Source organism: Tamandua tetradactyla, chromosome 3, assembly GCF_023851605.1.
Source record: "Tamandua tetradactyla isolate mTamTet1 chromosome 3, mTamTet1.pri, whole genome shotgun sequence".
In the NCBI taxonomy this organism is placed as follows: Eukaryota; Metazoa; Chordata; class Mammalia; order Pilosa; family Myrmecophagidae; genus Tamandua; species Tamandua tetradactyla.
In genome coordinates, this window is record NC_135329.1 from 198575447 (window position 1) to 198719625 (window position 144179).

Below are 144179 nucleotides of genomic sequence, written 5' to 3' on the forward strand. Positions count from 1 at the left end.
TCCTGTTCACTACAAACACCTGTTTGGTTCAAGTGCAAACCAACATGTTATAACAGCATGAAAGAATGTCAAGGTCTTAGTTGAGTTGAATTACAAATACAGTTTCAAGTTCCTCAGATGGCTTATCCTAAGTTCAAGTCATTAATCAATATTCTCTAACACTTGTTGCTGTCATTTGCCCACTTAAGCTATAGGCCTTTCTTCTAGATACTAACACTTATGGTTTTCCCACATCACCCTTCCTCTTCATTCTTTTGTTTGCGTTATTAATTTTAGTCCTCTTTGGCGTTTTGGAAGAGAATGATTTTTCTCTGTTTGGGTTCTAGGACTATACCTGGAGAAGCAGGATGAAATGATTGCTTTGGAAACTGTTTCTCACACAATCTTTCTTTTAATCTCACAGTGGCTCTTGTTCTTGGAGACTCACCCATGTTTTGTGTCCTATCACATGTTCGGTTTCCTAGAAGCCTACACTGAAATTATTGCACCATATGTTTATAAGGGAATGTTTTGGGGATCAACAACTGTGGAGGGGGGCGGAGACCAACAGGATTGGACAGAGGCAGAAGATAGGTTGCAGTAGAGATGCAACAAGGTCTCGTTCTACAGGGAGCCTTGGAGCTGAGATGACTCTTTAAAGTTGTCCTGAGTTGGTACAAGGAGCTCAGCCTTTATTATCTCCTTGTAGAACAGTCATTGGATGTGGAGAGCCTTGGAAAGAGAGCAAGACTTACATAACCTAAGGTGCTCTTCAGTTGACACAGCTCCTAAAGAGGGCTGACAGCTGAGAGCTCTCAGCTGCCAACATTTCCAGCAGCTGAGGAAATAAACCTTTTAGCCCTGAAGTGGCTTCTGGGAAACATTACACAGTATCCACAGTTTCCTCAAACTTCCACTCCTCCCATTCTTCCACAATCCATTCTCTTAAGTCCTCTGCCCTCAGCTCTGTCTGAGAAATTTCATGGTGAAAATCAAAGGCCTAACAAAATCTTAAAAAGAAAAAAAAATTTCAGAAGAACCTGTAAGAATTGTGGTATGAGATTGTCTTATTTGCTTACAAAACAAAAATTGCAACATCATTTTTTTTAATGAATGCCTATGTTTCAAAATAAATGCCTGAAACTTAAGACAATTTTCTGAATTCCATAGGAAGTGGAAACTTTTTCAACAAGAAACCTTGAGGCAATTTGGAAATAAAGAGGACCTTCCTTGTGAACCAACGCTAAAAGTTAAGCAGGCCCACAGGCACTGTGAACCAGTTTAACACTTCAGAATTTGAAAAGATTGAAATAACAAACGTCCTAGATGTGACTCGATTTTTCAGTAGCTTAGGGAATACTGAATAGGTTTCCAGTTAGAAATGTAAAAAGTTTTCTTCCAAAATTTAAAATTCATTCTAAGATACTTTAGACTTTATGAAGTTATGTGAGGAAAGGATAACCCATCTGGAGGTTTGAATAAGTCACTGTAAATACCTTTTCCATTTGGCCTCATCCTGTTGTCTTCCATAAAGCTCAGAAGTCAGATGGAATTGGATTTGATCCTGATGCAATCATTTGGGCAAGTTACTTAATTTCTCTGAGCCTGTTTCTCACGTGTACAATAAAAAATGTTGACACTTACTAAAGAGTTCTTTTCAGTATTAAAAGAGCAAAAATAGATAACATCTTTCTTTGCTAAGTACTTATAGCAAATTTGAGTATTACATAAGACTATTTAACTGTCCTCTAGTAATGCTTATAAGTCAAACGGTGCATAGTCTGAGCTTTTTAATTTTTATACTTAGAGATTCAAGTACTGCATCCCTTCTTTCTGTCCGCCTCGGCCCCTTATTAGTAATGCTGTCATTTCTTCTTATCATTGCTCAATTATCAAAGCTGAAACAAAAGACACCTGAAAAAGACAATTAATTATCTTTATATACTGAGCAAATCAAAGGCCAGAAATACAGTAACCTTAGAGCAAGCTTCCAGCCTTTCTTAAGATAACACTGTGCATCAGTCTGGGAATGTATGTATTAATTAGAAGTATGGTGTCAGGCTCAAGATATTACCCAGAAAAGAAATTGTTTCCAGTATCTTTTGAGCCAGATATGTACATTATTATAAATATATTTGTAAACCAGAATAATAATCCTCAGTTCATGAGCATGTACATTTTCAAATAATATCAGAGCTTTACAGAGCTAAATAAGATGGTCTTTGGACTATTAGATTTGATTATCTGAACTTCTTTCCTGCATTGATAAAGATAATTAAAAACCAATTACATAATCTTTCTATTCTTTTCCCTTGAAACCAGAAGTGAAAAACCAGGGGCTCTACACACATTAATAATCTCATTTCATCTTTGCATGGTATTATGAGGTGGTGTGCTGGTTTCAATCTGTGATATACCCTAGAAAAGTCATGTCCTTTAATCCTCATTCAATATTGCTGGGTGGGAGCTTTTTGATTATCCATGGAGATGTGATCCATCCAATTGTGGGTGGTAACTTTTGATTAGATGGTTTCCATGGAGGTATGCCTCTACCCATTCAAGGAGGGCTTGCTTACTGGAGCCCTTTAAGAGGGAACCATTTTGGAAAAAGCTTAAGAGCCATGAGAGCCAACACAACCAAAAACCATTGGAGATGAAGAAGGAAAATGCTCCTGGTGATGCTTCATGAAACAAGAAGCCTGGAGAGACAGTTAGCAGATGTCACCATGTTTGCCATATGCTTTTCCAGTTGAGAGAGAAACCCTGAATGTCATCAGCCTTCTTAAAACCAAGGTATCTTTCCTTGGATGCCTTAGATTGGACATTTCTATAGCCTTGCTTTAATTTGGAGATTTTCATAGCCTTAGAACTGTAAACTTGCAACTTATTAAATTCCCCTTTTAAAAAGCTGTTCTGTTTCTGGAATATCGCATTCCAACAGCTTTCAAACTAGAACAGGTAGGGATCATTATTTCCATTAGACAACTAAGAAAATCACGGTTCAGTGAGGGGTTCATGACCAAGTAGACACTAACTAATGGAGTCAGGATTGGATTCAAGTCTTAGACCTTCCCCAGCCCTAAGTGGTCCATACATGGATTTCTCTATGCACTGTCAGGATAGCCCAAACCCATATATCTATTCCTTCTTTGCAGTGGCAGATCCAGGTTAATGGCACCAGAAGCTTATACAAATTTGGGGGCCCTGTTTAAGAAAAATAATTCCAAGTTATGAATTAGAACAAAAAGTGAAGAAAAGAAGATAACATTTGGCACAAAATGATTGATTTTGGTTAAGAAAATAAAACACAACAAATTTAAAATTTTATAAGCTAACATGGAGCATCAGACAACACAAACAGTTCGTGATATGACCAAGCTCTGACCCTGTACCTTCCCATCACTAAGCCAGCTGTTAGCACACCAGGTATGGGAGGATTCCTAGAAAGTTCCTCCTGGAATGACAGGTGATAACATAACTATGCAGAGCCATGACTGTGAACACCACAAATATATTCCACTAAAACCAAACTATATCCCCAAATCAAGTTAGCTGAACTTCACCAGATTTCAAAATGCCCATGGCCACTCCAACAACCAACATGACGATGGCAAGTGGACAGAGGGGGAAGACAGAGTGGAAGGAGACAGCCAGCCTGATTTGATTTGGGTTCAAATACCTCACCATTGCAAAACAATTATAATATTGCACATGCCAGTGAGGTGCCCTGGAACTTGGGTTTTATTAGCTTTGTAGTAAATCTACCAGTATGTTTGCAGATGAAAGCAACCCTTTGGAAAATGGCTTTCCAAGTCTTTGGGCCTTCAATGTTTCAGTGCAGATTACTGGATTAAGATTTGTTTGTGATGCATGATATTAAAGATGGGAAACAATAGAATTATAGAATTTTAAATGTGAGTGCTACCCAACCAGATGTTTAGGATACTCATGATCTAGTCCCTAGTGGAGCCCGGTGCCCCTGTTCCTTGCCCAGTCCACCCTTTATAGAGCCATGGGTATTTGTAGCTGGATTTGGCAACATTTTTGAGACCTGAAACTAGTCCTACTATTTTATTTTATGGGCAAGGAAATCAAGGCCCAGTAATCCTTACAGAATATCTCTAACATCACATGTATGATTGCTGATCTAATTCTTTGCTTTAAACCAGGTTATTTTTCTGAGGTGTTTTATATATTTATTTTTTTAAATATTTTTATTAACAAATCTTCACACACATACAGTCCATACTTGTTGTACAATCAATGGCTCACAATATCATCACATAGTTGTATATTCATCACTGTGATCATTTTTAGAACATTTGCACCACTCCAGGAAAAGAAATAAAAAGAAAACTCATATCCCATATCCCTTACTCCTGCCTCTCATGGACCACTAGTATTTCAATCTACCCAATTTATTTTACCCCTTATTTTCCCCATTATTTATTTATTTATTTATTTATTTAAACTATTTTTTTTTAAGTGTAATTCTGTAACTTTGCATACTCTCACACATCGTTCTCAAAGAGAGACAATTTTGCTCCCCCTTCCCCAGGGGTCATGTACCAATGTCTGGCAGACACCTTTGGCTGAATTTAGGATAGGTTACTAGTGGGGAGAGACCAGAGATGCTGCTCAACATCCTACAATGCACAGGTTAGCCCCCACAACAACTAACTACCCAGCCCCAAATGCCAACAGTGCTGAAGCTGAGAAACCTCACTTTAATATGGTGCACTAGACAATTAGCTTTTTTTTCCCCTTTCAGTGATATCTATTATTCTTTTAATGTTACTAATGTTATTCAATTCTCTAGCCCTGATTATCTAGATAACATAGATAACATAATTGGAAACTTGAGGTTTGTTCGTTTGTTTATTTATTTACTATTTAATTTAATTCCTCCTGCAAAAAAAGAAATAAGCCTGTATCACTTAATCTTTTATTCACCCCTTGGGGCTCAATGTATTCAGGAAGTAAATGTACTAATTTGTAGAAGCAAAACTGGTAAAGCATGTATGTAGAAATACTTAACCACACTATATTTTTAGGAGAGAAGTTAACAGATAACAGCCGTTGGCTTTGTATATCTTAATCCAGCTCAGAAATAAACACTCAACAACTAATCTAGCTAGGGTGTTCCTACGTTACCAAAGGAAATATATATTTGGTGAAATAGGTCTGCTTTTATGATACATGCTTGCTGTTGTCAATGAAATCTTCGTTTTGTTGATTCTCTAAGTTCTAAGGAAATATTTTTGTTCAATTTCAGCTAGCATGGGAGAGGAAACTAAGTAAGACTTTGAGGGCTTTGGGATTCCATGATTACTGTCTCTATATGAGAAACAGAAGTAAAAAGGACCCTCTGGTCTCATTAAAGAGACTTTCCTGGTGCTGAGGGGAAATTGAACAGAGTTTTCCAAAGAAGACCAGCTGATTATTTAAGGATAAGGTTTGCCTTGAAAGTTCTACTGTAATGTTTCATGTATCTTGTGATCTCAGTTATCTGGAAGATAACCAAGGATCCAGAAGTGAGCAAAATCACCTACTAATAACACATTATTAGTGTTATAAGACAAGCAGTATGTTCAAGTACTAAAGCTGGTTGTACTGTTGAAGTTAGCCTTTGTGTATACTTCCGCAAAGCCTTTTCTTATTCCTATCCCTCTCTGCAGCATTACTTTGGAAGGGACCAGAGTGGGAGTGCAATGAGGCAGGTTTTCAAAATAAAATTACAAATGGTATGAAGAAGTGAATCTGCCCTTTCTGGTGAGACAAATGTTTTCATTACACCCTTTCACCTCAGGCCTTTTCATATTCGTCTCCTGTTTTCCCACTTATCCATTGGACTCAAGTGTTGGACCCAGATGTTTTAGTTTCCTGTGTTTCCTGTGCTGCTCAATGCTATTACCATGAAATGGGTCACGTTAGATAATAGAAATTTATTTGCTTATGTTTTTGAGGGTGGGAAAATGTCCAAACCAAGGTATCATCAAGGCAAAGATTTCTCTCTGAAGACCAGCTGGCAAGCCTTGGCTCTTCTGCCACATGGCAAGGCACATGGTGGTGTCTGCTAGTCTCCCTTTTCTTTTCAGTTTCACTGACATCAGTTTCTTGTATTCTTGGCTTTCTCCCTCTCTCTGTTATTCATTTCATTTATAAAGGACTCCAGTGATAGGAATAAATCCATCCTGAATGAGGTGGGTCATGCCTTAATTGGAGTAGTCTCATCAAAAGGCCCTACTTAAAATGGGTTCACACCCACAAGAACAGATTAGATTTAAGAACATGTTTTTCTGGGGTACATATAGCTTCAATCCACCACACTAGGGCTCTGTTCTTTGCACAGTATACCTTCCCTTTGTTTGATTCCATTCATAAACATGGCTTTGGCTACCCCTAAAGACATCTCCATTTCTAACTTGGATGGCCTTCTTGAATTTAGAACCATTATATCTATTGCACATCTCCAACTGGATGTTTCTAACTGTAGCCATCATCTTCTGAAACCTTAGTTTCTGTTTGAGTAATAGGTAATATCAACCAAACACTTGGAAAACCCTCCTAGACTCTACCTCAACTCCCCTACTCTTCTTTTTCTTCACCTTCCTTAGGTAATCAGTTATTTATGTCGTCAATTCTGTCTCCTGTATTTTACTAATCCATTCCATTTTTCCACCCTCACAGTGCTGCTTTGTTTAATTTCTCTTTATCAAAATCTACCTGAACCACTGAAGTAGATTCTATGTATTTTACTGCTTCCAGTCTTATTCTTCTATAATCTCTTCCCCAGACAGTGATTAAACACACACACATACACACATTCCTATTTTTCTTCTACTTAAAAGCACTTAGTGGCTAATGCTTGCCTGCAAGATAAACTTCAAACATCCAGGCTCAATAAGGCTGACAAGTCCATTCATGATTTTTACAACCTTGATTCAGACCACTTCCCTGAACACACCCTAAACTGCAGTTGTTCAAGCTTATTCGTAATTCCAAAAACACATCTTGACCTTTTATACTTTGTGCTTTGACTCATGCTATGCTTTCTACTTGGAACATCACTCAACTCTCCTTCTCTCCCTCCTTGCCTAACTCTCGCTTGTCCTTAGGACCTCTGTTCAAATGCCACCTTCTTTTAGAAGTATGTCCTAACTGCCCCAGACTTCTCTGAAGGCCTTTCCTTTGTAGTTCTCCCATATCAGCCTGTGTAGAACTCTACCCTACTTCTTATCACACTATCTGAATATTGGTTTTCTTTTATAGTACACTTGCTAAGCTAATTATTGAAGGTAGCAACTAGGCCAAACACATGCTTGATATATAGATGGTAACAAAAAAAAATACTGAATGCATGCTTCTTGCCTGGAAAAGGAATCCTTTTTAGCTCAAATAGCAGGAGGTTGGTAGCTTGGAGGGAAACACCCTGAGGGCTCCTTGAAGCCCCAAGGTTGGAGGGAAAAGAGGAATTGATTCAGACTTGAGAATTAGAACATGTTTAATGGACATTAGAGACATAAAAAGGACAGTAATGAAAATGAGCCTTGATTGTTTGGTGTGTTTGTCACCAACCTTCTTTCACCAACCCCAACCCTGGAATTCAGGGCAAGCGCATCCCAGACTTCCAGTCCATTGCTAGACACATGACATAGGCCTGTCCAATCAGAATGCACCATTCCCTCGTCTTCAGCGATTGGCTCAGAGATAGACACATGACCTGAGTAGGCCAATGACACTCAATACCAGGACCTTCTCTGGAGCTATCTTGAGAGATTTCCTTTTTTGCTGGTGGAAATATAAGGTGGACTCATAAGGTTGCAGTGACTAGTGCCATCTTTGTCTCCATATGGGAGAAGTGTTGAGAATACTTACAGATAAAACACGTTCCTGTTTTTAAATTAGGTAATTTGATTTGGGTCTCAAATCACTTGCGACCAAAGAGTCTTTATTAATACAGAAATCAGTGTAGTCGGCACAGCTAGAGAGAAAATGTCAATCAGAGGATCCTGGTTCTGCGGCCATGTGACAGGAATGTTTCACCCACTGATTCTCTGGCTATCTGGTCATTGCTTCTCTAGACATATTGTAGAGGAAAGAGTTTCTTAGAAATAGCAGTGCATCTCAAACTGTTCTAACTGTTGCCCACTTAGATGGGGTACATCTATCCCATTCACAATTTCCAAAAAAATATGTTTTTCAAAAACTTTTGTTGACAGCAGTGTGCCCTGGATTCCATCCAGCATGACTCAATGAGCCCCTTTATACTGGGCCAGTCATGAGCAGGCCTTGGGGCCAGTGGAACCCAGGGCCTGCCCTCCAGGAGCTCGGAAACACAATACATGGGCTAATGGTTACGTTAGTGAATAGGGCATGCAGAGCCATGAAACTTGTGTTCCACCAGGCTACAGGGGTCTAAAGCCAGAGGGGAATCCTTAGAGGCAGGCATTAGAGCAGAGGATCATCCAACTAGCTGGTGACCAGCCAGGGATTATTAAAACTTGAGTGATGTAGCAGCTAGCCCTGGGGACAAATGTAACATCTGGACAGTCACAAGGCTTTGAGATCAGAAGTCAGGAAAGCAAGGTTCTATCTTATCTTTGCCAGGCACTTGCTGCATGTGACCTTTGGCATATCATTCACTATCCTCTCAAAAAATAAAAATAAAAAACTTATTTTGTTTTACACTTACATGTTTGTTTTAACCTTTCAATTTTGAAAAAATTTCAAACTTATAAGATAGTTGCAAAACTTGTACAAAACCCAGAGCACTCTAACATATCCCCAACCCAGATACTCAGCTTTACCAACTTTTAACATTTTGCCACATTTGCCATTTTTTCCTTCCTCCCTCCCTTGCACCCTCCCTCCTTCCTCCCTTCCTTTCTCTCTCTTTCTCTTTCTTTTTCATTCTTTCATCTATCTATCTACCTACATATCCATCTATTTATCTCACCTACCATCTTCTAAACATTTGAGAGTAGGTTGTATACATTATGTTCCTTGAACAATTAAAACTTCCATGTCTTACATTTATTTTTAATTACTAAGAAATGTAAGCCAGCTCATGTACTTCCAAAACAAGCAAGCAAGCAAGCAAACAAACAAAAAACTAACCAAACAGAAATTCAACAAATGGTGCTGCAATAATGGATACTCACATGGAAAAATAGGGAAATGTGACCCTATCGAACAGCATACAAAAAAAAAAGCATGAGTACATTTTTCTTGTAAAAATAGAAATATCTAAAAATATCCAAAAGTAAAATTTCCTAAATTTTACTTGACCATGCCTTTCCAGAGGTCACCCTGTACTGAGCTTATATCTTTTAAAAGCTTCGTTCTAACAGACTAGGCACATATAGGAACAGAGAGGACGTTTTTTCATACAATGGCTATGTAGGGGATGGTGACTGTGATTATGTAGGTTCTGCCTACATATATACTAAGAATTAAAAAGTCCCAGCTGTATGAAACTTAACCCCACAAAGGATGGGTCAAGCCTACTTAAAATTAGGCGTTAAGAGTCACCCCCAAGAGAACCTCTTTTGTTGCTCAGATGTGGCTTCTCTCTCCAGCCAACACAACAAGCAAACTCACCACCCTTCCCCTGTCTACATGGGACATGACTCCCAGGGGTGTGAACCTTCCTGGCAACGTGGGACAGAAATCCTAGAATAAGCTGAGACTCAGCATCAAGGGATTGAGCAAACCCTAGAATGAGCTGAGACTCGGCATCAAGGGATTGAGAAAATCTTCTCGACCAAAACCGGGAAGAGTGAAATGAGACAAAGTGTCAATGGCTGAGAGATTCCAAACAGAGTTGAGAAGTTATCCTGGAGGTTATTCTTATGCATTAAGTAGACATCACCTTGTTAGTCAAGATGTAATCTCCAGAGGCCGGAAGGAACTACCTGAAAGTGTAGAGCTGTGTTCCAGTAGCCATGTTTCTTGATGATGATTGAATAATGATATAGCTTTCACAATGTGACTGTGTGATTGTGAAAACCTTGTGTCTGATGCTCCTTTTATCACCTTGTCAACAGATGAGTAGAACATATGGAATAAAAATAAATAATAGGGGGAACAAATGTTAAAATAAATTTAGTTTGAAATGCTAGTGATCAATGAAAGGGAGGGGGTAAAGGGTATGGTATGTATGAATTTTTTTTTTCTGTTTTCGTTTTATTTCTTTTTCTGAATAGATGCAAATGTTCCAAGAAATGATCATGATGATGAATATGAAACTATGATGATATTGTGAATTACTGATTATATATGTAGAACGGAATGATCAAAATAGAATGTTTGTGTTTATTATGTGTTTTTTGGTATTTAAAAAAATAAAATAAAATAAATTAAAAAAAAAGTATTTGCAAAGCCCCCTTGGGGGTCTGGGGAGAAAGGAGGAAATATTAAAAGTCTCCACCTGGGGAATTCCTGATATTCTTACAAGCACTGGGGACTACCAGTTTAATAGGCTTAGCCTTTGATCTTGGGGTTTGACCCTATGAAAATTATTCCTGCAAAGGAGAACTTAAGCTAATTATAACTATGTCTAAGAGTTCCCCAGAGACCTCTTTTGTTGCTCAGATATGGCCTTTCTTTCTAAGCCAACTCCTCAGATGAACTCACTGCCCTCCCCACTATGTGGGACATGACTCCCAAGGGTGTAAATCTCCCTGGCAATGTGGGACATGAGTCCTGGGGATGAGCCAGGACCTGTCATCATGGAATTGAGAAAGGCTTCTGGGCCAAAAGGGGGAAGAGAAATAAGAAACAAAATAAAGTTTCAGTGGCTGAGAGATTTCAAACAGAGTCAAGAGGTTATTCTGGAGGTTATTTTTATACATTATATAGATAATGTGTAAGGTGTATACACCTTTTTAGTTTATGGTGTATTGAAGTGGCTAGAGGGAGGTACTTGAACTGTTGAACTGTGTTCCAGTAGCCTTAATTTTTGAAGAAGATTGTATAATGATATAACTCTTACAATGTGACCGTATGATTTTGAAAATATTATAGCTAATACTCCCTTTATCAAGGGTATGGATGGATGAGTAAAATAATATAGATAAGAAATAAATAATCAATATGGGGGACAAGGGTGAAATAAATTGGGTAGATGGAAATACTAGTGGTTAATGAGAGAGAGGCGTTAGGAGTATGAGATGTATGAGTTTTTTCTTTTTTCTCTTTTATTTTTCTGGAGTTTTGCAAATTATCTAAAAATGATCATGGTGATAAATACACAACCATATGATATTGTGAGCCCCTGATCGTATACTTTGGATGGACGTTGTGATGGGTGAAGATTTCTCAATAAAAATATTTTAAAAAAGAAAAAAAAAAGTCCCAGCTGCAGAAAACACATCCCTTTTTCCTTTATCATCCAACCCCAGAGATATCTGAAACCTGAAACCCCTTATATGTATTTAGGAATCGTCTCTAAAAAGCTGGCTATTAAACAGTTGTCAGGGAAGGGGAGGATGAACCAAACTATAATTTTCTTTTCTTCCCCCCTCATTTGAAAAACTACATACTATATGAATGCACACTTAATGCATAAGGTTTTTAAAATACAGAAATACATGGAACAAAAGGTGAAAAATTTGCCTCCATCTTACCGTTTCGTCTCACTATACCTCTCCTCCTCATTAAATTTTGCATTTTTTCCGATCCTTTTTCTATACATTTTCATTTTATATATGTAATCCAGCAATATGTTTTAGAAACTTTTCCATGTCTGTATCAGTTTTATAAAATTAAAGGATTAATTTATGAAAAACAGAATATGCCTTTAGGTAATAAGATACAGGATGGACAAGTTTTGAAGGGTGGGGCGGGGGCTAGGAGACTACAATACACAGAAGACTTCATAGGGAGGGTTGGGCTGGGCTCCGTATTGAGAGATGGGAGTGCAGCATTCAGTGGGGCTACGTCTAAGGCCCACTTCCTTGACTTCCCACTTCTTCTAGCCCTGCTTCTCAATTCCTGGAGGATGAGCGGATGGTTGTATTCATGGTAGTAATGGGACTATTTCTACTCTGAATTGCTATTTAATGCTTAATTATATTATTTATGTGTGCCTTTTTTTAAAATTACCACAATGTTTCTTCTTGCCCTTTTCATCTAGATCAAGCTAGATATCTTTTCTTTTTATATGCTGAGGTATATTTGACATGGAAGGTCTTTAATGAATGATTCTCATTTTGAATTCTCTGGTTCATCTGGCAGAAATTTCTTCTTTCATGTCCTCCTCTTCCTTGCTCTCTTCTTTCTCCCTCTCTACCTACTTTATTAGTCTTTCCTTTCTCCCAGTATTTAATATTTTAGGGGGCAGGAAGGGGAATGCATTTTCTTTCCATTTTGGACTTTCATTCAATTCAGGCTCAATCTTATGATTATTTAATTTATCTAATATGCTAACTACCTTACACTGAGGTTTATAGAATGCCAAACACACATCTGAAATATATGAACAGACAGCGTTTGGTGTGATACAAGCAGTCACCCCAGGATGACTGATAATGCTGTCCAGTTTCTGGGAAGCAATGTGGTGCCATGGAGAAAATCAGGGGCTAGGTTTGGCCACTCACTAGTTTCAGGATCTCCAGAAGGTACCTAACAAAGTCTATTTTTTCTTCATGGGGTAGTTATCAGATAAAATAATATATGTAAAGCATTTGATTCAATAAATGAGTGCTGTTTTTCCATCTAAGCCTTCTGATTTAGAGAAGACTAATGGAAATTTCATACTATGATAATTAATTCCACGTGTCAATTTGTCTAGGTTGTGGTGTCCAAGTGTTTGGTTAAGCAAGCACTGGCTCGATTGTTACTGTGGAGGTAGCTCATGAATTTCAATCATTAGTCATTTGATCGCATCTATGGCTGATTACATCTACAATCAACAAAGAGATTGCCTCCAGCAATGAAAGAAGTTTCATCCAATCACGCAAAGGCCTTAAAGGGAGAGCTGATGATTTCAGAAGCCAAAAAGAAAGATTTTGATCTCTATTCGAGATAGCCTGCTTCTCCTTAGGGAATCCATCATCTCCTTCATGGAGTTTCCAATTTGTGGCCTGCCCTATGGCATTCAGACATGCCAATCCCCATGGCTGCATGAGCCAATACCTATAACAAATCTCTTAATAAATGCATGCATATATCCTGTCCGTCTGTTTCTTGAAGAACCCTGACTAATACATTATCCATCAAGTTAACAAAAAAGGACAGAAAAGGAGAGAGTGATTCAGGGCAGATCTGTCCAGAGCTGTATTCATTCAGAAATCTGAGCTTGCCTGACCCTTTCTACCTAGTGCAGGAAGAAAAAGAAGCCTAGAATATGATCCCTGCATAGCAGATAGGTCATGATAGACTACATGGAAAAAACATCTGGTAATGAATCAATGACTGAAAATCCAGGGCCCCACATGGTGCTTGGATATAAATATTTGTTTACGAAAGATGCAACTGTGATTTTACATTAGTAACAGGCTACCTTCCTCAGCTACAATGACTTTTATTTTGAAATCCTCCTTTAAAAATTTTCCTGTTTATATATAGGAAGTTTCTGTTGCTAATGACCCAAAAGTAACACAAACAAACACGTGTGCACGTACACATCCAAGTGTATTGAGTATTTTAGTGGAATGAATAGGAGAAGGTGCTGTCCTCAAACACCATTAGATCTGGGGATTCTTACCAACCTCTTTCCTAGGCTCTGTGAGTTGGCTTGAGACTTGTTAGAAACCCAGCCAACTACAGGCTCAGATCATCACAACTCAGCCACTCTCTTAGGATATAGATGTAAAAAGCCAGGGATGGACTCTGATTGGGCTTCCTTGAATCATGTGACCACTCTTTGCACCAATACCTGTGGCCAGGAGGATGGGATGCTCTAATTGGCAGGTGGGGTTCTGCACTCAACATTGTGGCCGGTGTGGACCAGGTTTGGTGAGTGGAAGTTCCACTAGAAACACAGGAAAAGGGTAGGTGGGTCCCCAGAGGAAGAGGAGTTGCTTTTAACAGAAAAAGTGGGGGAGGGGTTGCAGGGCAGACAATACAATAGATGTCCATGCTAGACACAATCTTTTATAAATGACTTTTTAGCCAGAATTTTAGTGTGATTAAATAGATTAAAATGGACTTTGAAATTCATATATCATTTGCTTTATCCCCTTTGAGAGTGGGGTTGTCACCTCACTATTTGAGTAAACATATCCTTAAGTATTGAGGGAAACTATTATTTTCCAATGCTTTTTAAAATAATTGCAATGGTTCAGTAAAGGGCTATCTTGGGGTGGTTTTTTCAAACCCACAAATTCTCACCAATTATATATTTGATGGTTTGCTTTTTTCTGCCCTTAAGAGCAGCTGATTGAAAAGTGGATAAATGAGAATTTGTGATTTGTTAGCGAACATCAACCGGTGGTGAGTTACTTCGCTTTTCTTCATTTAACACCAGGGTGAAAAATGAGGTTGGGAAACAGGTTCTGACTTTGTGAGTGCTTGCTGACATCTCTCAGTCAGGCGCCTTTGAAGATGGGGGTGGGGAAGTCTGCCTTTAAGAAAGCTAGGGACCATTTTTTGAGAAACATAGTTCTTTTAAACATTTATATATACCTTTTTTTATGTGGCGCAGATGCTCAGCTGGTGGGAGGATCTCCTGCCCTTGGATGAGAAGGAAACAACTGCTAAATCTCAGGTCTGTCCACCCACCGCCCTTCCAGCTTTTCCTTCATCTGTGGAAAGCTCCATCACATCCCTTTTCAGTGTGTCAAAGCACCAGCAATCAGGGGCGCTGTATCTGGTCTCTGGGTCTCTTGTTTTCTTCTTTCTGTGCCTGGTATCAGGTGTAAGCAGTAACATAACTACATTATATACTTGTAGAGGGAACTGACACCGATGCTTCTCAAACTTGAATGTGCACGTGAGTGTCCTGGGCATCTTGTTAACCTGTGGTTGCTGAGTCAGTAGCTCTGGGGCAGGGCCTGAGAGCCTGCATTTCACAGCTACACCAAGGTGACTGCTGGTCCATGGAGCACATTTCACATAACAAGGCACCAAAGTCACTGTTAGAGCCCCTCAAGTTCTAATCAAAGTTGTTCTGTAGCTTCGTAGAGTAAATTAGAAACTCACCAGATTTTCAGTTAATGCTTTGAAACTTCCATAATTCAGAGTCCCATAGTTTGAGAAATATGCTCTTATACCAGGTGTGATGCTGTAAGGAACACCAATATGTTCTGGCTTAAAAATGACAGAGAAAATACATAAAACAGAGGAAAACACTTGCACAAAATTCTATATTTGTGTATGGAGCCCAGAAACATTCATAAGAACATTAGAGATTCGTATGAATGGGAATTAAACTAGCAGGATACATATTAACAACTTTCGCAAGATTATTTTAAAAATCTGGGGTTTTACAGCATGATCTTACTTTGTTAAAAGCATTTCTGGACTTAAAAACTGACTGTATAAAGATAAGAAAAATACAAATAATAAAGTTGTTTAGTAGTCAAGATCTGGAGGAGCAAAAGAGAAGAAACAAAAATGATTTCTTTGTTTCGACTTTGACCATAACTGTCATTTCTGCCTGATGCCTCTAGCTGATGAAGTGAAAAGAGAAGGAAAGAAAAGTGGAGTTGAGAGAAGGAAGAGCGGGGAGGAGGTGATATTTCAGATTGTTTTGTACCTTCTCAAAAGTTTTGTAGTAAAATAAAAAAACTCAGGACCTGGGGTAGATGTTATCTTCTTTGCATATCCAGTATTCTTTTCTCTCATCGGAGGTGAGTGTATTCTAGCATTCTTCCCCATCTTAGCCTACATGCTGCCTCTGACTATAGACCCCACTCTCACATTAAGGCTGGGCCCTCATTAACTTAAACCAGAGCATGTTATCTGTCCACACCCAAGACTGGTTTTGAGATGGTGATAGCAAATTAATTCAGTCATGACCAATCTGATGCAATTAGGTATTTCCCTGGAATTCTGAGGCTAATAGAGTTTCTGATTTGGTGATTTGAGGAAGAGGAGTTTACAGCTTCTGCAGGCTTGGACAATGAGGTCAACCCATGAAGGAAGACAGCCCACAGAGCCAGAAAGGAGCCCAGAGAGCTGCTGACATGAGCTGGACAAAGAGGCACCAGAAGCAAACTCTACAGCTAAGGTTTCAATTGCACAACTGAATAGATTGCCTGTTAATTCAAATCACCTTATTTGGATTTTCTGTGTCAATGAGAATGAAAATGACCTTAATTGGCTAGGATATTTTTGAAAGAGCATGGATATCTAATTTTTCTTTCTGTCTCTTCCCCCACTAGGCCCAGCACAATGTTTTTGCACCTAGTTGGTACTCATGAATGAATGAATATAGTGGAAGTAGCTTTGGGTTTGGGAGTTGAAACCTGATGGTCTCTTCCTTGTTTTTGCAATATGGGATGTATAACTTTCGATGAGTCATTTCTTGTTTGGACCCCATGTTCTCATTTGAGAAATGAAGGGATTGAACTGGATCACATATTCTGCCAGTTCTCACCAATATGGAAGCACTTGTTTACATCCAGTGTCACTTTTGATTGCTACAAGTACCTATTATGTTTGCTCAATGCCTCTGCTGTCCTGGGTAAATATTTTAAATACTCCTGCCCCTCCAATTTGTTCATTTAACAAACATCTCTTGAGCGTCTTCTATATGTAAGGTGCTACACGTAGGCTGTGGGCTAGGCCTGGGATATAGTAGTAAGAGAGACAGACATGGCCTCCTGTTTTCAGGCTTTCTACAGTCGAGAGCTAGAGTTGTGCTCATCAATATAGTAGCCACCAGCCACATGTGGCTACAGAGCATTTGGAAAGTTACCAGTCCAAAATGAGATGTGCTGTGAGTGTAAAATAAACCCTAGATTTAAAAGTCTTAGTACCTGTTCTAGTTTGCTAGCTGCTGGAATGTGATATACCAGAAACAGAACGGCTTTTAAAAAGGGGAATCTAATGAATTGCAAGTTTACAGTTCTAAGGCCATGAAAATGTTCCAATTAAAGCAAGTCTATAAAAATGTCCAAATAAAGGGACCAACCACAAGTTACCTTCACTCAAGAAAGGCCGATGAAGTTCAAGGTTTCTTTCTCAATGGGGAAGGCACATGGTGAACATGGCAACATCTGCCAGCTTCCCCTCCAGGCTTCTTGTTTCATGAAGCTCCCCGGGAGGTGTTTTCCTACTTCATCTCCAGAGGTCATTGGCTGGTGGACTCTGGTTCTCTTGTCCTTCTGTTGTGGTTCTGTGGCTCTCTCCTTGTTCTCAAAGCGAGTCTCTCCAAAATGTCTCCTCTTTTATAGGATTCTAGTAAATGAATCAAGACCCATGCAGAATGGGTGGAGACACATCTCCATCAAATCAAGTTTAATACCCACAATTGATTGAGTCACACCTCTGTGGAGACAACCCAATCAAGTTTCCAACCTACAGTACTGAATAGGGATTAGAAGAAACTGTTGCTCCCACAAGATTGATTAGGATTAAGACATGGCTTTTCTGGGGTACATAAATTCTTTCAAACCAGCACAGTACCGATTGTATATATGTTTCTAAAAAAAAAAATATTTTCCATCCCAGAGAAAAAGAGGACATTGTGGGACAACTGAAAACATTGGCATATACTTTATGTCAATGTTAAATTTCTTGAGATTAATAGGTATACTAATGGTGGTTTAATAGCAAGTGTCCTTGGTCTCAGGTAATGTGCCTGGAAATGTTAGATGTTAGAGGAGGATGATGTATGAAATCTACTCTCACATGTTTAGATAATAGACAGATAGATGGATAACAGATAGATAGACTGAAATAAACAAATAGGTAGATAAATAGAAAGAATGATAAAATAAAAGATGCAAAATGCCAAAAGTTGGGAAATCTAGGTGTCTGGGTGATGGGGTATTTGGAGTTCTATGTATTGTTTTTATATTATTGTTGCACTCTTTCCTGTAAGTTTGAAATTATTTCAAAGTAAAAAGTTTAGAAAAACTCAGTACCTTCAAAAGGTATCTCATGAATACTTTTTTTTATTGATTACAATTTGAAATAATATTTTGAATATAAGTTAAATAAACTATATTATTAAATTCATTTTACTTGATTCTTTTTAGCTTTTTTTCAATGAGGCTACCAGGAAATTTCAAATTACATATGTGACTCCATTATATCTCTATTGGGCAGTGCTGGTCTACACCGGTAGCCCAGCAATTCCCAAACTTTGTGTGTATAAATCATCTGAAAAATCTTATTAAAATGCAGATTTGACTCCAGTGGGTCTAGGTCGGGGCCTGAGGTTCTGCCCTTCCTACAAGCTCCCAGGTATTGATGCTGTTTCCCAGGGACATGCTTTGAGAATAGAAGATATTCATAAGATTCTTCTCAGCATTAAATTCTCTGATTTTTCTGAAATCTAAGGACAATTCTCTCTAGTATCAACAGTGGGTTATGAATAAGGGGAAAATATTACAAAATCCCTCCATGATAAAGTTTAATCGAATGAATAAAATATTCATATGTCAAAATTTCGTTCAGACTTAAAATAGAAAGTGATTATTCTTACTGCCATAAAATGTAGACCCCACAATTTTATCTCTTCAATATCTAGTTTAAGAAATTCAAGATATATTTTATCAATGGAAGGAATATTTATGCAATTAGTAGATTTATGAAATGGTGAATTAAGTGAGATCAAAAGATATGATTGAGAAAAATGTGTACAGGAATGAATTCACTGTAGAAAGCATGCATATTAAAATAAACTTAAAATACCACAGAAGAAATAACTGAAGTAAATCTAGCAATAGGGCAATCTTTCAGTTCAACTTTTAGGAAAACATTTTGATGCATTGTGAGATATTTAGATGTAGTATAAGCATCAAAATAGCAGAGTTGATGCAGCCCTCTAAATAAATGAATTTATGTACAGAATTCAACAAATATTTTTTGAGCTACTGCTTGGTGCAGGCATTGTTCCTAGCAGCATATTGGGTAGATCTTGGGGTAAAAGGAAGACTTGCTTGTTGTTATCAAGCAGCTCATCGTGGAGTTAAGAGAAAGATAAACACAAGTGACCATACGCAGTGTGAGAAGCACTAACCTCGCTGTAACGGACAGCATGTTTTTGTTCCTTTTCACCTTTCTGCTAATGACCACACTCTGATTTTCCTGCAAGGAATCTATACCTGCCTCCCCAACACATTCTCACAGTGCTTTTGGGGTGTGGACTTCTGAACTCCACCTCACGGTCCAAGGGTGGAGCAAGTGAGTCAGGCCTGGGCACAGATTTTGGGCAAGGAGGGGCACAGTACCCAAAGAGAGAGAGGAGAGAGAACTTTTAGTTCTTAAAGGTGTGGTTAAGTGGCCCGTTTGGGGTTGACACTCTGTTGGGTTCAGGCTCTGGTCCTTCAAGATGAGGCATATACTTTGAACCAAAAGCCAAAGAATGCTGTCCCAGTAAGTCGAATGTCTTTCATCAGTCCTAATAGATGATCTGTGATTGACCCAAGCTTATTTCAGGTCCCAGTAATCGGTTTAGGTGCAGTGGGCTGGGTGCATCTTGGAAAGAGTTATCTTTTGGATTAATACACACTGCCATATAAGGAGAAGCTGCTTTTCCCTCCCTGGTTTTGGATGTGTTGTGTAAAAAAAATGCTTGGAGCAGTTGCAGCTACCTTGTAACCATGAAGGGAGAGACACCATGGACATCCTGTGGATGGCAGATTGGCGAGATGGAAAGAGGTACGTACTGGATGACACCTTGGAGCTTTTGAACTAAATCTGGAATTGCCTTCCTCTGGACAGTTAGTTGAGTGAAATAAAGGATGGTTTTACTGTTTAAGTCAATTTTACTCAGAAATGGACACTTTCAGGTAATATCCATGGGAGATACTGCTTGTTAGGCCTTCCACATTTCCTCCTTCCCACAGCTTATTCTATGCTGATGGTATCTACCTTCCATTAGAGAAGCCCAAAATGCTAAACTTTCCCAGCCTTTCATGTAATCAGGATATGGACATACGACCTCATTCTGACCAATAGGACCTGAGGAAATTCTGTTGTGAGCCTTCTGAGAAAGTGTTTCCCCCTTAATAAAAAGCAGCATTTAGGAAATATACCCTTATTCCTTGGCCAGATGCTGTTGCGTCTATAAGGTGACACTTGAAACTGTGGCTGTCATCTGTGATTTTAGGATGATGCCAACATGTTGAGACTGCAGAGTGAAAGACGGAAAAAGCCCACATCCTCAATTGGTCCAGGGTGTCTGGACCAATCTTGCAATTGCCCTGCCTCTTGAATTTTCTTTATATGAATTAATAAATAATATATATTATATATAAATGATAACTGTCATTGCTTAAGTTGGTTTTTGTTGAGTATCTGCTCCTTGAAGCCAGAACCATCTTTACTCAAATATATAGTATCATATGCCACCTCCTCACCCCACCCCCCACAAAATAACTGGAAGAAAAAGAATGAAAAAGTTTCTGTTAAACTTTTGAACAGCATTCAAGTGGTCCCAGCATTACATTTTTTTGATTCTGGAAAGTGATAGTAGTATTTTATGAGATAGTCACAGATGATTTCTAAACCCCTTCACATGAAACAGACTTAGGTACTCGTAGGAATTAAAAAGACATCTTGCCCGTGTAATTTGGACAAATAACAAAACTATAAAAGGAGCGCTATGCTCCTAGAGATGTTATTTTTCAATCAGCTGGCATTACAGTTTCTAAATTTAATTCTTCTAAAAAGAAGGAAAACACAAAGCTCACAACCCTCTAAAAGCTCTATTTAGGTTTCAAATAAAAATAAATATACTGAAACACTTTTTAAAAGATAAGCAACTGCACATGTATTATTTTAATTAAAAAACAAAAGTCTAGAGAGGAAAATATTACTTTTCTGTTCAGCCTAACTGCAAAACAGTAAACAAGATGAGACGTCTGGATTTTAATTCCATGGAAGCTTTTCTTTTAAAAATAAATATATATTTTGGAAATCTATGCAACTGTTCAATTATTTCTAAAATCAATAGTTTATACGTATTAAAAACTTGCATCTCAGCAAAGAGCACGGACCGAGTCCATAACAGAAAGCGAAAATGAAGAAAGATGTTGCTGGAATTTTACTACTCTGTCCTGTGTTTATTGATGGAAAGGTTCAAAATTACTTTCCCTCCCTTGGAAGTTACTTGGTTTCTCTAGAGGCTTTGCCTGGTTCTGAAAAGACCACTTCTAACACACACTTTCCTTTGCAAAAGATAGGCAATCTTCTCAGATAAGAAATTTTGCCTTACATTTATCTACAGGGTGTACACGCTGACAGCATTCACATAGATTAATGAGCAACGGAACTTCCATATTTTCGAGTGGGAGAACAGGCTATTCAAGCCAGTTATCCATCCCTTTAGGTAGCTAAATTGGCCTAGCGCCCAAGTAGACTGAGCTTTATTTGCTCAGTGCATCATCACTCCACCCCGGTGCAAGTTCTGGCTGCTTTTCTTGGGAAGCGAGGCCCCTGGTTTACCCTGAGGTTGGCTCATGAATTATCACCTTTCACCTACTTGAAGAAAACTTTCGCATGAGAGAAAGATTTACTACAGGGAGTAGCTATTTCTAGCTCCTTCACTACCTAAAAAAACAAAGAGCATAAACACCCAAAACAAAACAAAAAGTTTTATTTTTCTTGTGGCATCAAATCTGATTTGATGTTATAACTTTGCTCACAGACCAACTAAGTAAAACAAGACCTAATTCTGACACTACTTGCATAATGAAAGTCTTTGAATAAACTTATAGTGCACTGTAGCCATTGTTTTAGGCATTCGTGCTTTGATGTTTTGTTTGCGCCCTCGAGGCGGTCCACCTGAGCTGGCTGTTTTCTCCATCGTGTTACCGTCCGAAATGCGAGACAAATGTAAACTCTTTAAAATGCAGAAACAGTTTTAGATACCTAAGAATAGCGTCCAAAACCAGTAATTGGGAATGAACTTCATCCTTTGAAAACAAACATCAAAGCTATATAAACAGAAAGTGAATTTGGAAGAGAATGGGTTACTGCTGGATTCGGTGAAGCCACAACAAGATAAATTATAATGGTAAATGCTTTCAGTTTTGGAGCCTCCCTCTTGCCCCAAGTATTTTGTCTTACATTTATCTACAGGATATATTCGCTGACAGCCTACATATTATTTTGCAAAATTTAACAAATTTGTGCTAAACAGGATAGCCAACCAAATCCAGTTAAGAATGGAAAAATAAGTTGCTTATTATTTCCTAATCTATTAATATTTATACTCCATGGGAATAACAACTCGTTTGCAGGTCTTTTTTGGGGGGGTGGGAGGTATGGTCTTTTCCCCATAAGGGGCCAGCCTCCTACCAGACTACCGGCCTCTCCTCCTCCCGCGTGGTGGTCGTAGAACCGCGACCCCGTCCCGCCCCCGCGCCGGCCGCGGCCCAGTCCATCCCATCACCGCCCACTCGCTCCGCTCCCCTTGGCCCGATCATCGCTTCCCACCTCGGCACCGCCCCTTGCCGGTTGCGGCGGGGATCCGTCCGCGGCGGCACTGCCGAATGCCCCGTAGTAACCCCGCCCCGCCCCGGCCGCCAGCGCCGCGCTCCCCGGCCGGAATTCGATAGGCCCAGCTCCGCACGCGCCACCGCCCGCGGGCCAATGGGCGGCGGCTTCTCTGCATAGGCAATGAGCGCCGGCCGAGGGTGCGCGTCCCGGGCGGTTCGGCTCAACAGACGCTGGCTTGCCGGCGCCGGGAAGCGACGCTGCTGTTGTCGCTGCGGCCGGGGCTGGGACGAGGAGGCGGCGGCGGCCTGAGGAGCGGAGGGTCGCCCCTCGCAGTGCGGCCGCGGCGACTGCGCCAAGGTCCCTGGGGGCGGCAGCGGGGCGTGAATGCCTTGGGGCGCAGCCAGGCCTGCGCGGGCCCAAAGCGGGAAGGAACCGGGGTCCTAGCGTTGCGGTGAGTGTGGCGTCCTCGGAGCGGGCGGCGTGGCTTCTGCGTGCGTCCGGGCCGGGCCCCAGGGCTGCCTGGGCCTGGGGGAGGGCTGCGGCCGGCCCGGGGTCCGCACCATCGCCACCGGGTCTGGCTCCGAGAATGTGCGCAGGCGGCCGCGGGGTCCGGGGCTCGCCCGTGGCGCTGCGGGGGAGCAACGGGGCAGGGCGGGGGCGTCTGCGGCTGGGACGTGGGGCGGCGTCCGGGGAGCCCACGTGGGCTGGGGGTACCGTGGCCGGAGCGGCGTGGGGCCGCGCGAGCTCTGAGCTGTCCGGAGGCGGAAGGATGCGCGGGGTTCCACCCGGCGTTATGTTGGCGGGGGATTAAATGGGGCTCACAACTTTCGTTAAATGGCTGTGACGTGGCTTGAGCGGGGCTGTGTCGGTGGTAGGAAACTGAACCCTGCTTGGTCTGGAAACCGAGGGGTGGTGATGTCTGTTCCTTGGAGGGGGGTGCGAGAAGAAAACGGGTATGGTGGTGGTGGTGGGGTCGACCTTGGTATTAGTTTTGGCCGCGGTTCGTGGTGGTGGGACACAGGTTATGGTTGTTGTTTTGGCGTTGAGAGTTGTAGGTTTACTTTTCCCCGAGTATGTTTAATTATACCCTAGTAATAGGATGTGTAATGCTTTAAGGAGCAATTCTCTTGGGTAGGTTTTATCAGGTCCGTTTTATAGATGAGGAAACGTGAGGCACAGAGGGATTAACTGCCTCGTCTAGGCGGTCTGGTTCCAGAACATGTGCTTTAAGATGTTATATATATGGTTCCTCAAAAATAGGAAGGTGTTCAAAATCTTTAAAATTGCATGGACGCTGGCGAGAGGTTATCCCTTGTGAAAGTGATTACTGCTGAATAAAATAACAAATGGCTGACATTTATTGAACCTTTATTACATGCCATGCGTTATATTAAATGCTTTATGTGAAATTTTTTTCTCTTTTGGACTTTTACTCTAACAACCCTCGGGGGGAGGGGTGGCCATTCCCATTTTACAGACCGAGAAACTGCAGCTTGGACACATTTGTCCCAGACCACAGTGGGTAAGAGGAGAAGCTGAGATTCCAGGAGAAGCTGGGATTCGGTCAGGCCTTCAGCTGCCTCTCTTTCGTGGCTGGCTGAATAGCTTCCTTTAGGTGGCTAGGAGAGCTGTAGTTTGATGAGGCTTTTTTGTTTCATCAAGTTAGGTCCTAGAGTTGGGGGATACTGCTGAGTTACTCCTGGAAGTGTATTATTTGAATGGTATTTTAAGGAAGATATATGACATGGAGGTCTTTATCATAGACTTTATTATTTTGGTTTTTGGCATCTTCCTATGTACTCCCTCACTTTTTGGTATGAGTAGGACTGCTCTAGTCACTCTGGCACACATTCTGTGTTTTTTCTAGTTTCTTTTTTCCGTAAAAAGGACTGGTGTATAGGGTGGCAGTTTGGTTGGTGTAAGACAGGTCCATCATATGAGACAGCCAAGGTGAAAAGTCAGCTCGCCTTTGTGGGTCTAAGTTACTGAATGTGTATGATCCAGTACTTAATTGGACCGTGTAACTTAAAGCTCAAGTATGCTGTGAATCTAAAGTGTCTTCCTTGAAGAGAGGAAGGAGAATGGATGAGAGAAATGAAGGGCCGACAAATCATGATGGAAAAATCATGTTCTTTAGGGTTGGAGGGTAGGGGGGGTCAGAGCTTTACAACGAAGATTTAGCTCATTGGCTTCCATGCTTCCCTGCTGTTCTAGAGTTCAAAGAGGAATACAGCTTTTGGTCATTCAGTTCATTACTCAGAGCCCTTTAACTCCTGTTATATATCAGGCGTCATATTAGGTGCTGGGAATACTGCAGTGAACAGAGTTCACCTTATGACTTTATGGAGGAAATATAACTGAAGCAAGTGATCATACAAATAAATATATAATTGCCAGTTATGAAACATATGATGAAGGAAGAGTAGTGCATGAATGAAGGTTAAAATAAGGGTTGTGATTTAGATGGAAATTACTTTCGGGAGCTTTTTTGAATTGATGTAAGATTTTATTAAATGATAGGCTTGTGTTTTGAGGCTGTGATTAAATGTACATAAGGTGAGGGTTTGAGAACTTTTGAGAAATGAATATTGTTTTCATTTCGATGTCTGTATGCTTGGAGAATGTTGCTCCAGCTCTTGGCAAGATAAGAAAATGAGATAGGGAAGTCTTTCAGTCATTTTGGCTGCCTTCAGGGATTTAATATTTACACTTTCACCTCTCAAAATGAACAGTTGGGAAGTGAGAATCTTTTTTGTGAGATTCGGACTTGAGGATAGGGTTTGGGTGTTTGGAAAACCAAGTATAGGTGATAGGCGTTTCTAATTTTAGAAAGCCAGTATTATAATTGTCAAAAGTATCCCAATAGTTAACCTTACCTCAAGATGACTTGGATTGGGAAATATAAACCATTAAATGCATAATTATGCCAGTTGAGCATGTGTTGAGCCAATACTAATAATTCACTGCTGAATCCCATCTGCATGCAAAGCGCTGTGCTAGGTGTACCATGTGGAATAAATAAAAAGATGAGCATGGCAAAGTCCCTGCTTTCAAGGAGATTTCAAGGAGATATATTAAGAGTGAACACTTAACTACTCACTAAGAAGGAATTTGTGAGGCTATTATATGCTAATTTCATTTCTCCTCTTTTAAAAAATAGACATGGTTTCTGTACATCTGTTCCTTAATAATCTAGTTACACGAATGTTTTTTTTTTCTTTTTGAAAGCGCTATCATATGTCAGCTCATTTGATGATCTCAAGAGCTTTGTATGATGAGCAGAAGTATTGAGAAAATAAAGATTTAGAATTAAATTTTCTGGATGTGGTGATAGTATATTGGGTGGAGAAGGAGTTGTCAGATGTTTCAGAGTCATGTGACTGAAAGAATATATGTGTTATTCACTGTGATAGAATTTACTGGGAGAGAGCTAGCTAGGTTTTGGTATATGGGAAGATAATGATTTTAGCTTTGGGATTGTTGAGTTGGAGCTGCCTTTGAGACCTTCATAGAGCTACTTAATGGTTTAGTGCTCAGAGAATTGGCGTGGGCATTTATCACCATGTAGTGGTGGTAGCTGAAACTCTGGGCGTAGGTGAAATTGCCTATGAAGAGGCCATCAAATTAGAACTAAAGGAGGCCTAAGATGGGGCCTTTTCAGAGTTGGGTAGAGGAGGCTGAGTTTGCAAAGAGACCAGGGTGAGGGATGGCCAGGAAAGTGAGGAGACAGCCAGCAGATGGCCTAAGGCCTTGGGGAAGAGGTCCTGTGAGAGAGGTGAGACCTCTGCCACCCCAGTGGATTTGACAGTGTGGAGGTCATGGTGATCTTCACAGGAGATCTTGGTGTGGGTGTGTGGGGCAGGGGGCAGACAAAAGTGGGAAGGAAGGAAAATGGAGACAGCAGGTATAGAAAACTCCAAAAGTTTTGATTATGTTTCAGTGCTGGTAGGGGAAGGGTCTGGCTGAAAGGGAGAGGTTGAATTTAGAGGAGGAAAATGTTGCTTGTAGAAAGTTTCTGAAAAGATGGGAGGCTCTGGAATCTGAAGTACAAGTGCAGCCTGTGCCTTAGGTAGGAGGAGGGACTCCTCTTCTGTAGTAACAGAAGATGAACCTGTAATTGAATCACAGGATTCCTGGACCTCTGAGCAAATTTCAAAAAAATTTCCAAGAACTGCTAAATCTTTAAAAATTGGCCCAGTTTTAATTCATTCATGATATAGCCTTTTAGAAAACCTCACCACCATAGAAGCATTCTGTAAAATATTTTACATTTACTTCAATAGGGTATATACTTTGATCTGACTGGATTATGTTTTTTCTTTCTTAAAAGATATTATAAATGTTAAATATTCTGATTTAAAAGTTTTCATACTTGCTTTACTTTTTTACTGGCATTTTAAGTGCCTTTATTCTTTTAATATCTAAGTTTTGGCATCAACCGTTATCACTGGAAGATGTTTACTTACGTACTTCCCATGTTTCCCACTTGGAGGGATAACTGGTGGATGTTTCAGGGGGCTCACTCAACTGACCTGCTAATTTTTATTTAAAATTGAAAACATATAAATAACTAACTTTTTGGATAAGTCGCCTCCAAATACAGGTTTCTACTCATTTGTGAAGGTTTTGGTTATAAGGTTATATGGTGGTATTGATTGTTAAATTCATTCATATATTTAGTGCCTACCTTAGAAATTTGGAAATGTTTAATAGAAAGTCACTGCTCTTAAAGAGCTCACGATTCATGAAGGTACAGTGTAAGGGAAGAAGTCACATAAGCAGATCTATTACCGTATCATGTAATCAGTACAGCATAGTGGAAGCTGCTAGGATATGCAGAGCAGGCACAGCATGGGGAAAAAAATAGGGAGACCTCCTAGTAGAGAGGATGACTGAGCCAGGTTTTCCAAAATAAATTGGGGTTTTATCAGGTGAACAAGGGAGCCAGGAAATAGAATGTTTTACTTTGAATCTGGACACTAGAGTATGTATGTGTGTGTACAGGTCTGTGCACATTGGAGATTTTATAACAATATATTATTAGAGAAATTAAAAAAATTCTTATCTCACTTTCCTAACATTGATTGTTCAAACAGGTGGAAAGCTGCCCAGTTTTCCCTTTCCTGTCACAGTCAGCTTTTCTGACTCTTGATGTGGAAAGTAATGAGCTTAATTATTATATTCTGCTAGTATAAAGCCTTGGTTTTCTCTTTCTAAATTAACTGTCTTTGGAACAAGGATAATAGCCAACCCTTCAGAGTACTTCCTGTGGCCAGGCACTGCTGTAGTTTTCTTCTCAGTCTTATGCACTAGGTTCTATTATCATTCTTATCTTACAGATGAGGAAACTGAGGTACAGGAGAGCTTAAGTGAGTCAAGTATGTGCTGGGTTTTACCAGAGTCTGTGTTAACCCAGGTGCTCCTCCTCTCTAGGGTGAAACATGATCTCCCTGTTTATATTGATGTCTGAAGACATATCTAGAAAGGAGCTGTGATGAGATTTACAGATAATGCTTATATCTGTTTTAATTACACGTAGTTATTGATCCAGATAATCCCTGTTTTTTGTAGGGTGGAAAAACATAGAGTAACAAACTCAGAGAATTTAGCTAGAATTTTTTGCTTGCAATCAAGCATGAATACTTCAGGATACATCTTTAATATTCCTTCATAAGAATTATCATTGCTCTTTCAGATTACTCCTTTTGGACTTGCTGAAGGAATTTGTGAGGCTATTATCTGCTAATTCCATTTCTCTTTTAAAAAATAGACATGGTTTCTGTACGTCTGAAGTATTCCTTAATAATCTAGTTATAGAAAACCTCCTCCATTATCCAAACCATTATCCAAACCCTCCAGTTAACCACTGCTCTGAATTTGGTGTTTACTAGTTTTACTCCATATGTATTATCCCAAACGGTGTATATTACTGTTTTGCATTTCTTTAAACTTTATGTAAATGTTACTATATGACTGTATATATTCTTATACAACTTGATTTTTTTGCACCTGGTCATCAATTGAGTTTCATTGAGGAAAATACATTTGTATTTAGTTAATTTATTTTCACCGTGATGTGGTATTATATTTTATGACCATATCACATTTCCCCTTTCTTCTCTTGATAGAGCTTTAGATTGTTTCCCTTTTTTGATGTATTACAAATATTATTGCCATAAGTGTTATCTTAAAAATATTTTTAACATTGTAGTTGTGCTTCTTTTTTCTTGTTCTTCACATTCTCATTTTTTCATCATCTGACTTGGGGCACTTTCACAAAACCACTAAGCCTCTCTTGGTAACCTTAATTTTAAAAAGCTCATTTTACTGTCTTTTTTTCTCTTTTTTGGGGTTCTTAGTTACATATTTTGCAGATACATCGAATATTTCACTTTTAGTTCTGTAGATGGCTTTAGGGATAATTAACATGTGCCCTTCATTTCAGGAAGATTTTCTTTATTAATCTAATTTTGATTTAGCCAGTTCACTATTGTAGTCCTTTTTCTTCTCAGAATTTCCCTCTGAAATGTAGTGTCTTTCCATTGTAATTTGTTGGGCATTAGATTACCTTGATTTAAATTCTGGCTCTGCTTCTTACCAGCTTTGTGGCCTTAGGTGGCTTATTTCACCTCTCTTCTTCATCTGTAAAATAGAGATTATAACAGAACCTACTTGTATCGTTGTAGAGAGGATTAAATGAGATGTGTGTCTGGCACCTAAATGTTTAAAAATAGGAGCTATTGTTAGTTTTATTGATTTATTTTTAGAGTATGCAGTGTTTCCCTTCTATCTACTCAGTTTTTATTATTATTGTCAGTTTTATTTTATTATTGTCTACTCAGTTTTATTTTGTTATTGTCTTTTCTTTTGATGGGCCAGTATCTTCACATATACACATGCACCTCAGGAAACATCTAATGTGTTACAGTCTCTTGTTAGCAGAATTTGGGAAGGGATATTGTAAATTAAGAGGGACTAACTAGATTTTGTTATAGCTCAACATTAGTTATTTAGGATTCATCTTGTGCTTTAAATTTCTTGTAAATGTATAAAAGGCACATTGAAAGTAGGTTGTCATAGTGTACTTCTCATTCAGGTAACTATCCAGAGTGTCCACTTGTTAGTTTTAAATACCTTTTGTAATATTAACCTTATAATGACTCAGGTGACATTCCTAAATACATTAAATCTTTTATCTTGTATCATGCGTCTAGTGTGGTTGAGTGGAGAAGAAACCCATTGCCATCTTTTTTTTTTTTTTTTTTTTTTTTTTTGCATTGGCAGGCACCGGGAGTCTCTGGCATGGCAGGCGAGAACTCTGCCACTGAGCCACTGTGGCCCGCCCCCATTGCCATCTTTAAGGGTATGGCTACTTTAACTTTCTGAGTCTTTTGTTTCAATTTGTAGAATTGAGAAATTTTATTTCTTAGCTAAAGGGTTATCATGAGGATTGAGGGTGACAGTAGATGGTAGTTCTGGGCACTCAGTCGACCCCTATGTTAGTTGCCTCCGTGTCCTCCTTTCCTTCTGTTTTCTCTTACTTTTCTTCTCCCCTTTTTTCTCTTTTCTTCCTTTTTCCCTCCAGCCTCCCATTTTTGCTTTTTTAAAGTAGTTTTTAAGCAGTAATGTGGCATACATCATTTAAAAGGAACTAGCAAATATTAATTTCAGAAGGACGAGTTGTTTTCAAGCTATATAAATAAAGACATGGTCGATGTTAAATGAGTAATACAAGGTCACATTTGGCGGAGATAGCCAGGAAAGGATTAACCAAACAAAATGAGATGTATGTTAGCAAGGTTTGTTCTTGAGGAGGACACTCAACTGAATGTCCTGGAGCGGCTGGAGTTTGGAAGAATAGGACTGACATGTAATTAAGACATCAATTGATTAAAAGGACTAAGGAAGTTGTGAGAATAAATCGGGTCACAGAAGGGAAACAAAGAACAGACTTGGAAGGCAACAGTTAAGACCTTACATAAACTCATTTGTTTATTGATTTATCCAACTCAGGAAATTGTTGAATGAATAAATGAAGGTTCTAGGAATGGTATAGTAAATAGAGCAGCCAGTAGAAGAGAGCAAAGGTGGGCTCTCAGATGTTCTAGAAGGAAGCCTTGGGTTTCTAGCCCTGCCAGTGTGACTAGTGGTGCAGCATTGTCCGTGCCCATTAGCCTTTGAGAGCCTCAGTTTCCTTCTGTAATCATTTCTAGTTAGAACATGTTGCGATCTGCTTTTGTGTCACTGTTCTCTACATTTTTTTGTCCTTTTTTTTTTTAACCTCACCATCCCCTACTTGCTTTTACTTGGCTTAAGATTTTTGTTTCCTGTGGCGTATTTCTTTCTTAGGCTTCTTTGATATTTTATCACTTAGGTTTGTGCATTTCCCTTTATGTGTTAATATGTGTTTACTGCCTAAATGGAATTCATTGGGCATTTGCATGTGTTCTTCCACTATACACATTTTAAGAAATAGGATTTTCCAAAACATCTTAGAGTCAATCAGGAGTAAATAGATGGAGCCAAAGATGAGGCAGACCCCATGATTCTGATAGCAGGAGCCTGTGGGCATTTTGAGAGATGATAGCTTCACAAGGGATTAATTATTAAGGAAATGTGAGTTGATTCATAAAGTGAATATAGAGTGCCCTGAGGAGTCAGCAGATTGATAGAGAAGTTCAGTTCTGGGCTGGGGACAGTGGAGATTTTGGTATCAGAGAATTCCTAATCAATTTAGATGCTGTTCTAGTTTGCTAGCTGCCAGAATGCAGTATATCAGCAACAGAACAAATTTTAATTTTTTTTTTTTACATGGGCAGGCACTGAGAATCGAACCTGGGTCTCCGGCATGGCAGAGGAGAACTCTGCGTGCTGAGCCACAGTGTCCTGCCCCAGAACAGTGTTTAAAAGGGGGAATTTATTAAGTTGCAAGTCCACAGTTGTAAAGCCATGAAAATGTCCCAGCTAAAGCAAGGCTATAGAAATGTCCAGGGAAGTATCATCCAGGGAAAGATACCTTGGTTTAAGAAGGCCAGTGAAGTTCAGGGTTTCTCTCTCAACTGGAAAGGCAAATGGTGAACATGTCAATGTCTGCTAGCTTTCTCTCCAGGCTTCTTGTTTCATGGGGCATTTTCCTTCATCTCCAAATGTCATTGACTGCGTGGGCTCTGGTGGTTCTCCTGGCTATCTCCTCTGTTCTTAAAAGGGACTCTTCAAAATGTTTCTTGTTTTAAAGGATTCCAGTAAACTAATCAAGATCAACCTGTAATGGGTAGAGTCACAGCTCCCTCTGTTCAAAAGTTAATACCCAAAATTGGGCAAATCACATCTCCATGGAAATAATCTAAGTTCCCAACTTTCAGTACTGAATAGAGTTGAAAAGAAAAGGTTGCTCCCACAAGATTGATTAGGATTGAAACATGGCTCTTCTAGGGTACATAAACCCTTTCAAGCTGGCACAGATGCTAAACATTACTAGAATTAGAACATACAGAAGAGGTGAAGGAAAAGACATTCCATATAGAGTGGATAGATCCAAAGTGAGCAAATGGAGAGAGGTGGTTAAGGGGGACAGAGTTGATTCAAGTGTGGAGTGTATGTAGGGGAGAATTGGGAGGTAGGTGAGAGTTGAAAGGTAAGTTGGCTTCAGCTTGTGGATGGCCTTAGATGCTTGGCAGAGAAGTTTGGATTTTTTATTTGGTTTGGACAGTGAAGAGGGAATTAAGACACTTGAGTTTAGTAGGGGATTGACACTCTGAAATTTGGGATGTAAAGGATTAGTAGTGCCACACTGGCAATGTGAGGATGGGATGTTTAGATGCAGGGTGGGAGTAGGGGGGCTGGGGGAGCCTGGGGTAAGGCCCTGAACTGCAAGGTTGCAGTGAGAATGGGTAGAGATGTAGTAGTGGAATCGTTAGTACTGGGCAACTGATAGGACATATGAGGGATAAAGAAAAGGATATTTGAAAGAATGCTTTGAAATTCTAAATTTGGGTGTTTGGAGGATGGTGACAGCGTGAAACAGAACAGAGAAGCTGGTAGAGGAGTGGGTTGGTAGTGGGAAGGGGGAATGCGTCAGCCAACATTTTAGGTGGTGTCATTCAGGAAGATTTATAGTATATTGTAAGTAGCAACTGTCACGTTGCTGTGGGAGAGATCTTGAAGTTAATCAACGTAAAGATGATAATTGAAGGAAGAGTGAGGATTCCCAGGAGAAAGAGGAGGAGGACTGAAAACAGATCTTAGGAGCTGGTGGAGGAGGGAAGCAGGCAAGAGGGTGGCTGAGAAATGGGGGAAGCAGAATGTAGTGTCAAGGAAGCCAAGGGGAAGTGAGGTTATATGTTGTTTTGCAATGTGTCCTTTTTGAGTAGAGGTAAAGGAGGGCTATGTGTGTGAAAACAATGGATTTCACAATTCTGTGATTCTTTTTCTTTTAGAGAGTAGTAGCAGCAGCTGTATTAGCCAGGGTGTTAGGCCTGAGTTAGGGTGGAGAGTAGAGGCTAGTATATTCTAAAGCTGGGTGTTAGAATGCCTGCTGATTCCCGGCCCCAGGTTGTTGTGATTCTGTCTATAGCTTTCTTAGTTTTTTTTTCTTCAAAAAGCTTGGTGATGAACATAAGGAGATAGTGGTGAAGTAGCTTTAATGGAGCTGCGATAAGGAGGCAGATTGAGCAGGTTTGGGTCTGTTAGGAAGGACCTGGGGAGAAGGAGATGTAAAGGCTTGACAGTAACCTTTGGAGAGGGTTCTAGAGATAGATTTAGCTTTCCATCCTTTCTGGGAAGAGTGAATGGTGATGTAATGATGAGAGAATACTGTCACTAAGGTGCAAAGAAGAATTCAATTTAAAGTAAATATTTGTTCTTATATTTGTATTGATAAAACACAACAACATACAACATGAACATTAACATATGAACATTCCGTTCTTGGTATATGATCATTGATTCACAATATCATCACATAGTTGTGTATTTATCACCATGATCATTTCTTAGAACATTCGTATCACTCCAGAAAAAGAAATAAAAAGAAAAAACTCACACATACCATACCCCTTACCTATCCCTCTCATTGACCTCTAGTATTTCCATCTACCCAGTGTATTTTAACCTTTTAAAACAAACATTTTTTAAAATGTGAAGTGTGATAACTGGAATCTCAAAGCTAGAGAAGAGGTCATCATGGTAGGTGAAGGTTACATTGGGTAGTGAAGGGGCAAAATTCTGGATTTAGAGATTTACAGAACGTGGTAAGAAGTCAGTGTCAGTTACTTGTCACCAGGACCCTGCTGGGTATAAGTGTGTGACATTGAGCCTCATTTGGTAACTTTCTACATCTGGCAGCTTTGGAAGTAGGAGTGGGGAAAATGAAATGGATCTACAAGGAGAGGTAATGTTTTAGAGCTTTAGAATAATCGAATTTGGGTAACCATTCTTTTTGTGGTTTCAGTTATTTGTTTAGGAATGTTAAAATTCACCCAGATGATCTTTAGGAGTATTAAAGCATCTGTAAATATTAAAAAATATGTTTAAAATACAGTTGTGTGGGTTTTTTCTTTTTCTTTTGCGGGGGAGGGGGGAGGAGGTAGGGCAGGTATTGCTCACGTATTGAGTTAAGGCCAGAGAAGAACTTTTCAGCTAGCTTGGGCAATATTTTCTAATTCTGTAGCGTTGTGTATGGGTTTGGGTAGTGAGAATACTTCCTGAGATGTTTCAAATACATGGCAAATCAGAGTGATGTGAGTAAAGAATTCTTTCCCCAGGTAAGATAAAAGGATTGAGTGAATAATGGCACTCTCATCCTCTGACTGTCATAGGGAAAGATAAACCATCGAGAGGGAAGCCCCATTTTCCCATGTTACATTAGCTCTGGTGAAGGGGGGCCATTCAGGAGCCTGGGTTCTGCCTGGCAGGAGGGACCAGAGTGGACGCAACAGGGGGGAGAAAGCACTGAGAGTTGTGTCCAGTCAGGGTGGGACATCTTGTTTTTTCACGTGAGGGTTTGCCACTCTGTGGTCAAATATGTTTAAGTAAAATTGTGTGGGTATTTTTTTTGTGGGGCTGGGTAGGGCAGGTATTGCTCACATATTGAGTTAAGGCCCCATGTCCAGTCTTGGCTTTCTCTGAAATAGCTGGCTGGTTCCACATCTGGCCAGATCCTCACATGGGGCACTATTCTTTGGGGTCTCCCCTCCTGGAAGTCCAGAATTTTCCAGAACATCAATTTCTGCTTTCTTAGTACCGAAGAGTTCAGTTCTCAGCTTATCTCTTTCCTTTCGCATTTCACTGTAAACTGTGAGGAGAAATCAGGCTGCACTTTCCACATTTGGTTTGGAGATCTCTTCTGCTAAATATCCAAGTTCATGGCTTTTAAAATCAGCTTTCCAGCCAAAGCCTCTTGTCAATTTTGCCAGATTATCTGCCATTTTAAAACAAGGCTCGCCTTCCTTCCAGTCTGCAATAATACATGCCTCATTTCTGTCTAAGGCCTATCAGAAGTGTCTTTAGAGTCCACCTTTCTATAAACAGTCTCTTCAAAGCATTCCAGGTCTTCTCTATCAAGTTCCTCACAACTCCAAAATCTCCCCCTTGTCCATTTAAAAAGCCGTTCCAACATGTTTGGTATTTGCAAACAGCAGTAGCACCCCACTCCTGGTACCAAAATCTATTCTACTTTGCTAGCTGCCAGAATTCAATATACCAGAAATGGAATGGCTTTTAAAAAGGGGAATTTAATAAGTTGCTAGTTTACAGTTCCTCAAGGCTGAGGAAATGTCCCAATTAAAACAAGGCTATGGAAATGTCTAATTTAAGGCATCCAGGGAAAGATACCTTAAAGAAGTTTATAGAAATGTCCAATCAAAGGTATCCAGGGAAAGTTACCTTGGTTCAAGAAGGCCGATGAAGTTCATGTTTCTCTCTCAGCTGGGAGGGCACATGGTGAACATGGCAGCATCTGCTGGCTTTCTTGTGGCTCTACAAAAAAAGGACTCTCTCCAAAATGTTTCATCTTTTAAAGGATTCCAGTAAGCAGCTCCACCTTCAAAGGGTGGAGACACACATCCATGGAAATCATCTAATCAAAAGGTATCATCCACAATTGAGTGGGTCACATCTCCATGGGAACAATCAAAATGCTCCCACCCAGCAATATCGAATGAGGATTAAAGGACATGGCTTTTCTGGGGTCCACCACAGATTCAAACCATCATAGTCTTTATAGCTCTCCTTAGAAATTCAAAATGTTTAGTTTGTATGTCAGTTTCTGAGGCATAAAAGCCATACTTATCCAACAGTATCTTGAGGTGGGAGGGATGTGGGGGATAGTAGCAGGCTGAATATGGGTAGAGATCAGAGAGGGAGATCAGGTACCTCAAGTAGGAGTAAAGAGATTGGAGTGGTAGAGAGAAATATTGGAGAATTTTAGTTTGATGATCGCAGCAAGTTACTTAACCTCTCAGCTTCAGCTTCTTTATGGTAGAGATAGTGTCTGCTTGCAGGGCACATGTGCTCTAGGTGTGCATGCACCCAGTTGCTGGTATGCTGCAAGAAAATGTTACAAATTCATATTTTAAGAATTTAATTTATATTTTAAGAAAGTATACATTTTGTGCATGATTGTTTAATATATATTTTTATTGATAAAACATACAAACATGAATGTTCTTAACATATGAACATTCCATATTGGTGTATAATCAAAGTATCATCACATAGTTGTATATTTATCACCATGATCATTTCTTAGAACATTTGTATCACTCCAGAAAAAGTATTAAAAAGCAAAAACTCATACACACATACCATACCCCATACTTCTCCCCTCATTGACCACTAGTATTTCCATCTACCCAATGTATTTTAATCTTTGTTCCCCGTTTCTTTTTCTATACACCTTACCACTCTCTTTCAGTGATCACTAGTATTTCCATCTACTCAATTTATTTTAACATTTGTTCCCTCTATTTATTTTTAATCCATATTTTTAATTCATCTGTCCATACCATAGATAAAGGACAGCCTCAGACACAAGGTTTTCACCATCACATAGTTACATTGCAAAAGCTGTGTCATTATATAATCATCTTCAAGAAACATGGCTACTGGAACACAGCTCTACAGTTTCAGGCACTCCCCTCTAGCCTCTCTAATACACCTTAATCTAGGAAGGGGATATCTATATAATGCGTAAGAATATCCTCCAGGATAACTTCTTGATACTGTTTGGAATATCTCAGCTACTGACACTTTATTTTGTCTCATTTCTCTCTTCCCCCTTTCAGTTGAGAAGGTTTTCTCAGTCCCTTGATGCTGAGTCCCAGCTCATTTTAGGATTTCTGTCCCACCTTGCCAGGGAGGTTTACAGCCCTGGGAGTCATGTCCCATGTAGAAAGGGGGGAGGGCTGTGAGTTTGCTTGCTGTGTTGGCTGAGAGAGAGGCCACATCTGAGCAACAGAAGAGTTTCTCTGGGGGTGACGTTTAGGCCTAATTTTAAGCAGGCTTAGCTTGTCCGTTTTGGGGATAAGTTTTATATAAACAAATCGCAAGATTGAGGGCTTAGCCTATTGATTTGGTTGTCCCCACTGCTTGTGAGAATATCAGGAATTCTCCAAATGGAAAAGTTGAATTTTCTCCCTTTCTGGCCATTCCCCCAGGGGGCCTTTGTAAATACTTATTTATTCACTGTTCAAATCACTCTGGGATTTATCAGGGCATCATTTTAACCTGGACAAAGTTACAAAATCTCATGGCCTATTCAAAGTTCCATTTATTTATGGTGTTCAGTTAACCTGTCCATATAAGTTACGTTAGGAAATGCGCTAGTCAAAATATTTTTTGTACCAAATAAACATTTTTTGCTTATATAGAAGTTGAAGTATTGAAATATGAATGACCATCGATTTTCAAAACCCTGCAATATTGACATTCCTTTGTTCTTCTTCATGGAAAAACATTTAAAAATGTGTACATTTAGTCACTATTATTGAACATTCTAGGCATTTCTAGATTATACCATCTCATTCTTTATCGCCTATCTTTCCTTCTGGTTTCATATGTGCCCCCAGCCCTCCTTCCTCTATCATGCTCACATTCAGCTTCATTTAGTGTACTAACGTTACTGTGCTGCAATTAGGTAGTTTTGTGCTATCCATTTCTGAATTTTTTTAAAAAAATTAAAAAAAAAAGACAAGAAACACATTCTTAACATATTCTGTCCTACATATATGATCAGTAATTCACATCATCACATAGTTGCATATTCATCATCATGATCATTTCTTAGAACATTTGCATCAAATCAGAAAAAGAAATAAAAGGACAACAGAAAAAAAATAATACATACCATACCTCTTATCCCTCCCTTTCATTGATCACTAGCATGTCAATCTAAGTTTATCTTAATGTTTGTTCCCCCTATTATTTATTTTTATTCCATATGTTTTACTTGTCTGTTGATAAGGTAGATAAAAGGAGCATCAGATACAAGGTTTTCACAATCACACAGTCACATTGTGAAAGCTATATCATTATTTAGTCATCATCAAGAAACATGGCTACTGGAACACAGCTCTACACTTTCAGGCAGTTCCCTCCAGGCTCTCCATTACATCTTGACTAGCAAGGTGATATCCATTTAATGCGTAAGAATAACCTCCAGGATAACCTCTTGACTCTGGAATCTCTCAGACATTGACACTTTATTTTGTCTCATTTCACTCTTTCCCCTTTTGGTGGAGAGGGTTTTCTCAATCCCTTGATGCTGAGTCTCAGCTCATTCTAGGATTTCTGTCCCATGTTGCCAGGAAGGTCCACACTCCTGAGAGTCATGTCTCTTGAAAAGAGGGGAGGGCAGTGAGTTTGCTTGTTGTGTTGGCTGGAGAGAGAGGCCACATCTGAGCAATAAAAGAGGTTCTTTTGGGGGTGGCTCTTAGGCCTAATTTTAAGTAGGCTTAACCTATCCTTTGTGGGGTTAAGTTTCATATGAACAAACCCCAAGATTGGGGGCTCAGCCTATTACTTTGGTTGTCTGCACTGCTTGTGAGAATATCAAGAATTCAACTTGGGGAAGTTAAATTTTCCCCCTTTCCCACCATTCCCTGAAGAGGACTTTGCAAATACTTTTTTATTCACTGTTCAAATCAGTGTGGGATTTATCGGGGCATCACTCTGGACAAACCAACAAAATCTCATGCCCTACTCAAGCAAGGTTCCATGTACTTATGGTGTTCATTTAAGTTGTCTACATAAGTTATATTAGGAAATGTACTAGTCAAAATATAAATTTTGTACAAAATAAGCATTTTTTGCTTTAGTCTCACACATAAGTTAAAATTTTAAAATATTAATTACTATCAATTTCCAACACCCTGGAGTAATAACATTCCTATGTTCTTCCTTGTGCAAAAACAATTTTTTAAATTTGTGCATTTAGTCACTGTCATTATATACTGCATTAATAGGCATTCCTCGCTTATACCATCTCGGTCTTTATCGTCTTTCTTTCTGATTTCATTTGTGCCCCCAGCTCTCCTCCCTCTATCATTCTCACATTCAACTTCAGTGTTTTAACATAATTGTATTACAGTTAGGTTGTATTTTGCTACCCATTTCTGAGTTTTTACAATCAGTTCTGTTGTAAATCTGTATCCCTTCAGCTCCAGTTACCCTCTATCCTATTTCTATCTCCTGATGGCCTCTGTTCTTAACTGAAATTCTCCAAGTTCATTCATTAATGTTACTTCGTATCAGTAAAACCATATAGTATTTGTCCTTTTGTTTCTGGCTAATCTCACTCTACATAATGCCCTCAAGGTCCATCCATGTTGTTACATGCTTCATGACTTTATTCTGTCTTACAGGTGTGTAATATTTCATCACATGTATATACCACAGCTTGTTTAGCCACTTGTCTGTTGATTGACATTTGGACTGTTTCCATCTCTTGGAAATTGTAAATAATGCTGTTAAAGACATCAGTGTGTAAATGTCCTTGCTCTCGTGTCTTTTGAATTGATACCTAGCAATGGCGCTGCCAGATCATATGGCAATTCTATATTTAGCTTCCTGAGGAACCTCCAAACTGCCTTCCACAGAGGTTGTACCATTTTACATTCCCACCAACAGTGGATAAGTGTGTCTCTTTCTCCACATCCTCTCCAGCACTTGTTTTCTCTTTTATTGATAATGGCCATTCTGGTGGGTGTGAGATGAGATCATTGTGGTTTTTATTTGCATTGTGGTTTTTATTTGCATTTCCCTAATAGCATTTTCCCTAATAGCCACATCTTTTCATGTGCCTTTTGGCCATTTGGATTTCCTCTTCTGAGAAGTGTCTGTTCAAGTCTTTTGTCCATTTTGTAATTGGGTTGTCTGTCTTTTTGTTGTTGAGTTGAACAGTCTGTCTTTATATGTTCTGGATACTAGATCCTTATCTGATATGTCATTTCCAGATATTGGCTCCCATTGTGTAGGCTGTCTTTTTACTTTACATTTTGTGCATTTTTAATGTTTACATCATTCTAGTACCACAGAACATGTACACAATATTAAAAGTACGCATGTTCTGAATACCAATGGTTTTTACTGAAAAGAGCCTGTTATCCTATAAGTTTAGTGACCACAATCCAGTGGATTAAAAGCTAGGAGTATGCTTGGTGGTTTGTTTGTGGGCAGCTTTACGGATGAATTAAGATTGGGTTGGGGTTGAAGAGCTTGGGTTAGTTGGCTCTGGGAAATGAAAGGCATATGATTTAAGGAGGTATAGTCTCTGCAGGATCATTTGAAAATGGTAGACATGGCAAAATTGTCATTGGGATTATTTAAGGTATTTGTGAGAGTCTTACACTGTATCGTATATTAGATTACATGGTAGGAATTAGAAAGTCAGTATTAGGAAGTTGTCTTTGATGCGTGGATAATTTACTCACAGAAAACTGAGAGCTGACTGTGTATGTTTAGGTTAAAAAAGTTTATATTATATGATTTCAGAGAACAAGCGTGTTAGCTGTAGGCAATTAATTACAGTTTTGTGTTTCTTATTTTTAACAACTCAAATAACTTCATAAAATGATTATATTTGCTACCTCTTTTAGTTTAATCTAAAATATAGTGTGTTTCTTTTGGGCTCCTTAAGGAGGAGTAGCTATGTTTAACTTATCTCTCTACCAAAAAGAGTGCTCCATAAAGGCAGAGATATTTGTGGTTTATTTGCTATTGCACATATAGTTCCCAGCACATGTGACATGCTCATTATTTGTAGAATGAATCAATCTTTACATCCCTGATGCCTAGTACAGTAATAGACATGAGATACTCAGTAAACGTTTATTGAATTTAGTTGCTAGAAATTGTGGATTTGAGCAAATTGCCAGAAGAATTTTGGAAGACCAACAACCTGATATCAGAGCTATCAGTATGCGTTGGAGAATGGATTTATTGATCCAGAAGAATTGACTTATTGCTGACAAAATATGCATTTAAGTAGTTATCTGTTGACTAATATATAAAATGTAATCTAAAAGTTACTATGATGAAGAAGTCAAGAGAGTGACAGATTGTTTCAGGCCAGACCAGCTGCTTTCTGTACTTTAATGTAATCACTTGCCATCTTCTCATTAGCCTTCAGCATTCCGGACAACACCCTCATTACCCTTGGGTCTACAGCACTACTCCTGGTTTCTTTACTTTCTGCCTTCTGTTCTTAATTCAATACATTTAATATCTTCTAGTTTCTTCAATATCCATGCCTGCACTTAGGCTCTCTGCTGAATTTTTTGTATCTTTTACAAGTTACCCATTCTTCCACTGTAGTAATGGCTTTAATCAATCTCCAAAACCCTTATTCTCTGTCTTATATCTGACAGAACCTGCTGATTTTACTTTAGAAAGATCTCTGAAGTTGGTCCTCTTTGTTTTGTGTCTATATATAGTGTCTTAAATTCTGGACCTCATCATCCTTTACCTGTGCTGTTGTAATTACCATGTATCTGTAATTCCTTCTGGTTTGTTGTTTATATTGACTCAAGTAATCATCAAAAAACAAAAAGCAAATTTGGCCAATAAGCACGTGAAAAGATGTTTAAGATCATTAGCCAGTAGGAAAATGTAAGTCAAAACTACGAGATACTACCTTCCATGCCTGAGAATGGCTGTTACAAAAATGGAAAGTAGCAAGTGCTTGTGAGGATGTGGAGAAATAATTACCCTCGTGCACTGATGGTGGGAATGTAAAATGGGGTAGCTGCTGTGGATAGCAGTTTGGCAGTTCCTCAGAAAGTTAAACATAGAACTACCATATGACTTGGCAATTCCACTTCTAGGTATGTACTCAAAAGAATTAAAAGCAGGGACTCACTCAGCTATTTATTATTTATACACCAGTTTCATAGCAGCATTATTCACAGTGGTCCAAAGATGGAAGCAGTACAGTGTCCATCGGTAAACGGATGGATAAATAAAATGTGGTATATCCATACCATGGAATATTATTCAGCTATAAAAAGAAATGAAGCTTTGATACATGCTACAACATGGATGAACCTCAAAAACATGTTGAGTAAAATAAGTTAGACACAAGAGGGCAGATAGCGTATGAGTCCACTTATATGAGATATATAGAATATGCAAATCCTGAGACAGAACGTAGAGTACAGGTTATCAGGTCCTGGACTGGGAGTGGGGGTGGAGTGGAATTGAGGAGAGGTGAAATGGGAAGTTAATGCATGAAGGGTACAGGGGTTCTCTTTGGGGTAAAGGAAAAGTTTTGGTGATAGATGATGCTGATGTTAGCATAATGTTGTGAATGTGATTAATGCCACTGAATTGTATGATTGAAAAAGGAAATTTTATATTGTATATTTTACACAATTAAAAAGAGACTTACAGACTGGTAACAAGACTAAAGGATAGTGACAGTTAAATGCATTAGATGATCCTGGACTGGGCTTAAGAATTTAGGAGGAGAAAATGACCAAAAGGACATGATTTGGACCACTGAAAAAATTGGAATATGGACTATATGCTTTACATTTCTTGAATTTGATAGTTGTGCTTAAGATGGTTACATGAGAAGTGTCCTTTTTCTCAGGAAACCTAGGTGGCAGCGTTAAGTATAGGAAGAGCATGAGGTATGCATCCTACTCCCATGTTTAGAAAATAAGATCATCTAACAAATGGGGCAAATGCTACTTGGTTATAAATCTGGGTATCTGAGTGGAGGGTACATTGTTGTATGCATTGCTTATGTTTTATTTTTGTAGACTTACTGAAGTTCGAAGTTATTTTAAAGTAAAAAGTTAAACATTTTTTTTGGTCAAATGCCCTGTGTAAAATACCTCTCTCATTCTACCCTGAATGTGTTTACACCATTTTCATTACTAAGTTCTCCCATATTTCCTGCATTCTACCTGTCTTAAGCTACTTTCTGTTCCCTAAGCATTCTGTGTTGTTCATGCCTTTGTGTGCTAGGCAGGAGTAGAAGGAGCAGTCAGAGCACAGAGGGATTATTGATTTAGCTCTGTTTTTGGGACCAAGGAGGAGTTCAGATAGACACTGAAGCTGAATCTTGAAGGATGAGTTTCATTTTGATAGTCCTCTCAGCTCCTTTTAACACTCTCCAATTCAGTAACTCTCCCTAATTCAGTAACTGTTGGTACAGGCCTGAGTGGTCATAGGTTGTTGGATACCTCTGGGTGCCCATGTTTACCATAGTCTGCTGAGGTCTCCGAAGATGGGAGCCGCGTGGTGTCATACAGTTCACACAGAATTAATGCTTTCTCCCTCACAGAGTCTTAGACCAGCTAATGTGGGCTGTCTGTGAAATCCCTAGAGATTGTTATATAATCAGAAAAAAGACCTATTAAAAAATACTTTTTCTGTTTTTGGAATGTAGGCCCTGTAGAAAAGTTAATTCTCTTCTAATGCCGACTTTGTTAGTGATCTGCACTCACCTTTCAGGACTAAATTCAGCCTAATTAGCTCAGTTCTACTTTTTCTTTGATGCTGTGAAATGTACTGAATAATTTTATTGTTTACACACTGGGCTGAAATGCTACTATCATCAGATATAAAAGTTCCGCAACTATTTCTTTCTTTTAAAAAAATTCTGTACCAGTACAATTAGTGTTTATTTTGATAGCTAATAGGCTAAGTATGTACTACTTACTGTTGTCTTAAATTTCATTGGTTAATCATGCAATTTTTTTCTCCCAGATAAACTTGGAGTTAATTTATCAAGTAATCATAACAAGAAACAAGTACAAAGTCCCACTAGGATTATGATTGGGATTCCATTAGGTTTATAGGTGAATTTTGGTGGAATTATATTTATCCTTTCCACCCAGAAACTAGTTTGTATTTTCGTTCATTCAAGTATTTTTGTGTTTCTCAACAGCATTTGTAGTTCTTTAATTTTTTTTTTTTTAAACATGGGTAGGCACTGGGAATTGAGCATGGCTCTCTGGCCTGGCAGGCAAGAAATCTGCCACTGAGCCACTGTCGCACCACCCCCAATTTTTTTAGTATGGGTGTTGTATACATGAAGTATTTTAAAGTTTTTTTGTTTTCTTTTTGCTATTGTGATTAAGTCCTTTTTCCATTTAATTTCTAGCTGATTTAGCTTATATATTTGAAAATTGTTGAATTTTATTCTTTATCAGGAATCCAGATATCAGTGAATTTATTCTCTGGTTGGGTAATGTTTTGATTATTCTTTTGAATTTACTAGTCTGTTAGTCAATTATCTGCAAATAGTAATGATTTTTAACTCTTCTTTCCCAGTATTTATACCTCTTGTTTTTTCTCATCATTGCATTGGCTGGACTGCATTGCTGTCCAAAAGAAATACAGTGAGAACCATATATGTGAGCCATATATATAATTTCAGATTTTTAGTAGTAGGTCTACTAAAATAGTAGTAGGTCTAAAAATAATAAGAAACAAGTGGAATTAATTGTAATATATGGTTTAATTCAGTATATCCAACTATTATCTTTTCAACACATAATCAAAATAAAAATCATTATTGAGGTATTTCTTTCTTATTGCTAAGTCTTTGGAACCCTGTGTGTATTTTAAGCTTACAGCACATCTTGATTTGAAGTGGCCACATTTCAAATGCTTAGTAGCAGCATGTAGCTAGTGGCTATCTTATTGGTCAGCACAGGGTGAGAGAGCCTTCTTAGCAATGCAAGATAATTGTGGCCATCATCAGACTCTTTGTCTTGTTCCTGACTTGAAGATTGCCTCTCTTGAGTATTTCCCTATTAGGTATGATGTTTGCTATTGGTTACTGATAAGTACACTTTTATTAAAATAAAATTTTCTTTTGTTTTAAAGTTAATTTGTATTTACTGTTCTTAAATACTTCTTTTTAACATATACCAAGAAGATCACATCACTTCGCACCCCCCCCCCCCCCACCAACTTAGTGAAAAATTTGAGTCCAAATGGTGAACTCTACACCTGAAGTAAACCATGCTTGGGTATAATGTATTATTCTTTTAACTCATTGCTGGGTTAGATGTACTGATACTTAGTTTTTTTTTTCCTTTCTCATATTCACCGGAGAGACTGTCTTATGTGGTATTTCAACTTTTGAAATCAGTATCTTGTTAGCTTTTATAGGATGAATTACAAGACATGTAGACCATTTCTGGCTTTTAAAAAAATTGTCTTTAAAACTTTAATCAAAATAATTTATGTACATGGTGGAAAACCTTTTAATGTTGATTCATATAAAACATGTTTGTAGAATGCAAGTTTTTTAAGAGTTTTTGCATGTCGAAAATGTCTTTATTCTTCTTGCAATTCTAGATTAAAATTCATTTATTCTAGAACAGATTTCTAGAATAGAATAGAATTCTAGATTAAAATTTATTTGCCTCAAAACTTTGAAGGCATTGTTCAGTCTTGTAGCTTCCAGTGTGTGGGGGCATCTGGTACCAGTATGATTTTATAGAAAGGATAGCCATACATCTGGGTTTCTGGAACACATTTCCAAATAACGCTTTGTAATGGCATTGCCTTAAAAAAAAAAGTGTCCTCGCTTGATCAGTTATAGAATTATCTTCTTTGTAGATAACCTTTTTTGGTTTTTACAGGTTTTTAGAATATTCTCATATATGGTGCTTGAAAATTCAAAAGGCTATGTCCAGAGGTCAGTTATTTTTTCCCAATTTATCTTGTTCAGGACTCAGCAGACTCTTTCACTGTGAAGGCTAGTGTCCATCACTCTGGGATATTTTATTGCAGAATGCTTCACTAATGTCTACTTCATTCTCTTTGTTCTTTTTTGGAACTCCTTTTAGTAGAATTTGGATCTTTTGAATTACTTGAAATCTTATTTTATTACTATTTTTGGGGGGGCGGAGGGTACATGGGCTAGGAATTGAACCCGTGTCTCCCATGTGGTAGGTGAGCACTCTACCACTGAAACCCCCATGCACCCCTAGAAACCTTGTTTTTAAAAATTCTTTTTGTGTGGGTCATGACAGCTCAGCCGGCCATGCCGCAGACCCGGGTTCAATTCCCGGTGCCTGTCCATGCCAAAAAAATAATAATAATACTACTTTTGACTCCTGTTCTCTACCTCTTTGCTTTTTATTTTCCCCCTTAACTTTTTATTTTGAGTTATGTTCAAACTTACAGGACAGTTACAGCCCCACTGGAGAACCTCAGTATACCCCTACTCCAATCCACCCCACCCCAGATATCCATATCCATCACTTATAACATTTGTTAGTCTATCATTCATTTTCTGAATACTCGAATATAGGTTGTATGCATCATGTTCCTTGAACACTTAATAACTGCCACGTGCATTTTCTACATACGAGAATATTTGCTTGTTTACTTAACCACCTTTTATCAAGTTCAAGGAATTTAATATAGATAAAAGTTTATAGTTCATATCGTCCAATTTCTCATGTTCCAGTAATGCCACTTTGAGATTTTTCTCCTCCCTTGCTAGATCCCATCTATAATCATGTATTGCCTTTGTTATTGTCTCTTTAGTTACTTTTTCTTCATTAAATTGTAGGAACATATGCACAACATAAACTTCCCATCTCAGCCACTTCCAAGCATGCAAAATGGGATCAATAACATTGACAGTATTGTAGTACCCTCACTGTCTTCCATTACCAAAACTGTGCCATCTTCTCAAACAGAAACCTATATCCATTATACATTATTTTCTATTACTCCTACTCCTGGAGACCTGTACTCTTAATTTCTGTCTCTAAAAGCTTGCATATTCTTCAGTGTTTTCTTTCTAGTTACCATGGGACTTAAATTTAACATTCTAAATCTATAATCTCTTTTAATTTGATTCTAACTCAAACTGATATATACAAACTATGTTCCTGTACTCTTCCGTCCCCCACCTTTTTGTCTCAGGTGACATGATTATACATTGAGTTGTAAACCACTGATTTCACATTACTTTTTATGCATTAGCTCTTTAGGTTCTGTAGGAAGTAAAACATGGACTTACAAACTAAAAATAAAATAAAACTGGCATTTATATTTACCCATGTTGTTACCGTCACTGGAGATTTTTTTGAAATGTGGCTTCACTCTGTTGTCCTTTCCTTTTAACCACAGAACTCTTACTTAGCATCTCAGTGTTTTTAATGCAGTTTTATTGAGATACTTTCACACACCATATAGTCCATCCTAAGTATACAAGCAGTAACTCACAGTATCATCACATAGTTGTGTAATCATCATCACAGTCAATTTCAGAACATATTCATTACTTCAAACAAAAACAAAAAACATCCTATGCTTTTTTTATCCCATCTATTATTGACTTCTAGGTAAGGTACGCTGTCAGTGAAAGAATATTAAAATGTTACTGTTAAATGTGGTCCATAGTTTGCAGTAAGTCCGTTTTTCCCCATATACAATCCATTAATAACTCCTTGTAATAGTGACATACATTTCTTCTAGTTTATGAAAGAACTTTTTAATATTTGTATTATTAATCAAAGTCATTTTCCACCACAGGGCTTACATGTTCATAGTCACACGCATAATTCTGTGCTGTTAGTTTTACTTACCATAATGTGCTACCATCACCTCTGTCCATTTCCAAACATTTAAATTTAGGCTAGGTAAACATTCTGTCCATGTTAAGCTCGTCATTCACTAGCCTCATTCTATCTTTTGACAAACTGTAGTCTAGATTTTATCTCTTATGAGCTTGCATATTTTTACCTCAGTTTTTATTTACCTGAGAATGTCTAAATCTCTCTCATAATTTTGAAGGACAGTTTTGCCAGATGTAGAATTTTGGCGTGGTAATGTTTTTTGCTTTCAGTGTTTTATGACCTTCCACTGCTTTCTTGCCTCTAAGGTTTCTGATCAGAAATTGGCTCTTAATCTTATTGAGGCTCCCTTGCACATAACGTCTTGCTTCTCTCTTGTGGTTTTCAGGATATGTTGTAGCCTGGGTCTTTTTGGGTTTATCCTTCTTGGAGTTCTTTGAATATCTTGGATGTGTATATTCCTATCTTTTGTTAAATTTGGAGAAATTTCAGCTATCATTTCTTTGAACATTCCCTCCACCCTTTGCTCCCTTTCTTATTTTTCTGGAACTCCCAGAGTGCACTATTGGTATGCTTGATGGTGTCCCAAAGGTTCCTCAGACTCTCTCCACTTTTGTTCAGTCATTCTTCCTCTGTTCCTCAGACAGTTTGATTGCAATTGTCTTATTTTAAGTTCTTGGATTCTTCTTCTAGCTTCAATCTGCTGTTGAGCCCCTCTAAGGAATTTTTAATTTCTGGTACTATGGACTTAAGCACTGTTTGGTTCCCTCTTATAATTTTCAGCTCTCTATTGATACTCCTTTTGTATTCATCTAATGTTTACCTGATTTTCTTTAGCTATTTGCTCACATTTCCTTTAGTTCTTTGAGCATATTAAGAACTATTTAAAAAAAAAAGTGTTTGGTATATTCCAAGATGTTCTTCCTCATAGATAGATGGTTTCTGATATTTTTGTCTTCTCCTTTACCTGGGCCATGGCTTCCTGTTTCTTTGTCTGTTTGGTAATCTTTTTGAAACCTAGACTTTTTTTTTCCATTTTAAAACATATATTTTTATTGAGAAATATCCACACACGTACAGTCCAACCATATTATACAGTGACTCACGATATCATCACGTAGTTGTGTATTCTTCACCATGATCATTTTTAGAACATTTGTATCACTCCCAAAAAAGAAATAATAATAAAAAAGAACTCATACCCCCATACCCCTTACCCCTCCTTCTCATTGACCTACAGTATTTCAATTTACCTAATATTTACCCTTTATCTCCCTCTACTATTTATTTATTTTTTATCCTTTTTTTTTTTTTTACTCATCTGTCCATACCAAATGGACCACCAGACACCAGGTTTTGACAGTCAGATACATTGTAAAAGTTATATAGATATAGTCTTCTTCAAGAATCAAGATTACTGGAGTATAGTTCAAAAGTGAAACCTAGACATTGATATTTTAATGTGTTATCACTGGAATTTAGACTCTGAGGCATCTATTCCTTAAGCTTGCGGTAAGCAAGTGTGGTGACAGAGCTTTCCTTGAACACCTTTCTCAGTCCCTGGAGATTGAGTGTTTTCCTTCATAGTTTATCCGTGCAATGAGTTTAGAGAATAGCTCCAGGCCAAAGCGTAGGTGTATCGTTGATCCTTTCTACACGAGTATCTTGTCTTGGGTGTGCATGTGTGGCCCTAGGAATTTCACCATTTATTTATTATAAATGTCCCCTATTCCCTGGGAAGCAGTTTCCTCAGGGTTTTGGGCACTGTACTGACCTTCCTACAGCCAGCAGTTATCCCAGACAGCTGAGACGTGACTGTTCTCCTACAACACTCTGTTGGAGAGCTCTGTCTGCCTCTTGTAAACAGGGCAAGTTCTGGTTCATTCTCTCAGGCCAATACCAGGTAGACACGGTCAGCCATTCATCCTACCAGGATGTGCCTGAGGGTACCTGCTTCGTCTGGGACTAGGGACCAGGGGCCAGAAATCTGCCCTGTGAGAGCCAGTGAAGGGATGGTGAGAGGAGCCATCCAGGGTGCCATGAGATCCTACTGCTTTCAAGTGACCTTTTTCTTATTTCAGTGCTTGCCTTGTTACTGCAGTCCTTTAACTATTTTCTGAACCTTTGAGAAAGGTCAGTTCTTGCTGGTTGCTCAAAACTTCTGTGGGGGGACCAGGCCCTGAAGCTTCTCATTCTATCATTTTGATTCAAGTGTGGGGGGGGGTCTCTCTTTTTTTTTCTCAAATATACTCCATTACTTAAAAAAAAAAAAATTAGTAGCTTGTGTACCTAAGAAAGAGAACTTAGATTTTAACCTAGGAAGAAAAAGATTTTTTGTAGATCATTAAATATGGTCTTCTTGGACAATTTGAATTTGTACTTTGTTGTTTATGTCTTTTCTCTTCCTTGAATTTTGTATGCTGGTTGAATGGTATCACTATTTATTAAGTCATCTTTTAGTTATCTTTATCATCTCAGAAAGGATTGAAATTCGTACCACTCACCTCCTTAACACTCCCTCCATATACTGTAGGGTGAAGTTCGTGTTCCTTAGGCTTCATTTCCAGCCACTCCCTTTTAATCCTGCCATGTATCTGGAGTAGAGACCATATCATCTTTTCCGCTGTTTTCCAGGAGTGTGCAGCATGTTATCCTGTATATGCCTGCCCTTGCAATGCTTTAGATCTCTTGTCTAAAACTTTTTCGTTCTTTCAAATACAGTTTGAGTGCTACTATTCTTTCAGCTATCATAATAAAAAGACTGATAGTTTAAAAATAAATTATCCTGATAACTGAAGATTATGAAGGCTCTATTTTCAATTTGAGTGTATTCATGGGAAAAAATTGCTACATTTCTCTCCTGCCTCTTCTTTCCTTTCTCTCCTTCCCTTGTCCCCTCTTTTTCTTTCAGTGTATGTCTTTAGGGCCAGCATTGTATTTTCTGAGTTTAAAAAATATGTCAAGTGAAGAGCTTCCTTAAAAAGAAAAAGATCAAATTATTTCTGCATAAACTTTCTAGTTAATTGATTTAATACAGATGGAAATACGGCTAAATTTTCTAATATATTTAATTGACTATCCTGTCTAGGATTTCTTGACCATTTTAATAGTTGTATTAAGGAACTGCTTGCATGGATCTTGATTTTTCAGTGGTACAGTTTAATTTCATTCATAGAGCAGTGTGCTGGTTTGAAAGGATGTATGGACCCTAGAAAAGCCATGTTTTAATCAAAATCCCATTTCGTAAAATGGCAGAATAATCCCTATTCAATACTGTATGTTTGAATCTGTAATTAGATCATCTCCCTGGAGATGTCTCCCAATCAAGAGTGGTTGTTAAACTGGATTAGAGAAGATGTGTCTCCACCCATTTGGGTGGGTCTTGATTGGTTTACTGGAGTCCTATAAAAGAGGAAACATTTTGGAGAATGAGAGATTCGAAGAGAGCAGAGAATGCTGCAGCACCACGAAGCAGTCCATGAGCCAGTGACCTTTGGAGATAAAGAAAGAAAATGCCTCCCAGAGAGCTTTATGAAACTGGAAGCCAGGAGAGAAAGCTAGCAGATGACACCATGTTTGCCATGTGCCCTTCCAGCTAAGAGAGAAGACCTGATTGTGTTCACCGTGTGCCTTTCCAGATGAGAAACTCTGAACTTCATCTGCCTTCTTGAACTAAGGCATCTTTGCCCGGATGCCTTTGATTGAACGTTTCTATGGACCTGTTTTAATTGGGTCATTTTCTCAGCCTTAGAACTGTAAACTAGCGACTTATTAGCGACTTATTAAATCCCCCTTTTTAAAAACCATTCTGTTTCTGGTATATTGCATTCTGGCAGCTAGCAAACTAGAACAAGCAGTAGTAAGAACTGTGAGGTTAGAGTTAAAATATACTTCAAAGATGTTGAAAGATTGTGTTGATAGTTAGGGTCTTAAACAAGGAAAATTCCTTTTTCTTGTAGTGAGAACCATTGTATTATGTAGTATTAACGTAGTATGTTAACCTTTATATATTTGTAAGAATTTTAAAGAAATTTCTTTTGATTGGATCTGTTCTATTTTGGGGCAACAGGGCATATATAGCCAATGACTATTTTAAAGCCACTTTCCTGAACCATGGCCTGGTAAGGAAATTGTTCTTTTTGCCCTTCTTGATTTTAGTTCCTTATTTCAAAATAAGTGATTTGGGTCCCTCTGATACTTTTCGGTTTCTGTGGAATGCATATAACTCTGACTTTTGTGGAGAAAAGAATCAGTGAAGGGCCCCACTTATTTTGTTTATTGCTTTCGTTTAAGTGCTTACCATAGAGTTTATTATTTATTAGGAGTTTTAAAAGTTTGGATGACCTTCTTCTACCTCCTAGCTGTTAAGTGCCTTTGGGCACTATCTGTTTGAAATGGGTTTTCATGAGAATTAAATGAGACAATATAATATAAGAAACCCTCTACACAATGCTTACTTTGTCTTACTCGGAATTGTTTCCTGGGTTTGTCTTGGTTTGCCAGGGCTGCTATGACAAATACCATACAATGAGTTGACTTAACAACGCAAATTTATCATGGTCTAAAGGATTTAGAGGCTTGGTGTCCAAAGTCAAGGCCTCAGCCTACCATGGTTTCTGTGGGAGGTTGTAGTGGGTTTTTTTTTGCTGTTTTGCTGCAATCTTTAGGGTTCCTTGGCTTGCATCTCTGCTTCTGTCACATACCTTCTTCTGGGTTCTTTTGTCAATCATCTGTGATTTTGTGTCCTTATAAGGACTGCACCGTATGGATTAGGCCCATCCTGATTCAATTTGGCCTCTTATCAACAGGATCTTTGAAGATACTGCTTGCAAATGGGTTCACACTCACAGGAACAACATGGATTAAGGCATAAACATGTCTGTTGTGGGGTACGTGATTCAGTCTCCAACATCGTTTATTGCCAGCTTGATGAAAGATTCTAGGCACAGACTCCTTAATATTGTGCAGTCCTTGTTTATACTTCATTAGGGATAAACTACTAAGCTGTATCTTCTTTGCAGATGTGAACCTATACAGTGCTGATGCATGTTTGTTTGCATGTTATAGGCTAAAAGGAAAACAGAGGAAGAACTCTGGTGGCCAAGAAATTAATCTATGAAGTAACAAGATGCCCAGTCTGGAGCACTTTCTCTGCAAATCGCCTCTCTTTCCTAGAATACTCCCTCTGCTGCTAGTGAGTTTGTAGGAGCCTTTCCAGGTGTTGGGGTTCTTCTCCTCCTCAGGAAGTTGAGCTTTCACTTTACTTTTTTGGGAGAATAAAAGACTCATTGTATTAGCAGGGTGTCAAAGTAGTTTTATTGACCTCTTCTCTTCTGTGGGCATTGGCTAATGCTTTAGATTCTGACGATGACTCCCATTTTTACTGTTCAGTCCGCAGACACATTGGAGGTTAATTTCAAAGACTTATCAATTTTGGATTGTGGTACTATGCTACATCTCTTCTCAGTTTAAAAGGTTCTTGAAATTTCTACTTAGAGATAACAGTGAACAGATAGAACCATTTACTATATTAATATGAGGACCCCCACATTTGTCATTTTTTACCCCACCCACCCCCTGCCCCATTAGTAAAATACAGTCTCTTTTGGAAGCTATTCATGAAGATCTGTAAGCTTTTTTGTTTGTTTTGTTTTTTTTTGGTATTTAAACAAAAGTATGCAGTATGACGGTGATGAATAGTGTTCCTTAGTAACAATTTAAAACATGCATTTTTATTTTAATATCAGAATTTCAACTCTGGAAGTCTGTCATATGAAGTTGATTTAATAGGTGGATAGTAATCTCTTACTTTATGCACAGGTATTTCCCATCTTCAGCTTTGTTAATTTGGGGAACTCTGTATAATTTGTCATGTCATAAAAATTTTTTTCCTGAATCTTGTTTTCCTTTTGATGTTTTTTCATTGTGTAAGTGACCATACTGAAATGTTAAATCTTTACAAGTTATATAGGAGATTAAATCTGTAAGAACTGACAAAGAAATTTTGAATAATACGGGTCCTAAGGTGAAAAAGTATCAGAAAACTTCCATCAGCATCCACAGCAGCTTCTGTCACCAACTGAATACTGCAGTAAGTCAATTCAGTTTTGACTTTTAAGTACCCATCCAGACTCCACAGGGTAAAGTCAAGGGTCTACAAAGCTTCCCTTCATGTGCTAAAGCTTGAGAGCCCAGCTACCCACACCATTGACCAACTGGCTACAAATTTGGCTATTCTCACTATCCGTATGTGTTTGATAATTTGTTAGAACGACTCACAACTCACTGAAAGTGCTTAAGGTTATTGTTTTATTATAGTAAAAGGGTATAAATTAGAAGAGGTCCAAAGAATAGACACACTGGATGAGATCTGGGAGGATGTCAAAGGCAAGTTTCCATGTCTTTTGCAAGCAGATTCAGAATGCATCTCCCTCCCAGCACTTGATGCATCTTCTCAATCATGGAAGCTCCTCGTGAGGCATGTTGTTGAATCAGTGTCCATGTGGTGGAACTTAATCTGGAGTCCTTCTCCCCTCTCACAGACTGGGAAGGTGGGCTCATGTGATATGACTCAAAGCCCCAACTCCTTAATCACAAGGTTGGCTTTTCCTGGTGAGCAAGTCTCACCAAAAATAGCAGATGTGTTTGTTGTCAGAAATTCCAAAAATTCAGAGGTTCTGTCTCTAAAAACTGGGGACAAAGATCAGTCCAGGTATGGTATTATGCTACATAGGGGCTTTACCACATATTGAAAGGTGTGTACATAAAAGCTTAAGAATGTACATTAGTGTGCACAAAAATCAGTTGGTTGCATTTTTAAAAGAATTCTTATATCTATAACATATAAGCATATACATTCTTTTTACATTTTTATTAATAAAACCAATATACAATATCAGCTTTCTTTTTTCATCGCATAGTTTTATGTTCATCATCATGATCATTTCTTAGAACATTTGTATCCATTCAGAAAAAAGACATAAAAAGAAAACAAAAAAATTCATACATAATATACCCCTTACTCCCTCTTTCATTGATCACTAGCATTTCTTTTTTTAAAATTTTTAAAATTTTTATTAATAAAACCAATCAACATACAATATGAACATTCTTTTTTTATCACATAGTTGTATATTCATCATCATGAACATTTCTCAGAATATTTGCATCAATTCAGAAAAAAAAATAAAGCAAAAAAATTCATACATACCATACCTCTCACCCCTCCCCTTAATTGATCATTAGCATGTCAATCAACTAAATTTATTTTAACATTTGTTCCCCATATTATTTATTTTTAATCCATATGTTTTACTCATCTGTCCATAAGGTAATTAAAAGAAAACATCAGACATGGTTTTCACAATCACATAGTCACATTGGGAAAGCTTTAGCATCGTACAGTCATCTTCAAGAAACATGGCTACTGGAACACAGCTCTACGTTTTCAGGCAGTTCCCTCTAGCCTCTCTGTTATGCCTTAACTAAAAAGGTGGTATCTATTTAATGCATAAGAATCACCTCCAGGATAACCTCTTGACTCTGTTTGGAATCTCTCAGCCATTGACACTTTATTTTGTCTCGTTCTCTCTTCCCCCTTTTGGTTGAGAAGGTTTTCTCAATCCCTTGGTGCTAAACCCCAGCTCATTCTAGGGTTTCTGTTCCACGTTGCTAGGAAGGTCCACACCCTGGCAGTCATGTCCCATGTAGACGGGGGAGGGCAATGAGCTTGCATGTTGTGTTGGCTGAGAGAGAGGTCACATCTGAACAACAATAGAGGTTCTCTTGGGGGTGACTCTTAGGCCGAATTTTAAGTCGTCTTAGCCTATCCTTTGCGGGGTTAAGTTTCATATGAACAAACCCCAAGATTGGGGGCTCAGCCTATTGCTTTGGTTGTCCCCACTGCTTGTGAGAATATCAAGAGTTCTCCACTTGGGAAAGTTGAGTTTTCCCCCTTTCTCGCCGTTCCCCCAAGGAAACTGTGCAAATACTTTTTTATTCACTGTTCAAATCACTCTGGGATTTATCAGGGCATCACTCTGGACAAACCTACAAAGTCTCATGCTCTCTCAAGTTTCCATGTACTTATGGTGTTCAATTAAGCTGTCCACATAAGTTATATTAGGAAATGCATTAGTCAAAATACAAATTTTGCACAAATAAACGTTTTTTGCTTTAGTCTCACACATAAGTTAAAGTTTTAAAATATTAATTACTATCTATTTTCAACACCCTGCATTATTGACATTCCTTTGTTCTTCCTCATGCAAAAACAATTTTTTAAATTTGTACATTTAGTCACTATCTTTATACACTCTTGGCATTCCTAGATTATACCATCTCAGTCTTTATCATCTATCTTTCCTTCTGGTTGCATTTGTGCCCCCAGCTCTCCTCCCTCTATCATTCTCACATTCAGCTTCATTTGATGTACTAACATTGTTGTGTTACAATTAGGAAGTATTTTGCCATCCATTTCTGAAGTTTTGCAATCAGTCCTGTTGCACAGTCTCTATCCTTTCAGCTCCAATTACCCAATATCTGCTCTATTTCTCTTATTTCAGAGTACTAAAATTCTCCAAGTTCATTCATTAACGTTAGTTTGTATCAGTGAGACCATATACTATTTGTCCTTTTGTTTCTGGCTTATCTCACTTGGCATAATGTCAGGGTCTGTCCGTGTTGTTACATGCTTCCTGACTTTATTCTGTCTTACAGCTGTGTAATATCCCATCGTATGTATATACCACAGCTTGTTCAGCAGCTCGTCTGTTGATGGACGTCTGAGCTGATTCCATCTGTTGGCAATTGTAAATAATAATGCTGCTATAAACATTGGTGTGTAAATATCCATTTGTGTCCTTGCCCTCATGTCCTCTGAATAGATATCTTAGTTGCATTTTAAAAAGGCATGTTTTGAAGTTTTTGGACACTAGAGTTTTTAACTAATAGATACTGGAGAGGTAAGAAAGTGTCTGAGGAGTTTTCTTTTTTTTTGGCATGGGCAGGCTCTGGATGGAATCTTCATTTTATAGAATGGCTAATGGTTTTTTTTGTTGTTGTTGTTTACATGAGCAGGCACCTGGAACCGAACTCGGGTCTCTGGCATGGCAGATGAGAACTCTGTTTGCTGAGCCACCGTGGCCTGGAATCTTCATTTTAAACGAGCCTTTAAGGTAACTCTGATATGGTTGGTCCATGAACCGACCACATTTGAAGAAACACTGTTAGAAATCTGTGATGTATTAATGAGTATGGTATTAGCAAAGGTGTAGACCACTAGATCAGAGAAACAGAATAGCATTGAGAAACAGATATAAATCTAGATTAAGATTTATTGATGAAGGTGACATTTTGGTGAATTGGGTAAAAGGTGGTTTATTTAACTGGTTCAGGTAATTCATGTGAAAAAAAAAGTTAGCTCTCATACCATGTAGAAAAATAAACTCTGTTATTAATTAAAAGTCTAAATGTAAAAAATTATGAAAATACTAGAAAAAATTCAGACCATTAGTAAAACCTTGGAATGAGTGATGTCTTAATAGATAGGAAGTCTAGAAGGTATAAAAGAAAAGATTGACGGATTGAACTGTTCACATTTACTTTTTGAAAGGTGATACCCATTCTAAAATGTTACAGCATAACAGAGTACCCATGACTGATTTTGTACCCTTAGATTTTCCTTATCCACTTTAGCCAATAGGCTGCAACTAGCCAAAGTTTGGTTATTTATTTAAAACATTATAGAAAAATTAAATGTCTTACATGCAAATATCTGGTATCTAGGCTACATTTGACACTTTTGAGCACTTATTCCTTGGCTGTCCCTTCCCTTGGCTTTTGTGCACTCTTTCCAAGTTTTCCTGCTTTATTTGACTCCTTGGTGGGATTTTTGTTTTCTCTGTCCTTCATTGTAACCCCCCTGCCTCCTCAAAGTTTTCTGTCCTTGAACTTGATCTTGGAGATTTTCTACATGCTCTTTGGGCAGTCTCATCTTCTATCTCAGGGTCTCTCCAACATCTGTTTCTAGCTCTGAACTTTCTTAATTTTCAGTTTACAATGCCTGTCATCTAAATACAGCTAAGCCTGTTATTTTCAAGGATGTACTCATCTCCTTAGCACCAACCTTGCAATCATTGCAGAAAAACTGCTTCACTTCTTGTGTTTCTGTCTCAGTGGAAATTTTCCTCCTAGAACATTTTCCCTCCTTTTTGCTGCCCTGCTCTAATTCAAGCCTTTACTCTGTATAGGCCTCATATACAGATAATAGAAACTACACCCTCACCTGAGGAACAGCTGCTACCATTACCACCCTTGAAAAGTGGACAGTAAAGAGCTGGGAATCCTAGCCATTGCTTCTTCTTCTTTTTATTAACTAAAATCCATAGTTTATTCAAATTTTCTTAGTTTCCCTAATGTCTTTTTTCTGTTCCAGTACCCCACATTACATTTTACATTTACGTATTACATTTAGTAGTCCTGTCTCCTTAAGCTTGTCTTTAGCCACTCCTTCTTTATCATGCTACCTTCCCTTTCTGATCCAGAAGTAAAGGATTATTTCATCTATTTTTTGTTTGATTTCCTTGTCTCTGATTTCTGCTGCCACTACAAACTCATTGTGAGAAAATATGGACTAAGTTCTTTTCCTAGATCAAAGACCACAACAATTCCACTTCTAGGCCCTTAACACCCTGTCCTTACTTTTTTATCTCCGCTCTGCTTCTGCTGGTTTACTTTTTGTTTACTGAGTACATGCTGCTTTGGGTGCTGGTTCACTCCTACCACTCCACCCCCACCCTGTTACCCTGCCATCTGCCCTCAGCTTTTTGTTTAATTTTTTTTTTTTTTGCATGGGCAGGCACTGGGAATTGAACCTGGGTCTCCGGCATGGCAGGGCAGAACTCTGCCTGCTGAGCCACTGTGGCCCGCCCTGTTTAATATTTTTATTGGGACATCTTCACACATACAGTTCATACATGGTGTACAATTATTCGTTCACAATATCATTGCATAGTTGTGTATTCATCACAATGATCACTTTTAGAACATTTGCATCACCCCAGAAAAAGAAATAAAAAAGAAAAAACTCATACATCCCATACCCTTTATTCCTCCCTCTCATTGACCACAGGTATTTCAGTCTACCCAATTTTTCCAACCCTTATCAGCCTCCTGTTATTTATGTATTTATTTATTTTTTGCTCATCTGTCAATATCCTGGATAAAGGGAGCATCAGACACAAGATTTTTACAGCCACACAGTTGCATTGTAAAAGCTATATAGTTACACAATTGTCTTCAAGAATCAAAGGTACTGGAACACAGCTCAACAGTTTTAGGTGCTTCCCTCCAGCCACTTTAAAACACCATAAACCCAAAAAGGGGTATCTATATATAAGAATAACTTCCAGAATAACCTCTAGACTCTGTTTGAAATTTCACAGCCACTGACACTTTATTTTGTCTCCTTTCTGTCTTCCCCTTTTTGGTCAAGAAGGCTTTCTCAGTCCCACGATGTTAGGTCCCTGCTCATCCCCAGGAGGCCTGTCCCACATTGCCAGGGAGATTTACACCCCTAGAATCATATCCCACGAGGGCATTAGCCTTATGTGTACCTATATTATTTTGGAATTGCTCTCTTTGTCTAGCAAAAATACCTTGTACATAGAAGGAGCGCACACAAAATGACTTGAGTTGAATTGACTTCATGATTATTTAGTATAATTGTTTTTATTTTTGTATATAACTGATTAGAGTTTTCTCTGTTTGTATAGAAAAGATGTTAATTACTTTTGTCCATAATAAACAGATTTGTGTGTGTGTATGTGCGTGTGTTACTGTTTTCATGAACATATTCAGGGCCAGTATGGACACTGGTAGTAATCTCTATGTTCTGTTTAGATTTTAGGAACTTATATTAAGATATAACTCACATACCATTCAGTCTCCTCATATAAAGTGCAGTTAAATGGTTTTATTACATTCGCTGAGTTATACAACTATTACTATATTCAGTTTAAGAATATTTTCATCACCCAAAAGAAACGCTCCATCTATTAGTAGTCACGTTCCATCCCTCCACCCCATGGCAACCACTAATCAATCTACTACTTGTCTCTAGATTTGTCTGTTCTGGAGATTTAATTTATGTGGAGCTAAACAATGTGTTTTCTTTAGTGACTGGCTTCTTTCACTTAGCATTAGATGTAGAAGGGTCTTCTCTATTTTTGGGTGTGTCTGTACAGCATGTGTCAGTACTTTGTTCTTATTTTCTTTTTTTAAACTTTTTTATTGTATAGTATAAACACATACATAAAGCAAAGAAAGAAAAAAGCAATAGTTTTCAAAGTACTCTTCAACAAGTAGTTACAGGACAGAGCCCCGAGTTTGTCATGGGCTACCATACTGTCCCCTCGTATTTTTCCTTCTAGCTGCTCCAGAATATAGGAGGTCAGAGGGCTTAAATATTTTTTTATCATCACAGTTGACTTTTTCCCCCTTTTTTTGTGAAGAAATAACATAAATAAGCAATAAATTTCAATGCACAGCACCACAGTTGTTGAAATATGTTATAGAACATATTTCAGAATTTGACATAGGTTATGGTTCCACAAATTTAAGTTTTTACTTCCAGCTCCTCCAAGACACTGGAGATTAAAAGAGATCAGTTTAATGATTCAGCATTTATATTCATTTGTTAAATCCTATCTTCACTGTATAACTCCACCATCACCTTTGATCTTTCCATCCCTCTCTTTAGGACTGTTTGGGCTATGGCCATTCAAACTTTTTCATATTAAAAGGGTCTGTCACTAATGTGAGGTAGGAAGATGGCATTAGCTGATGTTCTGGAGAGGCTGGGCCCTCTAGGTTTTAGGACTTAGGTCTTACTGAAGCTTGTGTAAGAGCAACCTCCAGAGTAGCCTCTCAGCTCTATTTGAGCTCTTCTCTGTTCATTCCTTTTTATAGCTGAGTAATATTCCTTTTTGTGGATATGTTACATTTTATTTACCAGTTGCTGATTGATGAACATTCGAAGTTTTTCCACTTTGTCATTATTTTGAATAAGACTGTTGTGTATATTTGCCATACAAGTTTTTGTGTAACTTTGTTTTCATTTATCTTGTGTAAGCATGTTTTCAGTTCTCTTCTAGGAGTGAAATTGCTGGATCAAATTTAACCTTTTGAGGAAACACCAGACTGTTCTCAAAAACAGCTTATCAGGATCTAGTAAAAAGGGCTTCTGTCGTGAGTGGCACACGTAGGGCGCCTCGGTTGCTCTTCGTGCGGAATCGACATCAAGAGATTTCGGAAGCATAATTTTTGTTGCCAGGGCAGCTGGTGATCGTTGGTCCCGGCGCCCTTGAAAAAAAAAAAAAAAAAAAAAAAACAGCTTATCAGTTTACATTCTCATGTATGATGGTTCTGTAATTCTTCCATATCCTTGCTAATATTTATTATCTGTCTTTGTAATTATAACCGCCCTAGTAGGTGTGGTATACCATCTTGTTTGTATTACCCCAATGGCTAATGATGTTGACCACCTTTTCATGTTCTTGTTGGCTATTTGAATATCTTCTCCAGAGAAATGTATGTTCAGATAGATCCTCTGTTATTTGGCTTTTATTATTAAGGTGTAAGAGATCATTTTATATTTTGGATACGGGTCCCTTTTCAATTATATTTGCAAATTTTTCTTCCCATTTGTTATTTCACTTTTTGTTGGTATGCTTCAAAGTGCAAAAGTTTTTAATTTTGATGAAGTCCAGCTTATCAGTTTTCTGTTTTTGTTGCTGTTTGTGCTTTTGGTTCCATATCTGAGAAGGTTTTTCCTAACAGTGTCATAAACAATTTTTTTACTGTTGTGCTGTTTTCTTCTAAAAGTTTTATAACTTCTAACTCTTACATTTAAGTCTGTATTTATTTTAGCTTAATTTTGTGTATAGTATAAGGAAGGGCTCCAACTTGATTCTTTTGTATTCAGATAACTAGTTTTTTCAGTACCTTTTGTTGAAAAGATTGTTCTTTGCCCATTGAAACCCTTGTTGAAAATCAGTTGTCCATCACATGAAGGTTTATTTTTATGACTCTCATTTCTGTTCCAGACTTTTGATTACTGTAGCTTTGTAGTTAAGTTTTGAAATCAGAACATGTGAGCTCTCCAACTTTGTGCTTTTTGACATATGAGTCTGGCAACTTTGTTCTGCTTTTTCAAGATTGTTTTGGCTATTCTGAGTACATTGAATTTCCATGTGAATTTTGAACCAGCTTAACAGTTTCTGCAGAAACACCATCTTGGGTTTTTATATATGGATGATGTTGATTCTGTGGTTTAGTTTGGGAAATACTGCCATTTTCATAATAATGAAGTTTCCTATCCATGAACATGGGGTGTGTTTTTAGCACAAGGGATAGCGATTAAGGTGGTCTTTTCTGGGGGGTGAGGATGGGTGCATGGTCCGGAAACTGAACCCTTAAGGTGGTCTTTAATATCCTTCAATAACGTTTTACAGATTTTAGAGTATTAATTTTTTTCTTTTGTTGTATTTATTTCTAAGTATTTTGTTTTTGATGGCATTGTGAATGTAGTTCTTTTCTTGATTTTATTTTGGATTATTCATGGCTAGTATATAGAAATACAGTTAATGTTAGTCTGTTCATCTTGTATTTTGAAACCTTGCTGAACTTATTAGCTCAAATAGTTTTTTTAGTGACTAACTTAGAATTTTCCATATATTCATCTGAGAATATAGTTTTCCTTGCTTGTCAATCTAGATTTTTTTTTTCTTGCATAATTTTTCTGGCTGGAATTTCCAGTACTGTTGAATAAGAATAGCAAGAATGGACATCTTATCTTGATCTTGATCCTAGGGGAAGCATTCAGTCTCACACCATTAAGTGTGATGTTACCTGAGGGTTTTTGGTTGATGTCCTTTATCAGTTGAAGTATTTCTGTTCTCTTCCTAGTTCATTGAATATTTTTTTTTAATATGGAAGAGCGTTAGATACTGGCAAATGCTTTATTCTATGTCTTTTGAGATGCTTGTGGCCAGTACTTCTGTGGTTTCACATGTCAACTGAATTTTCAAATGTTATGCCAGCCTTGCATTTCTGGGATAAACCGCATTAGTCTCAGTATATAATACATTTTACATGTTGTTGGATTCTGTTTGCTAGTATTTTATTGAGGATTTTTGTTTCTATATTCATATCTTTTGGTATCTTTATCTGATTTCTTGTGATATCTTGTATCTTATTTTGGAATCAGGGTAACACTGGCCTAACAATGAGTTGGGAAGCTGTAATAATTAGCAAAAACTTCTGCAAGTTCCAGCAGCTTCTAATACTAACTGCACAACTCAGTTGAATTCAATTTTATTTTTGCATGGGGGGACACTGGAAATTGAACCCAGGTCTCTGTCATGGCAGGCGAGAACTCTGCCACTGAGCTACCATGGCCCGCCCTGAATTCAATTTTGACTCTTAAAACTATCGGGAATTATGCTGGACTCCACTGGTTAAGGGCAGTCCTCTACAAGGTTGCCCTTTAGGCACCTGTCAAAAATTCCAGGGCCCAGCCACCTGTACTTCTGACCAACTGGCTGAGAACTGATTGGGTTCGATAATTTGCCACAATGATTCACAGAACTCACTGAAAGCGCTATACTTCTGATAGCTTTATTGTAGTAAAAAGATACAAATAAGCTAAAAGAAAAGTTGAGGTACATAGGATGTGGTTTGGGAAGGCCTGAAATTCACGTGCTGGTGGCATCTGCAGATAGAGTCAGAACAGGTCACTTTCCTGGCACAGACATGTATCTTACCAGTTGTGGACACTAACTGTTGCTCAACATTTCTATTTCCTTGTTGATCTTTGACCTACTTGTTCTGCCCATTATTGAAAGTGGGATATTGAGGTCTCCAAATAATCCTGAATTGTCTATACCTCCTTCAGTTCTGTCAGTTTCTGTATCATGAATTTTGGGGTGCTGTTTAGGTGCATATATGTTTAAAATTATCTTCTTGTTGGACTGACCCTTTTATCATTATAAAACAATTTAAAAGTTTTGTATGAGTTACAGTTCCATGTTTTTTTTTTTTTGTTTTTTCTTCTTGCCGCTCCAAGACGCAGGAGACCAACAGAAATATCAATATAACTATTCAGCAGTCATACTAATTTGTTAAATCCTTTCTTCTCTGTTATGCTCCATCTTCTCTTTAAATAACATATATTACACAAAAGCAATAAATTTCAAAGTACGTCACAACAATTAACTGTACAACAGATTTCAGAGCTTGCCTTAGTTTTATTTTCCCTCATAGCATTTATTATCACCTGAGTATACATACATTCTATGTACAGACATACGTATATATTTGTTTACTGTCTGCCTTTCCCCATGAATGTGTAGGCCCCATAAAAGCGGGGACTTAGGCTTTGTTCACTGTGATGTTCCCAGTACTTAGAACAGTATCTTCATAGTAGATTCTGTATCTGATAAATACAAAATATATTGCCTCCTCTTTTCACGGTTTAACGTGCCCAGTTTAACGTGCCCGTTTGAAAAATATTTAGAGCCACTGGGGGAAAGAGGTTTCAAGTTGCCTGCGATCACTTCTTGTTGTCTAGAGTAAGAATGAGGCTCGCTGGGAAGAAATGCTGTTATTATTCATTTAGCAATGTCTGCTAGGGCCATAAGGGAAGAGAATGTGGCATGTATGCAAAGTACTTGCCATCCCTTATGCAGTGAGATTCTGAAAACAGGAAATGGGGAAAATTTTGGTCTTTGTTCTTCTGTAGCCCAGGTTTATTCCCTCTCACTACTGACAAGTGTTTGAAGATACTAGAATTAGGTTGCAAAGGCTTCCGGTTTTCCATATATGTAGGAGGGCAACGGAATCTTCGTTTACCTATTAATGTAATAATTTTTCTTTAAAGTTAATTAAAAGTGATGTTCAATTAGTATCTTTCTTTTCTTCTAGATTCTTGCTGAGATCTGTTAATTCGATATTTTGAGAATTATGAATAACTACGTATCTTCAAAACCATCTACAATGAAGCTAAAACAGACCATCAATCCCATTCTTTTATATTTCATACATTTTATAATATCACTTTATACTATTTTAACGTACATTCCATTTTATTTTTTGTCTGAGTCAAGACGAGAAAAATCAAACCAAATTAAAGCAAAGCCTGTAAACGCAAATCCTGAGTCTGCATACAGATCTATTCACAGTTTAGATGGTTTGGTTTCAGTATTATACCCTGGATGTGATACATTAGATAAAGTTTTTATGTATGCGAAAAACAAATTTAAGGACAAAAGGCTTTTGGGAACACGTGAAGTTTTAAATGAGGAAGATGAAGTGCAGCCAAATGGAAAAATTTTTAAAAAGGTAAGATGAGCTTTCATTGCCTTTGCATTTTCTGTGGGTGGTTGGGGGGAGGAGATGATCTTTTATTACCTTTGAATTTCCTTGGAATAAAATGTACTCTTAGAAATGGTGCTGAAAAGCAGAGCCTGCTTCTGTTGGGATTTGCTGATGATCCTTGAGAAGTAGGGAATGAAGGGATCTAGGTACTCCAATCTGTTTTCATGTTCAGTGGTGTGGACTTGTTCTGAATTTTTAGAAAAAATGAGGATGGTTTCCACTGATACAGAGCACTTCTCAATCTAGATAAAAGCCAGGGCTTGGAGTGGGATGTGTAGGGCAGTTTTGGGTATGATACCACATGTGCTGATAGAACTGGAAGAACCAGTGTTCTTGAGATGCTTCTGGTTTGGGGATGTGACCTGCCATCTCTGATTTTAATGTGGGGTGCTTAATGTTGCGGTACTTTGGTTGTGACAGTAACATGGGTTTTTTGTTTTTTACTTATTTTATTCATTAAAATATATATATGGTATATAGTATGGTATTATAGCAGATCTGTTTTACAGTTATGTACAACAATTGGTTCTTTCAAATAATTATACCAAAACAGATTTAGATAAAATTAGATATTTATATACTTCAAAGGCTACCAAGCACTTAAGACTCCATTCCTGATTTGAGTTTTAAGGCCCTATACACAATTCAAAATATTCATTAACTGGCTTAACATGATAAAAATGGGCTCAAAGAAACTACAGGATTCAGAACAATTAAGCTGTGTATTTCCCTTACATTAGAGCTGTAACATGAGCAGCAAATAGTGGGTATATGCCATAGCTCTTGCGTTGTAGTACAGGGCATTCTGGACATTTAAGGTGGCTGCACAGTGGATGGGGAAACAGCCGCTGTGCCTGCTGGTCTTACCGTTGTTCATTGCTTCTTTGTCTCTCCTTCTGTGGGTTCTTGTTTCAGTTTGTAATCAGCTAGGACAGCCTTGATTGCATCTTCTCCCACTATGCAGCAGTGTAATTCCCTAGGAGGAAGGCATAGTTCCTTGGTGATACCTGTGTTTTTGATTAACAGGGCTTCTTCATCTGTTTCCGCTTTCACGCAGTTGCTGAGGAGCTGGAGACAATCGCAGAACCACAGCCAAATGTTTTAAACTTGCTCTCTGCAGTCTTCCCGTTTTCATCCACTTGAACCTGCAATTTCATTGTATCACCACAAGCTGGAGCCCCCACCAGTCCGGTTCCAGCATTTTTAGATGGCTTGTCAAGGGCTCCCACATTTCTAGGATTTTCATAATGATAACAGCCTTTTTGTGATAGAGCTGGGCCAGGGTGGACAGCTCCTGGGTGGGCAGGCGCTAGCTGTGCAGTAATGAGACTGACTCAACCTCTCTTAGATGGCCTGCTCTAGCCACTGTCACCTTGCAGTGATGTGACTGTTCAGCGAAGAGTTTCATGGTTTTAAAAAATTCCTTTGCACAAGTAGAGAAGTTCCTACCAGTGTTGATTTGAAGACATCTCTTAGAGGCAGTATGAGTTAGTAGTTAAGAGCCTGGACTCTAGACTCACATTATGGGTTTGAATTTCTGCTTTGCTACTTAACTAGCTGTGTGACCTTGGAAAAATTATTTAGCAAATATGCCTCAGTTTCTTTATCCGTAATATGAAGATGATAATCATTATTGGCATTTTTTTAGCATTTATCATGAGCCGCCACATGACAGACACACATAAGTAGTACAGTTTAGATATGTGGTTTAAGTGTACATGGCTTAGATTATTATTTGTTACTATTATATCTTGAGAATTCAGTGGGGGAAATTGTATTAGTGAATATATAGTGTTACATCATAGAGCAGTGCAGCACTCTGAAGAATAGTGTAGAAATGGCATTTGTATCGAAAATGCTGTTTCTGAATTGGACACATGACTTTCTTATAAGTGGTTCTTGAAACTCTAGTATGAGTAAAAATGGAAAATTACAGTTGTTTTTAAGAAGCAGTGAGATTATCTGTAGTTGGTTGATAATTTAGTTAGGTTATAGGCTTAGTTCCTGTATAGGCCAAGTTGTTTTTCTCTAATCCTTCTTTTCTGACAACAAACATCCTGACGCCAGTCTTCTTTTTTTTTTCTGTCAGTCATGAAGCAACTCAATCACAAGTATAGAATGAAAAACTCAGAGCTCCTCCCCTTATTGGATGGTCATGGAATATTGCTGAACCTATTTAATGTCCCATTAGTCTTGCTACTTATGTACTGTTCTAGTTTGCTAGCTGCTGGAACGCAGTATACCGGGAACAGAATGGCTTTTTAAAAGGAGAATTTAATAAGTTGCTAGTTTACGATTGTAAGGCCAAGAAAATGTTCTAGTTGAAACAAGCCTGTAGAAATGTCCAATCAAAGGCACCCAGAGAAAGATACCTTGGTTCAAAAAGGCCGATGAAATTCAGGATTTCTCTCTCAAGTGAGAAGGCACATGGCAAACACAGTCAGGGTTTCTCTGTCATCTGGAAAGGCACATAGCGAACATGGCATCATCTGCTAGCTTTTTCTCCTGGCTTCCTGTTTCATGAAGCTCCCTGGGAGGCGGTTTCCTTCTTCATCTCCAAAGGTCACTTAAGTTTCCAACATGCAGTGCCGAATAGGGATTAGAAGAAACAGCTGCCTTTACAAAATGGAATTAGGATTAAAACTTGGCTTTTCTAGGGTACATACATCCTTTCAAACCAGCACATGTACCAATTCTGTATTTCATTTTCCTCTAAAAATGTACTGGTGGTGAGCAATCGTAGAATCTAAAAACAGTTTAATTCTGGTCCTCAGAGTCTATAATATCCCTCACCTTAATTAAATAGGGTGGGTGACCTTAAGTTTGTTTTACCTGGAACAGCCCGGTACACTTTTTTAGATTTTATTTTTAATTTTATTTTTTAAAATTTTTCTTTATTTTTAAGACACAACAACATACAGAAACGAACATTCTTATCATATGATCATTCCATTCTTGGTATGTAATCAATAACTCACAATATCGTCACATAGGTGTACATTCATCACCATGATCATTTCTTAGAACATTTGCATCAATTTAGAAAAAGAAATAAAAATAAAAGGAAGACCTCATACATACCATACCCCTTACCCCTCCCTCTCACTGATTGCTAATATTTCCATCTACCCAATATATCTTAGCCTTTGTTTCCCCTATTTTTTGGTATACCCCTTATCACTTCCTTTCATGAGCACTAGCATTTCAATCTACTAAATTTATTTTAACATTTGTTCCCCTATTATTTATTTATTTTTAATCCCTGTGTTTTACTCATCTGTCCATACTATAAATAAAAGGAGCATCAGACACAAGGTTTTCACAATCACACAGTCACATTGTGAAAGCTGTATCATTATACAATTATCTTCAGGAAACATGTCTAATGGAACACAGCTCTACATTTTCAGGTGCTTCCCTTAGCCTCTCCAATATACCTTAACTGAAAAGGTGTTATCTATATAATGCATAAGAATGACCTCCAGGAAAACCTCTAGGCTCTGTTTGAAATCTCTCAGCCATTGACGCTTTATTTTTTCTCATTTCTCTCTTCTCCCTTTTGGCCTAGAAAGTTTTCTCAGTCTCTTGATGTTGAGTCTGCTCATTCTAGGATTTCTGTCCCACATTGCCAGAAGGTTTACACCCTTGGGAGTCATGTGCCAGGGGTGTAAACCCATACACTCTTCTTGAGTATATCTTTGAGAGATCTCGTAGTTGTAAAAGATAACAGAGCCGTTATATTTTTATGTATTAAATTTTCTGTTTTCTGCCTTCTCTATTCGCGTATTCACTTTAGCCTCTCATATATTATGCTATTTGAATTCAAAGATTTGAATTCTTTTATTTTTAGTCTAAGCATATATAACAGAAGTTCTGTTTTAGCAAGAACCTTAATTCTTTTCCAGTATCCCACACATATGCATTCTATGGGGCTACTAGTATCTTTCAGTCCTCATTCAGTTCTTAAAGCAGCAAACTAACTCCCAAGTATATAAAAAGGAGAAACATTTGCATGGGAATATGAAATTTCTTCTTAATTCATGTATCAGTATATTTAGGGCAAAATAAGCCTGCTTATTCCCTAACTTTGGCAGATAACACAATTAGAGTGAACACAAGGAAGCGTTGTTCTCCTTCCATGTCTTTGTGTGTGTGTACATGTGTGTATATGCCTTTTTTCTATTCAGTACAGGTTTTTAGAATTTCACTATGCCGGAAACTCTGTTTACCAAAATTCACATTTATGTTTCATAAACTTTGTTCAAAAGGCTTTATACACTATGGCATAGAAAACTTGCTATATCTTGTCTGAGATTAAGATCATTGGGAAAATAAAATTAATTTTTATTTTTTGTGTATGGCATATGAAATGAATAAGATACAGGAAATATATATAAGATGAACATGTGCACTGCAAGTCTAACTGCCAGTTAGCTAAGGCTTTAGTTTCTTTTGGGTCCTGTTTTGCAACTGTGACAGTGATCTGCAAACTGGACAGTGAGTATCGCAACCTCATGAAGGCAGGTGAGGTTTTTTCCTTCCTTGTTTCATGTTACACTCATGGCAGTAGCAGCTTTTGCTGTGATAGACAATTGAAAAGGGAGCCTTTCACAACTATGTGGAATTGCTTTGTGGCAGTGTTGTAACTTCTGCTGGTAGTACTTACGGACAGTCTTAACCTCAGAAGGGAGGATATAAGGCGTGTTTATGATGAAGTGTATCTTAATAGGATGATTTTGAGCTAGTTATACCATCTCTGTGTCTTAGTGGTCTCATCTGTAAAATTTGGATAATAATCTCTTAGGGTTACTGTGAGTTTAGTAAGTTAACACTTGCAAAGTACTTTGCGTGTAATAAGCATAGTAAAGATTAGCTGCCCCCATTATCATCGTCGCATTTATACCAGCCATTCAGATCTTTGAAATATTTTTATTTTCTGTGGCTCCCTTATAATGATTTGCTTATAATGATCTTTGATTGTAAAGGGAAAGACTAAATGAAGTCAAGTGTACTTTGTTGAAGTCAGGTAAGTACATGATATAATTTTGGAATATTTCTACCCCAAATAAAATTTTTTTTGTTGTTGTTGGAGTCCTAGTACTGAAAGAGTTTAAACTCATCTGAAAACTTGATCTTTATTAGACTCTTATCCTTTAGGGGCCTGACCTGAATGTTCAAGTTTTGTAGGACTGTTTTTTTTTTTTTTTAAGAAGTGTATCTCTATATATTATTTCCATTTTATTTTTATAGTTTTCCTTTGAGGTAAGAGACCATCTGTTTGCTAATGCTGCTGGAATGTAATATACCAGAAATGGATTGACGCTTACAGAGGGGATTTTTTAGGTTACAAATCTAAAGTCTGAGACCACAAAAATGTCCAAATTAAGACATCAGAGGATACCTTCATTCAAGAAAGGCTGATCGCATATAGGGTTTCTTTATCACTTGGGGAGCCATATGGTTACATCTTTTGACCCTTTGCTTTCCTGGGTTTCGGGTTTCATTGCTTTCAGCTCCTGGTTCCAGTGGCCTCCTCTCTGAGCTTTTGTCTGTCTCCAAGTATCTGAACTCTCTCTGCCTCCAATATCAGCTCTTGGCCAGTAAGCGGAATAAGACCCACCTTGAATGGGCAGGTCACATCTCCATGGAAACAACCTAAGCAAAACATCCCACCCAGCAGTAGGACTGCCTCCACAAGATTGGGTTAAAAGAACATGGCTTTTCTGGGGTACATAACAGCTTCGAACCAGCATACCATCATTATCAGCATCAAAGCATCTAATTATACTTTATCCCTGAACAAAGTAAATTATAAGGTTCCTGTGTTCCACACAGCAACAGATTCTGAGTGATAGCATTGATATTTACACATATCTGTGTCATACGTGTTCATAGAATAAAAATGTGAGAAAAGAAAATGACCTCAGGGACCATCTTAACTCTCTTCCTGACTTTGCAAACGCAGAACCTGTTCAAGGACTACGTGATAGTCATTCATTTCACCACATTAGTCATTCATTTTCTGCCTCCCAGTCTATGAAAACTGAACACATATTCTATCTCATAAGAGTCCGGGATAAGCATATTTAGAGGTGGTAGATGAGGAATGTCTGTGACTAATGGAGTTCAGAACAAAAGTAGCTCTAGGATGTTGATATGGATATGTTTTTTTTAAACCAATCTTTTAAAACAAGAGACTATTAGAGAGGAGAGAAGGTTAGATACTCCCCTGGGGCACACACCATCCATTCCACACATTTAGCATATCATTGCTGAGTGTTTGTTACAGGCCAGACACTGGTCTAGACACTGTTCTAGAGACAGTAGCAAACAAGTCCACTCTTCTGGTGGAGCATTTATTTGTTTGGAAGCCTAAGAGACAATAAATAATACTTTAACAGATAAAATAAACACTGATGAAATGAAGCAGATTGGTCAGCGAAAGCATCTCTGAGGATAGTGTGGTGCTGTAAGTCAAGTGAGGCATCTAGGGTGCAGAATTTAAGAAGTTACCGAGAGCAAATGCCTCCTTAAGTTTTGTACGCTAGGGGACCTGTCTTGCCTTATCCTTGTTCCTGCCATGGCCCAGTCCGTTTGGAGACGAAGTTGTACTTTCAGGAAGTAAGTCAGAGGAAGAAGATTTGAGATGAGCACGGAGAGGTGGGCAGAGTCTAGATTTCTTAATGCTTTGTAGGCCAGGGTAAGGTGTTTGGACACCATTCTTCATGGAAAGAGAAGATGCTACAGAGTGTTAAGCAGGAAAGTTAACCTGATTCATATTTCTATAAAATTTACTTGCTATCTTAAGGAGTATCAAGTTTTAGGGGAATAAGGATGGAACCACAGATTCATCAGTTGGTGTGTATTAGTTCTGGGGAGAAATGGACTATATGATAGGAGTAGAGGTGGAAATAAATGGCTAGATTTGGGATATATTTTATAGATAGAGTTGCTAGTACTTTCTGATGAATTCAGAAATGAGTTTTGAAGATAAACTTAATGAATAGTAACTTCTGAGTTTCTTCTGAAGCAATTGGGTGAATTATGTTATCCTTCACTGTGATAGTCATGACCAGAAGAAGAGAAGGGTGGAAGGGGGGTGAATTAAGAAGCTTTGTTTTGGCGCATGATTAGTTGCATGATCAGTTGATATTTCTACTAGACATTGTTTTAGTTTCTTAGACTGCTCCAGAAAATACCATACAATGGATAGGCATAAACAATGGGAATTTATTAGCTTATGTTTTGAGGCTAAAAGAGACCAAATAAAGACATCATCAAGCTCTCTTCCTGAAGACTGGTGTTTTGGGGCTGGCTACTGGTGATCTTTGGCTCTGTCACTTGGAAAGACATGTGGTGGCATCTCCTGCGCTTTTCCTTCTCTCTGGGCTCCACTGGATTTAGCTTATTTCCTGTGGTTTTCTTTGTATGTGTGTCTCTCTCTCTCTCAATTTCAGTCTCTCATAAAGGATTCCAGCAATAGGATTAAAACCCATATCCTAATTGAGGTGGGACTCACCTGAGTCAAGTAACCTCCACAGAGAGTCCTATTTACAGTTGGTCTACAACCACAGGAATGGATTAATTAAAGGAAGCAGATGTTTTTTTCAGGGGTACATACAGCTCCAAACCACCACAAGCGTCTTAGTTGAACAATCAAATAGTAATGTTGGCTGTCCAAGTGGAAATTGTTAGGGCTGGAAATGGAAGTCTGGAAAGCTCTTTGAACTAAAGTTCTTCAGAGGCTAGCCTTAGTCTGGGGATACTTGAACCATTGTAATGTGAGGTACCACAAAGACTATGGACTCAAATATATATATATATATATTTTAACTTTTTTATCATACAGTAAAACATATATACAAAGTAAACAAATAAAAAAGCAATAATTTTCAAAGCAGTCATCAACAAGTAGTTACAGGAGAGATCCCAGAGTTTGTCATGCACTCATATTTTTCCTTCTAGCTGCTCCAGAATATAGGAGACTAGAGGGCTTAAATATTTTTTATCATCACAGTCGACTTTTTTTCCTTCTTTTTTTGTGGAAAATAACATATTTATTACAAAAAAGCTATAAATTTCAAAGCACAGTATCACAGTTAGTTGTAGAACACATTTTAGAGTTGGATATGAATTTCACAATTTTAGGTTTTTACTTCTAGCTGCTCTAAAATACTGGAGACTAAATGAGATACCATTTTACTGATTTGGCGTTCATATTAATTTGTTAAATCTTATCTTCTCTGTATAACTCCACCATCACCTTTGATCTTTCCATCCCTCTCATTAGGGGTGTTTGGGCTATGGCAATTCTAAATTTTTTATATTGGAATGGTCTGTCGCTAATATGGGGTAGGGAGATGAACTGTCTGATGTTCTGGAGAGGCTGGACTAGGTTTCAGGACTTATCTGGACCAGGGACCTACAGAATCTTATATATTGCCGTAGGTTTTCTTTAGGATTGGCTGGAATGGTCCTGGTTGGGAGTTGGCAGGTTATAATAGGTAGCAAAGTCTAACTGAAGCTTATATAAGAGTAACCTCCAGAGTAGCCTCTCAACTATTTGAACCCTCTTTGCTACTGATACTTTATGATTACACTTCTTTTCCCACTTTGGTCAGAATGAAATTGTTGATCCCACAGTGCCAGGTCTGGATTCATCCCCTGGAGTCATCGCCCACATCACCAAGGAAATTTTCACCTGTGGATGTCATGTTCCACGTAGAAGGGAGGGCAGTTATTTCACTTGCAGAGTTGGGCTTAGAGAGATTCAGGCCACATCTGAGCAACAAAAAAGGTCCTCCAGAAGTAACTCTTAGGCATGCCTATAGGTAATCTAAGCTTCTCTGCTACCTACATAAGCTTCACAAGAGTAAGCCTTATGGTTGAGGCCATGGACTGTTGATTTGGATGTGCCTAAAGCTTGACACAGTATCGGGATCAGATATTTTATAGGTTATAAAATTTGGTGGTTTGGAAGATAAGGGAGTTTCTGCTTAATTTTTATTTGTCAGTGAAGTAAGAGACAGAATCATCACGTAGAAGTAGTAAGGAGGAGGGTGGGCAGAGAAAGGATTTGAGCAGAGAAAGGATTTCAAACAGTCATTTTAGAGGGTACGAAAATGAATATAACAGGAAAGCTTAATAGAATTGTGAAGTGGTGAGATCTGTGATACTGAATTTAACAAGGTTGAGTGTTTTCTTCAGCAGAGTTCGGTAGTATAGACGGAGTAAATAAATAGTCAAATCCATTTGTTAGTTGACTGATCAGAGGGGCAAAATTGGGATTAGAAACGCAGTCTTTATAGGAAAACTAGACTCTGGTGGCTTAAAGAACTAAAATAAATTCCAAATTTTGCTTTGTATTTTATTTTTTATATATTGAGATCTTACACTTGAATTAAACTTATGTTTTGATTTCTTTACCACATGGTGGCACCATTACATGAGTTTTCGTGTTTGGTTTATATATATAATACCTTTTCAAAACACACACAGACTTTGAGATTTGTAAAGTTTGTAATTTAGATTCTAGAATCCTAGGAGATGGCTCATACTTAGCTTTGGAGTGTAAAGTCATATAATTTTAATCCACTTCCTGCACATTTTGGCCAAATTCTCATCTGTCTTCTCACCCCCACAGAGCTCCTTTTGAAGTCATTGGAGCTCCCCGGGCTGAGCATTTCGTGGGGGTGAAGAGCAAGGTGAGAGTTTGGGACCACTAAAGTTAAATAAGTATCATCTTAAAGACAGTTGCCTTATCCATCCAAATAAGAATTTAAGTCCATTATTGAGAAGGACGCTAGAGGGCAGCAGTTATCTTTTTTCCATTTTTATCTGACATCCAACCTTTTATTTCTAGAAGTCTCTTAAATGTTGTTTGCATTTTTAGAAATGAACACAGTTAGATGGTTTAAGGTGTGAGAGGCATATACCAACGGCAAAGCCATGTTTGGGAACTATCTGTATATTTTGCAGATTGAGGAGCTTTTTATCCAATCTTTATAAAAATTTATGCTCTGATCTAAACTGGAGAAAAGCCATAAGGACAAAAGTATGTTAACCAGCTTTTAAAGGGGATTACGATTAATGCAAGCTTGCTGATACCTGCACTAGCACAAAAAAATAGTAAACACCTAGCGGTGCCAGTGAGCATTTAAGGCTTCAGTAGAGGGACTTTGGATAATGTAACTAAGTCCCCAACAGGTTGAGTAAATACAGACTTGTTTACTTTGTCCAGAGTTAAAGTCAGTAATTCAAATTAAATAGTCATAAATATTTTTCTTGTGTAGGGCCAGTTTCTTTTTGTGATCATATTGTACCACCTGTATTGAAATTAGGAATTCTAAGTTAAATTCTGAGGTAAAGTAAAATTTTGGCATCTGTAGTGCTTGGCACTAGACTAAATTTTAAATTAATACTTAAATCACTTAAATAAATAAAATCTGTAAGTGGATAATGTTAGTACATGACCATATGGCAAATCCTGAATATTTGGGAGGTTGAGTCGGGGCACTTGGCAAATCCTGAATATTTGGGAGGCTGAGTCGGGGCACTTGTTTCGAGTTAAAGATTCAACATATGATTTGAATTGCCATATCACAAAATATTTGAATTAAAAAAAGAATAGACTTTTCAATCCAAACTTACTTTTAAGCTTTTTGTTAGGAAAAAAAAAATTATGAAAATATAAGCTGGTTTGTCATAAAATTTGGACACATCCTGGTTTCTTTCTGTAAATTAATGTTTTGGTTGTATTAAAAGCTGCCTCTGTTTTTTTGTTTTGTTTCATCAGGTTATTCTTGGACACTATAATTGGCTCTCCTATGAAGATGTCTTCATTAGAGCCTTTGATTTTGGAAATGGCTTACAGATGTTGGGTCAGAAACCAAAGACCAACATTGCCATCTTCTGTGAGACCAGGGCTGAGTGGATGATTGCTGCACAAGCGTGTTTTATGTATAATTTTCAGCGTACGTAGGCTTTCTTATTTTGTGGAAGAGTGGGCTTATGTTATCATGGGGGAGGAGATGCTGTTAACTTTGTATGGTAATATTTCACTCTTAAGAGATTATAGTTCTGATGTTCATGGGTATTTTCTTTTCAACTTATATCCAATCAGTGGAGCACTATTTTTCAACAACTTGAATTTTTAGGCCATTTTGGAAAGGAACCTGTTGTGGAGCAAATTGAATTATTGTGGTGAGGATGCTTGAACCAATTTATGGAGCTCTTCCTGTGTCTAGGGAGAACTATGCATAGCTTTTGTGCCCTCCCTGCACTCATGGACCATTGCTCTGCCACCATCTTTCAGGAATCCTTTTTGTTGTGCCATTTCTGTCATTAGTAGCAGTTAATCCCTAAAACACTTTCGTACTTGAATCAAGTTGTTAGGTTAAATCATGAAACTTATAATATTGTAATTATTTGAGTAGTAATCATAGTGGCTCAGTTTGTAAGATAGTTCTGGAAACTTACTGAAGAGGGCCTAGTGCCAAAGAGTGATGGTAAGTATGGACATTGTCTTATCCTTCAGAAAAAACATAAAAGATACATTTACCAAATTTCTTGCTGTAAATGATCCCACATTTTTTTTATAGGCATACCCTCTTGTTTTCACAGATTTGAGTTTACATCATGTTTCTTTTGAGAAGCTTCAAAAGAAATCATTTGATATCTGACTTTAAGTTGGGAAGAAAGCAAATAAAAATGTACATTATTAATATTACATAATTTCTAAATTTCTTAGAATATTTTTCTTTAGATTTTCTATTTTAGAGTAAGCAACAGTATCAGTTTTTTGTACTGTTTTCTTAACATATAATACCTTAAATCTGACATTCATTCTGTATATGTTCTTTTTCTTATTTTAGTAATAAGGAATCAAGAATTAAGACTTTGAAACTTTAGATATCAGTTATAATTCCTTCAGAATAACATCTATAGGTGAAACAAGACAAAATTTTTAAAAATTTAATTTGTAAATGTTAGAAATCTTGTGAAATTAGGAGAGGTAAATAAGCATGTTTTGATTAGTATATTATAACTAAAAAAAACCCAACCAACTCAGCAGTATTTCCTATAGAGTATGGATTTAACAATTTAGGAATCAATATATGCTCCATTCAGATTCTTGTCCCTGTTTTCAGAAAGTATTTCATTACCTTTGGTTGTTCAAATGTTTGAATATTTGACTTGCTTTAATTTTTTCCCCTGTAGTTGTTACATTATATGCTACTCTAGGTGGTCCAGCGATTGTTCATGGATTAAATGAAACAGAGGTCACCAACATCATTACCAGTAAAGAACTCTTGCAAACAAAATTAAAGGTGAAGAATGTATTTATTTTATGACCGTGTCTGACACTTGAGAATTTTAGTGCCATCAGAGTCCTATTATTGATGCGTAGTTCTTTTATGATCCTTTAAATCTTTAATATAGTTGCAAGTTTTTATAATAGCATACTTTATTCCTTTAGAAAAGAAAAAGAGGATTTCATTTATATTTATGTATAAAGAGTCCAGAGAGTTGAATATTAAATGTTAGCAGTTATACTCATCTATTTTCTGTTTTTTTTTACCCCTATTCCCCCTAATAAATAATATAATTTTGAAGGGCTATTTTCAAACTAGTAATTCATTTATTTTGTTTATGAAGCTTTGAGTAATTATCTATTTTCAGAATTTTAAAAGGAAGAAAAGACTTAATAAAACTACAGAAAAAGGGGTTTATTTAGTTACTGGACAACAGCCTGTGAGAACAGGACTGTCTGGGCCTACTCTTTTTTTTAAAACGAATCTATCAGTGAATTCATTCCCCATTCCCTCTTGAAAACAAAGAAAGACTTGGCTACTTTATAGTTCAGGTAGTCTGTCTTTACATGGCCATTTTGGAATGATCTAACTTTGTTGATTAGGATTTTTGCCAGCGATCAGGGTATTCATGGTACATCTGATGCTATAAAATAGTAATTTAAATTCCAGGTCAATCCTTTTCTGTGAAAAAAGTGACATTTGTAGTAACAAAAAACTGCCTTTTTAACCATATTTTAAGTGCATAATTCAGTGACATTATAATGTTGTGCTGCTGTCATTACTACTGTCTATCATTATTAAAACTTTTTTTTATCACCCAGAACTGTAATTCTTTACCCATTAAGGGATGACTTCTCATCTCATTCCTTCCACTCCAGCCCTTGGTAACCTGTAATCTACGCTTTGTGTTTATTTGCTATTTCTTATATGTGAAATCGTACAATAATTGTCCTTTGGTGTCTGGCTTATTTCACTAAACTTGATATTCTCAAGATTATCCATGTTGTAGCATGTATTAGAACTCCATTCCTTTTTATTCCATCACATGTGTATGCCACATTTTGCTTATCCATTTATCTGTTACCGGGTACTTGAGTTGTTTCCACCTTTTGGTTATTACAAGTAATGCTGCACATAAATGTACAAGTGTCTGAGACCTTCTTTCAGTTCTTTTGGCTATATACGTAGAGGAATAGAATTGCCAGGTCAAATCGTAATTTTAAACTTAATTTTTGAACAAGTGCCAAATTGTTTTCCACAGCAGTTATACCATTTTACATTCCCACCAGCAATGCATGAGAGTTGCAGTCATTCATTCATTCATTCACTACTGATTCTGTGGGTTTTCTCACCTACATCGCCCACAGATATACATCCTTACCAACAATTGATAGATTCCAATTTTTTAAAACAATAGCCATCCTATTGGGTGTTTAGTGGTAGCTCTTGTAGCTTTGGTTTGTATTTCTCTAATCTTTAATGATGTTGAGCACCTTTTCTTGGGCTTATTAGCCATTTTTATTTCTTCCTTAGAGAATGTCAGAGTTTTTTTTTGCCCATTTTTAAATTGGGTTGTCTTTTTGTTGTTGAGCTGAATTTATTTATATATATTCTGGATATTAAGTCCTTACCACATATATGACTTCCAAATACTTTGTCTTGTTCTGTAGGTTGTCTTTTCATTTACTTGATAATGTAAGGTGATTTATCTAACGGATTGTTGGGCTTTCCCTTGCTTTTTTTGAGGCGAGAAGTTTCTCTTACTTCATAAATATGATAAACTATTTTGAATGTGTCCTGGGCTATTTACTAAGCTCTTTGATGACGAATGATGAAAATGATGAATGTTTGTGCTTTTCCAGGATATTGTTACTTTAGTTCCACGCCTGCGGCACATTGTCACTGTCGATGGCAAACCACCAACCTGGTCCGAGTTCCCCAAGGGCGTCATCGTACACACCATGGCTGCAGTGCAGGCTCTGGGAGCAAAGGCAAACCTTGGTATGTCTCAGTTTTCTAATTTCCTTATATGTGTTCTGCAGTGAACTTGTTCTCTAGAATTATTTAAAATATTTGATTATATAGGGTTTCGTCACTCTGGATATACTTCCATCTCATCTTTAAAGAAACGTTTATGAAATAGTAGAATCATTGATCTATCAATGTTCTAAAATAGTGTTTATTAGAAATTAATTTAAAATACTTTCTTTTATATTATTCAGTTTTTCTGTCTCCTTTTTCTGATGGTTTTGAGTGGATGGCTTAAAGTTGGTTTTGTAAATATGGCATTAAACTTGCCTTATGTGGTTTACCTGTAGAAATTAACAGATAGCTAGAGAGGCGAAACCAATATTTTCTCCACCTCTACCCTTACCAGGGGGGACAACTTTATCTTCCAACTAGCACACCTAGGCATGGTGACTCTAGAAGTTCGTACTCTCTCTGTTGTTTAGGCATGTCTTGAAAGCTGCTGGGATTTTGGTACTGTATTTCCTCTCTAGCTGGAAACTTAGTAATTGGATGTAGGCATTCAATCAACTTGAATAAATGGGAAGAGGAGCAGATTTTCTTTGACATGAGGTTATATTGTCATTAATTTTGGGCAGATTGGAATTTAGATGCAAATAAAACATTGAAATGAAGATATCGGATGAGCAATGGCATATACAAGTCTCTGCAAAGATAATAGTTCAGAGTTAAGGATGATGTTAAGAAATTTAGAAGCCAGAGACTTTCAGGTTTTAATTACAGCTGTGGGACTAGATGAGATCACCCACGGAATCAGTAGTGAGGGAATGAATGACTTGAAGAAATAATTCTGGAATGCTTACTCTGGACCTCTCTGCCACACAATTGAAATGTTAATAAGGTATGCTAAGTTTCCTGCGAAAGAATACCCACTTCCTCTGCCTTCATTTTTTTCTGCCTGTTTGAAGAGCTTGGATTTGTTTGAAGTGGCAGTTATGATTGGTTGGTTTCATGTTTTTCATTAAAATTTTTGTGCTTAAGGAGAGACATTTGGGTATCTTCATTTTAATGAAAAGGTCGCTATGTTTTGTGGGCTATCTTGTTGAATTTACTTTCTTACGTTCATAAACTGAAATTGGAGATGAAGTCCAGACTATCTTACCCCTAAGAAAGACTGCTTATCAATATTTAATACTTGATTCAAGTTTTAATTCTCTCCACGTTGTGAAGGAATGTTGTTTCAGTATGAATCTTTCTGCTGCAGGAACAGTTTATATTTCTCAAATTTAGAAGTACCACACATAAGGTAGTTCCCAGGTTAATTCAGGCTTCTCAGCCCTATCACGTATGAACCTTTGTATTTCCGCTGTGATGTGTTTGCTCCTGCCCTTAGGCTTGCGCCCTTCGTGATCGTTAGTGGACAACATTGTTTCTAATCCAGAACATTGAATGTAACCAGGTTAATTTCACAGCTGTGAAATAGAGAAAACTTTTGGCAAGTTGTCTAGATACCCTAATCCAAGCCACTCTGACTTCTTTGTTGAATTGCTGGAATAGCCTTTTGTTCCCCTCCTTTTCCCCCTCCTTTTGTGAAGTAGAGTAAGCTGCGTAGCAGCCAACATGATCCACCGTGGTCCTGGCTGAAGACACACATTGCTTTCCATCTTAGCATGAATTCTGCAGTCTTAGTATGGCCTTAGCAGGGCCCTGTGAGACTTGGCCCCACTGCTACTTCAACTTTTTTTCTTGCCAGGCTTCTTCTTGCTTACTCTGTTCCTACCATGCTTCTTGCTGATTACATATGCCAGGCTCCTTCCTACCTTATGCCTTAGCACTTGCTTATTTCCTACTTAGAACATTTTTCTCCCAAATCCAGGGTTTTCATGGCTTCATTCCTCACTTTTTTCTGGACTGCTGAAATTTCAAGTCCATGAATAACCTTCCTTGACTTTGCCATCTAACTAGCATCTACTCCCACCTTTTCTTGCTTAATTTCTCTTCATAGCTCTTACTACATTATAGATAGATCTGCTTTTCCCAGTACAATATGTTCCTTATGTGCAGGGATTTTATCTGTCTTGTTGACCCCTGAATGAGTACAATGATCAGATATTTAGTTGAGTTAATAGGTATGAATTAGTGATATGGCTGAATTTCTCAGAATTGTGTTGTTTTTCTTTCTCTAATACAGAAAACAAAACTCACAGCAAACCAGCGCCTTCAGATATTGCAGTGATCATGTACACGAGTGGATCCACAGGGCTTCCAAAGGGAGTCATGATCTCACATAGTAACATTGTTGCTGGTATAACGGGGATGGCAGAAAGGATTCCAGGACTGGGGTATGTTATGGGAAGTTCATGCTGAGTAGTTTTATATTTATATGTGTTGCTATATTAACATTTTGTCATATATAGTTAACTCCTTCAGGGTCTAAGTAGGCATTTCCTTGAAAGATGTTAACATTAAATTGAAGTAGTTGCAGTTATATGTTTTCAAACTTTAGTTTTTGGATATTGTTATTAAAATTTACTTTTTACAGGGCAGTACAGCAGTGGCTCAGTGGCAGAGTTCTCGCCTGCCATGCTGGAGACCCGGATTCTATTCCTGGAGCCTGCCCATGCCAAAAATATATATATATATTTTTTTTTACTTTAAAATTTGCAAATTTTAAATGACTGTATAGTTGTAAATCTCTTTATCTAAATTATTTTCATCAGTTGGTATTGTTCCCATTGTAGCCATTTTTATACTTAAATATATTTTCATTTAGGTGATCAAATAATTTAATATATCCAAGAAATATTTATTGACCTTTGGTGGACACAATCTCTGGTTTCTCTCTCCCCTCTCCCCTCCCTCCTCTTAAATCATATGCACACACTCAAACACATTGTTATACGCATTTTTCTTATATGTGGACATGTAATTTATTTGAAGATATAATCATTCATAACAGTGTTCAAAACAGGAATCTGTTCCTGACAGGTGTGGATTCTGTTTGAACTCTTCTGGTTAGTAGCGCGCTAGCCCCAAAGACATTTTCATCTTTGGATGATTTATTCTGTTCTTCAGAAGAGCCCCTCACCCCCCAGCCCTCACCAGCCCGTTTCTTCTGCTTTGGTATTTTGCATTTGCAACACTCTTAGTTACTGGATGCCTTCATGCAGTCCTGAGAACTCTGCACATAGAGCTCACTTACCCACTTCCTTAGAGTGGATACTAACTCAGTTTTTTGTTGAGATATAGTTCATTTTTCCCTATTCCCCCTTCCTCCATACACACAAACACGCACACACTCAGCACTAAAGCACATTCATATATATACTCATAGACCCTTAGGAACTCTGTGTGCCTGTTCAGTCTGTTTGACTAGGGCCTGTCATTAGTCCTAACTTGCTCTCCGTTAGTCAATCTGCTTCACTGCCAGATAGGGCATCTGACCTTTACATATGTTATCTCTCTTTTCTTTTAGAGAAGAAGATGTATATATCGGATACTTGCCTCTAGCCCATGTTCTGGAATTAAGTGCGGAGCTTGTTTGTCTTTCTCATGGATGCCGCATTGGCTACTCTTCGCCACAGACATTAGCAGATCAGGTAAATTAAAAATCTGTGACTTGAGGTACTTAGACAGTCATGATTATTTTTAACATTGTTTCTGTAAGTGTGAGATATATATTAAAAATGACAACTTGTTTTAAAAGAAGCACTTGCCTTTTAAGTGCTTGTTAAGATATGAGTCAGTTAAAATGATGAATTAATAGGCTTTTTGATCTAACAATTCCATCAGATATTTAAAATAAGGATCACTTTATATGGCCTGGTTTTTGTTTTTGTTTTTCCTTTCTTTGTAGTCTTCCAAAATAAAAAAAGGAAGCAAAGGGGATACATCTGTGTTGAAACCAACACTGATGGCAGCTGTTCCGGTAAGAATTGGCCATTATTTAATACTGAGTACTAAAGAAGTGTTATCTGCTGCAGAACCTTCTTAGTTCAGGTGGAAAGGCTATTGTTGTCAAGGTGCTTGATGCGGGATTTATTTCTTATTGGTTATCAGGATTGCCTTAAGCCCTTCAGGATTTATTTAATATTGCTTGTATCTATTTTTCTCTTATTTCCTAAACATCCAACATCATTTCAGCTTTCATATGATACTATCAACTCCTTTCTCAGTGTAGTTTCTTGTTATAATCATTTTGTGATAGCTGTTTGCTGATGTGTAGAAGAAATCTTAAACCAGCAGGAGACAGGAGGAAGTTTGAGATCACCTCCCTCTAAGTAAACTGGATGATTACCTCCTGAGTCCTCAGGGAAAACCTTGCCTAGACAATAAACAAAATGATGAGAAGCTTATGCAACTTTGAATTATCTCAGGCAGGCTCTACATCCTAATATAACATGTAGGATGAGGAGAGCTTGGGAATAAAATCAGAAAAAATGGAAAGCCACGATTTTGTCTCCTCCAAATATAGATTCCATTTCATTTTTAGTATAGAATAAATAAGATAAATGAGCAAAGTAATATAAAGTTAATAATGGCATATTCCTGCCCTATTTTATTTCTGTTTATTTGTTACTATTCATAGTAGTATCTGGGTAATTTTTTTCCATAGTCCTCTTTTTTTTTTCCATTTACTTTATTTTTTATTGATGTAGCTTATATATTCACATATCATGTAATCATCCAAAATGTGCAATCAGTGGTTCACAATATTACCGTATACTGTGCATTTATCATCCAGAGTCTTCATTTTTAAACCAATGTGGCTTTATTTTAAAAGTTTGGTCTTGATGGAATCTATCTTTTTGAAAAATGGCTTAATATCAATAGAAATATAAATCTTACGTTAGAATTTGAAGATGTATGGCAACTCTATATTAATTCATTGTTGTATATTAAGGAAATCATGGATCGGATCTATAAAAATGTCATGAATAAAGTGAATGAAATGAGTAGTTTTCAGCGTAATCTGTTTATTCTGGCCTATAATTACAAAATGGAACAGATTTCAAAAGGATATAGTACGCCACTGTGTGACAGGTAAGTAACGGGTTTCTCTCGGTCCCTTCCTTGATACTTTAACCATTTAATTTGCATTAATAGCCCATTTAATTGAGGTGTATTTGTAAGAAATTTATTAAAAAAGCCAAAGGGGCTCTGTAAAAACCCATCATGCATAAGAAAACAGGCAGTTTCCTATACAGTTTTACTGTATCTAATAAGATGCCCATATCTTCTATGGCCACTTCTTCTTCTCTTTGCTTTTAAATTTATTTCAGTTGAACATTAAAATGGCAACCCAATATGATAAAATGTTTTGTATTTAAAGTTTTAAATAACCAGTTTTACCCCATATCTTTTAATTTTGTGCTGTTAATGTATATTAAATTAATAAATTTATTAATAAAAGCTTGTTAGGCGGAAACATTAATAAATTTAATATAAAATAGTTTATCTATTTAGTGAGATACAATCTGCCTTGGAAAGTTATTGATATCACTTTTAAATGATTGCCACTTGCTCTTTGACTTCTTCAAAATTAAAATACAAAACAAAACAAAAAACCACGAAACATTTTTCAGAAACAACTAGATCAATTGGGTGTTTAAATTGTTTTTCTAATTGCTTGTCATTTATCAGATTTTTAAACAAACACATTAAAACTTGAATTACTGATGTTTTAAAAAAAGCTAATTGCTAGATACAAATATGTACGCATTTCTAACAAAATAAGCTAAAGCAGAAGATTAATTTGATTATAATATTATATGAAGTAACAATAGGATGGTTCAATATTAATGTTATATATTATATAATAGATTATTTTATATAATTTTATATAATATTATAAAGCTAATTGCCCTGGCTTTAAGCAAGAGTTCTTCATTGCTATACAAAATTAAACCTGAAAACATTGAACTCAAATATTGCTTGAAAAGTTCTTAAAAGGAAATCACATATTCTTTATCTGGTTGAACTATTAAAAATTAAGATTTAAGTAGAGAGTCGAAAGACTCTCCTGAATTGGATGGGTCAGTTAACCTCAAAATCTCATATATCAAAATTGGGAGATTAGTCTGAATGATTTGGAGAATTCCTTTCAACTTTAAAATTCTATGATTCTGTGATTAATTTTTTTAGCTTTGTATTCTGGAAAGTACGAAGCTTGTTAGGCGGAAACATTCGGCTTCTGTTGTGTGGAGGTGCTCCACTTTCTGCAGCCACACAGCGATTCATGAATATCTGTTTTTGCTGTTCGGTTGGTCAGGGGTATGGACTCACTGAATCTGCTGGAGCTGGAACAATTACAGAAGGTTAGTGTTGTCCGTCTGTGGAAGGGAGTGTACAGCAAAGCCTGGATTATTATTGTCATCAACTTTTAGAATGTTTTAGGTACCCGTATAGTTATTGGCCATATTAAAAATTCATCTGGAGGGATTTTTTCATGTTAATATATGGTTTTAAAAACCCACCAACATTCCAAAAAGGAGTTTTAAACAGTAGCAAGTATTGTATTGTATACATTTATTTTCTGATATGAATTATTAATTTTTTTTTAATGTGGGAAAATAAACGTGCTTTTGTCATTTCTTTAAGTCTATATATTAAGGCCTAGATTCAGAGATGGAGTTCTGTGTATGTATAGAGAGAAACTAGATTCAGATCGAAAAGAGAATGAAGTTACTGGAATTTATCTTGGTGATGTGATTGAGAAGGTGATCACTACACATAAATTCCACAGTCTCTCCTATGTGGATTTAAATAGGGTGTGATACATAAGATGATGCAGAAGTCTTGCTTTGAAATAGTTTACATGGGTGAAGATTGGAGAGGTTATTTGTACTGCAAAGCTGTCAAATAAGAAAATGAAATTTGTATACTGCAAAGCTGTCAAATGATAAGGAAATTAAATCAGTATAAATCTTTGTACTTCATTATCCTTAAGATAGCAGTTACGAACTCAGAAACTAGGCTGCTGCTTAAATGAGCAAAGTGGACCTGGTGTACAGAAATGTGATGGGCAAGGTTTGTGGGGAGTTGAAACAGTCATGTCCTATCTAATGGGAGCCCTCAGTTGTTGCTTTGTTGGAAGTGCGGGCCTATTGTTGCTGGAGATTTCAGGCATAGATGTAAAATATCTTAATTTTTAAATGGCAATACCTAACTCAGATTAAAAAAAACAAAACAATGTGGGCCAAATAGAAAGCCGAGACAGGCCACACAGCCTGTGGTTCGCTAGTTTGTGACATTTCCCTTGAAGCTTTCTCTGGGGATATCTTAAGTTTTGAGATAAACCATAAGTTTTGGTAATTTGGAAATGGAATAAATTTAGTAATTACTGTTTTCAAATACTTTCCCCCTCTTAGTGTGGGACTACAATACTGGCAGAGTGGGAGCACCATTAGTTTGCTGTGAAATCAAGTTAAAGAACTGGGAAGAAGGTAATAAACTATTTTCAACCACAGAGCATTGATCTGTAACTAAAATTAGAATTCTGCTTTATTTTCTTCCTTATTTTAGGACTGTATGAATGCATTTATTTTGCTTGTTTCAAAGGTAGTTTTGAAGAATTAGAACTGTTTTAATTTTGCTTACTATTTTATTACTTTAATGCAAGTAAAAATTAATGACATATTGGAGAAAAGTGCTAAATAAATAATGTAAGTAAATTAGGAGTGATACTTTTGTAGATACAAAAGCATAATGTTCTGTGAAACTGAGGATTTTTACATGTTTTTTTTCCCTTTCTTTGTATCTTTTTCCTGAGGGTTTCAACCCAGACTTAATAGAAGGAAATTTCACTATAATTCAAAAAAAGTTTGTTACTTATGCTGTTTATCTAATTAAATACCAGTTACTTTTTTTTTGCATGGGCAGGCACTGGGAATTGAACCCAGGTCTCCAGCATGGCAGGCGAGAACTGTACCACTGAGCCACCATGGCCCGCCCTACCAGTTACTTTTTAAAAAGTTCATTTGATCATCTTCTTTTTTTTTTAATTGTGAAAAATAACATATGGACAAAACAATAAATTTCAAAACTCACAACCATTAGTTAAAGAATACATTTCAAGAGTCTGGTATTTATTACAATTCCATAATTTTAGGTTTTTCCTTCTAGCTGCTCTAAGACGCTGAAAACGAAAAGAAATATCAATATAATGATTCAACAGTCATACTCACTTGTTAAATGCTATCTTCTCTGTAATAACATCACCTTCTCATTAGATCTTTCTCCCACTCTTTAGGAGTATTTAGGCTATGCACGTTTTTTTTGTTTGTTTTTTTTAAGTGTTCAGCCACATCTATTTTAATTCTTTTATTCCTTCTGGATCGAGCAGTCTCTTTTTAATGCTGATTTTGTCTTGTTGTTTTCGTTTTTGCATTTTAATATGTTAAATAATTTTATTAATTAAAAAAATTAACACAACATTTAGAAATCATTCCATTCGACATATACAATCAGTAATTCTTAATATCATCACATAGATGCATATTCATCATTTCTTAGTACATTTGCATCGATTTAGAAAAAGAAATAGAAAGACAACAGAAAAAGAAATAAAACGATAATAGAGAAAAAAAAACTATACCTCAGATGCAGCTTCATTCAGTGTTTTAACATAATTACATTACAATTAGGTAGTATTGTGCTGTCCATTTCTGAGTTTTTGTATCCAGTCTTGTTGCACAGTCTGTATCCCTTCAGCTCCAGTTACCCATTATCTTACCCTATTTCTATCTCCTGATGGTCTCTGTTACCAATGACATATTCCAAGTTTATTCTCTAATGTCAGTTCACATCAGTGGGACCATGCAGTATTTGTCCTTTAGTTTTTGGCTAGTCTCACTCAGCATAATGTTCTCTAGGTCCATCCATGTTATTACATGCTTCATAAGTTTATTCTGTCTTAAAGCTGCATAATATTCCATCGTATGTATATACCACAGTTTGTTTAGCCACTCGTCTGTTGATGGACATTTTGGCTGTTTCCATCTCTTTGCAATTGTAAATAATGCTGCTATAAACATCGGTGTGCAAATGTCCGTTTGTGTCTTTGCCCTTAAGTCCTCTGAGTAGATACCTAGCAATGGTATTGTTGGGTCGTATGGCAATTCTATATTCAGCTTTTTGAGGAACCGCCAAACTGCCTTCCACAGTGGTTGCACCATTTGACATTCCCACCAATAGTGGATAAGTGTGCCTCTTTCTCCACATCCTCTCCAGCACTTGTCATTCTCTGTTTTGTTGGTAATGGCCATTCTGGTGGGTGTGAGATGATATCTCATTGTGGTTTTGATTTGCATTTCTGTAATAGCCAGGGACATTGAGCATCCCTTCATGTGCCTTTTGGCCATTTGTATTTCCTCTTCTGAGAGGTGTCTGTTCAAGTCTTTTTCCCATTTTGTAATTGGGTTGGCTGTCTTTTTGTTGTTGAGTTGAACAATCTCTTTATAAATTCTGGATACTAGACCTTTATCTGATATGTCATTTCCAAATATTGTCTCCCATTGTGTAGGCTGTCTTTCTACTTTCTTGATGAAGTTCTTTGATGCACAAAAGTGTTTAATTTTGAGGAGCTCCCATTTATTTATTTCTTTCTTCAGTGCTCTTGCTTTAGGTTTAAGGTCCATAAAACCGCCTCCAATTGTAAGATTCATAAGATATCTCCTTACATTTTCCTCTAACTGTTTTATGGTCTTAGACCTAATGTTTAGATCTTTGATCCATTTTGAGTTAACTTTTGTATGGGGTGTGAGATATGGGTCCTCTTTCATTCTTTTGCATATGGATATCCAGTTCTCTAGGCACCATTTATTGAAGAGACTGTTCTGTCCCAGGTGAGTTGGCTTGACTGCCTTATCAAAGATCAAATGTCGATAGATGAGAGGGTCTATATCTGAGCACTCTATTTGATTTCATTGGTCGATATATCTGTCTTTATGCCAGTACCATGCTGTTTTGACCACTGTGGCACTTCATAATATGCACTTCATAATATGCCTTAAAGTCAGGCAGCGTGAGACCTCCAGCTTCGTTATTTTTCCTCAAGATACTTTTAGCAGTTCGGGGCACCCTTCCCTTCCAGATAAATTTGCTTATTGGTTTTTCTATTTCTGAAAAATAAGTTGGGATTTTGAGTGGTATTGCATTGAATCTGTAAATCAATTTAGGTAGAATTGACATCTTAACTATATTTAGTCTTCCAATCCATGAACACGGTATGCCCTTCCATCTATTTAGGTCTTCTGTGATTTCTTTTAACGGTTTTTTTGTAGTTTTCTTTGTGTAGGTCTTTTGTCTCTTTAGTTAAATTTATTCCTAAGTATTTTATTCTTTTAGTTGCAGTTGTAAATGGAATTCGTTTCTTGATTTCCCCCTCAGCTTGTTCATTGCTAGTGTATAGAAACACTACAGATTTTTGAATGTTGATCTTATAACCTGCTACTTTGCTGTACTCATTTACTAGCTCTAGTAGTTTTGTTGTGGATTTTTCAGGGTTTTCGGCGTATAGTATCATATCATCTGCAAACAATGATAGTTTTACTTCTTCCTTTTCAATTTTGATGCCTTGTGTTTCTTTTTCTTGTCTAATTGCTCTGGCTAGAACTTCCAACACAATGTTGAATAATAGTGGTGATAGTGGACATCCTTGTCTTGTTCCTGATCTTAGGGGGAAAGTTTTCAATTTTTCCCCATTGAGGATGATATTAGCTGTGGGTTTTTCATACATTCCCTCTATCATTTTAAGGAAGTTCCCTTGTATTCCTATCCTTTGAAGCATTTTCAACAGGAAAGGATGTTGAATCTTGTCAAATGCCTTCTCTGCATCAATTGAGATGATCATGTGATTTTTCTGCTTTAATTTGTTGATATGGTGTATTACATTAATTGATTTTCTTATGTTGAACCATCCTTGCATACCTGGGATGAATCCTACTTGGTCATAATGTATAATTCTTTTAATGTGTTGCTGGATTCGATTTGCTAGAATTTTGTTGAGGATTTTTGCATCTATATTCATCAGAGAGATTGGTCTGTAGTTTTCTTTTTTTTGTAATATCTTTGCCTGGTTTTGGTATGAGGGTGATGTTGGCTTCATAGAATGAATTAGGTAGCTTTCCCTCCACTTCAATTTTTTTGAAGAGTTTGAGGAGAGTTGGTACTAATTCTTTCTGGAATGTTTGGTAGAATTCACATGTGAAGCCGTCTGGTCCTGGACTTTTCTTTTTGGGAAGCTTTTGAATGACTGATTCAGTTTCTTTGCTTGTGATTGGTTTGTTGAGGTCATCTATTTCTTCTTGAGTCAAAGTTGGTTGTTCATGCCTTTCTAGGAACTTGTCCATTTCATCTACATTGTTGTATTTATTAGCGTAAAGTTGTTCATAGTATCCTGTTATTACCTCCTTTATTTCTGTGAGGTCAGTGATTATGTCTCCTCTTCCATTTCTGATATTATTTATTTGCGTCCTCTCTCTTCTTCTTTTTGTCAATCTTGCTAAGGGTGCATCAATCTTGTTGATTTTCTCATAGAACCAGCTTCTGGTCTTATTGATTTTCTCTGTTGTTTTTGTGTTCTCAATTTCATTTATTTCTGCTCTAATCTTTGTTATTTCTTTCCTTTTGCTTGCTTTGGGGTTAGTTTGCTGTTCTTTCTCCAGTTCTTCCAAGTGGACAGTTAATTCCCGAATTTTTGCCCTTTCTTCTTTTTTGATATAGGCATTTAGGGCAATAAATTTCCCTCTTAGCACTGCCTTTGCTGCATCCCACAGGTTTTGATATGTTGTGTTTTCATTTTCATTCGCCTCGAGATATTTACTAATTTCTGTTGTAATTTCTTCCTTGACCCACTGGTTGTTTAAGAGTGTGTTGTTGAGCCTCCACGTATTTGTGAATTTTCTGGCACTCTGCCTATTATTGATTTCCAGCTTTATTCCTTTATGATCTGAGAAAGTGTTGTGTATGATTTCAGTCTTTTTAAATTTGTTGAGACTTGCTTTGTGACCAAGCATATGGTCTATCTTTGAGAATGATCCATGAGCACTTGAGAAAAAGGTGTATCCTGCTGTTGTGGGATGTAATGTCCTATAAATGTCTGTTAAGTCTAGCTCATTTATTGTAATATTCAGATTCTCTGTTTCTTTATTGATCCTCTGTCTAGATGTTCTGTCCATTGATGAGAGTGGGGAATTGAAGTCTCCAGCTATTACGGTAGATGTGGCTATTTCCCTTTTCAGTATTTGTAGTGTATTCCTCACGTATTTTGGGGCATTCTGATTCAGTGCGTAAATATTTATGATTGTTATGTCTTCTTGTTTAATTGTTCCTTTTATTAGTAGATAGTATCCTTCTTTGTCTCTTTTAACTGTTTTACATTTGAAGTCTAATTTGTTGGATATTAGTGTAGCTACTCCTGCTCTTTTCTGGTTGTTATTTGGATGAAATATCTTTTCCCAGCCTTTCACTTTCAACGTATGTTTATCTTTGGGTCTAAGATGTGTTTCCTGTAGACAGCATATAGAAGGATCCTGTTTTTTAATCCATTCTGCCATTCTGTGTCTTTTGATTGGGGAATTCAGTCCATTAACATTTAGAGTTATTACTGTTTGGGTAATACTTTCCTCTACCATTTTGCCTTTTGTATTATATATATCATATCTAATTTTCCTTCTTTCTACACTCTTCTCCACACCTCTCTCTTCTGTCTTTTCGTATCTGACTCTAGTGCTCCCTTTCGTATTTCTTGCAGAGCTGGTCTCTTGGTCACAAATTCTCTCAGTGACTTTTTGTCTGAAAATGTTTTAATTTCTCCCTCATTTTTGAAGGACAATTTTGCTGGATATAGAAGTCTTGGTTGGCAGTTTTTCTCTTTTAGTAATTTAAATATATCATCCCACTGTCTTGCCTCCATGGTTTCTACTGAGAAATCTACACATAGTCTTATTGGGTTTCCCTTGTATGTGATGGATTGTTTTTCTCTTGCTGCTTTCAAGATCCTCTCTTTCTCTTTGACCTCTGACATTCTAACTAGTAAGTGTCTTGGAGAACGCCTATTTGGATCTATTCTCTTTGGGGTGTGCTGCACATCTTGGATCTGTAATTTTAGGTCTTTCATAAGAGTTGGGAAATTTTCAGTGATAATTTCTTCCATTAGTTTTTCTCCTCCTCTTCCCTTCTCTTCTCCTTCCGGGACACCCACAACACGTATATTTGTGCGCTTCATATTATCATTCAATTCCCTGAGCCCCTGCTCAAATTTTTCCGTTCTTTTCCCTATAGTTTCTGTTTCTTTTTGGATTTCAGATGTTCCATCCTCCAGTTCACTAATCCTAACCTCTGTCTCTTGAAATCTACCATTGTAGGTTTCCATTGTTTTTTTCATCTCTTCTACTGTATCTTTCATTCCCATAAGTTCTGTGATTTGTTTTTTCAGACTTTCCATTTCTTCTTTTGTTCATCCCTTGCCTTCTTCATGTCCTCCCTCAATTTATTGATTTGGTTTTTGAAGAGGTTTTCCATTTCTGTTTGTATATTCAGAATTAGTTGTCTCAGCTCCTGTATCTCATTTGAACTATTGGTTTGTTCCTTTGTCTGGGCCATATCTTCAATTTTCCTGGTGTGATTTGTTATTTTTTGCTGGCATCTGGACATTTAATCAGAATTCCCTGAGTGTGAGACCCAGCAGGTTGAAAGACTTTCCTGTGAAGTCTCTGGGCTCTGTTTTTTTTATCCTGCCCAGTATGTGATGCTTGTCTTTCTGCAGGTCCCACCCGCAAAAGATGTTGTGGCTCCTTTATTAATGCCACTATTGGTGTTTGGTTGGACCCAGTCCCTGCCACTGTCGGAGACTCCCTCCTCTTCCTCCGGGCAGCTGCCTGTGGGGGAGGGGCTCCGGCCACCGGCCGCTGCGGCTTAGGAAACTCGCTGATCGGAGACTCACCGCTGGACCGGGAAGCCACCTGTTGGGGAGGGGCACCGGTCGCTGGCTGCTGAGGCTTAGGGTACTTGCTGATCCTAGACTCGTAGCTGGTCCGGGAAGCCGCCCGCGAGAGAGGGGTGCCAGCTGCCGGCCACCGCGGCTTGAGGAACTTGCCTCTCCGAGACCCTCAGCTGGTCCGGGAAGGAGGGAGGGAGGGGCGCCGGCCGCCAGCCGCCGCGGCCCGGGGAAGCACGCACCACTCGGGGAGCTCACCGCAGTGGAGTCTCACACCCGGTCCAGCCAGTCCAGACTGGGGTACGCTGTGTGTCCGGTCCCTGCTGTGGCCCCGGGAGCTGTTCTGCACTGTTTCTGGTCACCTAGTAGTTGCTCTGGAGAAGGAACTAAGATACGTGTACCTTACTAAGCCGCCATCTTGTCCCGCTATGCCCGTTTTAACTTTCACATGTTGGAAAAGGGTGTCGATAATATGGATAGGCGGATGGAGCTAGGTGATGTTCTAGAGAGGCTGGCCCCTCTGGGTTTTAGGACTTATTTGGCCTAGGAGCCCATCTGGAAGTTAGGTTTGTGTAAAGTAATCTTAGTGCACGGAACCTTTGTAGACTCTCAGATAAAGCTCTAGGTGTTCTTTAGGGTGGGCAGAAATGATTTTAGTTGGAGTATGGCAAACGATAATCTTATTCTTAACATGTGAAAATTATCTGATTTGTTGGGATGAACCTTTACTCTATGCAAAGCAAATAAAAATTCTGAAAACTCCCCAGTCTTGGGGTTTGTTCATACAAAGGATAGGTCAAGCTGACTTAAAATTAGGCCTAAAAGTCACCCCCAAAAGAACCTGTTTTGTTGCTTAGATGTGGCCTCTCTCTCCAGCCAACACAACAAGCAAACTCACCACCCTCCCCCTGTCTACATGGGACATGCCTCCCAGGGGTGTGGACCTTCCTGACAATGTGGGACAGAAACCCTAGAATGAGCTGAGACTCAGCCTCAGGGGATTGAGAAAACCTTCTCGACCAAAAGGGGGAAGAGTGAAATGAGACAAAGTGTCAATGGCTGAGAGATTCCAAACAGAGTTGAGAGGTTATCCTGGAGGTTATTCTTACGTATTAAACAGATATCACCTTGTTAGTCAAGATGTAATGGAGAGGCTGGAGGGAACTGCCTGAAAATGTAGAGCTGTGTTCCAGTAGCCATGTTTCTTGAAGATGATTGTATAATGATAGAGCTTTCACAGTGTGACTGTGTGATTGTGAAAACTTTGTGTCTGATGCTCCTTTTATCTACCTTAACAACAGATGAGTAAAACACACAGAATAAAAATAAATAATAAGGGGAACAAATGTTAAAATAAATTTAGATTGAAATGCTAGTGATGAATGAAAGGGAGGGGTAAGGGGTATGGTATGTATGAATTTTGTGTTTTCTTTTTATTGCTTTTTCTGAATTGATGCAAATGTTCTAAGAAATAATCATGATGATGAATATGCAACTATGTGATGATATTGTGAATTACTGATTATACATGTAGAACAGAATGATCAAAAGTTAAGGAAAAAATCTGAAGGCTCATAAGTCACTGACTTTTCAGCTGTCTTTGAGCAGAATTAGTGAAAAATGCCATTTAAGCTTGGATTCCTTCTCAGATTATCTGAAAAGAATAAATCTTTTAAATATATAAGAATTTGATTTTATATAGAGATTTATTGAATTATTAAATGCATGATTTAATACTTTTATCATTTTATTAGTATAATTGTTAAGAATTTCTGCAGTATTAAAAAAATGCCTGTTTAGCATTTGTAATTATTTTGTACTATAGATGGGGATGTTAGACTTTTTTTTTTTCTTGGAATCTTAACTTTTTTTATGCTAATTTTGTGTCTATTTTTATAAGCATTGCCCACTCAGTGTCCTTGTTTCCTTTGGGGGAAAGTAATTGGACTAAAGTAAAATGCCCGATTTAGAAAACTAATAGTTTCAGAGTTTTGCATTTGGCTAATAGGGCTAAAAATACTGAATTGATTCTAAATTATTTTGTGTTAATTAGGTGGATACTTTAATACTGATAAACCACACCCCAGAGGTGAAATTCTTATTGGTGGTCAAAATGTGACAATGGGATACTACAAAAATGAAGTAAAAACAAAAGCTGATTTCTTCGAAGATGAAAATGGACAGAGGTGGCTCTGTACTGGAGATATTGGAGAATTTGACCCTGATGGTTGTTTAAAGATTATTGGTGAGCCATCTAACATTGTTTTGAAAGTGAATATTTCTGAAATCGTTCTGAAATAGTTTTACAAAATACTATGTGTTTAGTGAAGCTGTTTAATAATATTGAAACATATGCAGTGTTGCTCTGGTCTTTTGTATCATCCCTGAATATAAAAATTTTTAGTAGCAGCTGTGTGGAATTTATAAGTCTTGATGTATTATATGAGGTCTCAAACTTTGACATAATGGTATTTGAAAATTACCACTAGATAACCCTAAAAGAGTCAAATTCTTTCCTACCCGTCTAGAGAATATTTTTTGCGTATTCTTTGACATTTAGAGACTATTTGCTGGAATTCTCATTCTCCTGAACTGTGTCTTTGCCTTTCCTATGAAAGAACAAATGAAAGTCTGGTAACTCAAGCATTATGACCCATTTGGAATGAAGAATACCTTCCCTTAACTCTCCAGGATTTTCCCTCAGCTAATGACATTCTTATTTTCACAGTCATGCTAATAGGAATACCTCCCCATTTCATATCCATATGCCACTGATTTTTCTTATGAAATATGCCCCCAAATATCATCCTCTTTTCCTTTTCTGTCCCTCTCACCATGATTGTGGGTCAGGCCTGCACCTTCTGCCACCCTTAATTGTTGCAGTAAATTCCTTCTTTGCTGTACTTGCCACACACATGCACACGCATACGCATGTGCATACAGCTGCCACTGCGTGATTATTGAATGCTGATCTCACTAGGCTACTTCTTGCTGATACATTTTAGTGGCTCCTAGAAGCTAAGTTCAGGTTGCCTCTGTTGTGGCCACTATTTGCTTCTCCAGCTCCAGCTGTTTCCTTCCTTCCTTTTCTGTGCTGCAGTAGTCTGAGTTGACACACTTCTGGCCTTTTCTTTTGCTGCTCCGCCTGGCTGTTTTTCACCCTTAAGACTCAGCTCGGGCCCACTCGCAGGAAATATTCTTGAATTCATAGGTTGGAGAGTCTTACACTAAACACTACTGTATTTATTGAAATAAGGTGTTTTAGCATTATGCAGCTCTCCAGGTAATTTCCAGATGGCACTGGGTAGTTTTTCACTTCCTGGGTGTAATTCATATTTACAAGCAATACATACCTGAAGCCCTCATGACTGGGTCCCTTAAATAGAACCTAATTGCTTTTCTTTAAAAAGAATGCATTTAGCAGTACAAAAAAGTAGGGCCTAAATTTTATTATGTACTTTTAATTTCAGTGTTACCTTTATAATAAATGTAATTGATTGCAAATGATTTAGGGAATGGCTAGTATTTATATGTATTAAAGGTATTAACATGTGTTCTCCTACAATGTGTCCCCCTCTTCTACCTTTCTTTGTTTATAGATCGTAAAAAGGACCTTGTAAAACTTCAGGCAGGGGAGTATGTTTCTCTTGGAAAAGTGGAAGCAGCTTTGAAGAATCTCCCATTAATAGATAACATTTGTGCATATGCAAACAGGTAAAGTGATTTTACTAAAAATATTTGGTGGGTTCTTGGCATTCCCTACCTGTATAGACCTCTTTTGTAAAAATCATCTAAACAAACCTTTCTTCTTAACTGTTTTCTCTGGGAATGGCCTCTTCCTCCTCACAGCCATTAGCTGATTGTTTCCTTGTGATACTTCCCCTCTGCGTCTTCTTTAGTCCCTATTTTCTGTTTTACATCTCAGTACACTGTCTTATGTGAAAGGGAGATGAAGAAGAAAAAAATATCTTCCTTCCCACTGCCTTTGTATCTCTAGCTCCCTGTGCGGGGAAGCTGCACAAAAGCTGTCCAGACAGAAAGGGGATAAAAAATAGAGTAGGGGTGGGCACAGTGAGCACTGTCCTGTTCAGTTCTTACTACTGCACTTTACACTTAAGTCTGTCTAAAAACTGGCCAGGGAGTCCTTTGGCCTATCATTTAGCATCCCTAGCCTACGATGAGCTGGAGATGTTTGGAACGAGAGCCTTTTAAGTCAAAATCCCAGAAATGCATTCTCGGGAAATGTGGAATTTCAAATTGGAACTTTGCTTGCATTTTTCCTTAACAGTATTGCACATGATAATTGTCCTCCAGTACTAATAATCAGATATTTTATGGGTTAGTTTAGAAACAAACCTGACTACAACAGTAGACATGATTGTTATGGGAAAATAAAATCTTTTATCAGAAGAACCAGTTATGAAATAGGTCTTTTGATAGAGTCCATGTTAATGATTTCATGATTTATAAGTGATTCTGCCCTTTAATTTCTCATTTAATATTTTCTTTAGTGGTCTTACATAGCTGGATTTTACTTACGCGAATCTAAATAGCACTATCCTTCTTTTCCTGATGTGCTGCCGTTTCTTCATATTTCTGTTTTATGACCTTCAAAACAGTATCTGCCTTCAGTGGGCATATTCAGAGTACCTCTGTCAGCCTAAGTTCTTATAATAACAAAGGAAAGAAGTGAATATAATCTTTATTTTGATTAGCTGCCAAACTTCTTTAGATACAACTTCTAATTTGTTAGACGTAATTTGACCTGTTGCTGTATATAAATTTTTAAAGATGAATTTTCCAATATTTGTGTAATTTTCTTTTTAAGAATAGCACTATTCATAATATTTCTGCAGAGTTGTAATTTGTGTCATAAAATGTTTGAGTTTTTTTTTTTTTTGCAAAGAATTCTGCCAACAAAGCATTGGAAAATATTATGAATCAGACAATAAAAATGACTGTTGCATGAAATAAGTGTGCCAGTATCGAATAGGCCACATATATATATTTTTCAGTAGTTAAGAATGAATTACCAAAAGTCAGTTTAATTGCACTTAATCACCATAGTATGTTATTTAGTTGCTAAGCTATTAACTTTTATATATTTCAGTTATCATTCTTATGTCATTGGATTTATTGTGCCAAATCAAAAGGAACTAACAGAACTAGCCCGAAAGAAAGGACTTAAAGGAACGTGGGAGGAGCTGTGTAATAGTTGTGAAATGGAAAATGAGGTACTTAAGGTGCTTTCTGAAGCTGCTGTTTCAGGTGAGTGTTTTGTTAAACTGAGTCTAAAAACTGTGGGAGGAAAGTACTTTCAAATTTATTTAACTTGTTATATTACAAGGCTTAGGCCACATAATTTCCTACTTAGAGACTGGTAGTGTTTTCTTCCGTTCAGTAGACAGAGGAACAAACTTCTCAGTCTCCCATTCAGGCCCTTCCAAAGGACACCCAAGTCATTCACTCCAGCCAGCCTGATTTCCTGTCACCGTTCAGGAAGTGACCTTTTCCTGTAGCTTGAATGTTCTTATTTCTGTAACCTTTGATTTCTGGATTGGCCTGTTCTCCACTTATCTTAGCTGTTCTTCAAGGCTCTTCTCAGTTTTAAAAAAAGAAAGAGAATCTGAGTAGACAGTTTTACAGCAGAGGATATAGAATAGCTAATAAGCACATGAAGGATACTCAGCATGATTAGCCACCAGAGAATTGCGAATCAAAGCCATGAGAATATACCACTCACACTTAAGTGGCTATAGGCAAATATTTATATAAGTGCTGACGAGGGTTTGGAAAAATTGGATCCCTTGTGAGAGTGTAAAATGGTGAGCCATTTTGGAAAATAGTCTGGTGGTTCCTCCAGGGGTTGAAGTTACCATATGACCCAGCAGTTCCACCCCTAGATAGCTATCCAAGAGAAGAACACACAGGTTCACCCCAAAACTTATACAGAAATAGAGAAATTACATTATTTGCTAAGAATTTTAATTGCATATTTTTAATGCCTTTGTATTTCAATTTTTTTTTAATCATCTCAGCAAGTCTGGAAAAGTTTGAAATTCCTGTAAAAATTCGTTTGAGCCCTGAACCATGGACCCCTGAAACTGGTCTGGTGACAGATGCCTTCAAGCTAAAACGCAAAGAACTTAAAACACATTACCAGGCAGACATTGAGCGAATGTATGGAAGAAAATAATTATTCTCTTTTTGCATCAGTTTGCTACAGTGAGCTCAGATCAAATAGGAAAATACTTGAAATGCATGTCTCAAACTGTGAGGCAAACTCCAGTCCCATAATAAACCTAAACTGTTATTTCTCACGTCATCACCACTTTTAACTGACAGGATTAGTAAAACATTAAGACAGCAAACTTGTGTCTGTCTCTTCTTTTTCCTTCCCTTCAATTTAGTTTGCCACCTATGATTGTACTTGTCAGTGTGAGGATTTTCCTGAATCATATTGGGAAAGCAGTGATTTTAAAACCTCAAGTTTTTAAACATGATTTATATGTTCTGTATAATGTTCTGTTTGTAACTTTTTAAGGTTTGGATGTATAGAGGGATAAATAGGAATTATAAGAATTGGTTATTTGGGGGCCTTTTTTACTTACAGTATTTAAAAATACAAGGGTATTGATGTGAAATTATGTAAATTTCAAATGCTTATGAATCGAATCATTGTTGAACAAAAGCTTTGTTGCTGTGTAATTATTGTCTTGTATGCATTTGAGAGAAATAAATATACCCAGACTTATGTTTTAAGAAACTGAGACCTTGTGAATATATGCCTGACAGTGTTGTCCTTATATGTTTATTTTTATTAGACAAAATGAAGTTTGGTTTGTACTGCATGTAACCAAAGAGGAGCAGAGAGTCATAGTTTAATAGTAAAGGAAGTAACAGAGCAAGCGGAACACTAGTTGATAATAGTCTCTAGGAGCTTACCATCAAAATAGTTGTTGAAACTAGGAAAAGTTAACTTTTTAGTTGTTGAAACTAAAAAGTTGTTTAATTTAGGAAAATGTCCAAACTGATATGGAAATAATTCTTAAAGTTTAGGCAGGGTTGAATTTAAAAAACCAAGGATAGAAAGTTATTCTTTTGTTGACCCTAAGTATATTGAGTTGTTTATAATTATGAACATGTTAATAATGGAAAATTGTTCCACCCTAAATTGCCCTATCCTACTTTTAGTCTAGATGGTTTAATCGTAAGTCTTATTTCAAAAGTAGATACTTTTTTTGGTAGTTTTTACTGGACTATGTGTCAGTGACAGTAGTTTATTAAAAAAGCACCTTAACTTTTCTACATAAAATGAATTCATTTAGAATGCTTTTGATAATAGCATTCTCACTGGAATACATGAGAATTTAATTAACTTTGTAATGAAGTAAGATTCAATTTTCTGTTTTTTTTCTATCAGTACAGTTATATATGATTCTAGAAATATTGCTTATGATGTAAAGTAGGTCTTTTCATAAGTATTGTTTGCCTGCTATTTTAGGATCATCAAAAGTGTATGGGAGCAGTTAAGATGTGTTCACATCAGGACTTAAAAATACTAGGCAGCACATTTTTTGTGTCAGACTCGTTATCTTACTATTCTCAGTTATTTTTAGGCATCAAAAGTCAGGAAATAGGAGATGATATGAACACAGATCTTGTGTAAATATGGGGTGTTGAGAGAGCCGAGGATGGAGGGATTTTGTAGTCACATCACAAACACATCATATCTGGAAGCATTGCAGTGCAGTGTTTTTGTTTTGTTTTGTTCCTTTTACCTTGTATTCTTGTATATCACTTTTTGAATACTTTCTCTTTGTGATGGGTTAATTTTTAATAAAATTTAAAAAGCTGCCAAAAAACAGTGAAACTATCCAAGAAATTAGTTGGAACTCTGTGCATCAAGATGTTGTAATCTAGGAGAATTAAAATCAGGATCAGTGGAGAGACTTTTGTTTTGATATTTTGTCTTTAGAATAAATTGTTTGCTTTCAGATAATTTTTTAAAATTGTATTTACAAAAAACAGCTTTTAATTAAAAAAGATGTGTGACTTGAATTAGTGTCAAGTGGGTAATGTAGTTGATCACTGACAGAATAAAAAAATTTTTTTTCAGAAACTTCTATTGAAGTTTAATCTGCACCTAGTCCCATTTGGTTTCTCATACATGATTGAAGTTTATAATTTCTTTCAGCCCTAAAATGTCAGATATCAAGATTCCAAATGCCATATCCAAGCATGAAGTTAATAAGTAGAATCCAGTTTTCATGCAAATTATTCTCTACCCCATCCAATTTTAAGTGACTTGGAAAATAGTATCTTTTAATGTTTCCCTTTCTAAGAAGAAAAAAATCGGTGGATCAAATAAAACAAGACACAACTACAATTTATTATAAGATACTAATTTTAAAAGCAGGAGATAGTTGGGGAAGAAAAGTTTCAGGAATTTCAAAATAAGTCTCTGAATCTAGTATAGATGTCTGAAAATGGGTGCTGAGAGAATCATTCTAGAAAATCATTGCTTTCTGGAAATTAGTCTTGAGAAGTTCTAAACACTTCTTGATACAGTAAGTTTAGCAGTTTATAGCACATAAACTGGTGTTCCCCTCCAATTCCCCTTTCCCTATCCCCGGTATATTTTAGCCTAAACTTCATTAAAAAATTTTTGCTGGCAGAACAAAACTGAAAGTGGTGTTTTCATTTTAAGTGCTACTTTCTTTTTAAGTAATGGAATTTATTTGTATCCATGATGTTTACTAAAGCTTGTTCATTTTTTCAGCAATGTTTAAAAATAACCTGGAATAATTTTTTGATTGCTGCTAAAATATACAAGCTTTTATAGTTTTTAAACAACTAGTCCTTATGATAAACCTAAATTTTTTACTTTAAATCTTGATCTCCTTTGTAAAACAAAAATCCTGTACATGAGATTTAAAAAAAAAAATTATTTGATTTATTGAATGTGCCAACACACAAACACTAACATTCTTACCATATTATCGTTCCATTCTACATATGTAATCAGTAATTCGCAATATCATCACATAGTTGTATATCATCATGATCATTTCTTCGAACATTTGCATCAATTCAGAAAAAGCAATAAAAAGAAAAAAATTCATAAATACCATACCCCTTACCCCTCCCTTTCATTGATCACTAGCATTTCAATCTATTAAATTTAACATTTGTTCCTCCTATTATTTATTTTTAATCCTTATGTTTTACTCATCTGTCCATAAGGTAGATCATCATACACAAGGTTTTCATAATCACAGTCACATTGCAAAGCATCAGACACGAGATTTTCACAATCACAGTCACATTGTGAAGGCTGTATCATTAAACAATCATCAAGAAACATGGCTACTGAAACACAGCTCTACGTTTTCAGGCAGTTCCCTTCAGCCTCTCTGTTACGCCTTAACTAAAAAGGTGATATCTGTTTAATGCGTAAGAATAACCTCCAGGATAACCTCTCCACTCTGTTTGGAATCTCTCAGCCATTGACACTGTTTTGTCTCATTCTCTCTCTCTTGGTCGAGAAGGTTTTCTCAATCCCTTAGTGCTGAGTCCCAGTTCATTTGAGGGTTTCTGCCCCATGTAGAGAGGGGGAGGGCAGTGAGTTTACTTGTGTTGACTGAGAGAGTGTGCTTGGGATGTTTTAAAGAAGGATCCACTTTTAAACATTGTATACAGATTGTACCAATTTGATAAGATTCCATACTTTGGCTGTTTACTGTGAGTAAAGTTCATTTTCAATGGATTCTTGATTATTGTTTTTTTTTTGCCTTGTACTTTGTAAATAAGCTTCGTGGTATGGATTGTTTGTAACTTGATACCAGGTTTGAAGAATAAAAATATGTGGAAATTAGTTTCTGATGAAAACTCAATATTTTATTTTGCTTAAAAAAATTATCTTCATAAAAGTCAAACTAACAGGCATTTCCGAAATACTTGTTGATAAGGCAGTTTGGGGAACTCTTTCCTGTCACTGTGAATTTTTAGATTTTTTTTTATGCTTAATCACTCAAAGGAAAGTTTTTTATTCTAGCATTTCTCTGTTCTTAATCTACTTTATTTTCTAGCATTTTTTAATTTGAATTTTGCCCTAACCCTTGAGTTTCTCCTTTCCCTTTCTCCCTTTTGGTTTTTACTACACGGAAGCTTCATCTCCCAGCACTTTTTTTTCTTTTAGGAAAACAATTCTATTTATGATAGCATCAAAAAGAATGAAATATTCAGGAATAAATGTATCCAAGGAGGCAAGAACTTAAATGCTGAAAACTACAAAACTTTGCTGAAAAGATTAAAGACGATCTAAGTACAGGGGATGACATCCCATAGATCCCAGTATTTTTAAGTCAGTTCCTTAGAATGTTTTCACTTAAAATATTATGTAGCATTTAGGTCTTGAATAGAGAAAAGTTAAATTTGTGGGGGTAGAAGAAATGCGGCAGCAATAAAGTGTAATCTGAAATTTGTGCCTAAATGTAATAATGTAATTGTGGGAGAAAGATAGTACACTATAATATCTCAGAAAAAAACAGCCCCCTACCTGTCTTCAACCACTGGTTGATGTCTTTTTTCTGACAAAATTGGGTCGATGTAACTTTATATGAAGTTAGGATTTTATTTCTTATGAAAATAGGTATTTGTACAAAATCCTCTTAACTGACAAAACCAGCTCAGTTATCTTTACTAAGCCTCTGGCAACTTTATCATGTTTTTCTGACTTTTTTTTTTCCTTTCTTGGCATCACCTTAAATAGGTAAAGTTTGTGCCTCATTTCTCTGATACTAATTTAACCCACGTTCTTTTTAAAACATTTTTAAATCACACCAGACTATAATTTTAGGACTAGGCAGGTCTATATTGTCACAAAGTCTTATGACATACTATTACGAGAACAGCAGGCTGTGTGCACAAATATAGCCTCCAATACAATAGCTTCAAAACTACAACAAAAGCACCACAAGACTTTGTCTCATTCCTTTTCAGTCAGCCCATACACAACCATGTAAGCTGCAAGAGCATGGCCATTTTAGCCCACCTCTTGTTCCAGAGACTTGACTTGGTGCAAGGCCTCCGTTTCTATGCTTTTAACTATTTTTGAGTAAGTCGAAATGATGACAATGCATGTATGTGTCTTATATAATGTTACTTGATGCATTTTTCTAGGTCTGGCAGACCTCTCAAAACATTTCAGCAAACTCTTCTCTCATTGGTGTCATTTAGTGATACCTTAATAATGCTAATTTTGGTAGGATTCATTCAAAGCAACTTCCCTTAGTGCTTCTTTGTTCTAATAATTTTCAGTTCTGTGCGAAGAGAAGATCTCAGATTGGAACTTTTTCTGCAGATTACTTTTATAGGGTTTCTCTGCTATGAAGTTTTGATGCTGAAGGTTTATCCACATTTATTTCATTCATAGAGGGATGAGCTACACCTACAGGTATCCCCACATTGTCTGCATTTGTAGGGTTTCTTCCCACAGTTCTTTCAAGTTTAAAGGTAAGCTACAATTGAAGATTTTTCCACATTAAGCACATCCTAAAGTTTCTCTCCAAAATTCTTTGATGTTGAATAAAGGATATGTTATGGCTGCAGATTTTTCCATTTTCCATTCATGGGTTGTTATTGTTCTTATTTTTTGTTTTTGCATGAACTCTTGCATGTTGAATAAGGGAAGGACAACCCCTAAAGGCTTTATACTCTACCTCCATAGAGTCAGATATGCATGTTTTTTCACATTTTTAAAGTAGCAGCTATAAACTTTATGGTTTCAGGCCCCTTTCACACTTAAAAAATTATTTTTAATAAAATTACTGAGCGTCCCAAAGAGTTTTGGTTTGTGTTATTTATAACTATTGATACTTTATTTATTTATTTATTTTTACATGGGCAGGCACTGGGAATCGAACCAGGGTCCTTGGGCTTAGCAGGCAAGCATTCTTACCTGCTGAGCCTCCGTGGCCTGCCCACTATTGATACTTTAAATGCCACAACCTTTATTCTTTCTGCTTTCTCAAATGTTTGTGCTTACCATAAAAGGTGTGTAGAATTTTAAAATTACCTTCCTTTGATGAACGTGGTCATATTAAGATAAAAAAAAGTAGAGGTGAAAAGGCAGGGTGGGGGTAAAGATACAGTTAAAAGTTCCTTTCATTAGGACAACCAGATGGTGCTTAACCCAAAGGCTTTTATTCTGTAATGGATCATGGAGCTTTTTAACAGGCATTTCTGAGTTAAGATAATTCCTGTTCTAGAAACAATCTGAATTCTCAGATGAACACACGGCCATCTTGCGATCAGCTGGCGATGGTACTGGTGGGCAGACCAATGGAGGGGGCCCAGGCCACATCTCGAACCCAGTCACTGTGAGCTTCCAGCTTCTGCTGCTCCTTCCAATGGCCATCCTCCTTCTTGTCACAACCACCTGATGCAAATTTCTTGACCGTAAATGGGCTTCTGCCCCAATGGCTGGTCTATGAGGCATCCAGGTATACCAGCAGGAGCCCAGCTGACCGCATTGCAGCTGATAGTTTGAGCATTGTTGATCTTCACTTCCCGGTGGCCCTCCCCATTGTAGGTCAGCAGGGAGGTGGCCCCATCTGAACTCCCACAGGCTAGGATCAGGCCATAGTAATGGGGGCCCAACTCACAGAGTTTACTGTTAAGTCCCCTCCCCTTCTTTATATTATAGAACTTTATCAGCATCAGGTCAAATGGTATATGCTTCTGTTTAGGTTGTTAATTTAAAAAAATGTACATAATTTGATAATTTTTTAAAACAGCTCCCATAGGAAATGGGACATTCAGAGAGGTGCACTCCTTTTATCTTTTCCCTGAAAGCTACTCCTTAAAAGTTTCTCCTTTGCCTTTTGTTTTTGTCTGACTTTCTGGCTCTGGCTCATGACGTCTGCTTTGACCTTATATTCCTCCTCTCTGGCCTCAAGGTTAGTGGCCAGCAGCTCTAGAACGATTACACCAGATGCACTTCTCAAGACCAGGCCTGTGGTTTCATCCTGTTTTGGTTTGTTAAGGCTGACGGAATGCGATGTACCAGAAATGGGGTGGGATGGGGTGTTGGCTTTTATAAAGGGAATTTACTAAGTTACAAGTTTACAGTTCTAAGGCCATAAAAACGTCCAAACTAAGGCAGCCAGGGAAAGATACCTTGACTCCAGAAAGGGCGGATGACATTCCCGGTTTCTCGGTCCTCTTGGAAGGCACATGGCAATGTCTGCTGGCTGTGTTTCCTGGCTACTCTTTGCAAAAGGCTTTGCTGGGGGCATTTTCCTTCTGTATCTCCAAAGGTCTCTTGTCTGTGTTAGCTCTGAAGCTTTTTCCAAAGTGGTTCCTTCTTAAAGGACTCCTGTAAGCGACCCCACCTTGAGTGGGTGGAGACACATCTCCATGGAAACCACCTAGTCAAAAGGTACCCCCACAATTGGGTGGGTCATATCTCCATGGAAATAACTTAATCAAAAAGATCGCACCCAACAATATTGAATTAGGATGAAAGAACATGGCTTTCTGGAATACACAGCAGTTTAAACCATCACACGTCCCTATTGCCATATGTGGTGGTTTGGAGCTGCGTGTACTCCAGAAAAGCACTTTCTTAAATTTAATCTGTCCCTGTGGGTTTGAACCTGTTGTAAGTAGGACATTTTCATGAGGCTACTTCAGCTCAGGAGGTGTGGTCCACCTCAATCAGGATGGGGCTTGATCCTCTTATTGGAGTCCTTGATAAGTGGAATGAAATCCAGACAGAGAGAAAAGCCACAGGAAATAAGCAGAAATGAATGAAACCCAGAAGAGATCTGAGAGGCCAGGAGAGGCCGCCCTGTTCATTGTCATGTGACAAGCTAAGGACCAAAAATTGCCTGCAGTCTTCAGGGAGAAAGCATCACCTTGGTAATGCCATGATTTACACTTTCTTTTCGTCTCAAAACCATAAATAAATTCCTAGTGTTCAGCCCAATCCATTTCATGGTATTTGCTTGAGCATCCTAGGAAACTGAAGCACCATACTTTCTATTAAAAAAACTTATTTGGAAATAATTTCAGACTTAAAAAAGAGTTGCAAAAATACCTTTAGTTTTTACAACAATCACTTATTTAACATAATTATGAATTTATACTCCTTATATAATTTCTAGCAATTCAAAAATGATTGATTAGAAATGAAAGTCCTCCACATAAACAGAGTTTTTAAAGAACATACTTGGATTATGGTACGTATTGTAACTTGCATTTCTCATTGAGGGAATGTATGCGCTGGCCATTTTCCTGTGTCACTGCATGTAAACTAATTAAAAGTTGAACCTTTTAATGGCTACAACAGTCTTCCATAGCATGGGTGTATTATAATGTATTTAATCATTCTGTTGTTGCTGGACATTAGACTATTTTAATTTTTACTATTAGAATCACTGTGACAAAAAATAACCTTTACTAATTCTTGTGTGTATAAGGATACATCTACAGTATAACTTTCTAATAGTGGAATGGATTAGATTAAACCTTAGAAGGTTTGCAAACTATGTTTTTTATTTTAGATGCATCTATCCTCAGATAAATTATAATTCCTGAGGATATGGGTACTTTGTTCTTTATGCCCCTCAATTTTGGTGTGATATATCTCTAAAAGATTCTAAATGTTTGCTATAGTATCGTTTTCATCAATTAGCCATTAATCCTAGCCAAAAGGCAGGAAACAAGGAGAAAAATGGTGCGCAGTGTGACCGAGGCATGCTCCATCTCTGTGAGCCTCTGTGGACCCTGTGAGCTGGTTAGGTTTGGGGCTCATATACTTCCTCCCTCCCCTCCTTTTCTCTCTTACTGTAAATAATAATTTCATGTGCCTTAAGAGTCATTTGAAGAATTCTACCCTTTCCCAGCAATACAGTAATAATTAGTACAATAAAAACAAATAAAGTATCATTCATCAAAACAGGGGCAGGAATTTGATGTAAAACGTGCAGCGCCTTGCGCGTCCTGCTTGCTCTCCTCCTCCCTCCGGGAAGCAACAAGGCCTGCTTGAAAACTCAGGCTGCTGGTGGCTTCCTCCCGCTCCCTCTTTCCTCCTGTGAATCACCAGCCCCGCAAGGCCTCTGCAGCTTCCGGTCTTCCCAAAGCGGCAGATACCCAGATGCTTTCGGGGGCGAAATGAATGAGGGGGCGCTGGTGCGGTGGGAAACGCTTCTGTCACAGGTGGAAAGGAGGACGAATGCGGACTCACCCGCACTGGACACCCACGATGCCTCTGACGTCAGCACCGCCGAGAAGATCTGATTGCGGACACGTGATAAAAGGACAGGGATGGCAGTATTGGTAAAAGAACAGCTTTTTGAATTTTATGCATGCTATCTCCCCTTTTTCTCCGAGTCCCTCCTGCTGTTTCTTTTGCTTTAAGGGTGCAGAAGGATGCCTTCAGACTCACGGGCAGTCCTCAGATGCTGTGCGGTGAGCTGCTGACCGGCCTCAGGCTGGGGAGTTCTGCTCTAAGAGCTGACGCTGAGCGGCCGCCAAGGGTGCCTGTGTGTGTGCCCGCGGTTAATCCGCTCGACGTGCTGCAGAGGTGGGGCCTGGTTCCCCCTGCTTTGCACATGAGAACACAGAGACGCAGCGCGGTTCACTGGGTGGGTGCAGAGCCGGCTTGGGAGCCAGGTGGCAAACCCTCCTGGGAGATGAGCTCTCCTCTTTCTTTCCTGCACGAACTTGGCGGCTTCTGGCCTCCCGGAGACCAGACTCTCTGCCAGCAGCACCAGGCCTTCCGAAACGTCCTGGGGCCCCAACTTGCTGACTGGTTGTACTAACTCCAAACTTTCCTCTGTGCCTCCGTGCTCTCTGACCCGCGACGCTTGTTTATTCTGCTTGCCTTTCCTGGGCTCCGGCCTTCCTGGGCCGGTCCCAGCCTCTGGCCACTCATATCCGTGAACAGTTACAGACGCGACAGCCACCACTCACTGGATGGCTCATAGTGTCTGACACTGGGCAGGTTCCTCATGGAGGGATCCAGTATAAACAAACACACTGGATATGTGCAAATATGAAGATTGCTACATTACTACAACAGCTTTTTGTTCACTTTGGCTTGGAGCAGGCAACTTGATCCTGTTCCTGAGAATTCAATCATTCTGGAAATTTCTAGTTTGGTTTGCATGTTGAAATTGCAATCCCATTTAAATTTTCCATCCAAGGACTTTCTTCTTTTCAAAACAACTTTATTGAAGTATAATTTACACACCATGAAATGAACCGGTTTTAAGTGTACAGTTTGATTTTTAGTAAATTGATTGAGTTATGCAGCTATTACAATCCAGTTTTAGGACATTTCTCTCACCCCCAAAAGTCTCCTCATGTCCATTTGCAGGCACTCTGGAACTTCTTTTCCACTCTCCTGCCCCAGAGTTTTATTATTTTTATTTATTTATATATATGTTTATTAATTTTTAAATTTTTTAAAAAATAACAACAAACACAGACATTCTTAGCATATGATCATTCCATTCTACATATATAATCAGTAATTCGCAATATCACGTAGTTGCATGTTCATCATTATGATCATTTCTTAGAACTTTTGCATCAATTCAGAAAAAGAAATAAAACGAAAACAGAAAAAAATTCATACATGCCATACCCCTTATCCCTCCCTCTCATTGATCACTAGCATTTCAATCTAAATTTATTTTAACATTTGCTCCCCTTATTATTTATTTTTATTCTGTATATTTTACTTATCTGTTGATAAGGCAGATAAAAGGAGCAGCAGACACAAGGTTTTCAGAATCACACAGTCACATTGTGAAAGCTTTATCATTATACAATCATCTTCAATAAACATGGCTACTGGAACACAGCTTTACATTTTCAGGCAGTTCCCTCCAGCCTCTCCATTATATCTTGACTAACAAGGTGATATTTATTTAATGCATAAGAATAACCTCCAGGATAACCTCTCGACTCTGGAATCTCTCAGCCACTAAAACTTTATTTTGTCTCATTTCATTCTTCCCCCTTTTGGTCGAGAAGGTTTTCTCAATCCCTTGATGTTGAGTCTCAGCTCATTCTAGGATTTCTGTCTCACATTGCCAGAAAGGTCCACACCCCTGGGAGTCATGTCCCACATAGAGAGGGGGAGATCAGTGAGTTTGCCTGTTGTGTTGGCTTGAAAGAGAGAGGTCACATCTGAACAACAAAAGAGGTTCTCTTGGGGGTGACTCTTAGTCCTGATTTTAAGCAGGCTTCCCCTACCTTTGTGGAGTTAAGTTTCATAAAACAAACCCCAAGATTGGGGACTCAGCCTATTGCTTTGGTTATCCCCACTGCTTGTGAGAATATCATGAATTCTCCACTTGGGGAAGTTGAATTTCCCCCTTTCTCACCATTCTGCCAAGGGGACTTTGCAAATAATCTTTTACTCGCTGTCCAAATCAGTCTGGGATTTATTGTACCCCAGAGTTTTAAAATAATTTCAGGAGAAAGGGGTGGAATGCTGGCGGAGGTCTCTTCTCTCTGGTCCTTCTCTGTTAGCTCCAGCCGTGGTCGTCCTCACCCATGAGGCACCAGCATCACTGCTGCTAACCCTGGCTGCTGGTTCTCTCGGCCTCAGCTGGTTTCAGGTGCTGGGCCCTTCAGGTGAGCCCAAGACCTGAAGCCTCTCACTTGGCAGTTTCATCTAGAGCCTTCTGATTCAGGGGACTCAGACACCCCCTGTAGACCCAGCAGGCCTTCCCCCCTCCCCCAGCCTCCCTGAGGAGCCCTTCCACTTTGACTGGGAGGAAAGAGAGCTGGCATGTCCTTAGCTTCCATTGCCAGCCTCTTCTGGGCCTCAGGGTAGCTCCCATAGCCCCCTGTGCCCATGCCCATGTCTGCTCTGGGGAAATGGTGGTGGGAGTGGCGGAGCCAGGGACTGGATTGCCTCCATTGCTTCTCCTGATTCAAGGAGGCTGTGCTTGAGAACCACTTCTTCACCTTTTGTTTGAGTACTTCATGAACCAGGGTTAGGTACATATAGCTGTATATATATGTACAGCTCTGAGGTTGAGGAAATTTGAGGCTCAGAGACATTAAGTGAACTTGACATAGTCACACAGCAGAGATGTACATAAACTCCAGATTTAGGAGGAACAATGAACAAGGAGGAAACCAGTGATAACCTATTTTCCAACTCCAGGGAAATAGTCAAATTAAAATGATGATACATTTTTATGATGGAGTATTCTGCGATTATTAAAATTCATCTATTTAAAAATATTTAATTGAGCAATTAGAAGCCACAGGTTACATGGAGCTTAGAAACAGGCTGACTGAAGAATTAAGAATGACGTGGTATATAACGTATGTGCACACCAGAGAGCAATGCACATTGTAAGAGCAAATACGAACAAAAAGGAGAATGATGATAAAGGGGTCGTGGGTTGAACTGTGTCCCCCAAAAGATATATTGAAGTCCCAACCCCATCACTGTGAATATGACTTTAATTGGAAGTAGGGTAACTGAAGATGAAACTAGTTAAGTTAAAATGAGCCATGCTGGAGTTAGGGAGGGGGGAGGTCCTTAATCCAGTATAACTGGTATCCTTATACAAAGGTGAGAGGATAGACAGACACCAGGGAGAAGGCCATGTGATGACGGGGGAGGAAACTGAGATGTCACAAGCCAAGGAATGCCAAGGATTGCTGACTACCCACCAGAAGGCAGGAAGAGGCAGGAAAGGAATCTCTCCTACAGATTTCAGAAGGAGCATGGTCCTGCTGATGCTTTAATTTTGGACTTCTGGCCTCCAGAACTGTGATACAAATTTCTGCTGTTTTAAGCCACCCAATTTCTGGTATTCTGCTATGGCAGCCCTAGCTACCATAAGACAAAAGGAAATGCATTTTAAAAGTACTGTTAATAAATACCAATCAACCATCTGCACCTTCAAAAAACTTAATGATAAGATCAGTGCTGATGATAATAAAACCAGAAACATAAAACCGCATAAAATCTAATCCCAATTATATAAAAAGGTGTATACAAGTGTGTATACAAATATAATGAAAACTGGGGTGACAATCATTTTTCTGCTTTACAGTTTTTTGTATTTTATTGAAAGAATATCCATATACATATTTCTGTTTGTGAAAGTTATAGGAAAATAGAAAGCAAAGCTAAAGAGCTAAGGAATGTTAGTCTAGGCAACTTTCCTCCTCAAACTGTATTGACTGCTTCCCAAATACTTTTACTCTTGGGGCTCTCATCAACCTGGGCAAGTGTTCAAGTTCAGATTAAGCTCGGATAACCAACCACAATTCTGTGTCATCCACAGAACTTGAAGGCCAATATTTTTCATTCTGTTTCTTAAAACAAACCTTTATAGTTTGAAATAATTTTAGGCCTATAAAAAAGTTGTGGAAGTAGTTCAAGAATTCAGTAGGTCCTTCATTCAGTTCCCCAAATGTCAACATTTTACCCTATTTTGTCTTATCATTTTCTCCATTTTTTTGAACCATTTGAGAGTAAGTAGGTAGCAGCCATGATGCTCCTTTACTACAGTTTCCTAAAATACAATGGCATTCTCTTATAGAGTCACAATTATCAAAATCAGGGCATTAACAATGATATGTGATAATGTCTAATCCATAGACTTTATTCAAATCTTGTAGTTGTCTGATTGATGTCCCTTACAGCACGAGAAAAATACATCGATAAATAAATTCACCTCCCCTGGCATCCAGAACTGAATCCAAGACATGGGTGCTAGATGCTCATTGCTTTTGGGGATTCATTGTTTGTAGGTCCTCTTAGAGGACAGCATTAGGAAATGTGTGTGTTCACACACACACACACACACACACAGTCATCTGAATTTACTTCTATCTATTTATCTTCCTCCCTCCTTCTTTCCTTCCTACCTCCCTCCCTCCTCCCTTCCTTTCTTCTTTCTTTCCTTCTGTGGTAGTTGGGTTCAGGTGTCAACTTGGCCAGGCGATACGCCACATTGTCCTGTTTCTGTGGACTTAAATCATCAGTATGTGAAATTCATCTATGGCTGATTATATTTGCGGTCAGCTGAGGGAAGTGCCTTCCACAATGAAGCAAGGTTTAATTTAATCAGCTGGAGGCTTAAAAGAGAGAGGTCACAAGGGAGCTCAGCATAGCCCAAGCAGCTCAGCATACCTCATCTCTGCACTTGAAGCTCAGCCCTGACATCTGGAGAGGCAAAAAGGAATTGCCCGGGGCGAGCTGGTGGAACCCAGAAGCCTGGAGAGAAGGCCAGCAGGCATCCCTGTGTGCGTCCTCATGTAAAAGAGAACGTCAGATGAAAGCCAGCTGTCTTTCCTCCGAAGAACTATACTTTTTTTTTTCTTTTATGCATGGGCAGGCACGGGGAAGCGAACCTGGGTCTCCAGCATGGCAGGCGAGTACTCTGCCTGCTGAGTCACCATGGCCTGCCCAGAACTATACATTTTTAACTAAACAAATCCTCTTATTAAAAGCTGATCCATCTCTGGTATTTTGCATTCTGGCAGCTTTAGCAAACTGAAACACTATCCATCCATCCATTTGTTCAGATATGTAAAACATTAACATGGTTCTAAAAGGTCAGAATTATACAGAAAGAAAAGTGCCACTTACCCCATTCCTTCTACGCTGTTCCCAGTCCCCATCTTTTCTCACCTTGCTGCTATCCACCCCCTGTAAGTAACCAGTTTCATTATTTTCTGGTTATTCTTTCTGCTTTTTTTGCACATGGTATATGGAAATGTTTTCTTATTTCCCTTTGTTAGTCAACATAATACTATAGACATTCTTTTGCACTTTGCTTTTTATAAAACCTAATATATCTTACAAATCATTTCCTATCAGTTAGAGAGCTTCCCTATTCTTTTTTACAGCTGCATAATGCTCAATTATGTATGGGTATTTAGGTTATTTCTAGTAACTTGTAATAACAAAGAATTACAAACAATACTGGAAAAAACCCCAACACAATATTTATATACTTTGGCATTCTTGAGGGTGTATATTAAGGGTAAATTCCTAGAAGTATAATTTATGGGTCTATGGGTAAGTGCATATGTAGTTTCATAAGGTCTTGCCAAATGACCCTTCGAAAGGGTTGTACTAATTTGCAGTCCTGCCAGCACTGGGTGAGAATGTCTTGGTCTCCGTAGCCTCACCAGCAGGAGGCGTTGTAGGATTTTTAAATTTTCATCCCTGATAGGTGAGAAATGGTCTCTCAGTGTAGTTTTTTTTTCAGTGTAGTTTTAATTTGCATTTCTTTAATTAGAAATGAAGTTGAACATCTTTTATATGTTTAAGGCCTGCTTATATGTCTTTTATGATAAATTGCCTATATATCACATTTGCCCATTGAAAATATATATGTATATATATGTATTTCCAATAATATTTGTATATATATTAACTTGATTTGAGATATTAGTACCTTTCCTATGATTTATATTGTGCAAATAAATATTTTTCTTCCGACTACGTAGTCGTTGAATTTGTTTATGGTGGTTGTTGCCATAAAGAAGTTTTTCTCTTTTTTTTTTTGTTTGAAAATAGTCATATCTATTAATCAATTTTTTTCTTCTCTCTGCTTCTGGATTTTGAGTCATAGGGTTAGAACACTGATATCTACACCAAGCTAAAGAGTACTTCACTCTTTTTCTTTTAGTACTTGCATATATTCTTTTTTTTTATTTTTAGAACCTTGATTCACTTTGAATTTATATTCATGGCATAAGGTATGGCTCTAATTTTATCTTTATCCAACTGGCTAATCAAATGCCCCAGCACTGTTAATTCAAAAGTCAATTGTGGGGTGGGCAACCATTGCTTACTGGCAGAATTTTTGCCTGCCATGCCAGAGACCTGGCTTTGATTCCCGGAGCCTGCCCGTGCAAAAAAAAAAAAAAATCAATTATCTCCTATTGATTTGAGATGCTGCATTGTTATATGCTGAATTTCCATATGTATGTGGGTCTGTTTCTGGACTTTATAGTCTATTTCACTTATATGCTTGTCTTTCGTGAACTGTTATGACACTCTTTTAATTATGGAATCTTGATAACATGTTCTGTGTTGGTGAGGCCTCGCCCCCTTGTGGTTTTCCCCTTTTTTCAGTATTTTGCTGGCCGCTCTTGAAGGCTTGTTTTTCGGTCATTGTTGTTGCTATTCTTTTTATTTGTTTGTTTTTTATTTTTATGTCTTTTTTTTGGCTTTTATTATTTTGTGCACGCTTTTTTTTTTTCCATGAGAATATCAGTGTTTACTTGTCTAGATCCATAAAAAGCCTTGTTGGAATTTTTATTAGAATTGTAATAATTTATAAATTAACTCATGGAGAACCGTATCTTTATGGTATCAGGCAAACCTATTTAAGACAAAGGCCGCCTTTCCATTTGTTCAGGATTGTTTCAAAGTTTTCCTCATGTAGGTTTTCCACATTTATTGTTAAGTTTATTCTTAAGAAATTTATCTCTTCTTTGATGCTATAGGGAATGGGGATTTCTCTAACATCGAATCTTCTAATTGCTTGTTGCTTGTGTATATGAAAACTATTGATTTCTGAGTGTTAGTTATGTATCCAGTTCCCTTACTGAATTCTTTCCTTATTTGAATTAGCTTTTATCATTGATTCTGTGCAGTTTTCCAGGTATTCTAGCAAACCATCTTCAAATAGACTACTTCTCTTGTGTACTGGCAGTCTAATGCCTCCAGTGCAATGTTGAATAGAGGTAGAGATAGTGCAGATAACTTTCAATAAATTACTCAGTGTCTCAGAGAATGCCAGATGCCTACTCCATTCCCCTCCTCCCCCACCTTCATGGTAACAGAACCTACATTTATTAAGACAACAGTGTGTTCAGCCCTATTCTGGATGTTACTTTACCTGGGTGTAGTAATGAAACTACATTTTGGTCAATAAGAAATAAGTGCAGTAATTAGGTAGTATTTTAGATGCTTCTTCTTCCTCTTTTTACTACTACCTGGAATTTGGATGTAATGGCTAGCACTGTAGCAGCTACACTGGGCCATAAAATGGTTTTGATTATGAAAGCCACCCATCAGTATGGCTAGATCAGCAAAATAGAATAAGTCTCTGTTCTGTTTATTGAGTAGCCCCATTTTAGGCCCAGGCTACCTGATATAGGACATTTTCGTGAGATTTAAAAAAAAAACACTTTTATCTTAAGCTATTTTTATCTTTAAGCTATTGCTGTTTAGGATTTTAACTTAAAATTCTAATGGATCTTCAGTTTCTTCATCTGAAGAGTGGTGATGATATTCTACTACACTGTGTTATAAGGATTAAATGAATTAGCACATGTAAAACAAAGTTAGTTTCCTTCCTCTTTGCTCTTTTTCAATTTCCTTAAATATTACATGGGGCCAACATTTAAATCTTCCATGATTGTTGTGAGGTGTGGATGGGTTATAGCAACCCACTTTCCTTTTGAAAAGTTCTAGATGGAAGACCAAACTCTCCACCTGTGCTTTGCATTCATCCTGTTTTATTCTTTCCAAAATCATACACAATAAATTATCTTTCCCTTTTGAATAGTCAACCTCCTTTTCATCTTGATTCCTCTTACTGCTTGTAAACATGCTCAAGTTGTTTCCTTTAAGTTAATTATCAACCCTTGTTCCCTCTAACTACTACTCCAATTATCTTCTATCCTTACAACATTAAAAATTTCAAAATTTTTACTTACCTGGTGTCAGCAAATGTCAGTGCTCTACCCAGAGCCCCTTGGATCCCTGCTTACTGTGTGTGTGCGTGTGCACACATGGGTATATGCCTGCCTTCCCTTCTGCATGTTTTTTTTTTTAACACCTAGCATTGTGCCCCTCAGGAGGAGTTGCTCTTGAACTAACCCCCACACCCGATGTAGAAGAGACTGGAATTTACTTTGCTCTAGGGTGACCCTGATTGATGACTGATAGGGTAGATGTACTTCCCTTGCCTTAGGTCGGGAAACTCTGAGGGGTAACTCAGGCCCCAGAGCTACCCTGCAGGATCAGCCTGAGCCACCCCCTCTCTATGGGACTTTGCATGGGATTGTACCTTGCTCCTTCTCCTGGTCAGCTTTCCCACCCCCTGATTGCTGTTTTCTTGGGGCATTTTAATCAATCACTTGCACTCGCAGATTCTGCTTCTGGGGAACCTATCCCAAGACACCTCCATTTCCTCACCTCTTGTTCACTTTGATAGTCTGGCTTCTGGCCCCATCACTACAATTAAGTGGCTCTCACAAGCTGCCCAATGGCCACCATGTCCACAGTTTAGTTCATATCTTACTTAACTTCACAACATTCGATGCCATGGACTCCTGCTTCTTGAAAACCTCAACTCTGGTGACATTCTCCTCTGACGTTTCCTGGCTGTTCCTCTTGCTCCTTGTGCGGGCACAGCCTTTTTCCAGGCAGTCAATAAACAAGGAGAGTTCCCCAAAGCTCAGTCCTAAGCCCTCACCTCTCTCTGCAGGAGATCTCAGCCCAGCACAAAGCTTCATCCCTACGAAGCAGGTAACCCACACATCTCTGTCCTCAGCACTGTCTTCTCGAGCACCAGCCCAGTGTCTCTGCTAAACATCTCCTCTTGGATATCTGAAGAACACCTGCACACTAACTTCAAAATCACCCTGACCCCAAGCTTGGCCCTTTACATTGTGCCATATCTTGGTGAATGCAGCCATGTATCCATCCATCACTCTTAGGATGAAGTCAGTCCTCTTTTCTTGGTGCCTAAGTTCCTGTGGGCTGATCCCTACCTGTCTTCCCAGTCTTGCTTTCTACACTCCAGGTACTTTGGCCACAGTGAGTCTTTAATTTTAATTTTATTTTAGTCCCTTGTACTAAGCACTTCCTCTTCCCACATGGTATTGCCTCATGCTGTCTGTAACTCTTGGAGAGAGCTCTATAGACTCCCACTCCTTCCCTCTTCACCTGCTCCTCCTTGATCCCAGCTCAATTACCATTTCCTCCAGGAAGTCTTCTCAGAGTGCCATGATTAGCTCAAATTTCCCTTGCTCTCACTGTAAATACACCATATATTCTGTACTTGTGGTGTAGCCCTTGCCATGGCTACAATTCTACATTGTGTTTGTAAATTGTGAACCTGTTGCCTTTCCCCCTTACTGGTTCCATGATAGGAACCATGTATGTTTTTGCCTCCCCTTTGTGTCTCCAGCACCCACACAATGCCTAGCACGTCGGTGCTCCATAAATATCTGTTGAGTGAATTGTTGCACAATTGAAAATTTTATCACCCCCAACCTCATTCTTAAATCTCAAGCAACACCCAGACTGGATAAGGATTTCCTGATCCTTACGTCATGGAAACACTATAAATTAGTTCAGCTAACAGATGCCATAATGATTAACAATAAGATGGTACAGCTTTCCCAAAGACCAGACCAGCAGCAGAAGAGAATTTCACTGTTGGGAGCTGGCTTCTCAATACTGGATGAATTCAGACGCTTATTGGAAAATGAACTCACCAGGGAGGAGAATATTGTTTCCCAAGAGCAAGGAATTCCAGGATCAGCCATTTAATTAATTTACTCTAGGGTTAAAATGTGTATTTCAGAGTCACAGGCACATAGCTTGGCCTTGAGACATGACACCTCCACTGACTTCCTGTCTGATTGCTTCTACATTGGAAGAATTGAATTTAATTAGGTCAGGGGGTAAGCCGAGCTTCCCCTTCCCTCCCCCAAAACAGAGAATTTTAAAAAGCAGCATGCCCCCACCGTTCAGTGTGTTTGAGGAGATAAATGGAATTAGAGCCGAAATTGCACTAGTTGCCGTCTGAACTCACAAGCTTCCCATTTTGTAGGTTTTTAAACCCTCTGACCAGAAATCTCTTCAAAGTAGGTAATGTTCTGGAGCAGTAATACCCAAGCCTCGGGGAGCCCCTGGGGACCAGTGGTGTGGGAGAGACCTCCCCGGATCTCTTGTAGACCGGAAGGACACTTTCAGGGCTGCTGGGAGAAGGACACTTTCAGCGCTCCATCTCCAGTCTCATCTCAGAGCTGTTCCGAGAGGTTAGTTGTGCGTCCTGTGGAGGCATCTGCATCCGTGGCCTGGGGCCGTCGAGGAGTAATGTCCGACATCGTGTAAGGGGACCTGACCACTCGTCCCCACCCCAGCGCTCGCCCCCTCACCTCTTCCCGCCTGGTCTCAGGTAGGGTTTCTTAGAGTCAGACTTTGCAGTGAGGATTTGTGTGCGAGTGATCCAGGATGTGCCAGGGGTCCCCAGGAAAGAGCGGTCGGGAAGGGAGACGCAGGGCACCGAAGGAAGCCACGCACTCAGAGGGACGCTCCCCATGGATCCTCGGCTGTGGAGTGTAAGTTACACCCCAGAGATGCCAGTTCCCAGGCGAGACAGCTGGGCAGTGCGATAGCTCTGCACCATCACTGATTAAGGGCATGCTGGGTGGGGTGAGGCGGGAACATCAGAGTTTCAATTGCCAGGGGCCCTGTTCACCTGTGTGCCAATCGCCCCGGTTCCCAAGGACCCGCCGCCTTAGAAGAGCCGCAGGTGCTGGCTGTTGAAGCTGAAGCACACGAGACAGGTGGGGTCCACGCAGATGGTAAACGGGGAACCAAGGGACCCGGGTGGAGCCGAGACACTGCTCACTTACATCTTCTAGGATGTGGATCATTTAAAATTGACTTCTCATTACCTTGTTGATACAATCATAACTTCTTCACCAAATAGTCGAGGCCTCTGGAAAATTAAAGAAAATAAAAAACATAAATTGGGCATTTTATTATCCCATACCTTTGCTTTTTATTTTTATTATTATTTTTTATTTTTTGCATGGGCAGGCACTGGAAATCCAACCCAGGTCTCTGCCATGGCAGGTAAGAACTCTGCCACTGGGCCACCATGACCTGCCCTCCATACCTTTGCTTTTTTTGTTCACTAGAGAGAGTACATTATTTCCTCTCGTAAGTGCAAGCATTCTTTTAGTTCAGGGCATTCTTTCCTTTTGTCCCCATGGCTGTGTGCACGTGGATATGCATACTTGCACGTGTCCTAACACATGCGTGCTCTAGTATACTCTAGATATTTTTCCCCTCCAAAGAAAACCAAGTTGAGTGATTTCAGCTCATCCAAATAAAAACCATCCAGCGGAGCAGCGTGACATGGTCCTTAAATCACATAGGTCACATTTTTGGCAAATAGCTGTGTCCTGTAACTGTCATTCCCATGGTGTCCAGCTTAGTCATCATCAAATGCATGACATTTTCTTGGCCTTGGAATGTTCCACCTCAATTAAAACTGGAAGAAAAAAAGTGATTGTTCTACACTGTGAGTGGGAAAAAAATACATCACGGAGACGTTTCTCGTTGAACCATAGAAAAAGAGAAATTGCCTGCCCTGCTTGGTTCTCCTGGGAAAGACAATTGCTCCAGGATGGAATGAGGTCAGAGGGAAACGGAAAGATTGTTTTCTACTTTGTATTGCACAATTAGAAAAATTTGTAATCATGTTTTCCTTTGTATGCTGTGGTAATCAATAAACCTACCCCAATGAATTCACAGCATCTCGTCAAAAAACTTTTCACATAGAATAAAACTTAGTAAGTCCACAATTAAAAAAAAATTAGGATTAAGACAATTTGGTAGAAAAGATGTTGGTTTGGGGGCTTAGAAAGACCTGACTTTGAATAGTAACTCAGAACCATTTTATACATGAGAAAAATAAAGCTCAGAGGAGTTAAGCTACCAGTACAAAGTCAAACAACTGGACTCTAACAGCTTTGAAATTTAGGTAAATAAGTATGTAATGTGCTTCAGATAGTGCTTACCATAAAAAGGCGTGGTATTTATTTATCAGGCAATGATTATAAAAAACCCATCTTCCGGTGTTGATTCTGATATGATGGCCTAAAGTTTAAGTTTACTTAAGACTCCACATTCTTTCTTCCATTTTCTTTGTAATTATCATAAAATAACCCCTAATCTTGCCTAAAGTGATTCAAGAAGCTTCTCATACTTCAAATGTGTGTGTTCATTTCAAACAATTCATGTGCTAATTACAATTACGGCATTTCTGTCTAGTTTTTATCCACAGGGAGATTTGGTGGCTGTGGTTAGTATAATTTGAAGGTTTTGAAGAACAGTTGAATTGCCTTATAAATTATTTTAAGGTCGAATTTTCACAAATAATCATTGACGTGCCCCCTTTCCCCTCTCAATTCTGAAATACACTGGATAGGGTTGGTGAGGCTATACTTGTCTGTAGGTAGAATGAGAACAAGGTAAATTTAAGGTGTGTGAAGGTGAATTGGGAGGGCCTGTTGGCCTTTTTTTTCACAGGCTTTGCTTCTTGGTGCCCACTTTTAGTCCTTCTTGGTGACAAGAAGCTTTGTAGAGATAGGTCTGCTCTTGGTCATTAGGTCAGTATGCTGGCAAATCAAGCTGTCATCTCTCCCAGGAGCATGCACATCTATCGAGTTCTGAGAGTGGAACAAAAGGCATGTTCCAGAATTCAGAGTGGGCTGGTGGGTGTCGGTTTGGGGGCTGCAGGGAAGCAGTCCCCTACAGTGCCACTGAAATCATGCCTCGGAGTAGAGTCCCTTTGGATAGTCACTGGAAAGACTGATCTTACCCACAGGATTTCCTGATTCAGGGATTTGAATGGGATGAAGCTGCTAACTGAAGAACAGTCTGGGAGAAGTCAAAACCTCAAGCAGCCTCAGTTCTCTTCTTACTGTACAAGGAAGCCATTTTTCCCCCCTGACAAAGAGTGAAAACCACCGACTTAAAACACTCCGAGTCAAGGAGAGTTTGAGAAATCAAGAATGGAGAGGAGAGGAGCGGTTTGGCTTTGGGGGCTGAGGGGAGACATCAGTAAACAGGCACTGCACAGGCACGTGGGTCACGGGAAGACACGGCCTTTCAGAAGGTGTAGTTTTCCAGGCTGCCCACACGATGGTGCATAAACTCTGCTCACAGATTTGTAGCCTCTGCTAGACCTGATCGATTGCTAAGCTTGCTGGTAGGGCATGCTGAAGACTTCACCGTGGTGAAATTACATCTGATATTTTAAACATCCAAATTGATTCTTTAATTAAAAATTGATTGAGTTCCTAAGAAGTAAAATGTAATTACTCACGTGCCCGGAAAGCTCCTTGCATAGTGCCTGGCCCGTAGGAGGCATGAATGACAGAGAGGGAGATGCAAAAGGAGACACGAGTAGCTGTGTGGGGTGATGCAAAGCACCTCTTGTTCCTAGAGAATTCTGAAGTCTAATTGGGGATTCATTCAGTCATTACGTTGACCATTTACTGTGGACAGCACTAATGTGCTCCCATAGATTCAGCTTTTAGAGAGCTTGCATCCTACTGGGGGGATCAGGGCAATAATTACCATGAGAAAAATAACTAGAGTGCAGATTGTGATAAGCAGTATGGAAAAAAAATCAAAGCACACAAGTAGTCATGGACGGCATCTCTGAAGAACTGGTGGAGCAGATGATGGGGATATTTAGGAGATCATCTTAGGCCTTGAGTGAGAATGCGCCTGGGATACTGAGGAAGAGTGAGGTGGTCAATGTGGCTGCCGAGGAGAGTGAGGGGGAAGAGGGGGGGATATAAGGCAGGGTGTCCCCTGGGGATAGATTGGGGAATTTTGAAACAGAAAGATCACATAAAACCCTGTAAGATATTGGGGCTGCGAGGGTGGTTCGGTGGTAGAATTCTTGCCTGCCATGCGGGAGACCCGGGTTTGATTCCCGGTCCATATACTTCCCAAATAAATAAACAAGCAAACAAACAAAGGAAAAACCAAACAAAAATTCAACAAATGCTCCTGTAATGAGGGGATACTCACATGGAAAAATAATGAAATGTGACCCCACCATACAGCATACAAATTAAAAAAAACAAACACTTTGTAAGTTATCATAAGGACTTTGGCTTTTACAGTGACATTGATGGGAGCCTTTGAGAGCCCGAGTAGTGGATGATCCAACTTCCATTTTACAAAGATCTCTCTGGCTCCTGAATTGAGAAGGGGATAAACAGAGGAGCAGAGAAGACCAGCTAAGTGGCTTTTGATACAATCCAGGAAAGAGATGATAGCGGCTTGGGCCAGGGTGTCAACGGTGAAAGTGGAGAGAGGTAATCAGGTTTGGGATATAATTTGAATCAATAGGATTTGCTGGTTGATTGATTGCATGCTTGAGAGAAAGAGAGGGGTCAAGGATGACAGTAAGGTTATTTCCCTGAGCAAATGCATGGAAAGAACCACTATTCACTGATACAAAGAAGCCTGAGGGAGGAGCATGTTTTTTGAGGAAAGCTCAAAGAGCTCAGATTTGGACACGTTGAATCTGAGATGCCTTTGAAACATCTGAGTGGAGATGGTTAGATCTGTGAACCTGGAATTCATGGGAAGGGGGCGTGGGCTGAGACAGAAATTTGGGGGTGGTAAGTCTATAGATGACGCTTAAAGCCAGAGCCTGGAAGAGACACCAAGCAAGCGAGAATAGGTGGAGAGGAGACAAAGTCCAAGGACTTAGCCTGGGTGCACTCCAAGGTATGGAAGTCGGGGAGGTGAAGAAGAGTCAGCAAAGAGACTGAAGACGGGGGTCCAGTGAAGAAGGAAAAAATCTGGAGAGTGTGGTGCCCTGGAAGCCAAGGAGGAGGGAGAAGTCAGCAAGCACACCAGTCACTCTAAAGCAGCATTTAACAGCACCACTGCTGACTTTTGGGGTGCAATCACCCTTTGTTGTGAGGCTGGTCTGTGCACCCCAGGACGTTCAAGCAGCATCCCTGGCCTCTACCAGTAGACACCAGCAGCATCCCCCGCCCAGTTGTGATGACCCAAAGGTCCCCAGGGTGGGGTGGGGGGTGGGGGGGCAATATCTTCCCCGGGGAGAAGCACTGCTCTAACTTTAGGTCCAAAGAGTTGCACAGCAAAGCTCTGTCGGGGTTCAGGGCAGGGGAAGCTCACGTCTGACAGAGGCAGGGGAAGCTTCCAGGATTAGCTGGCATGTCTGAATTTGCTTGAAGAGAAGGGTAGAAAATTGACAGAGACTAGCTGGTGTGGGATAGGGAAAGCATCTCAGCCAGGGAAAAATTCCTGATGCTTGATCAACGTCTCCAGGTAGAGACCAACGTCTCCTTTTGGAGTCATGGAAACAGGTCATTTTCACAATCTCTTGCTTTAGGCACAGGCAGGTTTCCATGACATCTGTCTTCCCCACAAAGGAAGACTGGAGGGTAAATGATGTTTTTTCTCTGAAATATAATTGAGGGAGCTTTAGGCACTATAATACATGTTACATCATTGAAACACTGTGATTAAAAACAAAACAAAACTCCTGCCTCCCCCCACCCCCAGCCTTTCCCAGTTCCCTGCCTCTGGCACCTTTCCAAAATCATAAAAGAGAAACTTGTCTTTTCCCCAGTTTCCAGATCTAAGGTCAGATTGTTTTTCCTCCATTGGAATATGTTTAATTTATTGCTTTGCTTAAATTTGACTCAAAATCTCTCTTCCCTTACAACACACACTCATGCACACAGGCACACTCTAAGTTGAAATATACTACTGTTTTTACATTAGGATTTTTTTAATTAGAGGTGTATGTTTGCAGAAAATTCATGCATAAAAGACAGAGTTCCTGTATACCACCCTTTTATTATATTATTAACACCTTGCATTAGTGTCGTACATTTGTTACAATCAATGACAGAACATTTTTTATAATTGTATTATTAACTATAATCCATGTATAATAATGTTGTTAAAGCAAATCCACAGGCTCATTAGGATTATTTTTCTATGGTTATTTTTCTGGATATTTAGGCAACCTGTTCAGAGGAAAAACACTTGCTGCATTTCTAAGATCTCAACAGAAAATGTCTTCAGGTTGAGAAGGAGTAAATTGAATTCTCCTTTGGGGGTGAGTTCAGATAAGGCTCCAGGTAAAGGCTAACTGAAGTGAAAAGTATTAGGACTTTTGAAGGAGGGACTTTATTTTTTTGCAGCAGAGAAGCAGGAACAGTCCTGGATAATTAGAAGGGACTGACTGTTGGTATCATGTTGTCTTCTCGGAATTTGTAAGGCCAGCTTCCTGACGGCATGTTGAAAGGAGGAGCATTAATGAGGATATGCTGTTTTGTAGATTCTAAAGAGCTGGGAATTGAGATGACCTGTTCGAAGGCTTCCCAAAGCTGGGGTCCCATCAGACTCATCAAGGCTGCTTTGAAAGACAAATACCAGGGCCCCACTACTAAAGATTCCATCAATGTGGGGTAAGCTCATGGGATCCGAATTCATAAAATTCCCCAGGTGATCCTGCCCAACTCTGGACTTCACATCAGCATTTGGGAATTATTACTATTTTTTTCACATGGGCAGGCGCTGGGAATCGAACCCAGGTCTCCGGCATGGCAGGCAAGAACTCTGCCACTGAGCCACCATGGCCCACCCATCTGGGAATTATTTGCCTATGACATTATTATTATTATTTTTTAAGTTTTTATTTTATTTTTATTTTTTATGATCATTCCGTTCTACATATATAATCAGTAATTCACAATATCATCATATAGTTGCATATTCATCATCATGATCATTTCTTAGAACATTTGCATCAATTCAGAAAAAGAAATAAAAAGACAACAGAAAAAGAAATAAAACGAAAACAGAAAAAAAATTATACATACCATACCCCTTACCTCTCCCCCCACTGATCACTAGCATTTCAAACGAAATTTATTTTAACATTTGTTCCCCTATTACTTATTTTTATTCCATATGTTCTACTCGTCTGTTGACAAGGTAGATAAAAGGAGCATCAGACACAAGGTTTTCACAATCACGCAGTCAAATTGTGAAAGCTCTATCATTATTCAATCATCATCAAGAAACATGGTTACTGGAACACAGTTCTACATTTTCAGGCAATTCCCTCCAGCCTCTCCATTACATCTTGACTAACAAGGTGATATCCACTTGATGTGTAAGAATAACCTCCAGGATAACCTCTTGACTCTGTTTGGAATCTCTTAGCCATTGACACTTTGTCTCATTTCACTCTTCCCCCTTCTGGTCCAGAAGGTTTTCACAATCCCTTGATGCTGAGTCTCAGCTCATTCTAGGATTTCTGTCCCACATTGCCAGAAAGGTCCATACCCCTGGGAGTCATGTCCCACGCAGACAGGGGGAGGGTGGTGAGCTTGCTTGTTGTGTTGGCTGGAGAGAGAGGCCACATCTGAGTAACAAAAGAGGCTCTCATGGGGGTGACTCTTAGGCCTAATTTTAAGTAGGCTTGACCTATCCTTTGTGGGGTTAAGTTTCATATGAACAAACCCCAAGACTGGGGGCTCAGCCTATAGCTTTGGTTATCCACACTGCTTGTGAGAATATCAACAATTCGACTTGGGGAGGTTGAATTTTCCCCTGTTTTCACCATTCCCCAAAGGGAACTTTGCAAATACTTTTCCACTCACTGATCAAATCACTCTGGGTTTCATCGGGGTATCACTCTGGACAAATCAACAAAATCTCATAACCTACCCAAGGTTCCACTATGACATTATTTTTATAGAAATGAAGAAATCCAGGGCTTAGATGAGGAAGAGGTTCTTTAACTTTGTGAAACTGACTTCTTCATTTCTGTTTTTAAATTGAGAAATTGTTACTTAAACCATGACAATAAGATCTGAGCAGGTCTGTATCTGAGAGAAATGGTTTTCAGCTTTGTGTTTAAGGAGGCTTTAGTTGAGTATGTGGCAAGCTTATTCCTTCTTCTTTTTTTATTCTTCCACTTTGACTTGGCAATGGACACTCCATCCAACACTGCATGTGCCTTGGTCCATGATGCCCTGTTGAATGACCTTATGCAAAGGTCAGCACCAATAATGAAGACTCCACTTGACAAACTAGTTTATATATATATTAAGGTGCATTTGTCACTCACCTAGAGTGATAGTATCTTCATACCTTTCCTCTTTTGAAGTACATTAGCCTCCAAGAAAGGCCCATCTCTCTTATTGTCTCTTTCTGAGCGTCCTCTATAAGCAAGATGGGGTAACTGTACTCATCAAGGACGGGAAAGGCCTCAACAGGGATGCTACAGCCAAGTTTTCCAGTGAGTAGCCAGGGCTGCTCCGTGCCTTTTTCCTTAATTATGCAATTGTTGCAAGCCCCACTCAACTTGCAGTATTGCTTGATTGCCCTGGGTCTGCCATTCCTATCTGTATACCAATGTTCACCCATTCTAGAGATCTTTCTCCATCATCAGTGGAAAAACAAGGTTCATGGAGGACCACTTTTGAAAGATGTTGACTCGCTTTGAAGCTAAATACAATGAAGCATGATGATTAAGGAACAGTTTCTCTATAGTGTATTAAAGGCTCCCTGCCAGGTTCTCACTAGCCCAGATCAAAGAGTTCTCTTCTAAGAATAAAGATAGAAGTCTGCACTTATGACCAGGTTCATTTGTGGTTTTTCCCCTTCAGCAGGGATCATGTCTTCTCTCCCTGGACACAGTCGTGACTGCAAAGTTGCTCACACTTTTTCAAGAAAGATGGTTAAATTATAAGACCGTTTCAGAGGGTGACAGAAACAGTGATAACAATGTTAGCTGATTTCTGTTAGCACCTATCAGGAGCTAGATGCTACGCTAAGCATTTTACATGTTGTATCTCATTTAATTCTCACAATTACCACATGAAAGGAGGGCATATTACTATTGCCATTTTATAGGAGGAGAAAAACTGAGTTTCAGAGAGGAGAAGCCCCTTGAGGCAGATAAGAGGCAGCACTGGGAGTCAAACCAGGTCTGCCTGACTCTGTGCTTGTGTTTGTGAAGCACTTTCGCTATGCTGCCTTTTATGAGCATTTGCCACAACTGCTCAATGATAAGGGCATTGGGTCCACAAAGAGGTTGACCAACATGGATTTCTGAGCATCTTACCCTCTGTGTGCAAAGACTGCTAGCCTCAGCTTGACTGCTGTTGGAGTAGGGGTGCAAGGAGTCCACAAGAGGGTAAAATTCTTTATTCCTCTTGCTTTATAGCATTGGACATCCACTAATAAAAAGGATTCTCTCAAAGAATAAAATGACCACTCTTTCTGTTCACCCAATCACTCCAGAAAATCAAGTTAAAGATTAAACCCTGAACACATCAGCATTATTAGCCATCCCCATTAAGGGCTTCAGTCCATTAGAGAACATCAAGCCCATGATGTGTCACAGATTTATTAATTAGCAGCATAGGGCCCACAGCGAAGGGAGGACAGACAAAATCTGTGACCCTGAATTCTCCTAATTGCCAATCAAGCTGCTCTCAGGGGATGTTCTGTATATTTTGAAAACTTAATCCTGCCACCAGCAATTTCATGATCACCCAGGAAACTTTCAGACATCTTTAAAAGACGTTGCTTTGCTGAGTGTTTTTTCCACTAATGAGACCAGAGGACAAGGCGACCTTGTCTTCTTCCCTCAGAACTTGGAATCCATCCTTCTCTGTCTGCTTTGTTGCCACAAGGAGCGTCTTCACCTAGTCCTTGTTCCTCTGAAATGTCTCCTTGAATTTTTTTCCTTTGTATGCTTGATGGTGGGGTTCACATTTCATTCTTTTTTCCATGCGAGTTTCCCCTTATTGCAGCACCATTTGTTGAATGTTTTTTTCATTTGTTTTGCTTGTTTGTTTGTTTGGGAAGTGCTTTTTTTTTCATTTGCTTGTTTGTTTGGTTGGGATGTGCATGGCTGGGAATTGAACCCGGGTCTCCTGCATGGCAGGCGAGAATTCTACCACTGAACTACCCTTGTTCCCCCTGTCTCCTTGAATTTTATTTTTTTCCAGCTGAAATTAAGGCAACATTTATTCAGTTTCCTTGCAATTATAACATTTGAGGCATAAATGGTGGTTATTCACCAAGGGCACAATTTTTTTAAGGCCTTTTATAGTGGGTTTTTAATTTGGAAATACATCATATTCGATTGGTACAAATTTGAAAGAACGCATTTCTGGCATGGGCGCTTATTCATGATAAATGCATTTTCCCTCACCATCTTTTGAACAAACTCAGTCACTGTGTTGGTGGTAGAGCATGGCCAACTTCTGTGGCTGCTCTGAAGATCACTGTTTACTGCGGCCTACCCAAGTGAATAACAACAGTAAGCCACAACAGGCTCCTTGCTCCTCTCAGGCTGGGTTCTGAATGATGACTGTGTTACCTTGGCCACCCCCAATGCAAGCCAGTCCAACAGCCTATAATCCACCTCAATGCCTTACTTCATGAACCAGGTGTGCAGTAATTCTTTTTTTTTTTTTTTTTTTTTTTTTTTTTAAAGGAAAGACAGAGAGAAGGAAGGAAGGATAGAAGGAAGGAAGGAAGGAAGAAAGGGAAACATTTCCAAACATTTTCTTGCTTTATTGTATTTTGTTTTTCCGTTTTTGTTACATGGGCTGGGGCCGGGAATCGAACCGAGGTCCTCCGGCATAGCAGGCAAGCACTTTGCCCGCTGAGCCACCGCGGCCCACCCCTGCAGTAATTCTTGATCCACATCCTCCCAATGGGTGACCCAAGGCAATGGCTCCATTGCCATTCACATTAATTTTATTTGGGTCAAGATCCAAATTCTTCTCAATTGCCAAGTACTGGGGAGCAAAAGCTTCATTTACCTCCACCAAATCCATATTCTTAAGACTCAGTCCTGTTTTCTCTAGTGCCTCATGGATGGCAGAGACAGGACCAATACCCATGTTAGAGGGATCACATCCAGACACAAAATAGCCCACAATTCTTGCCAGTGCTGTGAAGTTATTTTATTATTATTATTATTATTTTTACATGGGTAGGCACCAGGAAACAAACCCGGGTCCTCTGGCATGGCAGGCAAGCATTCTTGCCTGCTGAGCCACCGTGGCCCACCCTGAAGTTATGTTTTTTAACAACATCTTCACTAGCTATGATAACAGTGTCAGCACCGTCAGATACCCCGAATACTGGAGGAAGTTTATTTAACTGTTTGAGGGTTGTTTGAGGCCAAGCATGCTCATCTACTTGCATTATCTGTTTCCCTTTTTTTTTTTCTTCACCTCAATTGGTGCCATCTCATTATTAAAATAGCCAGCATCATTAGCAACTTTCCACCTCTGTTGTGACTGCCGGGCAGATTTGTCACATTCTTCTCTGCTTATTTTATGTTTTGCAGCAAGATTCTCTGCAGTAATTCCCATGAGGAGTTGGATATGTTGATCTGTTAGTCCTGCTCACAAAGAATCTTCTAGCTTGACACCTAATCCAAACTTGGTTCCAAAACACACATTTCTGAGACAGTACAGAGCTTGGTTCATGCTTTCAGTTCCTCCACACAAGACAATTTCAGCTTCTTTAACACAAATTTCCTGACATCCATTTATAATGGACTGGAAACCGGAGCCACAGAGCCTATTAATAGTGAGAGCAGGATCTCTTTTGGGATCTTGACACGCAAACCTACATGCCTTGCTAAGTCTGCAGCATCTGAAGAACTCTGCATGACATTGCCTACAATGACACTGTCCACAGTGTCAGGTGAGATTTTGCCAGCAATCAAGGCAGACTTGGCCCCAAATTCAGTCAAGCCAGTAGCTATGACATCTTCCAGAAGTCCTCCATAAGCTCCAAAGGGTGTTCACTTAGCAGCAACAATGAATATACCTTGTTTTTCTAAAGGTTTCCTTCAGTATTTCCAAACCAAGATAATGATTTGACTCTAACCTATCCATCTTATCCCTCCCTCCCCACAAGTAATTAATTTTAGCCTCCATCCCCACTTCCGTATTTTCCTGAAAACTGTTACGTAGGTGCCAGGATGCCTTAACCATGAGAACTTGGAAGGGGCCTGAGGGATGCGGTAGGCGCCAGCAACCATCATCTCCTTGAATTTTAAGCAATATATTTTTACTTCTCTCAGAGAAGCCACGATGCCTCGGGCTTCAGATGATAAGCTTCAGTGTAATCGGATACCCGCAAGGCAGAACTCCACCGTGCAGGGTCCCTCTTCACGGCTGAGGTGCCACCTGCTGCATTCTGCAAAACTGAGTGGGTTCCAACTCTGGGCAGCTGCTGGTGAGTAATGACAAGACCCCATTTCTGTCCTCAAGGAGTTTACCTTCTAATATGGAGGAAGAGAAAAGTATACAAGTAAACATAACGCAAGGAAAAATATAGTGGGTGTCTTAAGAAAGGTTTTCATTAAAGGGCTATAGAAATCAAGAGAAGAAAAGAGTATTTTCAATCAAGGTATGTCTTTCAAGTGTATTGGTCACTTTTCTTTGTAAACCGTTTTCCAGCACAGTGCTGAATGTACTATTAAACCTAAACCCAACCCGAGTCTAGTTATTTCCTATGAATGAACATATGTTTCAAAACCCAAGTCATTTCATGTAATGGCATGTCTTTTCCAAGATTGTAAAGAGTGGTAAACAAGCCCTCTCTGGGGGAGATCGACCCTGAACAGTCCCCAGTTTGCTCTCTGCAAAGGGACCCAGGGAGGACTTCCACTCACCTGGAATGGAGCCTCAATGCTTCTCCTGCTTGGGTTTTTTGTTTAATTTTAATATCTCCATTTAATTTTTTTCCATTTAGTTCTTCTTTTTTCACTTGGGCAGGCACCGGAAATCAAATCCAGGTCTCCGGCATGGCACCATGGCCCACCCTCCATTTAGTTCTTTTTAAAAAACATATTTTTATTGAGAAATCTTCACATACATACGTCCTATGCATGCTATACAATCAATGGCTGGCTGTATCATATAGTCTTTTTTAGAACATTTGCATGATCAGTTTTAGAACATTTGCATCACTCCAGAAAAAGAAATTAAAAAAAAAACCTCATACATTCCATACCCTTTGCCCCTCCCTCTTATTGACCACTAATATTTCCATTGACCCAATTTAATTTACCCCTTAACTCCTCTATTATATATTTATTTTTTATCTGTTTTTAAAATTCATCTGCCCATACCCTGGATAAAAGGAGCATCAGACTCAAGGGTTTCACAATCACACAGTCACATTGTAAGAACTATATTGTTACACAATCATCTTCGAGAATCAAGGCTACTGGAACACAGCTCTACAGTTTCAGGTACTTCCCTCCAGACACTCCAATATACTATAAACTAAAAAAGGATATCTGTATAATGCATACGAATAAACTCCAGGGTAACTTCTCGACTCTGAAATCACTGAGACTTTATTTTATCTCATTTCTCTCTTTCCCCTTATGGTCAAGAAGGCTTTCTCAATCCCATGATGCTGGTATTTACACCCCTGGGAGTCATGTCCCACGTTGGGAGAGGGCAGTGTATTCACTTGCCAAGTTGGCTTAGAGAGAAAAGCCACTTCTGAGCAACCAAAGAAGTTCTCTGGGGGTGACTCTTAGGTATAATTATAAGTAGACTTAGCCTATTCTTTGTGAGAATAAGTTTCATTAGGGATGAACCCCAAGATCAAGGACTTAGCTATTGATTTGGTTGTTCCCACTGCTTGTGAGAGTATCAGGAGTTCTCCAAATGGGGAAGTTGAATATTTCCTCCTTTCTCCCCAGTTCCCCAAGGGGACTTTGCAAATACTTCTTTATTCACTGCCCAAACTCCTCTTGGATATATGGGGGACATCACACTAACCTGGATAAACCAACAAGATCTCATTCCCTATTCAAGATTCCATGTACTTATGGTGTTCAAGTAAACTGACCATACAAATTAAATTAGGTAATGTGCTACCCAAAATATAAAATTTTGCATCAAATAAACATCTCTCCCTTTGGTTTCACACAGAAGTTGAAGTATTAAAATATGACAATATCAGCCTTTACCTTGTATTCTTATCTACCTCAGTCATATCCAGATCAGCTTCATTCATATCTCGAGTTGAAGTCTGATCCCTTTTTCAACTTTTAAACAATTCTTGTATGGGGTATTGCTGACTTTAATATCTTCAGAGCTCTAACTCTGAGTCTCAGGTGTCACATAAATACCTGAAGTTTCTGTGAACGACCAGGTTGTGTACAAACAGCTCAGTATCTCAGAATTTAGAAATAACATTTACAACTCCTGAGCATATGTGTCTGTTCTAAGAGCTTATCATCTAGGACACTTTACAATAGGCCCCAACCTGATAACCCATGCTCTCGACTTCAGCTCACCAAGTTTGTATATTATAGTTAATCCATATGAGTGAGGCATGATGATATGTGCCTTTTTTGTTTCTGACATTTCATTCAACATACAGTCCTTAAGGTTCATTCATCTAGTTGCATGCATCTCAACTTCATTTCTTCTTACAGGCCACTCAGTAGTCCATTATATGTATATACCACAGTTCTCCCTTCCATTCCTCAGTCATTGTACCCTTAGGGCACCTCCATCCACTGTGAATCTCTACCACTGCCACCAGAAACTCCAGTGTGCAAATGTCCATTCATGCCCCCACACTCAATTTCCTACTCACTTTTAAGGTCTCAGTTTAAACTTTACTTCCTTTCAGACTGATGAAATCTTTCTGTTAGATGTTCTCATCTCAACTGTGCTTTATATTTAAATAATAATCACACATTTCAATAACCATTTGTAAGATTCTTTGATAGATCCGTCTTCCCAGCTCCACTGCAAATTTTCAAAGGGTTAAGATCAAATCTTTTTTTTTCTTAATGTATCTACCCCACTAAATGGGGCCTGGCATGCATACAGAAATTGCTCAGTAGTTATTTTTGAAAACATGTAAGAATGAAAGCATGAACAAACCAAGACTTGAATTCAGTTCTATCTGATTCCAAAGTTTGGGTTCTTTATGATCCAGAAGGTTTTGTTTCCGGAAACAACACAGAGAGCATAATCTCTAGAACTCCAGGGGTCAGAAGACTCTTTATGTAATCTCCTGAATGTGAGGTCACATGAATAGTAATTATGGTGCTATTGGCAGAGCTATGGTATGGGAGAACCACAAAAATGAGGGAAGTGAGGAATGAAGAAAGGCTTTGTGGTTGGGGTTTGGAATGGGAGGGCAAGCAGAAAGCAGAGAAGAGGTCAGGAGAGTGGGAGAGAGAGAGAGGTAGAGATGGATGAGGAAGGAGAAAAGGAGATAGAAGAAAATAATTGTATATATGCTAAAAAATTAGGGTGGGCTATGGTGGCTCAGTGGCAGTGGTCTCATCTGCCATGCCGGAGACCTGGGTTCAATTCCTAGTGCCTGCCCATGTTAAAAAAAAATTGGAGAAGCCACTTCACATGCTCCCCAGAGATAACAGTTCCCCATAGGCATAAGAACTATAGTAGAGGCGAAGAGGGAAATTACCAAGTGAATAGTTGAGCTTAAAAATATAAATACAACCAAATTTGTTTACTTGGAGTTTTTGGCAGTTAAAATATAGTCTGGAACTGTTTCCAGCCGGATGTTCCTTTGAATTCAATGATACTTTATAATGTGAGGCTGTTTCCCTGGAAGAGTGATAATATACACATCACACACCTTTGCCCTGGTGCTTTGGTGGAATGTGGTTGAATTGTTAGATGCCTAGACCAGCGTTGCGTGTATTTAACAGAGATGGAAACCTTGTGCTCTTGGGAGCTTTAAATTCCTTCAAGGAGCCAGTGAGTCAGTCTGCGTACCAAGATTTAGATGTCAGGGTGGTGTGACAGGGGCTCAGTGGCAGAATTCTTGCCTGCCATGCTCAAGACCTGGGTTCGAGTCTCAGTGCCTGCCATGCAAAAAAAAAAAAAAAGGCAGATTTAGATGTCATGAATAATAAGTCTTGCTGTCACTTTGAAAATCTATATAGGTTCTCTTCTAATTAACAAATATACATTCATTAAAAGTCTAATCAAATCCATAGCTCTCTGCCATTAGATGGTTTTAAAAGTCAAACTATAGGAAAAATACAACTATACCCATGTGGATGGATTTTGGAAATTTTCTGATGTTAACATAGTTTTATTAGTTTGCTACAGCTGATGGAATGCAATATACCAGAAATGGGTTTGTTTTTAAAATGGAGATTTATCAACTTACAAGTTTATAGTTCTGAGGGAAAAAAAATCAGGGTATGAACGGGCGATGCTTTCTTCCTGAAGGCTATCTACCAGCGATCCTCAGCTCCTCTGTCTCATGACCAGGCACATGGTGCCATCTGTTGGTCTCTCCTTTCTCTTTTGGGTTTGTTATTTCCAGCTTCTGGCTTCAGAGTCTCCTCTCTCTTTCTGTGGTTTCTCTCTGTGTCTTTTTCTCTCTACTTCATGCTCTTAGAAAGGGCTCCAGGGAAAGGATTCTAGACACACCTGGGGCACACCTCAACTGAAATAAGCTAAGCAAAAGGTCCTACCCATAATAGGTCTATGCCCACAGGAGTGGATTAGCTGTAAGAACGTAATCTTTTCTAGGGTACATGCAGCTTAAAAACATCACACATAGGGTCTTTAATATCTGGAAAAGTTGGGAACCATCTCAGTTTATTGTACCTAGAAAGTATTTAGAGCTCAAATGTGTTTTTAACTGTTGAACGAACGTGCAGATGATTCTCCTGGGAGAGTAAGTGCCTAGACCAATGTCTCATGGACAGCTAAAGGAAGGACTGTGGTGAAAGCCAGGTCTCAGAACTCCAGAAGGCCCAAGATTTACCTTTCACCCTGATGGGGTAGTGGTTCCCGGAGGAACTGCTCCTGCATGTCTGGGCCCCTGTAACTAGTCTTTCTCCCTTGGCCATGGAACTCTTCATAAATTTTAATTTTAAAATTAAAAACAAGATGGTACCATTTTGTTATGGTGCAAATGTTAGAATTTAGGAGCAAATGCTATCTTTTAAATAAAATAGTACAATTGCTTTTTTTGTGATTTGATTTGAGAAGATTGAAAGGTTATTTGTGTACAAGGGGCTTAATCTGCAATTGTCTAGCAGCCAGATCTTCACCCAATTGGCTCTTTCAAAGATGAAGCCCACTGGCTCTCTCTGTAGGGCAGCCTGACTCAACAGATCTACTTTCCAGCTGCTGCAAAGGTGTGAATCTATCATGGAAACTGTTGCTTTTCCCTGTTCCTCTCCTACTCCTCCAGAAACACTTTTATTATTGGGGAGTATCTCCAGTGGCTTCTACAATGTTCAAAGGCTTCGGAGACAACCTCCAATCCAGCTCTAGCCCCGAGGTCTCACGCAGCTCTGAAGAGTGTTCCATATCCTGTGCCTAGAGCCTTGTCTTCCTCCCTAGTGCACCTCAGAATGCAGGGAGACAGGCATAGGATTCCTGCTCCCTTTTCATTTATATCTCCTAAATCTGTTCAGAGAGTGAGGACACACTCCCACTGGAGGAAAAGTACCTGCTCTCAGCCTCACCTGCAGAACTAGGACACTTTGGTTTTGCACTAAACAGATGACAAATAAAAATTGCCTGGAAACAGATCACAATGCAGGACAAAATCAAAACCAAACCAAACAAGGCAAGACAAATCTATGAGAGTTTCTTGAATGTAGCATTTTTCTATTTCTGGCCCTGTGGCTCAAGCCTTGACTTAAGGGATTTTTCAAAGACTTAAAATAAATCTCTTTGTGGTGAGATTAAAGATAATTTCTCCTACAAAATAAAATTAAAAAGTTAGATTAAAAAAGCAGCACTTCCAGCTAGCTTTCAACTGTTGGCTACTTCAGCGGCTCTTTAAGCCCTGGGATCGAAGATGGAGCAACTTCTAAACACTCTCATTTGTTCAAGTCCTATTTCTGTGGTGACACCAAGGGCACTGGAAAATCCAGAGGCCACCTGTTGTGTGGGCACAGGGCACGTCAGCCTCTTGCATTGGATACAATCACTTTGATCTTCACACATGACCTGGTTGGACTGATGACAGCCCAGGGCCTCCCATAAACAACTTGCTTTTGAAACAGACCAAATGTATTTTTCATCTCTTCCTGCTCTCACTCTTTCTTTTAATCCTCAAAGGCACACTTGCCTGTTTGAAAACCCAATAACTGTGCTTTGATGCCCAGGAGAGTGAAGGAGTCTTGAAGTTATGACAAGATGGCTGTATTTTGGCTAAAATTAAGGCTTTGAGATGTTAAATCTGGCTTATCTATAAAGACACCCATTTTTTAAAATGTCACAGTTGGTAGCCATCTATGAAGCATACATTATGAGTTCTGGGTCACTCACCTTCCCACGGCGTCCTCAGATTTCCCAGAACCTTTGTGGTTCTTTGCAAGCCTCAACAAAACCACTTCCTCTGGATGCTTGCCCCTGTCTCCTGTGTGTTACAGTCTTCCCACTGCCCTTTTATAGAGTTTCAACCATTAGTCACTGCCCCCACTGTCTGCCTCTCCCTCTACCTGCACCTTTAAAAACTGGACCTTGTCCAACCTCCTCCTAAGGGTGGTGAGTAGAGGTGGAGAAATACTCCCAGACATGATTTTTTGACTGCCAGTAGACCTGAATTCTATATTCAAGGAGGACATCGGCTTTGATTTTTCTTCTGTCTGCAAAAGGCTTTAAATAGTGGCCTTTGCAGAGCTCTAGCAACTGTGTATTATAGCACTGGAGTCATTTCAGTGTGGCAAAGAGAAGGTCCTTCTCCATGTAGCATGGACAGTCTGTTCTTTGAGGCTGAGTGCACCTCTGACTCCTTACAACCTTAAACTCTCGTCATTGTCTTTTTTTTTTTTTTTTTTTACATGGGCAGGCACCGGGAATCGAACCCAGGTCCTCAGGCATGGCAGGCAAGCACTCTTACCTGCTGAGCCACCGTGGCCCACTCATCATTGTCTTTTTTTGGCAGGCCATGCTGCAGCTTGACCATCTGAGTATGGATGAATAGAAAGGTTCTTCTTGTTACTCTAAGGCCTACTTGACTTCCTGTGGGAGGAGCGGTATTGGTTTTATGGATATGAGCAGGAGCTCTGGAGTCAACATACCTGGTGGGAATCATAGATTATTAGCTATGTGGCATTTTGAAAGTTCATGAATGCCTCTATGCCTGAGCTTCTTTCCCTGCAAATGGGAATAGTAATAAAACCTACTCATAGCATCTTTTAAAGGATGGCAAGAGATGGTACATCTAAAGAGCTGAGAATAGTTGGTAGCATCCAGTAAGTGTTCAAAATCGTTAGCTAATAGTCAAAATGGAAGTAGAAGGAGATTTAGTCCTTTTTATTACATTTACAAAAATCACTCATGTCTCAGTCCAACTGAGAGAGTCACACTGTCTTCATTATCCAACTCTGGTAAATACTTGCACCAAGTGAGAAGATGTCAGGGCCCACAGCTCTGACCCTCCTTCCTCCATCTGTAAAGTAGAAAGATACCAAAGGCAGGATAGATAGATAATATATTTTATAACAGGGCTTCTCAAACTTGACAATACACAGGACTCATCTGAGGGATCTTATTAAAATGCAAATTTTGATCTGTTAGTTCTGGGGTGGGTTATGAGGTTCTGTATTTCTCACAAGCTCCTAAGTGATGCTGCTACTTCTGATCCAGGGACCATATTTTGAGTAGCAAGGATCTATAAGGTTTTCTGACTTAGAGGAGAGACCTCATTTTGGATGAACAGTGTGTGAAGAACGTTAGGAGCTCAACTGCCCTGGTTTAGTCTGGTGCTTTATGACTTCTGCATAGTCACACCCTAGAAATGCAAACATGGACTCTTGCTACCAGGTCTGAAATGGCCATAAATAGTTGGAAACTCTGGCCCCAAAGGCTATCTTGTTTTGGACTCAATCTTTTTCTTTTAATTTTAAATATTCCCAATATATTTGTTTGTAAATAGGGGAGTCATAGTCAACATTTAAAAAGGGGCTCAAATATGCATTTTGAAACCTAAGGCAATTACAATGAATAGAGATCAAATATATTTCTGAAAAGTAATTTAGAAATATATTTCAAAAAGAAAATGTCACAGAGTTTTTCTGCCTTTTAAGTTTTAAGAGTATATGATATGAAATTTTTTGACTCTGAGAGGGCTTATTTCTCTTATTCCTCCCCCATCTTTGTAGGTACAGAGCATATTCATATTTATATATTCATTTAGTTAAAATCATGTCTTTCTATGGATTGTAATTCATCAATGTCACTATAAGAGAAATTCGAGGGGCATGGATAAACTGAGGGACAGATAAGTAGCAGCAAATGGAACAAGGACAAAACTTTCTTATTTCAGTTAGTATCAGCCCAGTGGTTTTCTAGAACATACCAGTAGTTCTGATGTTTCTTGTCCCTTGTCTCCATGAAGTTCTTTGAGACTTCATTTTTGTCAATCATGTTTGCTAAAGGGGCTTCCTTCTAGACTTTCAAGGTTTTCTGTGGTATCTGTGATTTGCAGAAGAGTGAAGAGCATCTTTCTTTGATGGCACTTTGAAGTGGATAAGTTTTGTTGGCTGTGGGTCTCTGGTTCATAGTGCATGGCTGATTTGGATGGGAGGCTGTATCCATGAGCGTGGCCAGGAAAATTTCACAGGGTCTCTTCTGTCTGGGACAAGGCAACCCATTCTTTAGACTTCCTCTATGCGGACCTATTTTGTTGTTAGACTGGATGTGTGGATGTGACATTTGCTATTGGCCTGGAAACACACCCTTAGGCTGTAAAGAGATACCAACAAGGTGTTTTCTGAAAGTTGGAGGAAACAGCTAGAAAAGAATTGACACCACCTTGAGACGAAGCCCACATTCTTTGAACCACAAATGGAAGGACCTCCGGCACTTGAGACATGATTTGTTGCAATTTATAGTATTACTAACACAGATTTAGGCTAGGAGGCTGGCTAGATTCTTGTTTGTGCCCTTGACAATTTGTGCTATCAATGATTTGTTGAGTTTATGAATCACTTATTACACTTCTCTGAATGCAAGTTACACATTTTCCCTAATTTTTCTACTGGGAGAGCCCATTTCTTTATGAGGCTAATAAACTCTCATGATATGAATTTGATGTGATCCAAAGAAATGTAACTTTATAGCCTTTAAAACCTTGTTAACATTTCATATTCTTAGGACCATACAACACTTAAAGATGCCTAAAGTTATATTCCATCGGATTTTGAATATTTCACATTTCATTTTTATATTTAAAATATAAAATGTTTTATATTTTATCTGATTTGTGCCCAGAACTCATTGTATCGTTCTAATGTTATTCCTTCTTGAGTAAAAGACTGCTTTTTAATTGATGTTTTTACATTTACTTGTTTCTCTTCTTTGTGGTTACAGTAAAGGAATCAACTACATAAAAATGATTGAATAACAACACTCAGCAGAATTGGACTAAAGCATTTTACCTTCATTTCAAATGCTTTATGGTAACTCTTTCCCTTTCTGTGTGTAAAAATATACTTTTCAAAATAAGTATATTTTGAAAAAACATTGACTCTTCCACTCCTTTGAGAATCTGGTAAGCTCTGGAACCTCTCTCCAGAAAAAGACAGAAACACATGCCATTTTGTCATCATTGGGTCATCAGTGGGTTACATTAACTTCTTTATGTACTTCACTCTTTGTTGTGAGGCTGTCTTTCCAGATTATACTTTCTCATTTGTTTATTTTTGCTCTCAGTATGCATTGTTGAATCACTGTCTGTGTTTTGGATGCTGATTAGGGTGACAGTATGTAGTTTTTTGTTTTGGGCAATATTATGAGCACACCACACCGCATTTTCTTAATTCTCAAAAGTTTATTTCAGAAATACACTCATATCAGTTAATGGAATGCTCCATAATTTGAATCAAGTACTTGGTACAAGGTTTAAGATGAAAAAAAAATTTTTTTTCAATCAGATTTATTTTTCAACTGTTACAAATGTGAAAAAGACTCCCCCTCAAATGCTGCTATGGCAGACAGCAAGAGCCATGAGAAATTTACCTTTGGTTTGCTTCAGAAAATCACACATTGCCCTGTAAAAGTTTAAAAAAACTGTTGCCACCATGTTGTACTATAACACAGTTATGAGTCCGGTGCTATGGATGCATGGAGAATTGAACAACCATCTCTGCCCTGGGTTCAGAGAAAGTGGTAAAGAGGCAATTATGAGCTTGAAACTGAATATTAATAGATGAGCCAGTTTCCCAGGCAGAGTAAATGGGGGAAAAGACTCCTAGTTGGATGGAACAGCATGTCCACAGGCAAGAAGTTATGGAAAATCTGGTAAAAGTTCAGTAAGAAGGGGCAGTGGCAGTAGAGGTGGTTGAAGTTTAACTGGAACAGTGGAAAGAAGAACTAATGTCAACAAGGATACATGTAAGGAGACCTCTCACTCTGTATTTAAGTTCCAGCATCATCATCTCAGTGGGTGTTCCTGTTCTTTGGTTTACATGTTCAGCACTGCCTGGCAATGTCCTGGTTGAAGCCATGAATGGTCTCAGCCAATAATGATAGTTTTATCTCTAAAAACACAAGCTCAGTCCTTTTGAAGTAATAAATTGGTGTTCAGTTTTATTCAGATTAATTTGGAGTTTGATTCTAAATGGATTCTCATGCTACCAGCATCATCATCTTCGTCATCACTATCTTCAACAACCAGTGCCACCACTTACTGTTTAGGAGAACTTAGTTTAAGGCAAGGACAAGAGAATTATTAATAAATGTAAGCAAGGAAAACACACAGTCCTTGCCTTAGATGCAGATATTCTTTTGTCTGGCTTTACATCATAATATTAGGAGGGAAGAAATATCACCTTGAGAACTGAGCAATAAATAATAAGAAGCTCTCCTGTCCAATTCCTGTGCCACTGTTTTAGTTCAGACCTCCACCACCTCTTGCTTAGACTGTTGCAGGTCTTGGCCCTGCTGCATTGTCCCCTGCACTATAACCAGAATAATCTTTCTAATATGCAAATCTGATCATGATACTTCCTACCTTAAAATTCTTCAGTTTCCACAGGACAATTCCAAACCTCCAAATACAGAGCATATGACCTTCCATACCCTGGCTTCTCGTACTAGTGTGTCTCATCTCCGTTATTGCTGCTTAGTTTTAGAAGCTATTTCTTTTTTTTTCTATCTAGAGAATTATTCTCCATCTTTTAAGAGCCAACTCTTTTGTCACCCTTTTTAAGAACCCTGCTTTGATATCTCTAGGGAATATGGAGCTTTTCTTACTGCATCCCCATAATGTCTTCTTCCTCTCTGTGTGAAAACATTAAGACATAAATGCATCGTTGTAGCATTGGAAGTCCTAGGATAGCAGGGTTTATGCTCTGTTCACATTTATATATTCTTTCCAGGGCTGGGTACAAAGTTGGTATTTAATAGTTATGGAATCAATGAGAACACATATGTTATTTAAGATAATCTCTAAGGATAAACACCAAAAGTTTATTTTTATGATGGGAAAGTTATCCTTCTTTTTTTTTTTTGAAAATCCCTTCTGAGAATTCTTTTTCCATTTACTTTAGTGAGAATGGGATGGAGAGTTAAGAACAGAACTACCAAAGGACAGAAGGCAGGAAGAAAATTAGAGATTGAAGTGTAAAGAATAAAATTGAGAGAGAAAGGAAGTTAAAGCAAGACTATTCCTTTTTAAATTAGCATATTAAGTTCAGACCAAAGAGAAAATCTCCATGGATTTTCAAAAAGTGAGCTGGGTTTCTTCATCTGGTTGTGTGGACAGAGCTGTGTCCATCCCTCCCTGCTTCTGAGGGAGGAGAGGAAATCATGTGAGGTCTTCCTGTACAAAGTTCAGAAGAAACTCGGGCATCCACACTACAGCTGTCTCTCCATTCTGTTTATTTTCCTTTTCATTTTCCCTCCCAGCACTTAGGAACCTTCCCTTTCAGGCAGTTCAGCAGAAGATCACCAGAAAAAAATAATCTTGGCAACCTCAAGAGGGCTTTGGGGCCCTTTCAAACTTCCATTCCTTCCCATCGTCTTGCACTGAAGACTCATTTTGCTTGAGAACTAACTGTCCAATGTCTTGGCAGTGCTTGGTAGCCATACAGAAGGATGCTGACTTTTCTGGTGGCAGGACTGAGTAACTGTCTATGTGGGTGAAATGGCAATAGAGCTGTTGACCTGCCTGGAGATGGAGAAACAGGTTTGGGTGAAGAATTTTTAGTGCTGTGTTCTTTAATCCTTTATGTGTGAATATCATCTGGAAATGTTACTCATGAAACATGCTCTAGCCTCAAGGTGAGTTGTCTTGGTAGGTGCAAGAGCACATGGACCCTGGCTGCCCATATCACTGACAGTTATCATCTCAAGAGGTTTGCTACTATGTTTGGCTTGAAAAGAAGAGGCTGCCTCATTCACCAGCAGATTCTTCTTGGAAAGTCTCTTCTCTGTTCAGGAAGCTCCACACCAAGTCCTCTCCTTTCAAGGCTATAGCTCCAAAGGGTGAGATAATTTCACCTGAAATTGGAACAATGGCAAAAACTGGCTAAACAGGAGGTTGGGTGTAGGTGTGATCCATGGAATGAGAGGATTAACATCAGGAAGGGGAGCTGGTGAGAAGAAATATTTCTAAGAGGAGGTACCAGAAAGAGAGATCAAGTACCCCCAAGGGTTTGCAAGAGAGAATGCATTATGATGCTGGCAGGATATTTTTAGATGCATTTTAGGGACTGACAGACAGCAATTCTATTTCAGCTGCTGGCTGACAGTTGCCCAATTCCCTCCTTCCACTGGTGCCTTCAGACTCTGGTCCCCTAGACTGTTGATCATGGTGCAGTCGTTCTCACTTGCTCTTTCCTAGCAGTGGTTCAGGTTCCTAATCACATGAGGAAGTCTGGAAATGAATATACAAAATATTCAAATGTATAGTTTCCTTATGGGGTCGCTAGATTCAAAATTTCCAATCAGTAGGACATTTCTGACCAGACCAAGTTCTACTTTCATCTAGTCAGCCACACATAGACAAAAATCATAATTTCCTCTTGGGCTTTAAATATTTCAGATGCTGGGCTTCTATGGAAGCATGCACAC

The 144179-nt window shown here is 38.5% G+C and overlaps 1 protein-coding gene, 1 non-coding gene and 1 pseudogene across 5 annotated transcripts; 2 read left to right on the top strand and 1 right to left on the bottom strand.

Annotated features, from left to right (window-relative positions):
* The first annotated feature begins 22740 nt into the window (after window positions 1–22740).
* On the top strand, window positions 22741–103125 carry ACSL3 (acyl-CoA synthetase long chain family member 3). Of its 4 annotated transcripts, XM_077155266.1 has the most exons (18): window positions 22742–22993; window positions 52659–52785; window positions 53555–53682; window positions 56670–56767; window positions 64575–64991; window positions 75823–76000; window positions 77247–77356; window positions 79204–79342; window positions 81501–81651; window positions 82785–82908; window positions 83166–83237; window positions 84213–84352; window positions 85454–85626; window positions 86680–86754; window positions 95302–95493; window positions 96848–96962; window positions 98359–98516; window positions 99287–103125. In XM_077155266.1, the coding sequence occupies exons 5-18, from the start codon at window positions 64614–64616 to the stop codon at window positions 99442–99444; spliced, it is 2163 nt and encodes a 720-aa protein (XP_077011381.1). In that variant the 5' UTR covers window positions 22742–22993; window positions 52659–52785; window positions 53555–53682; window positions 56670–56767; window positions 64575–64613; the 3' UTR covers window positions 99445–103125. The 4 variants fall into 4 exon arrangements, with proteins under 4 accessions (XP_077011383.1, XP_077011381.1, XP_077011382.1 ...); XM_077155267.1 differs by lacking the exon at window positions 53555–53682; XM_077155265.1 differs by lacking the exons at window positions 52659–52785; window positions 53555–53682.
* On the top strand, window positions 60824–60956 carry LOC143678589 (U11 spliceosomal RNA). Its single transcript, XR_013173369.1, has one exon. It is a non-coding gene; the product is annotated as a U11 spliceosomal RNA (small nuclear RNA).
* Window positions 103126–129443: 26318 nt separating the features above from the next.
* LOC143676857 (3-ketoacyl-CoA thiolase, mitochondrial-like) lies at window positions 129444–133155 on the bottom strand (annotated as a pseudogene).
* Window positions 133156–144179: the final 11024 nt, after the last annotated feature.

Coding starts and splice junctions, on each gene's coding strand:
- ACSL3 (XM_077155266.1), top strand. CDS start 64,614: ATGAATAACTACGTATCTTCAAAACCATCTACAATGAAGCTAAAACAG. Junction 83,238..84,212: donor CACTGATGGCAGCTGTTCCG/GTAAGAATTGGC, acceptor TTGTATATTAAG/GAAATCATGGATCGGATCTA. Junction 86,755..95,301: donor GTTAAAGAACTGGGAAGAAG/GTAATAAACTAT, acceptor TGTGTTAATTAG/GTGGATACTTTAATACTGAT.